This window comes from Dendrobates tinctorius, unplaced genomic scaffold (assembly GCF_039654945.1).
Source record: "Dendrobates tinctorius isolate UK_male_01 unplaced genomic scaffold, ASM3965494v1 ptg000083l, whole genome shotgun sequence".
Taxonomy (NCBI): domain Eukaryota; kingdom Metazoa; phylum Chordata; class Amphibia; order Anura; family Dendrobatidae; genus Dendrobates; species Dendrobates tinctorius.
This window is the reverse complement of record NW_027361751.1, coordinates 823,575-931,332: the sequence shown is the minus strand read 5'-3', so window position 1 is coordinate 931,332 and position 107,758 is coordinate 823,575. Positions and strand designations below refer to the sequence as shown.

General features: G+C 44.5%; 1 protein-coding gene across 2 annotated transcripts; it reads right to left on the bottom strand.

Annotated features, from left to right (window-relative positions):
- Window positions 1-10,355: 10,355 nt before the first annotated feature.
- On the bottom strand, window positions 10,356-81,980 carry LOC141097069 (baculoviral IAP repeat-containing protein 1-like). Of its 2 annotated transcripts, XM_073584039.1 has the most exons (9): window positions 81,390-81,980; window positions 80,637-81,217; window positions 61,610-61,709; window positions 59,207-59,288; window positions 58,344-58,398; window positions 53,127-55,250; window positions 40,066-40,236; window positions 36,985-37,146; window positions 10,356-11,419 (listed from the first exon to the last, which is right to left on the bottom strand). In XM_073584039.1, the coding sequence occupies exons 2-9, from the start codon at window positions 81,184-81,186 to the stop codon at window positions 11,055-11,057; spliced, it is 3,609 nt and encodes a 1,202-aa protein (XP_073440140.1). In that variant the 5' UTR covers window positions 81,187-81,217; window positions 81,390-81,980; the 3' UTR covers window positions 10,356-11,054. The 2 variants fall into 2 exon arrangements, with proteins under 2 accessions (XP_073440140.1, XP_073440141.1); XM_073584040.1 differs by lacking the exon at window positions 81,390-81,980 and having other exon boundaries at window positions 80,637-81,266.
- Between the last annotated feature and the right edge of the window lie 25,778 nt (window positions 81,981-107,758).

The window sequence follows — 107,758 nt, the reverse complement described above, 5'->3', positions numbered from 1 at the left end:
CATTAAAGAGATCCCGTTTGACCGGATTGTCAAGAACCTTGTTGTGTCCCTAGTTAAGTCCGCCAAGGAGCACCAATACATCCTGGTGGTAATGGACTATACAATACAGTACCCAGAGGCGGTACCACTGAGAAATTACTCCGCCAGGAGTATAGCCAGAAAGCTGGTCCATATTGTCTCTCAGACGAGCTTGCCAAAGGAGTTCCTGACTGACCGAGCATGTAGCCCAGATGCAGGACCAGATAGCAAGAGTGATGGCGATTGTGAAGGAGAGCTTCCTTCAAGCACAAGAGGTCCAGACAAGGGTCTACAAATCGGTCAGATAATATATACAGAGAAAAGAAACGATCAAAAAGAGTCCAAAACACTTATGAAAATAGAAAATACAATTTTATTGTGATTTATCAAGAATAAGGAGAACAGTGGGAAAAGAGTCAAATGACCAAAAAAGCACATGGGCAGACATGGGGCGCACAAAGAGTGGAAAAGCCATACGGATATATGTGACTTTTACATAGCCATAACAACATGGTTTAAAGGTATATTGCACTATCCCAAGTAAAAGTAATACACCTGGACATACTGTAGTATTCAAGTAAATAATAATAGTAAAGAGGTAGCTATAAAGTGTATGTTACCTGTCATGGTATATAGTGGAGGTCCACCCGGCGTGCACCCCCCCAACGCACTTTTCGGCGAGATGGCCTTTATCAAGGGGTGATGGGAACAGGAAAGGAGGGGTACTTAAAAAGCATGGTCCACCAATGAGCCTGTGAAGGCCGCACATGTGATAAATTAGACCAATGGTATCATAGAATCATAGAATCGTAGAGTTGGAAGGGACCTCCGGGGCCATCTGGTCCAACCCCCTGCTCAAAGCAGGATTCGCTAAATCATCCCAGACAGATGTCTGTCCAGCCTCTGTTTGAAGACTTCTGTTGAAGGAGAACTCACCACCTCTTGTGGCAGCCTGTTCCACTCATTGATCACTCTAACTGTCAAAAAGTTTTTTCTAGTATCTAATCTGTGTCTCCTCCCATTCAGTTTCATCCCATTGCTTCTAGTCTTTCCTTGTGCAAATGAGAATAAAGATGATCCTTCTACAATGTGACAGCCCTTGAGATATTTGTAGACAGCTATTAAGTCTCCTCTCAGTCTTCTCTTCTGCAAGCTAAACATTCCCAAATCCTGCAACTTTTCCTCATAAGACAGGGTTTGCAGACCGGTCACCATTCTGGTCACTCTTTTCTGAACTTGCTCCAGTTGGTTGATGTCTTTTTTAAAATGTGGCGCCCAAAACTGGACACAGTATTCCAGATGAGGTCTGACCAAAGAGGAGTAGAGGGCAATAATGACTTCACGTGATCTAGACTGCATGCTTCTGTTAATACATCCTAGAATTGCATTTGCCTTTTTTGCTGCTGCATCACACTGTTGACTCATATTCAGTCTGTGATCAATTAGTATACCCAAGTCTTTTTCACATGTGCTGTTGCTTAGCCCTATTCCTCCCATTTTGTATATGCTTTTTTCATTTTTATTGCCAAGATATAGTACTTTGCATTTTTCCCTGTTAAAAACCATTCTGTTAGTTGCTGCCCACTGCTCCAGTTTATTTATATCTTTTTGAATCCTCTCTCTCTCTCTTCTCTAGTATTAGCTATCCCTCCTAGCATTGCATCATCAGCAAATTTAATCAGTTTGCCCTCAATTCCTTCATCTAAATCGTTGATAAAGATGTTGAACAATACAGGGCCCAGGACAGAGCCCTGTGGTACCCTACTTGAGACATTCTTCCAACTGGATGTGCAGCCATTTACGACCACTCTTTGGGTCCGATCACTCAGCCAGTTATGAATCCACCTAACAGTTGCCTTCTCCATTCCATACTTAGCCATTTTTTCAATCATAGACCTAATGTTCCTCCCATAAAATGGCCGCTGTTGCTATGGGGATGCCTAACAGACGTAACTTCCACCCCTCCAGCTAGAGCAATGCCGAGTACTGCAACCAACTAGTGGCAGGAAGAAAGGGAGGGAAGATTGGTGTCTAATGTGGCCCTGTGCCGCATATACACGGCTGATTATCAAAAATATGTTACCAATGCATAACGGTACTATCACAGACATGTGACCGGTCACCGGCAACGTGCTGATGCCGAAAGCTGCCAGATGTGAGGGGAACCATAGCGCACGCGTGTGCTGGGAGAACACAGGCAGCCAGGGGTATTACAATAATGGATGTACTCAAAAATATTGCTATAAAAAAGGGGAAGCCATGTGGGTTGTGAAATAAGAACAAAAGGCAACAAATATTGCAATAATCCATAAGTATCGGTCAAATAGGCTGAGACAGTTTAGCCCTGGAGGTTATTGGTATTGGTCCCCACTCCCCATGGTCAAAAGTAAATTTTTGGCCAAATGGCAGGGGCCAGATGAGGTGGTTGAAAAGTTGAATGATGCCAACTACAAGAGCACCAACCAGGGAGAAGCAAGCCGTACAAGGTGTACCACATCAACCTGCTTGAAGCATGGCGAGACAGCGAACAGGTGGAAACTACATTCCTGGGGCCAAATCCTGAAGTCAGGGTCGAAGATGTAACAGTAGCAGAGACACTGTCACCAGCCCAGAAGCAACAGTATCGAGAACTGTTTCAGCAGATCTGGGACCTGTTTTCGGAGTTACCAGGTTTCACGCAGGTTGCTGAGCATGAAAGCCTGATGGAACCGCAGGTGCGGGTGAACCAAAAGCCATATCGAATTCCCAAAGCCAGCCACGAGGTGATCTCAAAGGAGGCGAGGAGAATGTTGAGCCTGCGCATCAGTGAAGAATCATAGAGTGGCTGGTCCAGCCCCATTTTCCTGGTTTCAAAAGCCGGATGAAGAAAGGCACTTTTGTAACCATTACAGGAAGCTAAATGAGTTATCCAAATTCAAAGCATATTCGATGCCCGGTGTTGATGAACTCATTGAGAGGTGAAGGACAGCCAGAGACGCTACCACCCTGGACCTAACGAAAGGGTTCTAGCAGATCGTCCTGTCTCAAAGTGCCAAAGAGAAGACAGCCTTCTCAGTACTTGATGGTTGCTTCCAGTATACGAGGATGCCGTTCAGGCTGCAAGGAGGCCAAGCTACTTTCCAGAGGGCCATGGACCGGATTCTAGCCCCTCACAAAATGTACACCGCAGCTTACCTGGAGTCTGGAGAATATTGTGATCTTTAGCCCAGATTGGGGAAGTCATCTGCACAAGGTCCAGTCAGATCTAGATGCGCTGAGGAAGGCAGGATTAACCATAAACCCAAAGAAGAGTGCCATGGGGAATGAGGCAAAATGCTTGGGCTCTATCATCAAAAGGGGCAAAATCAAGCCAAAAGTGAATAAGGTAGAGGCGATCCACAATTGGCCGCAACTGGTCTCCAGAAACAGGTTAGGGCGTTTTGGGGAATTGTGGGATAATATTGGCGATTCAGCCCGAATTTGCCATGATAGCTGTCCCTCTGACTGATCTTCTTAAGGGCACCAAGACATAGATGGCCAAGTGGTCCTCTGAAGCAGAAATGGCGTTCCAGGAGTCGAAGCTCGTCCTATGCAAGCAGATGGTCTTGGTCGCACCTGACTTCAGTAAGGAGTTCGTGGTCCAGACGGACGCCTCCAAGGGTAGGCTTGGAACCCGTGTTATTTCAGGAAATCTATGGGAACTAACATCCAGTCCTACCTGAGTATTAAACTCTCTTTCTGTGAAAAGGACTATGCTATCATAGAGAAAGAATGCTTAGCCATCAAATGGGCAATTGACACACTGAGGTACTACATGTTAGACTGGAAGTTAAGGCTAGTGTCAGATCATGCACCCCTGAGATGGATGAGGGAAAAGAAGGGGAAGAATGCACGGGTGACTAGGTGGTTTCTGGCGCTCCAGGACTTTAGCTTTAATGTGGAGCACAAGCGCAGGAAACTGTATGGTAATGCAAATACCCTGTCTAGACTTCCTTGTTTAGTGACTAATGTGCCAAAACCACCAGATTAGGGCAGAGGGAGGAATATGTGGCGCCCCCAGGAGTATGGTCGCCACAATGGCATTGCCTTCCTCCAGGGAGGGTGATGTCATGCTTGGAAGCAAGGAAGGGTCTCTCTGACAGTTAACCATGTCATGCAACACAGTTCCCACTCCGGGCCAGCAGAGGGAGCTCTGAACCAGGATTGGGGGAGGAGCGCGCTCTGAGGGCCGGGAAGGGAAATAGTCAGTTAGTGTGAGGAGGGCAACGTGTGTAGACAGCGTCCGGTGAGCCAAGAGAGATAGAGGGCTATAGCTGTCTACCATACGAGGTAGTTCTAAGAGAAGATAAGAAGGAGGTACTTCAGTTTAACACAGTACTGCATGTACCTCAAGCCAGCGCTAGGAAGGAGGCTACACAACCCATCTGATAGATACCTGAGTTGCTTCCAGGCTAGCCTGCTCCTGTGCCATCTGTAATCAGGACCCTGGACTGCGTTTGCCAAGTAAAGGTAAAGAAACTGCACCCTGTTGTGTCCTTGCCTCCTTCCTGCAACATCCTCCGCACCGCTACATCCCTGTGCCAAACACTGCACCTTCTTCCTAACCCTTTATCTACACTGCCCTGGGACTACAACCCTGCCTGTGGGGGGCTATAACATCACTGCTGCACCCCACCATCTGTCCCAGAGGATCTGTCTGCAGCGTCGGCTTAACACTTCCCTTGCCGAACACCACAGGTGGCGTCACGAATCACTTATAAACTTTATTCCCAACTAAACCCCTTTTATTTGGGCGCCCAGGGCCACGGACCAGGTCACCGCTGCTGTGACAATCCCCTCTGAGAGACCGACCCGGCACCGAGTACCCCACAGCCCTGGGAGGGTGACCCATTTATGTCACAAAGTCACTTGTAAAGTACTGGAGGGGAGATACGTTTCACTGAGGCTATTAGCTTCAGTGACCTGAAACCTAGAAGTTTGCTCCAGCATGTTATGTGCTGAGAGGGATTAATCGACCTTGTTAAGGGATGGGATTTTGTGGACAACTGAAGAGTGAGTGGGAGGTTGTCCACCATATCTCCATCCCAGAGTGGGGTCTAGAGGGTAAATTCATAGCTCTCAGACTCATTTGGTGTTCAGAATGCCTGAAGAGGCTAACTCCAATGCAGTAGTCATTTTGATAGTGAACTAAACTGTGTTTTTTTGATAGTCCTGAGTTGGTGGATCCCTGCAGCTCCACAGACTTTATAACATTCTGTTTTGTTTTTTTGTTTTGCCAGAAAGGCCGTGTCTATTTTTGCTTTGCAATGGTTTATGCCGCATGTATATAATAAACCAGTTGAAGATTTAAAGAGACAGTGTTCCTGTGTCTACCTCCGTGTGCAGCTGAGTTAGCCGATCTACCACAATGGATTGAGTATGGAGACACAACCGATTTAAGATATCCATGATCTCAGAAACGTGTGGTAAGAGACTTGGCTTCGTGTAGGTATTCGTACCGTTCAGAGGAATTGCGCTTGACTAGAGAATATTGGCCAATAGAAATTCTGTCTTTCAGTGAGCGAGGGTGAAAATGAAGTAGATTGTTTGTAGCAGTAGATTTTCTATATAGATTGGTGGCAAAGCAATTGCCCATTTTAACCTCTTCGCGCCGGTACCCGTTTTCGTTTTTGTGGTTCTGTTTTTTGCTCTCCTTCTTCCCAGAGCCAAAACTTTTTTATTTTTCTATCAATATAGCCATATGAGAGCTTGTTTTATGCGGGACAAGTTGTACTTTTGAATGACACCATTGGTTTTACCATATCATGTACTCAAAAACAGGAAAAAAATTCCAAGTGCAGTGAAATTTCAAAAAAGTGCAATCCCACACTTGCTTTTTTTCACCATGGTCACTAAATGCTAAAACTTACCTGTCATTATGATTCTCCAGGTCATTATGAGATCATAGCCACCAAAGTGGTGAAAAAAAATTCCAAACTTTGTTTAAAAAAAAAAAAAAAAAAGCACCATAGTCCGATACCCATAACGTCTCCATTTTTCGTGATCTCGGGTTGGGTGAGGGCTTATTTTTTGAGCACCGAGCTGACATTTTTAATGAAACCATTTTGGTGCAGATACAATCTTTTGATCGCCAGTTATTGCATTTTAATGCAATGTCGCGGCGGCCAAAAAATGTAATTCTGGCGTTTTGACTTTTTTTCTCGCTACACCATTTACCAATAAGGTTAATCCTTTTTTTATTGATAGATCGGGTGATTTTGAATGCGGTGATACCAAATATGTCTAAGTTTGATTTTTGTATTGTTTTGTTTTGAATGGGGCGAAAGGGGGTGATTTGAACTTTTGTATTTTTTTATTGTTTTAATATTTTTTAAAACTTTTTTTTACTTTTAGCATGCTTCAATAGATTACATGGGAGATTAGACGCTGCCATAACCTGATTGGCTCTGCTACATATAGGCGATGATCAGATCACTTATATGTAGCTGAATTACTCACCTGCTATCATCTTGCAGGTTGGATCGGGGGCTTATCTACAGCATTATAGAATGCTGTAGATAAGTCCTAAAAGGCGGTGGCGGTATCGTATAGCGGCCAAAAAAGGAACCCTTTAAAGAGATCGCATTAAGTCTCTTAATAAAGTCAACACACTCTCGCTCTGATGCTGTCCAATTAAAAAAATATCATCAATGAAGCAAAGCCATTTGAAGGCATGGTTTTGAAAATCACTGGACGGGTACATGTGCAGGCCCTCCCACCAACCAACCAAGAAAGAGGTTGGCAAAGGAGGGTGTGCAGTGTGCACCCATCGCAGTCCCGGAGGTCTGTTTATAGAGGGAATAGTAAAAAATGAAATAATTATGCATAAGGACAAATTTCATGAGATCAATAATGAAGTAATTATGTATGCGATTACCTCCAGTTTGTAGATCCAGGAAATGTGTAATCGCAGTTAGACCATCCTGATGTGCAATGTTAGTATATAGTAATGTCACCTCAATGGTGACCAATAGAGCATCCCAACTGAAGAAGGTGAGATGACTCCCTAAGATAAGATGTTAAGTTAAGAATATATGGTTGCAGGAAAAAATCAATATAGTTGTATGCTTTTTCACAGACACTTCCGATACCAGACACTGTAGGTCTAGCTGGCGGCCATTCAAGATTTTTATGCACCTTTGAGAAGATATAAAGATAAAATGTCGGTTTCTTTACATGGATGTAATCCTTTTCCTGTTTGTTGATTTGATGATGCCCAAATCCATTGCCCTATTCAGTAGATGATCAAGCTTATGAGAGAAGCTAGCAGTTGGATCAGAGGGAAGTCTAAAATAGAATTATATTACCCTCATTGGCTTTCCTGATTATGAATGATTGATTACTTTGAATACTATTGAGGGCACGTCTGTCTGCTAGGGACATATTCTGATATTGAAAGGGGCGCCGATGGGCGGTACTTGTGATGCGATTCCAGCCAGCACATATTAAATGCCGCTGCCAGTCATTGAAAAATAACCAAACATTGAGCAGAAGGCCTACAATTCATTATAGCCAAATTTAAATAGATTAAACATATTCTGGATTACTCTGGAATCCACTCTATTAATCTACTATATAAAGCTCAATGTGGGTGTGTATGTATGTATGTATGTCTGGGATTGGCATCCGCACCATCGTAGCTACAGCCATAAAATTATGCACAGTCACACGTCTGGACCCCGAGAGCATCATAGGCTATGTTGTGAGGCAAAATTTTAACCACGCGTGTTCCAATTCACCAAACAATTTAGCCCCTATCTACATAATGGGGAAAAAGTGTATGTATGTATTGGCATCTGCACCGTCATAGCTACAGCCACAAAATTTTGCACAGTCTCACGTCTGGACCCCGAGAGCGTCATAGGCTATGTTGTGAGGCGAAATTTTAACCCCGCACGTTCCAATTCACCAATCAATTTTGCCCCTATCTACATAATGGGGAAAAAGTGAAAGGAAAAGTGTTGGAGGCAAATTGACAGCTGCCAGATGTGAACAAGGGGGACTGAAAGAATGAGAGCGATGGCGCCAAAGAGTATATACCCTACAGTTGCTAAGGTGAGGCCCTGACATGGGATACTCACCACACACGGGGATATGAACACACACAAAATGCGCCAGATACTACCACGTGCTTCAACACATATACCACCCTCAGCACACATTTCACCACACAAAACTTGCCACTCTGTCCCAGAGCTGTTTAAAAGATGAAAAATGAGCTGTGATTGGTTGCTATCAGCAACAGTTTTCTTTGTAGACAGTTGTGGTAACTGAGGCCTATTATTCTTATCGTTTCTATGGTGTTATTGTCCTTCTGTAAATCTGTAAAGCTGGAAATAACACAATTTATTACCGCGCCAACACAGACCACACTCTGACACAGACTGCAGGGGGAGCCCAGTATCACACAGGATCGGATTAGATACACGGCTCAGCAGCCAGTATCACACAGGATAGGATTAGATATACAGCTCAGCAGTTAGTATCACACAGGAAAGGATTAGACACATGGCTCAGCAGGCAGTATCACACAGGATAGGATTAGATACACAGCTCAGCAGTCTGTATCACACAGGATAGGATTAGATACGCAGTTCAGTACACAGTATCACACAGAATAGCATAAGATACACGGCTCAGCAGTCAGTATCACACAGGATAGGATTAGATGCATGTTTTTTTATGTGCAATATAATCATTATAATTTGTTTTAACTAACCACAGTTGGTTACTATGCCCAGGCAATGCCGGGCTCTTCAGCTAGTGTTAAATAAATTCACTCAGTAGAAGTACATGTCAATTTTTTAATAATCGTATTATACTAGCGAGCATTGACATCATGACTTTATAGAAGATTATTGTATTACAGAGTGAATATATAATTTTACTGAGTAAATAACATGCAAATATATTTACATTCATATTTCCAGCTTTCATATAATCCTATCATATTAATTCCTACAAAGTTAGATAAAAGAAGAATGGGATTGGAAAAGAGAGAGAAGTGGGATCTCTAAGTGCAGGGCCAGCTTAAAGGGGGTTGTCCACCACTAGGCCAACCCCTTCTTGACCTAAATGTTTGGCCCTGATAAAATAAAAAAGCCTATACTCACCTCCCATGCTGGTGCCGTTCCAGTGGTGTCAACACTCGTGATCCCGGGGCTCTCATGTGGTTGTATGACACGTGGTGCTTGCCACCCAATCAGCTGTGGCGCTACTGTCTCCGCCTTAGTATGAATTGAACATGAAAATGAAGTCGGAGATCAGCTGCACCCCGGACTTTCTCTTCATGGTCAATTCGTACAGTGACGCTAGGGCTGATTAGGCGCAGGGCTCACATATAATAACAACCGCACGACAGCCCTGGGAGTGCGAGTGCTGACACAGCTGGAATGCACTGGAACGGGAGGTGAGTATAGGCTTTATTTATTTTATCGGGGCCAAACATTTAGATTAAGAAGTGGTTGTCCTAGTAGTGGATGACCCCTTTAATATGAAACAATACAATGTGTCTGAAAAATATGTACTTTGCTGTTTTGTTTAAACACCATGAGTTTTTCAAGCAGAAAACACTTCAGGAAAGTCTCCTGTTTTGGGAGGTTTTGGAGGATTTTTGCTTTTCCTGAAGCGGTTTTAAAGAGTTTGGAGTTTTTTTTCCCCTAAAATGTTTTTTTGCAAACTTTTGATTGGACAGTGCAAACTTTGGAGAGGTTTCCTTAGGCTGAGTTCACACGTGGCGCTTTTTTCGCGTATCCGCGGCGGTTTTAACCGCGCGATTTTGCCGCGAAAACGCGAAAAATAAGCATCCCATGCATTCCTATGGGATTCCGCAATGCTGTGCTAATGCTGCGGTTTTTACCGCGGCGGAATCACTTCGCGGTAAAAACCGCAGCATGCTCATTAATTTGCGGAATCGCGGCGATCCCACACCCATAGGAATGCATTGTTCCGCTTACTTTCCGCATGTGGCTGTGCACACCATGCGGAAAGTAAGCAGAACATTTGCGGATGGTACCCACGGTCCGGAGGAGAGGAGACTGTCCTCCGGGCTCTGGGTACCATATCCCTGTAAAAAATAGAATTTAAAAATAAAAAATATTGTTATTCTCACCCTCCGGCGTCCCGCGCAGCCTTCCCGCCTCTCTCCACGCTCTCGTTCCCAGTAGTCCTTTGCGAAAATGCCCGCGATGGCGTCCGTTCTCGCGGGATCGCGAAGTCTCGCGGTCATTCGCGCGACGTCATTGCGAATTACCGCCAGACGTCGCGATCCCGCGAGAACTGACGTCATCGTGGGCATTTTCGCAAAGGATTACTGGGAACGGATGCGCGGGACGTCGGAGGGTAAGAATAACAATATTTTTTTTTTTTTTTTTACATTCTATCTTTTACTACTGATGCCGCATAGGCAGCCTCAGTAGTAAAAAGTTGGTCACACTTGTCAAACACTATGTTTGACGAGTGTGACCAACCAGTCAATCAGTTCTCCAAGCGATGCTACAGATCGCTTGGAGAACGCTAGCATTTTGCAAGCTAATTACGCTTGCAAAATGCTAGTTTTTCCGCGGGAAAATCGCGGGAATTTAAAATGCGATTTTCCCGTGGACTGGAATTCCGGAATTCTCGCGGTAATTTCCGCGAGAGTTCCGGTACGTGTGCACTTAGCCTTAAGGATCCTCTTTAAAAAAAAAACATGCACTCCATTTCATTCAAGCATTTTGCAAAACAAGTTCAGAAGACATCTAAAAAAAACAGCTTGAACATATCCTTAGGGTATGTACTGTACACACAATATAATTTTCAGTCAGATTCTGCCTTAAATCCTCCTGAAAAAGCGCCGCTAAAAAATGAACATAATGTACAACAATGTACATATGACATTGCTGTTCACATGTTCAGTTTTTCGTTATTTCTTTGAACCCCTTCAGGGTTCGAAAACCGTGAATCCTTTAAAAACTCATTTATCATGTCGAAGAGGAAAAAACAAAACCAAAGAAAAAAATATATCTTTCTCCAACGGGTTATTGCTTAATATTTGGGGAAAAAGGCAAAATCCACTGCCAATAAATATTCAGACTCTTGGATTGAGGGTGATTCAGTTTCATAGCATTAAACATGTCCAGATCGTCTTTATCAAGCAGCCAGCCATACATGATTATATTCACCAGGCTGGGGAGTCTGGACACGAATCTGACAAAGGAGGTCACGGTTGTAGCATGAGATTTGATCTGTTCAGTGTACATTCGACTGATATCCAGATGGTTTAGCTCAGCCATATCTTTGGATTGGTCAAAGAACGTTGTCCAACCAGATTCTGTAATATTGGAATTAGCTTGCAGCTCAAGTTGTTGAATCTTTTTCAGGTTTCCAAATTTTGCTTCTTCCCCTGGGAAATAAAATAAAAAAGCTCATTCATTTTGAAGGAAATTTGGACACACCAGAATCACGGAACTGTACACTGATATGGCATAAACTACTGTATACTAATACTATACTGTATACTAAAGGAAGACAAGGGAGTGAACTGTGACAGCATCAGTGAATATCATATTAAATGGAAAACGGTCACATCCCAAAACACAAATAACCTGCAGATATTAGGGTAATCTGCAGGATAATAGTGCTCCAAAGCTGCCTGTCCGCTGCACTGAAAGCCCGGGTACTTGGAGGAAATTAACTTTTTTTTCTCTCGGAAGCCTTGGGCTTCAGTCGCTGCTCAGTACATAGTGATTGGTGGCTCTAACCACACCTTCGGCACTGACTGATGGCCAGAACAGCACTGATGCTGGCTGTCAGTCAGAGCCAGGGGTGTGGTTACAGCCACCACTCGCTGTGTACTGATACTGAAACCATGCGGCTGGACCTCTATCAATGAAAGCCGGAGGCAGCCTGGAGGAATAAATTCCTCCCGTAAGTTGAGCCTTCAGTGCAGCATCTGGACAATTTTAGATCGCCATTAACGTGCAGATTAACCCCATATCTGCAAGTAATAGTGTTTTGTGATGTGACATGTTTCATTTAAAAGGTTGTCTTGTTTTCACTTTTCAGGCGCTCATCATTGCTCCCTAACTTCTCAGCGTCCTGCTTGTTGAGTGGCAATACTCTTTTCTTGATTGAGAGTTCAGACCAGCGGCATTGTTGTGCTGCTGAGTAGAAATGAGCGAATTTGTTCAGATTCGGTTACGAATAGGTTCGGAATTGAATAATGTTTTTGCAATATTCGTCGAATAGCCGAACGTCATTAGAGTCAGTGGGAGTAACAATTACCGAATATGTTCGAAACCAATCATAAGACATACATTCAGCATGAATAGTGTTCGAATATGGCCCGAATTTGTCAAAATCAGATTCGGGGCCAAAATCTGAACAAATTTGCTCATCTCTACTGGTGATCTCGCTGATGCTGCTATATGAGACAGCCTTGCCTCTGCAGCATCGGAAGAGTGCAGCTGCACTGAAGCTGGCCGGGATTGGAAGCTCACAGTGCGCTACAGCGATCCTGGCTAACTTCAGTGCAGTTGTTCAAAGCTCTACAGAAAAGAATTTGTAAGCGCTGCTCATCTTCAGTCACCACTGCTTGACTACAGCACAAAGGCTTTCACAAAGGCTTCAAATAAAAATTAAAACACTGATTAACTGGAACAGGGCATCATTTTAAAACTAAGTAAATTGAAAAGTTGCTAGTTTTTACAAGCACTTTCCAATTATACCCATCTTTCAAAATTGGAATAACCTTTTAAGTTATTCTCTGGTCTGATGTGATCCTTTAGGTCTTGTTCACACATTGCATTTTGCTGCAGGAAAAAAAACTTTTACAGTTCCATCAAAGTGAATGAGATTTCTGAACTCTCATGCACACGCTGTTTACTTATTCCTTGCAGATTTGAACTTTCTAGGCATTTTTTGAGATCTGCAGCACGTCAATTCTTTCAGCATTTTTGGAGCATTTTTCACCCTAATGAATGGGGAAAATGAACGCAAGTAAAAAAACATTAAAAAGTACAGTACTTCCTATCAACGCAGAAAAATCTGCTGCAAATGCTAAGCATGTGAACATACCCCAGTGAAAATCTAAATAGTCTCAAAGAAAATACTAAAGAAATTATGTAAAGTATATACCATGTGAATACTTGCTAAATTTATGTTTAAATACATGAAAAGCATTTAATGCAGTGACTGAATCGAAAAGAAAGTAGCAGAAGTGTATTTCTTTTATATTTATCAATCTTTTAGATCCAATCTGGATTTTTATATATATATATATATATCTATATATATATCTCTATCTATATAATATATATATATATCTATATATATATAGGCTAACAAACAGGCAATCCCCACATGTGTTGCGGCTATCTAACAGCCACGAGACATACAGACATATTATTCAAGCACGCCGAAGACACTCGGTTAGCACCTAAGCATGAGATAAGACCTTATCTGAGTACACTCAGTCATAACTAATAAAGATAAATATAGAAGAAAAAATATATATGTATTATATATATATATATATATATATATATATATATATATATACACACACACACACACACACACAGAGTATACTGCTCAAAGAAATAAAGGGAACACAAACAGCCTGCTGCAAACAGAATAGTGTTCCCTTTATTTTTTTTGAGCGGTATATATATATAATATACACACAGTGTATGTATATATATATATATATATATATATATATATATATATATATATATATATACACACACACACAGTACAGACCAAAAGTTTGGACACACCTTCTCATTCAAAGAGTTTTCTTTATTTTCATGACTATGAAAATTGTAGATTCACTCTGAAGGCATCAAAACTATGAATTGCCACATGTGGAATTATAATAATTAACAAAGAAATGTGAAACAACTGAAAATATGTCTTATATTCTACGTTCTTCAGAGTAGCCACCTTTTGCTTTGATTTCTGCTTTGCAAACTCTTGCTTTGATTTCTGCTTTGCACACTCTTGGCATTCTCTTGATGAGCTTCAAGAGGTAGTCACCGGAAATGGTTTTCACTTCACAGGTGTGCCCTGTCAGGTTTTATAAGTGGGATTTCTTGCCTTATAAATGAGGTTGGGACCATCAATCGTGTTGTGCAGAAGTCTGGTGGATACACAGCTGATAGTCCAACTGAATAGACTGTTAGGGTACCGTTACACTTAGCGATGCACCAGCGATCCCGACAACGATATGGATCGCTGGTGCATCGCTAAGTGGTCACTAGTGAGCTGCCACACAGGCAGATCTCACCAGCGACATAGTGAGGGTCGGGGGTCGCTACTTACCTGTCAGACGTGGCGATCCTGGCGTCCTCCCGCCTCCACGCCTTGCTCGTCGGCGCCACAGGAAGCGCAGCAGGAATGGTCCAGGGAGTTCTCGCGCGACCAACGATGAGCAGCGGGGGAGCCGGTCGGAGGTAAGTATCACATGCAGCGATATCGCTAGCAATATCGCTGCTACATCACAAAATTGGTGACTTTACAGCGATATTGCTAGCAATATCGCAGTGTGTAACGGGGGCTTTAGAATTTGTATTATGGCAAGAAAAAAGCAGCTAAGTAAAGAAAAACAAATGGCCATTATTACTTTAAGAAATTAAGGTCAGTCAGTCCGAAAAATTGGGAAAACTTTGAAAGTGTCCCCAAGTGCAGTTGCAAACACCATCAAGCGCTACAAAGAAACTGGCTCACATGAGGACCGCCCCAGGAAAGGAAGACCAAGAGTCACCTCTGCTGCGGAGGAGAAGTTCATCCGATTCACCAGCCTCAGAAATCGCAGGTTAACAGCAGCTCAGATTAGAGACCAGGTCAATGCCACATAGTGTTCTAGCAGCAGACACATCTCTACAACAACTGTTAAGAGGAGACTTTGTGCAGCAGGCCTTCATGGTAAAATAGCTGCTAGGAAGCCACTGCTAAGGACAGGCAACAAGCAGAAGAGACTTGTTTGGGCTAAAGAACACAGGGAATGGACATTAGACCAACGGAAATCTGTGCTTTGCTTTGATGAGTCCAAATTTGAGATCTTTCGTTCCAACCACCGTGTCTTTGTGCGACTCAGAAAAGGTGAACGGACGGACTCTACATGCCTGGTTCCCACCGTGAAGCATGGAGGAGGAGGTGTGATGGTGTGGGGGTGCTTTGCCGGTGACATTATTGGGGATTTTTTCAAAGTTGAAGGCATACTGAACCAGCATGGCTACCACAGCATCTTGCAACAACATGCTATTCCATCCGGTTTGCGTTTAGTTGGACCATCATTGATTTTTCAACAGGACAGTGACCCCAAACACACCTCCAGGCTGTGTATGGGCTATTTGACCAAGAAGGAGAGTGATGGGGTGCTAAGCCAGATGACCTGACCTCCACAGTCACCAGACCTGAACCCAATCGAGATGGTTTGGGGTGAGCTGGACCGCAGAGTGAAGGCAAAAGGGACAACAAGTGCTAAGCATCTCTGGGAACTCCTTCAAGACTGTTGGAAGACCATTTCCGGTGACTACCTCTTGAAACTCATCAAGAGAATGCCAAGAGTGTGCAAAGCAGTAATCAAAGCAAAAGGGGGCTACTTTGAAGAACCTAGAATATAAGACATATTTTCAGTTGTTTCACACTTTTTTTTGTTAATTATATAATTCCACATGTGTTAATTCATAGTTTTGATGCCTTCAGAGTGGATCTACAATTTTCATAGTCATGAAAATAAAGAAAACTCTTTGAATGAGAAGGTGTGTCCAAACTTTTGGTCTGTACTGTATATATATACAGTATATACAGGGGTTGGACAAAATAATGGAAACACCTGGAAACATCAACAAACGTTAGTTTAATATGATGTAGGTCCACCTTTTGTGGTGATTACAGCCTCAATTCTCTGAGGTATGGATTCATACAAGGTGTGAATTGTTTCCAAAGGAATTGTAGCCCATTCTTCAGTTAAAACACCCTTCAGTTTTTTGATCGACGATGGTGGTGGAAATCGATGTCTAACTTGAATCTCTAAAATCGGCCATAAATGCTCAATAATGTTGAGGTCTGGGGATTGTGGGGGCCAGGTGAGATGCTCAACTTCATTACAATGTTCCTCGTGCCATGCTTTAACGATTCTAGCTGTATGAATTGGTGCATTATCATCCTGAAAGATGGCGTTCCCCTCCGGGAACAGTGCTTGAACCATAGGATGCACTTGGTCGCCCAAAATGCCTGAATAATTGCGGCTGTTAATTCTTCCATGAAGGGATATCATTGGCCTGGCGGATCTCCACGAAATAGCACCCCCGATCATCACAGAACCTCCGCCAAGTTTCACGGTTGGGAGAAGGCAGTCAGGATGGAATGCTTCTTTCGGCTGTCTCCACACGTACAGTCGGCCGGAGGTCGGAAATAGGGTAAACGATGATTCGTCTGAGAATATAACGTTTCCACTGCTCGAGAGACCAATTCTGGAGGTTTCTACACCACTCTAAATGTTTGGAAACATTTGTCATTGAGGGCAGCGGTTTTCCAATTGCAGCTCTTCCGTGGAATCCAGATTTGTGCAGCTCCCGACGAATAGTTTTCGTGGAAACTGGGTTCTGTAGGTGTTCATTGAGCTCAGCAGTGATTTTCAGAGACGTGGTCTTGTGATCCTCTCACAATTCACTTTAGAGTCCGAAGGTCACTCTCAGTCAACTTCGACTTTCGGACGGACCTGTGCTTTGCTGCGGACGTTTTTCCTTCTCTTTCAAACGCAGTCATTACTTTGGAGACAATACCTCTTGACACGCCAAGCATTCGGGCACTTTCTGTTACACTAGCGCCTGCCATGCGAGCACCAACAATTTGGCCTCTTTGAAAATCCGAGAGGTCTGCCATTGGTATCAGGTTTTCATCAATGTTCTTACAATTCTGCAAAACAAACAGTTAATTTACATACACATATCACATAACACAAATAATCAACTACAAAACATTACCATATATCACGGTTGGCATGTTAATAACATGTTCGAAGATTATGATGCCAAAACGTTAGGTGTTTCCATTATTTTGTCCAAGCCCTGTATATAGTCCTTTTTTCTGAAGTAAACTTCACAAAGAATAGGTATGGTCTTACCAGTCTCGATATCCCCTTCAGCCTGAGCTCCAGCAGCTTCCAGTACCCAACAGGAGTGTTTGTACTGCATAGTTCACACTGAACAGGCTGCAACTGCCACACGTTACTCTGCAGCTCTAACACACAGACTGCTCAGCTTTCCTAGCTGACCTGTGCAGTCTCCATTTAGAGAGACTCTGGCATATATCTCTCCCAGCTACAGCTCACAATTTGGCTGGCCACTCACCTGCTTCAACACACTCCAACTCTACTCAACATCATCAGCAGACTGAGGGTTCCAAGTGAACACAGGCCCTGCTTCTTAGTCAAAGCCAAATCAAGTGCATCTAATCAAGACCTGTAGTGCTAGAATTTAACCCAGTCCACCAGTCCTACCTGGCTTCCATAACACCTCAGCAGTGCCACAGGCAGATCGCCCCCATGCCACACCTCATTGATGCAGTAATTGATGCCAAAGGTGCCCCGACCAAGTATTGAGTGCATTTACTAAGCATACATTTCACTAGGCCAACATTTCGGATTTTAAAACCATTTTTCAAGCTGGTGTTATAAAGTATTCTAATTTACCGAGATAATGACTTTTGGGTTTTCATTGGCTGTAAGCCATAATCATCAACATTAACAAAAACAAACACGTGAAATAGATCACTCTGTTTGTAATGACTATGTAATATATGAACTTCACTTTTTATATTGAAGAGCTGAAATAAATTAACTTTTTGATGATATAATTTTGTACGAAACACCTATATATACACACTGTATGTATAGTATGCGTACACACACACACACACATATAACACAGTCTAAAGCTTCATTCAGATGGGTGTATTGTAACATGATCTTAACTGCCCAAATTCAGGATGTAAGCAAACAGCGCAATTTCCTCCCATTGGGGTGTTTCTTGTTCAATACACAGATTTAATAGAGGTTTTAGGCATTATTCAGATTTCTGTTTTCTTTGCAGACGAGAAAAAAATAACACATATTGATCAGGGTGCTGCATCTGATTTTTTTTTTTCAACAATAGGTTTTTATTGAATATATATATATAATATATATACACAAGTATATACTCAGATATTAATATAGAGAATATAAACATGTACAAGAGCACATTGTAAGGGAACAATAGATCACAACAGAAAAACACAAAAAAAGGGGGGAGTTGAGGAAGTAGAGTATAGTGCATCCAAATCCAGCATAGAGACGTAACCAGAATCAGGGGAACCTGGAGCGTTTAAGCGAATTGGGTATGATTAGTGTATTCTGCCCAGGAAAGCCATACTTTTTCAAATATACTGACCTTATCTCTAAATATGGCTGATAACTTTTCATTTATCATATACCATGAAAGACGCCTTTTAACATCAGATAAATCAAGGCTCACTTTTTTCCAAGTGAAAGCTATAGTTTGTTTGGGTGCCAGAAATATAAATTTAATGAGGGCTTGGGTATGTCTAGGGATTTTGAGAATACGTTTATTCAGTAAAGCTTCCCATGGTTTTTTTTAATCCATATTTAGCCCATGCCTCTATTTTTATGATCAGTGTGGCACCAGTTTTCCTTACTCCAATCCATTTAAACAGCATAAAAACAGACTGCACTCGGATGACATCCAAGTTTGTTTTTTTTAATAGACCTACTTTTTTGATTGGGTGAGATTGATCCACAAATTGGATTAAAAAACATATCTTAATTGGACTTTAATGGATGTATATGCTGTCTTTCAAAAACACCAATAGAACATGTTGATTTTTCACATTTGTACATCTGAATGAGACTTAACAGAGTGAGGAAACAATTAGCCTTGTCTTCGCAAACATTCAGTTTTTTCAAAACAATAAGACAAAAGTAGATAGCTGGTTTAGTAGTATGGGAAACAAGTTTTTAGTGGTTCTCTACCTGTTGCCTATAGGATGATCCATTTAGTTCTAGAAAATGTTCAATTCAATTACTTACCTAATAATCCAATGCTCTCATCATCTAATATCTCCAACATGACAAGGGACTGAAGATTAGGAAGGTTTCGTAACTGTTTGATTACACAGGTCAACGAAAAAAAATTTTTTTTCTGGTGTCCAAAATATTTTAATGAATTTGGGGTATTTTTGGGGTGCTGATTCTGAATATGTCATCAGTTTTGCCAGATTGGCTCAAGTTTTTGAGATTTTTGGTATCTTATTTATAGCACTTGTTGGTAAATGCGACGCATCATCTCATTAATTTCTTTGGATTAGTACTTGAACTGAGCAGTTCTCAATATAGTTTTGTGTTAATTAGTGTTCTAAAAGTTTGTTCATAGCTTGATTTTTGCACTAACTTTATGTTGTTGTCTGTTTTCCAGTGAAAAGCATGAACTCATCATGAAGAAGTTGTCTTAACGATCCAGACTCATTCTGTTACATTTGTGGTGAATATACACTGCCAAAACATAGAAGAAACATAACAGACTTCGTAAAAAAAGTGTATTTTGCCTATTTTGGGGTTATGCTTGGGGACCAAGACAAGTTTTGGGCACCACACATAGTGTGCAAAGCATGTATCGAATTATTACGAAAATGGAGCAAAGGACAAAGAAAAAGCTTCAAATTTGGTGTTCCAATGGTGTGGAGAGAGCCAAAAAATCATCATGATGACTGTTATTTCTGTGCAGTGCAAGTGCAAGGATTCAATAAGCATAAGAAACGAAAATGGGAGTAACATGGAATCTGCAAGAAGGCCTGTCCCTCATTGTGAAGATGTGCCTGTACCTGTGTTTACCATAAATAACAGTCATCATGATGATTTTTTGGCTCTCTCCACACCATTGGAACACCAAATTTGAAGCTTTTTCTTTGTCCTTTGCTCCATTTTCGTAATAATTCGATACATGCTTTGCACACTATGTGTGGTGCCCAAAACTTGTCTTGGTCCCCAAGCATAACCCCAAAATAGGCAAAATACACTTTTTTTACGAAGTCTGTTATGTTTCTTCTATGTTTTGGCAGTGTGTATTCACCACAAATGTAACAGAATGAGTCTGGATCGTTAAGACAACTTCTTCTTGATGAGTTCATGCTTTTCACTGGAAAACAGACAACAACATAAAGTTAGTGCAAAAATCAAGCTATGAACAAACTTTTAGAACACTAATTAACACAAAACTATATTGAGAACTGCTCAGTTCAAGTACTAATCCAAAGAAATTAATGAGATGATGCGTCGCATTTACCAACAAGTGCTATAAATAAGATACCAAAAATCTCAAAAACTTGAGCCAATCTGGCAAAACTGATGACATATTCAGAATCAGCACCCCAAAAATACCCTAAATTCGATGAAATATCTTTGGCACCAAAAATGCTGTTGACCAGTGTTATCAGTTTGGCAGCATGAGCCATCCCTTCTCCTGCAGGCAACCACAACTTCTCCAAGTGAATGAGAGAGCCCAGTGCTTCAGCTATAAAACAATATATATGTATGTTCAAAGTCAATACGTAAAACATGGGTTTATTTTCTTGTAAATGTAAACTGAAGATACTGTTTGTAACCTGGACCGTGATGCAAACCTGTAAGAGGCACAGCTGTAATGTCACATATCTCGTAGGAAAAGTGCTGTCAGACTTGGACTGGCCCACCGGGGGACCGGGGAATCCTCCAGTGGGTCTTCGTCTTCCAATGGGGCCTTTTGCCAGGGTGTAACAATCGCAGTTGGCCTGCTGGTCCCCACTAGTTTCAGCTGCATTTACCTCCTTGGACACACACCCAGTTGAAAAGTATTGGAGCAGAGAACCACCGACTCCCCACCTACCTGTGCACACCGCCAGCCTATCAGATGCCAGCTGCATCATGTGATGTGAAAAACAGCGCAATCACGTTACTGTACGCCATTGTGGGAGTGGGAAAAGGTGAGTAGAATTATGTTTTGTTTTTTTACTTCCATGTTTAGAGCACCATAGAGGGAGACATTATACTCTATACGGGCTACAGAAGGGGTCGCTATACATAATGGGGGCCAAAGAGATGATAATTATAATAAAATGGAGCCATAGAGGGGAACATTATACTAAATGGGGCCATAGAGGGGAACATTACACTAAATAGGGCCTAGAGAGGAAGATATTATAATAAATGATGGAAAAAGAGGTGGACATTATACTATATGGGGTCAGAGATAGAGATTATACCTAATAATTTCCCCCTACGGGAGCCATATAGGGGAACATCATAATGTATGGGGGCTACACAGGAGAACATTATACTGTATGGGGTCATACAGATATTAGACTGTATGGTAGCCATACAGGGGGACATTTATACTGTATGGATGTCACAGATTTATTTCAGCAGAGAGAAGCCTGAAGACCGCAACGTCTGATTTCTCCTACTCCTGTGCTGATTAGAAGCACTTCACTTTCTTATTAAACTATGTAAATTTCTTTTGGAACTGCGGTTGTTAATGTGCTCTGTTGAGAGCTCCTGGAAGCTTTCTTGCATTAAGGCTACCAGCTGTGCACTGTTAGCCACTCCCATCCCTTATATAATGTGGGCGTTGGCTACTCATTTTCAGGGCTATCTTTTGCTGCATGGCTGGAGGTTGTTAGTGGTTATTATTGGCGAAAGGCATTTGGTGGATTTATCTGTGACTGTTGCTTGTTTTTGAGTGTGTGATAATTTCCTTTCTTTTCCTACTTTGGTTTAACCCCATCCTCCACTCCCCAGTGCCTTCCTTTGTTACATGTGAGTATATTTGTATGTTTGGTATTTTTCTTTTTTTTTTTTGAAACATCATTTTTATTGATTTTGTAATGAAGTTGCATATTACAAGTTATAAACGTTGCATTGAATTGTTACAAAGAACATATTTAAACATGCTTATCACCTAAGCCTGAATAGAAGCAAAAATAAACTCAATAAATATAAAATTATCAAACCCCCTTACGTCCACATTTCCATAGATTACATTGACTGAAATCAGACATCTTATCTCCAGCTCCATCTTATCCTCCATATAGCTCATATGACACATTTCAGTTTACCCAGATTACCACTCAAATCCTCTAATAGATACCAATCCGAATCCACAAAGGCGCTCATTAAGTCTTGAATTTCTCTGGTGGTCAGTGACGTTTCTATAAACACTCTCCATTTTTTTTTTTTAAATTTCATCATTTTATCTTTATTTCTTTCTGTTTTTCTTTTTTCCAAAAATAAGACCGATGTTAAACCTTCCTTGATCTCTTTTATCCCTGGGAGTGTTTTAGCTAGCCAGTGTTGCTGAATTAGACGTTTTGTCACCATTGCAATGTAGCCGTCCCCCTCTTGTTTTACCCATCGTAAAGTGAAGCAACCAACACAATGGATCCACTTCTACCCATATCCCACAGATCTTCAGATACATATCCTGGACTTTTAACCTGAGTTCTTGTGTCCTGGGACATGACCACAATCCATGTTCTGTGTCTGTTTTGGGCATTGTACATTTTGGGCAACTTGTCTGCCTATCAGGATTCTGCCGAGTCGGCGGTATATTGAAGCCACATATTGTTTTATGCAATATTCTGAGCTGACTATCTCTCCATTGTTCATTGATGATATGCTTTCTTACCAATTCCCAGCCCCGCAGAATCTTATGCTCAAGTTCTTCATCATGTATATGTTTTTCCCATTTGTGAAATATTTTGCCCTTCCCTGAAGGGCGTAATATGTCCCTCAGCATCCCATATATTGAGGTGATAGATATTTCTCCAATGTCTTTGGTAACCAAGTCCTCCCATATTTCTGAATCGATTTCCTTCCTTACATCCTGAAAGAGGTCTAATACATAATGCTTTAATTGACTATATAACATCAAATGAAATCTCGGCAGCTCAAATTTGTCTATCACTTCCAATCCCGTCAACCAGCGGACTTCTTGTAGATGTAGTAAGTCCCCTAACGTCTGTATACCTTTCCCCAACCACTCTGTGTATAATTTATTTTCTCTTCCTAATCTAAAGGCAGGAAATGCACAAGGATTCAGGTGCTTCGACACTCTCCACGACATTTTTAGTTTTTTCTTACTGCCTTCCATGTGGCAATGGTATCTTTACATATTACCGAATATTTAATGTTTGGCGGTATGTGTGACAGCGGCGTATGCAGCAGCGCCGTAAAGGTCCCACAAACACAAAATTCCGTTTCCAATTTGTAGTCAGTATATCGCCCCGTTTTTTTAATCCAGTCTATTACATTCCTCATTAAACACGATAAATTATATCCCCTAATATTTGACAATCCCACTCCCCCTCCCTCCTTTGTGTGCATTAGAGTTCTTATAGCCAATGTCGCTCTTTTACCCCTCCAGATGAATTTAGAAAAGGCCCTGTTTAATCTGAGAACATCTGCGTGACGAATTAACATTGGGATAGTTTGCATTGGGTACAGTAATCTCGCAAAGCTTGTCATCTTGATTAGGCCTCTTTCACACTTCAGTTTTTTACAATCAGTCACAATCCGCCAGGTTTTGAAAAAAACGGATCCTCAATTTTTTTTTGAGAATCCGTTTTTTCCCCCATTGACTTGCATTAATGGCGGATTGTGACGGATTGCTGTCCGTTGCATCCGTTTTTTTTGAGGATCCGCCAAAATTTGCTGTCCGTCACCATCCTCAAAGATTTCAAAACGGAGCTTGTAACGTTTTTTGGTCTGGCGGATCCTCCAGACGCTCATTTACTTAATCTCTCTCTCTCTCTCTCTGCCAGCGTTTCCTTTAAATTTCCTCATTTTCAGGATCCGTCTGAAAACGGATCCTGTGCCATCCGTTCACATCAGTTGAGAACGGATCCGCTTGTCTGACTTTTTGGCGGATTTGAACTGATGCAAAAAACTGAAGTGTGAAAGAGGCCTTAGGTGGCAGCGACCCAGCAGCGAAAGGGGTAGATTTCCCCACCTCTCCAAATCCTTCTCTATTTTGTCTATGATAGGCTTATAATTGAGATCATAAATTTGTTTCGGCGTTCTCTCCAAATATATTCCCAAGTACTTTATAGATGTTGTCGCTTTCGGGATACCCATTATATTACTCTCCTGGCCACGTTTTACCTCACTCCTCATGAACAGAATCTCACATTTAGACTTATTTAAACGAAAGCCCGAGAATTTTCCAAACTTTTCAATTTCAAGCAGCAACATAGGGAGATCTTCCTCTGGGTTGCTCATGAACAGAATTATGTTATCTGCAAATAGGGCATTTTTGACTGTCTCATTTCCCACCTTTATCCCTTTGTAGGAACTGCAATCACTTAAATATCTTGGCATGGGTTCTATCGCCAAATTAAACAATAAGGGGGACAGCGGGCACCCCTGCCTCATTCCCTTTTTCAGCTCGAAGGCATCTGAGAGAAACCCCGGTGTGTATACCCTTGCTTTGGGATTCTGATATAGTACCGCCAAAAATTGTCTAAACGGACCTACCAGATTTATTTTATCCAACACTTGACCCAGCCATGGCCACTTCACATTATTGAACGCTTTTTCTGCGTCCAGTGTGACCATAGCTGGATCCTCTCCCTTATCCAAATGCTTCCCTCCCTCCCATGTCTAGCAATAACATGGCTTTCCTTATATTAGTAACGGCTGATCTTCCCTTCACAAAACCTGTTTGTTGCTTTGATATCAATTTAGGCAGTATCCTTGCCAGCCTGTCTGCCATTATTTTTGAGAGAAGTTTAACATCTTGATTTATTAATGATATCGGTCTATATCCTGAAGGGTCTTCCAAATCCTTCCCTCGCTTCGGGAGAAGCTTTATGTAGGCCGTATTCATTCCTTCTGACATAGCTTCCCCCTGCAAAATGTGATTATATAAATCTTTAAGCGTGGGAACTATTTTCTCCCTCAGCGCCTTATAAAATGAACCATTAAATCCATCGGGCCCTGGAGCTTTATTGGCCCCCATCCCTTTTATTGCCATACTAATTTCTTCCTCCATGATGCAGCCATTTAAATCCTGTAATTCCTCCTCCGTCAGTTTAGGGATATCAACTCTACCCAGCCATGTCTCCCCCGCTACATCTTGATGATCCTCATCCTTGTATAACCTAGCATAGAATTTGCCCAGCACTCTGTTTATATCTTTGGGATTAGTCAGTCGTTGTCCTTTTTTATCTCTAATTGCCATTATAGATGTACCCACATATCTTCCCCTAGCCAAATTAGCCAGTATAATCCCTGCTTTGTCACCACACCTATTTAATTCTACCACCCAGTGATTCATATATAATTGCTCTCTTTTTTCCACCCATTCTTCAAAATTTTTTTTGGCCCGCATCCAATTATCTTTATCCTCATCCAGTAGTGAGTTCTTATATTTTGTATAGGTGCTCCTAACTTCGCTGCTTGCTGCTAAGTACTGCTCTTTTATTCATTTTTTTATTCTTTGCGTGTAAGCCATGATGTTTCCCATTACCACCTTCGCTGTTTCCCAATATAATCTAGGGTTAGGTTTGTGCTCCTCATTATACATTGCAAACTCTGTCCACCATTCCCCATCCGTTTCACAATATCCTGCTCTTTTGTCATGTTTCCTGGGAATCACCATAGATAGTCCGTCCCTTTCTGATGTGCGTCAGCTAAGTCTAGAGATATAGGACTATGATCAGATATCACCATGTCCTCAATATTGACATCACACATTTTGTGTAGTATCTTATCTGACACAAAAAAACATGTCTATTCTCGACCATGTCTTGTGTGCATGAGAGTAATGTGAAAATTCCCGATCTATAGGGTGTGACGTTCTCCACGCATCTTTCAGCTGCCAATTCGATATCATATCTTCCAAATAACCTTTTTCCCCTATACTATATCTCTTCCCTTCTCCTGGATTTAATCTTATTAAGCTCCCTTTTCTGTCCTCTTCCTCCTTAAGCACCTCATTACAATCTCCTCCTATGATTATGTTATTACCACTATCAGCCAGTATTTTGTTCTGTAAGAACATAAAAAATTTAATTTTGGTTTATGTTCGGGGCATATATATTGTACAGGGTAATGCTTTCATTATTTATCTCTAATTTCAAATGGATTAACCTACCCTCCTGGTCCATTTCTACTGATGAAACTTTGTGTGCCAGTGCTTTATGTATTAGGACTCCTGCTTTTCTGTCTACCAAGCTAGAACCATAAACCCCACCCATAATTTCTTCATTCTAAAAAAGTCTTCTATACCCAAGTGTGTCTCTTGAAGCAAGGCTATGTCTGCTTTCAATCTTTTCAGGTGACAAAGTATCATACTTCTTTTATGTGGTGAGCGCAACCCTTTTATATGCCATGTTATTAATCTAACCATTTTTAATTGCAAAATGGTTTCTTCTGCGAGGACGTGCAAAGCTTCTCCCTCACAGGTATGGACTGCCAGTCAATGTCATCTCAGTCAGCAATAAATTAATTAGTACAATAGCAGTGGGCTCATGAACTTTAACTTCCCTCCCTCCTTCCCCCCCCCCTTCTCATCTCACCCTCTCGCCATATAACAACCTCTTTCCCGCCCGCCTATTATCCCATATTTATCATGTTGTAACTATTTTATATCCATTCTCTATCTGAGCCCTAACTCTCATGTAACCTTGAAAGTCCAAAATCTTAGATCAACATCTATTTCTCAATTTATCATATCAATTTCCTAACATCTTAATACTCACAACCATATTATCTTAAAGTCCTTCTCCATCTCTCCTTTTTGATGTCAGAGAGGTATAAAAATACTTTACTCTCACCCCCTTCATCCCCCCAAGCAATATCTCCCAATGTAAACCTAGCATTTGTATGATACTTTCCCCCTGGAAGATATCTTAATTTAAGGCCTCTTTCACACTTCAGTTTTTTACAATGTCACAATCTGCCAGGTTTTCAAAAAAACGGATCCTCAATTTTCTTTTGAGGATCCGTTTTTTTTCCCCATTGACTTCCATTACTGGCGGATTGTGATGGATTGCCATCCGTTGCATCCTTTTTTTTGCGGATACGCCAAAAGTTGCTGTCCGTCACCATCCTCAAAGATTTGAAAACGGAGCTTGCAACGTTTTTTTTTCTGGCGGATCCTCCAGACACTAATTTAACCCGAAATTCTTTCTGGGTGCCGGACAAAAAAAAAAAAATTCTCTCTCTCTCTCCTTTTCCCGACTTTAAATTTCCTCATTTTCAGGATCCGTCTGAAAACGGATCTTGTGCCATCCGTTCACATCAGCTGAGAACGGATCCGCTTGTCTACCGTTTTTGGCGGATTTGAACTGATGCAAAAAAATGAAGTGTGAAAGAGGCCTAACACAAAATAATCCCATCAACATTCAATGAAGATCTTGTCTTCTACCTAGTATATACATCACATCGGTCCTCATTATCCCAACTTTATATATGTCTTTTTGTTGTGAAAACCTCACAATGTCCATAAACCTGGAAGTCACAAATTCACCGTCAGCCTGTATGATCAGCTTGCAGACCAATTAAATCAGCACCCCAAATTCTCCATTCGGTCCAACAGAACCTGTGAAAATAAATAAGATGGGAAAAAAAGAAAAAAAAAAAAAAGAAATAGGAGAAGGGGGATCTCTCCACCAGCTGTCCTGTAGTCTTCCTTGAACATACATAATTCCGTCTGATATTGACCCGGTCGGGTGAATATACCTGTGAATTTGTAAGTTTTGTACACCACCATGTGGTTCACCGATGATATCCCTTATTACTGTACGTCTTCCTATTTTAGGTGATTGGGAGTGTAAGTAGTCTTTCTGTAGCTCAACCTGGACCACAAAAATGTCTCCCTTCCATCTTCATATTATCATGTGAGGTATTCCAGTCATACTTTTCACTTATGCTGACCCCAGGATATATCTTCTTGACACAATCTCATAAGCATTAGATCATTTAGTATTCTGTCTTGTTTGGCTCTTCCTGAACGCCATTGTCATTGGGGTTCTTTGTTCCTTAGCCATTGTCTCTCTTTCATTATCTCCTTCCAAATGCAAATCCGACCTCAGGCTATACGGATAGGGTCTCCCCCTCTCGTCCTCAGCATCTCCACCTGTCTCCTCTCTCGGCGGGCTGGTATTTTCAGGTAATTGCTGGCCAGATGAAGGTTGCTGCTGGGACATAATTTTCATGGCCTCCTTGGGATCTGTAAATGACCTCATCACACCATCTTGTCCTAAAACGCAGCGTTGCTGGGTAGTTTAGCTGGAATCTGATGTTACATTTAAACAACAGAGTGCATGCTTCGCTGAATGCCCTTCTTCTCCGTGTCACCTCTGCTGAATAGTCTCCAAATAAAAGGACTTTATGTCCCTGAATTATCAGTGGTCGCCTTCTTCCTTTATAAGCCCTGAGTATTTCTTCCTTATATTTAAAGTTCAAGTACTTTGCCACTGCCTGGCTGGTCTCTGAGCTTCCTTGTTATTCAGTTTATTCCTGCCCCTCTCAGTCTCAGAGGCCTCTCTGGGGGGCCTATCCTGTGTGCACGCTCCACTCTGCAGTTATGTGACAGTCCCAGTGCTTTTGGCAATTCCACCTCATAGATATCATTTAGCTGCTGTGTGTTTATTGTCTCTGGGAGGCCTATCATTTTTAGATTACTTCTGCGGGACCTGGTCTCCAGATTCTCTAGTTTATCCACAGTGTAGAAGGCTTGTTTCTTTAAGTCACTGACTTGTTTTTCTAGCTGAATAACTTTGTCCTCCTCCTCAGAGATTCTCTGCTCGGCTTCCTGCAGTTTCTGCTCCTGATGAGTCATCTTGCTTTGCAGCTCTTTAGTGGTAGATTGGATCATGTCAGCCACTGCCCAAGTCTTCAGCAAGGTATGAAGCCATTTCTTTTGCTAGCTGTTTAAAGTTTAATGAGCCATGAGCATGTAGCTGCGTTTCCAATGTGCCTCTTGCCTCCACTGTCTCCCCCTGGCTGCAATTTCCTTCTTTCTCTGGGGCTTCCTCCTCCCGTTCTATCTCCTCATGTGCTTGCCCTATTTGTGCCTGTGTCTCCGTCGCCATTACTGTGCTCCCACTCTGCAGGCCTCCTCCGACCTCCTCCTCCCCCTACTCCTTCCCTGCGCCTCTCGTTTCAAACCGATCCATGTTGCGGACGGTCCAAGGTGGTCCCACGATTATCCCAGTACCTTTTGTGAGTCAGGGCTCTGTGTAAATGCAGAGTATTTGCGGCGGTCATTGGAGCTCCCTCATATGCGTCTGCACATGGCGGCGCCAGAACAGGAAGTGGTATTTTTCATTACCCTTGCTTGTACTGCTTAGTCTGGTTGGTGTACTACCGGCTGCATGCTATTATAAAGAAACAAGATGTCTCTATTCAGCTTCCCTGGATACACCGACGAGCAGTTTGTTTCTGTATTAGAGCCTGCAGTTAGGGAGTCAGTTTTATTGAAAGGGAATAAATTCTGGGTAATGCCCCCTTTGCGGCATAAAAGGTGGGCACTGTTAATATATGGGTGCCACTGGCATTGCTGTTGTATTTTAACACAAGGATGGACATGAAGGCACAGAGGAATTTTACTATTGTATAAAGCCTACAAAAGGGACATATGCATTAATAATGCATGAGAACCACAGGGGGGGACGTATCTACTATGAGAGGGTCACAAAGGGGACCAATCAGTACAGTAAGCTATTTTATTTTTGGAGATGCCATTACATTGTGGGGGACAAAGGTTAACACTGGCACTTTTTTCTTCAACTGGCACAGTGTGGGAGTGGGGAGGGTGCACTAGAAGCAATTAGCCATAGATGTCTGTCTGCATCATTCTATAGAGACGAATTGTGACTGGAAGAAGTCATAGTGGTCTGTATGCATGGGACGAAGAAGAAAAATGAAGATGAATGACTTCAATTGAAGATGTCACTGGTAAGTCACATATTACCACCATATAGTGATTAAATAATACTACCACACTAATCATTAATAAAAAATACAGTAATAACGCTAATATTATCATCAGGAACATTGTACACAGGAGATCTGTATGTACACTGTACACTGTCTACAGAGCTGTGTAATGTCACTGATGATAATTGTTACCTGTACTCTTAGTAAATCATGTATTGTGTAAGTTTACATGTAATGCAATGATCACCAATGACATTATACACAGGAACTCTATGTATATAGTGTCAATGTACAGGTAATACAGTGATTATCAGTGACACTATACACCGGAGCTCTGTATATAGTGTACAGGTAATACAGCGATCACCAGTGATATTTTACACAGGCACTCTGTATATAGTGTATAATGTACAGGTAATACAGTGATCACTAGTGATATTATACACAGGAGATCTGTATATAGTGTCAGTCTGCAGATAATACAGTGATCCACAGTGACATTATACTCAGAAGCTGTATAGTGTACCTACAGAGCTCCTGTATATAACTGTCACAAGGATAAAATAGTGTTATAACTGCGGATTTTGTTAATGAACAGTATGGCAGTATTTTTTGGTCACTATGTGGTGGTAATATGATGCAACACTATTTGTCTCCTGTATGTGGTAGAAATATTTGGTCTAGTCATGGTGTGGTGGTATTTGTCCCTTATGCATAGCATCATTGGTATCTTGGTCATGGTAGAGTGGATTGTTATCAATAAGGTGATGTTTATTTATTTCCATTAGAGATGAAATACTTGAAAGTTTAACTTCGGTGTCCTGTGACATACATAGAACAGATGCGCTTAAAGAGGTTTCCAGTTCAGTCCACTTATAGGGGTTGACCAATAAAAACAAGTTATCACCTACCCGCAGAATAGGTGATGATAACTTACTGACGATGGGGTCAGACCTCTGGTATTGACATAGTTTGGCAGAGTGTGGAATTTTTGTCCCCAATGTGGCTATTTTATCCCTGCTAGAATGGAGTGGCAGTGCGCATGCCCAAACATCACTAAATTTATTTTATTTAATACTGGTGGAAAAAGCTAAAGGCAGCGTTCGCCAGCCCAATAAGGAATGAATGGAGCGATAGTTGAGCATGGGTTCTAATGGGGATAAAAGTTCTCCATCCTGCCAAGAGGTGCGGGTAACAGCAGTCGGACCGCCACAGATCAAAGCGTGTATAAGTAATGCTTTCATGAGACAACCCCTTTAAGGCTGGGACTACATGGCGACTTTGGTGGAAATACACAAGGTGCTGCCAAATATCACTGTATGCCACTGTTACATCACAGCACAGAGCAAGTCAGTGCAACCCCATTCATTTGCTGCGATGTAACAGTGGAGACCACAGCGACCTTTGACTGCACACCAGGCACAAGACATGAACAAGATTGGCACGGTTTTTGGAAGGAAAAAAATAACACATGGAAGAATCTTTTAACAATCTTTAAAATTAAAAAAAACACGTTTTGTTGGCTGACAAATTTGTTACTATCATATCTATTCTACCACCTATGCCTACAACGGATACTACAAATATTCTCATCAGTTACTAGTCTGTGTATGCTCAAATCATAAGTCAACATTTTATTTAGTAATATTTTACGCTATAAAACAAAGTAGACTGCACACTTTACCAAAGGTCTCAGAAACATCTTTTGCCATGATTTTGTGCCTTTGCAAATTTAAAACTTTCAGTCTGGTAAAATTCTTCATTGCAGAAGCTGTAAGAAAATATATAGGATCCATTAGTAAGGCTAAGTGCACACGTACCGGAGCTCTCGCGGAAATTACCGCGAGAATTCCGGAATTCCAGTCCACGGGAAAATCGCATTTTAAATTCCCGCGATTTTCCAGCGGAAAAACTAGCATTTTGCAAGCGTATTTAGCTTGCAAAATGCTAGCGTTTTCCAAGCGATCTGTAGCATCGCTTGGAGAACTGATTGACAGGTTGGTCACACTCGTCAAACATAGTGTTTGACGAGTGTGACCAACTTTTTACTACTGAGGCCGCCTATGCAGCATCAGTAGTAAAAGATAGAATGTAAAAAAAAAATAAAAAATAGTGTTATTCTCACCCTCCGACGTCCCGCGCATCCGTTCCCAGTAATCCTTTGCGAAAATGCCCGCGATGACGTCTGTTCTCGCGGGATCGCGACGTCTCGCGGTAATTCGCGATGACGTCGCGCGAATGACCGCGAGACTTCGGGATCCCGCGAGAAGGGACGTCATCGCGAGCATTTTCGCAAAGGACTACTGGGAACGAGAGCGGGAAGGCTGCGCGGGACGCCGGAGGGTGAGAATAACAATATTTTTTATTTTTAAATTCTATTTTTTACAGGGATATGGTACCCACAGCCCGGAGGACAGTCTCCTCTCCTCCGGACCATGGGTACCATCCGCAATTGTTCTGCTTACTTTCCGCATGGTGTGCACAGCCACATGCGGGAAATAAGCGGAACAATGCATTCCTATGGGTGCGGGATCGCCACGATTCCGCAAATTAATGAGCATGCTGCGGTTTTTACCGCGAAGCGATTCCGCCGCGGTAAAAACCGCAGCATTAGCACAGCATTGCGGAATCCCATAGGAATGCATGGGATGCTTATTTTTCGCGGCAAAATCGCGCGGTTAAAACCGCCGCGGAAACGCGAAAAAAACGCCACGTGTGAACTCAGCCTAAAAGTGTAAATTAGTTCAGGTTGTCCATAAGTGGTGGGATAGTAACATTTATTAACATGGAAAAATATATAGGACATGCAGTCATGTGAAAAAGTAAGGATACTCATGGAAAGCATGATATTTCTTTTTTTTATTTTTTTTTTTAATAAAAATTGAATTATTAATACTTGCTCAACATTAGAGTATAGTGCCTTGCGAAAGTATTAGGCCCCCTGGAACTTTTCAACTTTTTCCCACATATGCTTCAAACATGAAGATACCAAATGTAAATTTTTGGTGACGAAACAACAAGTGGGACACAATTGTAAAGTGGAACGAAATTTATTGGTTATTTTAAATTTTTGTGGAAGTGCAAAAACTGAAAAGTGGGGCGTGCAATATTATTCGTCCCCTTTACTTTCAGTGCAGCAAACTCACTCCAGAAGTTCATTGTGGATCTCTGATCCAATGTTGTCCTAAATGACTAATGATGATAAATATAATCCACCTGTGTGTAATCAAGTCTCTGTATAAATGGTCTCAGGGTTCTGTTTGAAGCACAGAGAGCATCATGAAGACCAAGGAACACAACAGGCAGGTCCGTGATACTGTTGTGGAGAAGTTTAAAGCCAGGTTTGGATACAAAATGATTTCTAAAATTTAAACATTCCAAGGAGCACTGTGCAAGCGATCATATTGAAATGGAAGGAGTACCATACCACTGTAAATCTACCAAGAACCGTCCGTCACTCGAAACTTTAATCTCAAACAAGGGGAAGACTGATCAGAGATGCAGCCAAGAGGCCCATGATCACTCTCGATGAACTGCAGAGATCTACAGCTGACGTGGGACAGTCTGTCCATAGGACAACAATCAGTCATACACTGCACAAATCTGGCCTTTATGGAAGAGTGGCAAGAAGAAAGCCATTTCTCAAAGATATCCATAAAAAGTGTCCTTTAAAGTTTGCAACAAGCCACCTGGGAGACACCCCAAACATGTGGAAGAAGGTGCTCTGGTCAGATGAAACCAAAATTGAACTTTTTGGCAACAATGCCAATCGATATGGCGTAAAGGCAACACAGCTCATCACCCTGAACACACCATCCCCACTGTCAAACATGGTGGTGGCAGCATCATGGTTTGGGCCTGCTTTTCAGGGACGATGGCTAAAATTGATGGGAAGATGGATGGAGTCAAATACAGGACCATTCATGAAGAAAACCTGTTGGAGTCTGCAAAAGACCTGAGACTGGGACGAAGATGCCTTCCAACAACACAATGATCCCAAACATAAAGCAAAATCTACAATGGAATGGTTCACAAATAAACATATCCAGGTGTTAGAATGGGCAAGTCAAAGTCCAGACCTGGATCCAATCGAGAATCTGTGGAAAGACCTGAAAACTGCTGTTCACAAACGATCTCCATCAAACCTCACTGAGATAGAGCAGTTTGCCCAGGAAGAATGGGCAAGAATTTCAGTCTCTCGATGTAAAAAAATGATAGAGACATACCCCAAGCGACTTGCAGCTGTAATCGCAGCAAAAGGTGGCGCAACAAAGTATTACATTAAAGGGGCCAAATAATATTGCACGCTCCACTTTTCAGTTTTTGAATTTATGTTTGAAGCATGATAAGTGGGAAAAGGTTGAAAAGTTCCAGGGGGCCAAATACTTTCGCAAGGCACTGTATATAGATTATATTAAAAAGACTTCTACTGGCAAATGACTTGGATACGCCATCACTTTAGAACTGGTGGTGCCCGAACTCTGGATCTCCTACTAAGACCATGTTCACACGTTCAGTATTTGGTCAGTATTTTACATCAGTATTTGTAAGTCAAAACCAGGAGAGGAACAATCAGAGTAAAAGTATAATAGAGACTCGTCACCACTTCTGTGTTTGTAAGCCAAAATCAGAAGTAGGTGAAAAATGCAGATGTAAAATACTGACCAAATACTGAATGTGTGAACATGGCCTAAGCCATGTGCACACGTTGCGGATTCTGCTGAGGATCCGCAGTGGATTTGGCCCTGCGGATCCGCAGCAGAACTGCATGTGATGTACAGTACCATTATAGCCTATGTAAATCAAAATGCGCAGTGCACATGCTGTGGTTTTTTTCCACGCAGATTTGCTGCAGATTGAAAAATGCAGCATGTCACTTCTTTTGTGCGGATTTGCTGCAGTTTTCCACCTGCTCCATTCTAAAAATCCGCTGGTGGAAAACTGCACAAAAAATGCAGTAAATCCGCACAAAAAATGCAGTAAATCCGCAGGTAAAATGCAGGTCATTTTACCTGCGGATTTAGTCAAATCTGCGCGGAAAATTCCTCAGCAGATTCCGCACCGTGTGCACATAGCCTAAACGTGAGAATGAAGAGGCCAGCAATGGTGTAGTGCAGATACTCCCTTTCACTGCTTTTCAGATACAGTAACTCTCGGTCATACACTACATAGATCCTAAAAGAGTTTGTAAATGCCACAGAAGTGTCCTACAGGAAAGATATATCTCTTTGTACCATGTTAGCCAGTGGATAGAAAAATATTCACAATTGAGAGTCCTCAGTGGTTGATACCTTTTAATGACTAACTGAAAAGATGGTAACAAATTGCAAGCTTTCGAGACTACTCAGGTCTCTTCATCAGACTAGACTAATACAACATCTGAAGAATCGCATATTCATGCACAACACAGCACAGAAAAAATGCAATAGATAAGACAAGTGATGTGAAGCAGAATTGTCATTATGGGAGAGGGAGAAACATAATATTGGACCAGTTCATAGATAAGGAGTCTGGATGTTTTATTGCCCTCTGATGGGGTCTGTTTCTTTGTTGTGTGATGCCCCCAGAAGGTCTGAAGAGCAAATTCCTTAATTGATGTAAAAAGCCATAAATCCATGCGACACATTCATTCCTGTGCTGAGTGTGTCAAAGGTTGTCATAAATTTATACTCGCAGACCCTCCTGTCTCTCTGAGACTTGAAGTTGCCAATATTTATGTTTATCGCTCCCACAGGGGTATTTCAAAAAGTTGGCAAGTATGTTTTCAGGTATATACACACTATGCGTCAGCACCCAGATTAATCAAAACATGAATTACACTATTGCTAAATACAGTATGTAAAAAACGTGAGCTCCTTAGGTCATATTTGTTTTACTAAAAAGTGCTTAAGCCATCCACCAGCAACAAGGTGACCTCTGCAGTGCATTAGTACAGCCAGGCTGTCAGTGAAAATGATTCTCCGGGCTCTTAACAATGATGGTAACTACTCCAGGGACACCTTAATGACTGAAAGCCAGCAGCTCCAGGGAGGAATAATGTTAATTAATAGTACTATTATCCTGCAGATTAGCCCCATAATTGCAGGTTAGTAGTTTTATCAGACCTGACCGTTTCTTTTAAAGCACCACTCCAGCGGGGTTTTTTTTATTTGAGCGCTGGAGTGGTGCTACTAATCTAAGATCCTTGCCCTTAGTCTTATCTTCACCACCCACCATCTTCAGATCTTCCTGGCGCTGTTCTGGTCCCTTGCCACCATCTTGAGACTGCAACTTCTGATTGACCGGAAAGTCAGCGGTAATGTAATGTAAGTTTCTGGCTCTCATAGACTTACAGTGAGTTGTGACTTCTGCATCGCCCAGCAAACACCGGAGTGATTCGGCAGGTCACAAGCTAGTGGAGACCGACTGGAGCGGTGCTACTATAAAGTGAAGACGTCAGGTGGTGAATTTGAGACTAGTGGCAGAAAACTTAGATTCATGGTACCACTTCAGCGGTAAATTAAAAAAAAACAACAACTTTGGAGTGGTGCCTTAAATCTATCAGCAGGTTATTGCTATGTAATTTGAGGACAGCATGAGTTAGCGGTTAATATACAGATTTCAGAGATGTAGCACTTATCAGGCTTTGTGCTTTTGTTTATTTACAATGAAGGCTTTATCAGTAGCTAGCTAGCCCGACTCCAACTCCTCCTGTGATAAGCAGCTCACTGTCAATAGACTGTATACATAGAGAGCCAGGTGTGGGCGGGATCAGCTTTCTGAGCTCTGCTACATGTTACATCCAAAAACTCTGATTGTGTCACCACTGCTGCACCCAGTAAACTAAGTGATACATCATTGGAATCAGGGTCTCTTTTCCTACATTGTGCTGCTCTCAAATGAGGTAGTAAAATCATGCCTACAAATTCCCTTTAAAGGAGTGACTACTACCTTTAAACCCCTTATTATTAATCACCTGATGATATACATTACCATAAAGTTATTACCTAGCAAAGCCAGGTCACCATCTTGTAGTAATGTTTCATATAGATTCAATTCTTTCAGTTTATTGCAAGATGTGAGTGAATTTATAAGGCCACTACTATCCCGAAGTTTTTTGAAATTTAAGTGCAGAACTTCCAGATCTGTAAAACTTTGGATGAATTTTTCTGTAATAAAATAGATACTGAATCATAAAATAGCATCGGCAACATACACAGCACAACAAAGACCGTGTTCACACAATGTAAAAATTGTGATGTTGTACCAGCCCGTGAACCTACATGTTACATTTGGATTTTGCTGCAGATTTCACTCATTGGATTGCAATGATTAACCTCTTCCCAACCAGGGAATTTTCCACTTTTAAGGGTACCGTTACACATAGCGATGTCCCAGCGATCCCACCAACGATCCGACGTGGATGGGATCACTGGGACATTGTTAGCTGATCGCTGGTCACATAGACAGCCCCTCCAGCGATCAGGACCAGCGAGCACGCTGGTTACCAACGTAAACATCGGGTTTCTAAGGGCCGCGGGGCCCTTAGAAACCCGATGTTTACCCTAGATACCAGCGTGCACTGCAGGCAGGGCGGGAGGTGGAGGCAGAGCGGCGCAGACAGACCAGTGTAGCTCTGCTATCTGCTACTCTGGTCTGACAGACTGGAGTAGCAGATAGCAGAGCTACTCTGGTCTGTGCGCCGCTCTGCCTCCACCTCCCGCCCTGCCTGCAGTGTACGCTGGTATCTAGGGTAAACATCGGGTTTCTAAGGGCCCCGCGGCCCTTAGAAACCCGATGTTTACGTTGGTAACCAGCGTGCAGCGTCTCTCATCGCTGGCTCCCACTGCCACACGCAGCGATGCGCGCTGGCCAGCAGGAGACCAGCGATGAAAAAACGGGCCAGGACGATCCAGCACGATCAGCGATATCCGGCAGGGGGCCGATCGCTGCTGGATGTCACACACAGCGATCTCGCTGGAGAGATCGCCTATGTGTCACAAAATCAGCCATCTCGCCAGTGAGATCGCTGTGTGTAACGGGCCCTTAAGTTTTTGTCTTTTACTCCCCTCCTTCCAAGAGCCATACTTTTGATATTTTTTCAATCTACATAGCCATATACGGATCATTTTTTTTGCAGGATGAATTGTAGATTTGAATGAAAAAAAATAATCCTAAGTGCGGTGAAACTGCGCAAAAAAACAGCAATTTACTTTTTTTGTTTCCTTTTTACAGTGTTCCAGGAGGGAAAAATGTCACAGCGGTATGATTTTTGAATATTTTGAATGGGAATATGGTGATACCATATTTGTACATATTTTTTTTATTCGTGTCAAAATATTTTTTGTAAATTTGTGAAAGAAATTGTGTTGCTATGTTTCAAGACCTATAAGATTTTCAATTTTGTGGATGAAGGAGCTATGGTGAGGGATTTTATTGGTGCCCTGAACTGACTGCTCTATTGATACCATGTTGGAAAAAATGTTTTAAAGCTATTTATTGTCTTCTTTTTTCAATGACCAAAAAACCCCACAATTCTGGCATTTTGATTTTTTTTCTCCATAGGCTGTTTATTGTTTGGGTTGATTCAATTTATATTTTGATAGGTTGGTCTTTTATGAACATGGACATACCAAGGCTTTTTTAATATCTTTATTTTTAATGATGGAAGAGGTAAGTAATTCCAATTTTTTACATTTTGCAATATTTTTTTTTACCTCTTCCTTTATTAAAAAATTTGAATTCCCCTTAGGAACCTGCGATCGTTCAATTGCTTGTTCTATATATTGCAACACCACAGTATTACAGAATATAGTAAAAAGCATGGTGTCCTATAAACTCCAGATGCATGGTGGTCTTCATGGAAGCATCATCATGACAGACTTGGCAGACTTTAGAAACCCTCAGCTTTCGTAGCAACCCATTGTGAGGTGGGTGCAATGTCAGCTTAATATACAGTGCGCTCACTGGCCTGTATTCTGTACATGCTGCTGTCACAGACTGACAGAGGCATTTAGAGAGTGACCAGGAGAGGACGGAGCTCAGTTCTACTTGCTGCAGTTGGAGGCAGATGATGATTGTGTATCACAATCACCTGAGATAGTCTTGGGGGCCATACACATAGCCAATTTTTTTTGTGGAAAATCAAAAAATGTTAGATTTTGATCCACGAGTTGAATCAAAATCAACAATGCAAATTAATGCGTCCGTGAAAAAAAATTAAAGAAAAAAAAAAAGGTTAGCACTCAGATAACATCTGAGTGCAGTTAAATTTTCACAAACTCCCGGAGTGGAGAAGGCGGACAAACTTTTTTTTCTAATCAAAATAATCAGCGTGGAACCACTGCCGTTAGGGAAATATTAGAGGGGCAACCCCTTAAACTTAAACTTCCCTGCGCAACCCTGAGATCCCTAACGTTCCTAGATGGGTTATTTCACCCCATACGATGATCAAATTCCTATCCCTGTCTTGCCCTAAGCATGGCCCTGGCTAATGCGTGGGGCAATAGGAATGATAGTCCTGCTCTATAATACAGACACAAAGGGAAACAGGCAAGGGTAAAGAAAACAGCAATCACTCTAAGCGCACCCAGAATATTGCATGGTATATAAAGGGAAAGGAAGGGAAAGCCAAATCAAAAGGGAGAGAAGGAAAAGGAATACATCACACAAACTTCCAAACAGCAATCTCTTTCCAAGACTCACAGCTCCAAACCAATTCCAAGATATAGCAAGCTATCACTGGCACCTACCCATGCTAAGAGGTGAATGATTATATCAGAGGGGAGTTGAGAAATCAGAACAGCTGAGATAAGGCAGGGCGGAAAGCTTTAGGAGACAAGAAGGAGTGTTTAACACTTGCAGCACCAGAACAAGGAAAATCTGCACAGCTAACTGGAAAGTGAAGCAGATCCAACCAGTGCAGGTGTGCGTGTAGACAAACGCTGCGATCTTCTAACCTGTGAAATAGGGAAGACCACTAACTGTAGCAGTATACCTGTGACAATCAGTTAGTTTTTCTTGTATGTGATATTTCAATAATTGCTAACATTAAGACATTGTACTTTAAAAATAATAACTAGACTTACCGAATCTTGTTGAATCAATTTCGGTATCTGAACTCTGAAATACGATTTTCTTTATTCTTTTAAGGGTTTGGAAATCATCTGGCAATTTGTCGATGACCTCTGTATTATTTGGTAGGACAATTGATACTTCTTCCAAGCTTGGAAAATTATGAATGCAACGAAGCAAAAATTCTAACAATACAAAAAAGAGAAAAATGTTCACGTTATGTATAAACTGTAATATAAGAAAAGGTGACCTTTAAAGCTCCTGGGGCCTGATGCAAAATATGCTACCAGACCTGGGTGCAACTGCTATTTCTGCACCACTTAAAGTTATACCACTGAATATATTATGAAGTGATTTTCCAGGCTCAGAATATTAGTGACCTATCCCTACAATAGGTTACTAACATCTGACACTCAGCTCCCCCAACATTGAGTTATTTGCTGCTCTCGAGAAAGTAAGATGTACTGTAAACTGTGTACACAGTGGAACTGCACAGCTCAGTTCACAGTGTAGTGACCGTCTCAGGTACTGCAGCTCAGGTCCCATTCACTTGCACAGTGGCATTACCGCTCCATACACTGTTTACATCCAGTGTTACTAAGAGGTGGTGGAGCGCCCACCAGGGCAAGTGGGGTACTCGGTACCAGGCTGCTTCTTAAAGGGGCAGTGTCAGAGCGGCGGTGACCCGGTCCGTGGCCCTGGGCGTCCAATAAAAGGGTTGTATTTATAAAGGATGATAAAGAAAGAGTTTTTGGTAATAAGAGTTTGTGACGCCACCTGTGGTATCTGGTCAGAAGGGGACCAGTGCTGCAGTGCAGATCCTCTGGGACAGATGGTGTGATGCAGCAGAGGTGTAATAGCTCTCCACAGGCAGAGCTGTAGTCCCAGGGCAGATTAGAGATGTTGAGAGGTGGATAGTAATGTAATGAGGAGCAAGGGATGTAGCAGTGCTCAGAAGGTGATGCAGGAAGAATCCAAAGAACTCAACAGAGTGCAGTTTCTTTTACCTTTTACTGGGCTTTGTAGATACATTCCAGGATTCAGATTACAGATGGTACAGGAGTTGATCAGCCTGGAAACAATTTGGGAATCTCTCTATGCAGATGGGTTGTGAGGTTTCCTTTCTACCGTTATTCTGAAGTCTTTGCGGTTCTGAACTCCACACAAGTTCCTCTTTCTGTCTGTTACTTAGAACACTCGCATGACAGGTAGCTGTAGCCTCCTTCATGAACTGCCCTTGATGGCATGTCTGGCTCACACGTTGCTACTGTGTTGTCGAGTCTCAGTTGGGAACAGAGCATTCACAGCCTCTGTTCCTCTGGTTTCTGCTGTGGGACCTTCAGTATCCACACAACCTCGGACCCCGGCGTCCGGTCACTGCGCTTCAGCTTGGGGACGAACTCTGCTCTAGCTCTAGTCCCCAGCTCATCTCCACACGTCCACACTCTTCCCTGTCTACACTCCAACCAACTATCTTCCTATTAATGAATACAGAGAGCAGCTCCTCTGCTGTTAGTTTCACAGCTCCTTCTGCTGGTCTGGAGTAGGAACTGTGTTGTGTGCTGGAACTACCTGACAGAGATCCTTTCACTGCTCCCAGGTATGACATCACTTCACCCTGGAGGGAAGCAAGGCCACTGTGGCAACCATACTCCTGGGGGCATCACATTGGCGGTGTCAGATTCCCACCCATTTGATATTGATGATCTATCCCATCAATATTGTAAGCCGGCAATATGCCGAGTTAATCTCAGGCAAATAATATTTGATTTCTTTATATCTCTTGTAAAATAGCGCTCACTGTATGTGTTAGGGGACACTCGCTTGGCAATGGGATTAAGGCACACAGGAACTGTTTCTCACTTAAACAGACCATCCGGTTTATTTAAGTACAGCATAAACCGGATAGAGTACAGTCCGTAATCTTACATCCGTGAACACAACACAACATCACTCTGTTCATGCAGCAGATGCACCTCTCTGCCCTCTTGAAATCCCCCTGTCTGAGAATACCTTCCTGGAGCTCTGTTCCACACGCTGACTTCCTGTCAGTCCTAGCCTCCAGGGAAGCTGTCTAACTGGGATCACTGTCATGGACGATGACTTGCTCCACAGGTCAAATCTGACTGTTCCCGACCCTCAGAAGGTTGGTAGCTTCCCCAACACAGCAGCAGGCTCAGACTCTGCAGGTACATGGCCTCACCATGTGCTATTCAGGAAGTCTGTCCTCTTGCAGGACCTTCCAACACAGAAACCATGTGACCAAAAATACCGTCTCATTATAACATTTGAGACACACCCCTTGATGGGAGGTAGGTGGTTGGTCAGACCTGCTTAGCTCTCCGGCCAACCCTGTAAGCCCAGCCCCATAAAAGCTAAACAGAGCTCATGGAACTACAACAATGCCAGCAAATGTCTGATACTCTTTACTTATAAACACTGCATATACATCATACTATACTGTATCTAGAGCAGGACTCATTGAAATGCTTATGCTTTAATGGGTTGTTTGGTCTTCTGAAGTGCAGTCACTTTATGTCACTCTTGACTTCTAAACCCTTACAGCGTGCACAACACACGCTGTCAGGATTAACCGGTATTGCTGGCAAGAGTGTGTGATCACGTTACCACAAGTATGCGATTTGTATACTTCTGGCCTCATTCCAAGTAGACGTTCTCGGCCTCGCTAAATACAAGTGATTTGAGTGAACCCAAGCACGTCTACTTGGAATATGACCAGAAGTTTGCAAATCCATACTTTTGGTCATGTGACATCCTGCTCTCATAGTTAATACCAGTTAGTCCTGACAGCATATGGAGTGCATGCTGTAGAATTCAGAAGTCTGTAGTCACGTAGAGTGACTGAAGACTTTAGTAGAAGACCGGACAACCCCTTTATTATCAAAATTCCAATACTATTCTGGCATTAATTTTCAAAGTAAGTACACAAGCCTCATCAGGACTAATATGTTTATGTATGCATTTTGTATTTGTGAAATCTGGAGACAGACCCTCTTGAAAGCACATGACATCATAATAATCAGTATTGATGTATGATATTATCATGACATCTTTCATATTTCAGGTCTTTTCTTCATGTCAGCTTGTGATTGAATGATTCCAAGTCCGTGTTCAGATTGGTATATTTCACAATCCATACATGGATTGCAACATTCGGACTAACCGCAGGTCTTCCGACTGGAATTTGCAGCCTCATCATACATGTCCTCTGTGGTCAGTATATGGACTGTGAAAAAAAGCTGGTCTGAATCCGGCCTTGGGTCTGGAGCTGCATTAAGAGCTGGACTCATAAAATGCTTATTTTAATATTGCCCTGCTTATCTGACCCTAAGGGGCCCCTGCCAGATTGCCCTCATGTGCTGTGGGCTGGGAGAGATCTCTGCAGCCCCGCTACCTTCAGGAGAAAATGGCAGCGGAGCGGAGCTGTAGGGATCCGTCATGCTTCCTGCCCGCACTTCCTGTCTGACAGCAGTGCAGCTAGATGACATCAACATTCAGCACATGGTTGTGGCAGCGACGAAGATCATGGGGCTGCAGGGAACATGTGGAGAGGTGAGTGGAGCTGTGTGTGTGTGGGTCGCCCTCCCAGGGCTATGGGGTTAAGTGATGGAATAAAGTTTATGAGTGAATGATTCGTGACGCCACGTGTGGTGTTCGGCAATGGAAATGTTAAGCCGACGCTGCAGACAGATCCCCTGGGACAGATGGTGTGGTGCAGCTATGATGTTATGGCCCTCCACAGGTAGGGCAGTAATCCCAGGGCAGTGAGGATAGGTGTTGAGGAAGAGGGTGTAGTGTCTGGCACAGAGATGTAGCTGTGCTGACGGGGTTGCGGGAAGGAGGCAAGGACACAACAGGGTGCAGTTTCTTTACCTTTACTTTGCATGGCAAATGCAGTCCAGGGTCCAGATTACAGATGGTACAGAAGCTGGCTAGCCTGGAAGCAACTTGGGAATCTCTCTGGGCAGATGGGTTGTGTAGTCTCCTTCCTAGCGCTTAGCTTTAGGTACTTGCAGTACTGTGTTACATTGAAGTTCCACTTGCTTATTCTCTTTACAACTCCCTCGTATGGCAGACAGCTGTAGCCTTCTTCTTCTGGCTCACACGTCGCTGTTGTGCCTCCGAGTCTTATGTGGAAATAGAGCATTTACAGCTTCCTATTCCTCCGGTTTCTGTTGCAGGACCATCAGTGTCCGTACAGCCTTGAAGACCAGGCTCCAGATCATCCGCTATAGCTGGGAATGAGCCTGAACTCCCTGCTCAATCTCCCAGCACTTCTCCTCCACATCCACACATGTTGCCCTCCTCACATGAACTCCTCCTTTTTCCGTCCTGGCCCCCAGAGAGTAGCTCTTCCCCCAGAATTGGTTCAGAGCTCCCTCTGCTGGCCTGGAATGAGAACTGTGTTGTGTGTTGTGGTTAACTGCCAGAGAGATCCTTTATTGCTTCCAAGCATGACATCACACTCCCTAGGAGGAAGGCAATGCCACTGTGGCGACCATACTCCTGGGGGCGCCACATTCCCCCCTGGTGAAATTCAGTACTCCTGGACTGAAGAGAAAATATGTAAACATATAAACAATTAGAAATATAACAACATTTCCAAAAGTGAAAAATACAAAAAACGCAAAAAAGAAAAACCCAAAGCTCAAAAATAGTCCTGATGACGATTAGTCCATGCGTCAATGTCCACGGTGCAATTCCTGAGCAAGTTGGTAAACTATTTACAAGTAGAGTTTTGACCACACATAGTCCTGTGGTCCAACTGTCCATTGAAACAAAATAAAATATCAAAAAAGTCTTACAGAGTCTCTGTAGGCACAAAACTTGAAACGTTGCATATTTGCAGATTAACATTTACAAAACTTATGTATATGCAGAACCTTAGGGGTGGAATACCTTGGGTACAACGGACAGACCTATGTAGTACTGGTGTGGGTAAACTGGGTAGTAGCCATCTGCAAACTCTTAGACTCACTGTGGGCATCACAGATTCACCACTGGCAGGGCAAAGATTCTCTGACTACTGCTGGTGTGGCATCCGCTGCCTGAACTTCCTGATTTTCAGAGTTCTCTTGAGTCTGCTACTTCAGTTGCAGTAGGCTGGGGAAAGATTAGGACAGGAACTACGATGGCTTGATCCATTCTCGTCCAGTTTGCAGGAAATTCCCCGAGTACAGTGTTGACCCAGTCAGCATCTGGTGATGTTACCTCAGGTGTCAGGACTCCCATATCCAAATCAATAGGCAGTTTGCCAGGCCTCGCACTCATTAGGTAGGCTGGAGTGCAGTTGGTGGAATTCACAGGAATGTGATTGTAGAGGTCTACCAGATCTGGCAACTTCTCTGGCCACAGATTCCTCTCTTCCAAAGGCAAGGTCTTCAGTAGATCGATCACCACCTGATTAATCTTTTCACACATGCCATTGGTCTGTGGATGGTACGGTGTTGTCCTGATCTTCTTGCAACCGTACAAGTTACAGAATTCCTGGAACACTTCTGCCTCAAAGGCTGGACCTTGATCTGTAAGCACTCTCTCGGGATATCCGTGTGGTCGACAAAAGTGCTGTTGGAATGCTCTGGCTGCTGTCCTGGCTGCTTGATTCTTGACAGGCACGACTACCAGGAATCTCGAGTAGTGGTCAACGATGGTAAGAGCATAAACGTAGCCTGAACGGCATGGAACCAGCTTCACATGGTCCAAGGCGACCAACTCAAGTGGCTGTTTGGTTATTATTGGCTGCAAAGGAGCTCGCTGGCTGTTACGGTCCTTCCTGCGCAGGTTGCATTGTCCACACTCACGGCACCAATTTTCAATGGCCTTCCTCATACCAGCCCAGCAGAATCTCTCCCGGAGCAAGGCCTCCGACTTCATCCATCTGAAGTGTCCAGCTCCATTGTGGTATGCTTCCAAGACCATTGATGCCTCCCTCTTTGGGACTACCACTTGCCAGACCAACTCATGAGTGCGGGCATTGATACTCCGGCACAGCTTTCCCTCATAGAGGAACAGCCTGCCTCTTTCCTTCCACAACTGCTGGGTTTCTTCAGGAGCATCTGGACCTGGGCGTGAGTCAGCTTGTGACAGTAGTTCCTTTACCAGGTGGACTGCGGGGTCGCTATCCTGTGTTTCTGCCCATTCATGATGAGGCAATGGATTTAGGGTGGCCTCTTTCACGATAGAGCCCGAACGGCATGTAGTTGAACTCGCAGAGACCCATTGGGGTAGTAAACGCTGTTTTCTCCTTGTCTGCCTCTGCCACGGGAACCTGCCAATACCCACTAGTGAGATCTATGGTGGAAAAATAGTTAGCAGTTTTAAGTGCAGCTAATGACTCTTCAATTCTGGGTAATGGGTAGGCATCCTTATGTGTAATGCTGTTAATTTTTCTGTAATCAACACACATTCTCATGGTACCATCTTTCTTTTTCACAAAGACTATTGGAGCTGCCCAGGGGCTACAACTGTTTCTGATCACCCCAGTCTCCTTCATTTCCCGCAACATACTTTTGGCACATTGGTATTGTGTTGGGGTATAGGCCGGTACCTTTCTTTAATGGGTGGATGATCTCCAGTGGGGATATGGTGTTGAACCCCTTTTGCCTTCCCAAAGTCTAGAGGGTGTTTACTGAATACCCGCTCATACTCCTGAGTCACTCAGTAAACCCCTCTCTTTTGGTATGAAGGGGTGGAGTCAGTTCCCACCTGCAGCTGCTGACACCACTCCTCTAGCTGCTTTACAGAGCCATTGTCCTCCACCTGGTCGGATGAGACCAAGGGCTCTGCTGCCTGCCAGAAGACTGGAGAAGAGCAAATGTTGTTCCTATCTTCAAAAAGGGGAAGAAGGTGGACCCAGGCAACTATAGGCCGGTGAGTCTGACTTCTATACCAGGAAAGATCTTTGAACAAATTATTAAACAACATGTAAGTCAATACCTGGATAAGAATGAAGTGATCAAACAGAGTCAGCATGGGTTTGTAACTAATAAGTCATGTCAGACTAACTTAATTTCCTTCTATGACGGTATCACTGATTGGGTGGATCAAGGAAATGCTGTAGATATAGTATATCTTGACTTCAGCAAAGCATTTGACAAAGTCTCTCATACAATCCTTATTGAAAAAATGACTAAGTATGGAATGGACAAGGCAACTGTTAGGTGGATTCATAGCTGGCTTAGTGATCGGACCCAAAGAGTGGTCGTAAATGGCTGCACATCCAGTTGGAAGAATGTCTCAAGTGGGGTACCACAGGGCTCTGTCCTGGGCCCTGTATTGTTCAACATCTTTATCAACGATTTAGATGAAGGAATTGAGGGTAAACTGATTAAATTTGCTGATGACACAAAGCTAGGAGGGATAGCTAATACTAGAGAAGAGAGAGAGAGGATTCAAAAAGATTTAAATAAACTGGAGAAGTGGGCAGTAACTAACAGAATGGTTTTTAACAGGGAGAAATGCAAAGTACTACATCTGGGCAATAAAAATGAAAAAAGCATATATAGAATGGGAGGAATAGGGCTAAGTGACAGCACATGTGAAAAAGACTTGGGTATACTAATAGATCACAGACTGAATATGAGTCAACAGTGTGATGCAGCAGCAAAAAAGGCAAATGCAGTTCTAGGATGTATTAACAGAAGCATACAGTCTAGATCACGTGAAGTCATTATTTCCCTCTACTCCTCTTTGGTCAGACCTCATCTGGAATATTGTGTCCAGTTTTGGGCACCACATTTTAAAAAAGACATCAACAAACTGGAGCAAGTTCAGAAAAGAGCGACCAGAATGGTGACCGGTCTGCAAACCCTGTCTTATGAGGAAAGGTTGCAGGATTTGGGAATGTTTAGTTTGCAAAAGAGAAGACTGAGAGGAGACTTAATTGCTGTCTACAAATATCTAAAGGGCTGTCACATTGTAGAAGGATCAACTTTATTCTCATTTGCACAAGGAAAGACTAGAAGCAATGGGATGAAACTGAATGGGAGGAGACACAGATTAGATATTAGAAAAAACTTTTTGACAGTTAGAGTGATCAATGAGTGGAACAGGCTGCCACGAGAAGTGGTGAGTTCTCCTTAAATGGAAGTCTTCAAACAGAGGCTGGACAGACATCTGACTGGGATGATTTAGCGAATCCTGCTTTGAGCAGGGGGTTGGACCAGATGGCCCAGGAGGTCCCTTCCAACTCTACGATTCTATGATTCTATGATTCTATTGCGTTGTTACTGACAGTAAGCAGCTTAGCAACTGTGGCATACCAAGGTATTGTGGCCTTCTCTTCCCCACAATTCAAGAGGCGTACAGGTACTCTCCCTTTGTGGACATCAACTACCCCTCTGGCTGTCAGGACAGTGGGCCGGCTATCAGAGTACACTGGCTGCCCGACACCAAATTAACATTTCACATCTGGGGGGTATCGCAGTGGGGAAAGAATCACTCACTCTGATGCTGCCGATTTCTCCGCCAGAGAGTTCTACCTGTTGTCTTTGCATTAGGGCCTTGACCTCCTTCTGCAGGACTCGTTGTTCACTGGAACCAGCAGTCTCAGCCACCTGTTGCAACAAAACAATAACCTCGGCAAGACAATTTTCAATCACATTAGTACCTAAAGTCATCATTGGGTTACATTCTCATCGGTCAATGTCTATAACTATCAGACCTTGAGATTTTAACTCTACTCGCCCCACTTTAATAGTAATCTCTTTATATCCTACTTGTGGCAAAGACTGACCATTGCTGGCAACTACTGTCAGTTCATCACTTGGGCCACGGGTAAGTTCAGAGTCAGCCCAATACCGCTTGTAAAGGATATATGGCATAGTTGTCACCTGAGAGCCAGTGTCCAGCAAAGCGTTCATGGGGATGCCGTCAATCACCACTGGGAGGACCGGTCGCCCTCCAACATACTACTTGGCTCGCCAGTTCTTTGGGCCTTGTGATCCTACTCCTGGGGGTTGGCCCTCTGCCCCAGGGGTTGCTCGTTTAAATAACGGAACCTTGCAATGTGGCCAGCCTTGTGGCAGTGACGACAGATGGGACGTCCGTCCAGGTCATAGTGATCGTTGTCTCTCCCTCGGCGTAGCGGGATCTCTTCCGTAGCCATGGGACATCCTCTGGACTGGAGGCTAGCTGGATCTTCTCCTTTGATGACACCTGCAGGGACTGCACAGTTTTGTTAAACCAGAAAGCACAACAGGGAAAAAACCCCTAAAATATAACTTTTAATTCAATATTAAAAGATACCACACATATGTAAAATTACACACAATACTAGGGGGTCACAGAGAGAGAAAAGTTTTATATATATATATGTTTCCAAGTATGATTAAATCACAGAAGGGGTTGCGCCGTCATCAGTGGCTGATAAGTATATTTTTTAACACTGTATTTGGCAGACTGTGTTATTATACATGGTAGCACTAAGGAGGTTAATGGAAAAACCATATGAGACGGCTTGTATAAGCATTTTCTATGCCCATGTGGAAAGTGTATATAGATAGTCCACTTGGAAATATTATCTGTTGATCTTGACCCAACCTCTTGCTACATGGGGTCATTGGTACCCCTGTCCCTAAAATTCATTATCGGGACATACCCTGATTTTTTTATGTGGGTCATTCTGTTATTTTCTGTCTCTCACAGTGTGCTTCATTATACAGGCTTGTCCTGTGATTTCATTGAATGCTTTATTGCTATATCTTTTGCTGTAGACGTTGTTCTGAGGCATATTAGATCACACGTCTGCCCGGTAGCAGCATTTAACATTACTTTTATTACGAGATAAGTGTCGATTAGCTGCTTTTGCTCTCATTTTTTCTGATATTACTCCGAGATAAGATGATACTTTTTTGAGCGCGTGCTTACTACGAGATAAGTTTACAGCACTTTAGCACTTAATATTAACTTTTTCGGTATTGTGTTGTATGTGTGTGTTTTTGTGTCCCCTTTTCTATACGTAGGGTGGTCTAGGGCGTTATTAGGGACGCCGACGTTGAGCGGGGGCGCCATGTCATCAACAACTAGGGTGCCAACCTCCGCGGATAGGAAGGGCCTTATTTGGGCTTTCTAGGGCATTATAGTTTTTTCTGCCCCTTCTGTGATTTAATCATACTTGGAAACATTTATATATATATATATATATATATATATATATATATAAAACTTTTCTCTCTCTGTGACCCCCTGGTATTGTGTGTAATGTTACATATGTGTGGTGTCTTTTAATATTGAATTAAAAGTTATATTTTAGGGTTTTTTTCCCTGTTGTGCTTTCTGGTTTAACATTTTGATTCAGGAACCCCTTGGTTATTCTTTTTTGAGGTTTTTCATTGCACAGTTTTGGCAAGTGCAGCCATATTTTTGGTCAGCTCCTGGACCTGAAGACGCAGTTCGGCAGATGGGTCTTTGTCCAGAGTCTGTGCATCAGCCTCCACCGGGCTAAGAGGGAAAGATGCTGCTTCTTGATGGTATGTGATCGCTGGGCGCCTAGGGGGCGCTGGACGACTGACGTTTGGTTCATGCAGCACCCGAATAGCCCGGTCTTTGAAGTCTGCAAAGTCTAGGTCAGAGTTTTGTAGGGCTATGATGCGCAGTTGTGCTCTATGGGTACTGGATAGGAGGCCCTCAATAAATTGCTCCTTTAACAGTCTGTCTCCATCTTTCACACTGTCTGGGTCAATCTGCTTTATGGCTCACAGCGATTCCTGTAGGTTAAGTGCATAGTCCTGTATACTGTTCTGCACTCTCTGCTTACACCCAAAGAATCTCATCTTTATTTCAGCTGCAGTGCGGGTGTCAAAGGTGCTTTTTAGCTTAGCCAGGATCTTTTTAACAGTCTCTTTATCAGTGTCCTGCCAGGCTTTTACTTCCCTCTGTGCTGCACCAGTTAGCTGCCCAATAAGGATGTTCACTTTTTGGTTTTCAGACAGAGGATACACCTCAAACAAACTGCACAGTCTCTCTTTGAATTCACTCAGGGTATGTGACTCACCTGAGTACTGCGGTAGCCAGGCCGCTCCCTGTATATAGGGCATGGACAGCGGCATTATGGGGACTGCTGCGGTGGGCGCTGATTCTTGTGGCGCTGTGGAGGCAGCGCTGGCTGCTGGATGCAGCGGCGCTATGGGAGCCGCAGCTGCACTGGGCCCTGCAGCTTGTGGCACTGTGGGGTTTGCAGTGGCGTTCGCCGCTGCGTCTGCTCTTGCTTCAGACATTCTCTTGCCCCCCTAGTTAACGTTTGGCCAGGCCCTGGGTTGCGCTGGCTTACCGGCTGCCTCTCTGCAGGCTGGATGATAGGGGGACGCCGGGACTGCAGGCCTCGGCTTCTCACTTCCTGCACGCTGGCCTCTTCCCGCGTAGCACTTCACTTTTCGCGCTCTCTGACTGGCTCCGCCCACGACGCCCTGCCCCTTTGGTTTCCCGCGCGCGCCAAGCAGCGGGGTAATGGCGGCAATAGCGCCGACAGTCTGTGGCACATAACAGTCTCTGGCACACACGACCTGGGGACACCAGGCTCCGTAAATCCTGTTTGTGACGCCAAACTGGGTCGCCCTCCCAGGGCTGTGGGGTACTCTGTACCGGGCCGGTCTCTCAAAGGGGAATGTCACAGCAGCGGTGACCCGGTCCGTGGCCCTGGGCGCCCATGTAAAAGGGGTTAAGTGATGGAATAAAGTTTATGAGTGAATGATTCGTGACGCCACCTGTGGTGTTCGGCAATGGAGATGTTAAGCCGATGCTGCAGACAGATCCCCTGGGACAGATGGTGTGGTGCAGCTATGATGTTGTGGCCCTCCACAGGTAGGGCAGTGATCCCAGGGCAGTGAGGATAGGTGTTGAGGAAGAGGGTGTAGTGTCTGGCACAGAGATGTAGCTGTGCTGACAGGGTTGCGGGAAGAAGGCAAGGACACAACAGGGTGCAGTTTCTTTACCTTTACTTTGCTTGGCAAATTAAGTCAAGGGTCCAGATTACAGATGGTACAGAAGCTGGCTAGCCTGGAAGCAACTTAGGAATCTCTCTGGGCAGATGGGTTGTGTAGTCTCCTTCCTAGCGCTTAGTTTTAGGTACTTGCAGTACTGAGTTACACTGAAGTTTCACTTGCTTATTCTCTTTAGAACTCCCTCGTATGGCAGACAGCTGTAGTCTTCTTCTTCTGGCTCACTGCCTCACTGGTTAACTGCCAGAGAGATACTTTATTGCTTCCAAGCATGACATCACACTCCCTAGGAGGAAGGCAATGCCACTGTGGCGACCATACTCCTGGGCGCGCCACATGTGTATGTATGGCTGCGGGGTATGTGCGGAGAGGTGAGTGGTGCTATGTGTGTTTGTGAAAGTGTGTGTGGTGGAGACGGCAATGATAGGGGTGATGGAGAGGGAAATGATGGGGTAGTAGGGGAGAAAGCAGTGATACAGGTGGTTGAGAAGGCAATGATGGGGTGGTGGGGGAGAAAGAAATGATGGAGGTGATGAAGAGGGCAATGATGGGGGTGGTGGGGGAGAAAGAAATGATGGAGGTGATGAAGAGGGCAATGATGGGGGTGGTGGGGGAGAAGGCAATGATGGAGGTTGATTTAAGGGCATGAAAATTTAAAGTCTGAAAATTCCAAAATTTTCGCCAAATTTCCATTTTTTTTAACAAATAAATGCAAGTCATATCAAAGAAATTTTACCATTATCATAAAGTACAATATGTCACAAGAAAAAAGTCTCAGAATCACCGGGATCCGTTGAAGCGTTCTAGAGTTTTGACCTTATAAAGTGACACTGATCAAAATTGAAAAAATTGGCCTGGTCACGAAGGCAAAAACACGCTCTGGTGTGAAAGGGTTAATATAACAACCCAAAGTCGAGTTCACATGTTCAGTATTTGGTCAGTATTTTATCTCAGTGTTTGTAAGCCAAAACCAGTGGGTGCATGAGTTTCCATTAGACTTTTCCTCTGATTGTCCCACACTTGGTTTTGGCTTACAAATACTGAGGTAAGATACTGAAAAAATACTGACCATGTGCATGTGGCGTAAGAAAAACAAAAGAGATTGCAGTTCAGCATACCTGGATAACTGATTTTTACATTTTCAATCTCCAGAGCTTCGAGAGACGACATCTTCAGTATCATATCTTGCTCCTCTTCTTCCAGAAATGTGTCTTGCAAAATTAGTTTCTTGAAAGACCCCGAGAACTGATCGATGGCTGATCCAATGCTCTTTACAAAACCTTCACAATTCTTTAAAAGCATTTCAATATGATCAGACATCAAGAAAAAAGCCTGAATTTTTTCACTGTTAGCTTGAGTAAAGTTTTTACTGTTCACATCATTGACTTGAATTCTGAAAAAAGGCGCTTTATGTCCTGATGTAAATGGGCGAATCAGTGAATCATCGATTTGAATTTCCTGGGGAAAAAGTGTAATTAATTCATTTATTTCTGCAAGTTTGATTTCATTATCTTGTATTGTCTTATTGAGAGACAGACATGCAGAGGAGTACTCCTCATCCACTGTAGGAACTCCATATCCTTTAAAAGCATCTGCTAAACCTGATAAATCCAGCTCTTCCATCTTCTTATTTTTAGTATATAAGGTAAGGTTAACACAGCTTAATGAACTAATGCACTGGGGGTATTTTTCAATGAACAGAAGTGTGCTGGCAGAAGAGGTCTTATTGGAAGGACTTGCAGAAAGGGACACCATTTTTCCAGCCATGAACTGCATGATAACTGGAGCATAGTCTGGCAGACGTTGACTTTCCACCGCTGCTTGTACAGCTAATGTCATCAGCAAGTTAAAACAGATGGAAGTGATGTCATTTTTATTTATTCCACATACAGTCATAATGAAAACCTTTTCTTCAATTTCAAGCTCTGGGTGACGCTGCAAATGTTCCATATTTTCTTGATGGCAATTTAAAGCTTCAGGGTTTCCATAAAGACTGAAGAAGTAGGAGATGATCTTGAGAGTCGCTTTTGTAGAAATCCTGGTTGCATATTTCAGGAAATGGCTGTAACAGCCAATGATTTTAAGAAAAGTATTGACCTGATGAAGGTAATGGAAACCTTTGGTGAGATCTTCATGATTTTCAGACTCTAATAATTCACAAAGTCTATTCCCAGCAAGAAACTCCTGGAAAGAGGTGCCACAGAACCTAAACATTGACTGGAGCCTCTGTGCTGTAAATTTGCTTAAAAGTCCATATTTGATGGCTTTCTCTCCATCCACACCTGCTGCTTTTAAGTCATTCTCTGTAAATTGAAATTGGGACTGGAAAAGCCCTTTGATGGCAAGTTCTCCACAAGAAGACATCTGAGAAATCACTGTTTGAGCCTCGTTTGGAAACTTTGCTTTGTTGTAGTTTAAATATTCTTTAAATGTGTTTATGTCCCCAAGTGTATTGTCATTTGGGTACATAATCCAAGAGGAACACTGAGCTAGAATCATCAGCGGGATCTCAAAAATAGCTGATAAAATTTTAGATGTTTCCAGCTTCACAAAAAATGACCTTACACGATCAATGTCATCAGGAAATAATTTTTTAGCTAGGTAAATTGTACTATATAAAGGGAATTTCTGGATGCTCATTATGGTCCTTGCATAATGTCGAAGCATCATCGCCTTATCAGTGCCTACAGTGACTGCCAGATTCAATCTATTCCAAGCGTTTTTCACTATTAATACTTTTATGGTTTCTGGAATTGAGTCGACCATACCATAGTCATCCAGGAGGAAGAGAACCTTATCTTTTAAGTTAGCCAGAATTTCCCCCAGGCTCTCTTCTGTTAGTAGTATTGAAGATCCAATTAGTTGTTGGCAGATGAGGTCACTGAGATTTTCATGGCTCTTGACAGAAGCAAGAGATACATAAAACACAAGACTAAATCTTCTGAGTACAGGACAGGATCCTGAGGCCCACAGAAGAGCAATCTTTCTGAGAAGAGCAGTTTTCCCACTTCCAGCTTCCCCTTCTATCATAGTTATGTCATTCAGCTCAGACAGGATATCCGGCAATATTAGCTGCCGAACTGGTTGATTTTTCCTATCCTTCCACATAACACAAATGTCAGCAAAATGAGAGTCCAAATCTACAGAAATGGAATTTTCAAGAAGAGAAACATGATGGAAAGTTGGATTATTGTACTTTCCAATGAGATGTGTTTTTAAAGAAAGCAGACCACTTGGTGTTTCTGAAAATGATAAAGAGAGGGCAATTAATAAAATAAATGAGACATATAGAAGACTTCCTGTAGTCAAAAAAGCATAAAAGCTTTGCCTATTTGAGATGGTATGACAGTAGTCAGAATTCTTCCCAATCAATCTTTATCAAAACTGTAACTTTTTTTTTATTATTTACCTTGTGTGTATTATTTACCTTGCCATTATTTTATATAGTTATACTTTAGGATTTTGTTTTTTTGTTTGTTTTGTTTTATTGCATCTAGGTCATATCTGTCATAGTAATATTTAGATTCCTTATTCTATATTTGAGACCAATGAATCAGAAGTTCTGCAGAATAAATGCACTAATGAAGACTTAACCCCTTTCCGACATGAGGCGCCAATATCAGACACCCTCGCTTTGATGTGGGCTCCGGTGGTGAGCCCACATATTTCCCGGCACATGTCAGCTATTTTGAAGAGACGTGTCTCCCCCCTGCTGGAGTTGACGCATGCACACACTATGCATGGTGATCGCCACGGACGTCAGCTGGCGATCACAATGTTTGTCTGTATTTTTTGTTGGGTTGTTTCCCCTCCCCTCCCCTGTTTTCATTGTGCAATTATTTGTGAAATAATTTATTAATAAAATTTAAATTGTTTACGTTACATACGTTGTGTGTCATATTATAGGCTTTCATTCCATTGAGGTTACACATCGATCCTAATATTGGTTGTTAGTTGTTTTTTTCATTGAGTGATAGCAATCGCAGCATTTAGAAGGCAGAGGGAGGGAGCCAACCAATGGTGTCATTCAAAAGTACAACTTGTCCCACAAAAAACAAGCCCTCACATGGCCATATTGACCAAAAAATAAAAAAAAGTTATGGCTCTGGGAAGAAGGGGAGCAAAAAACCAAAAATGCAAAAATGAAAATACCTCTGGTCATGAAGGGGTTAAAGGGAACTGATCACTCGGTTCATGCTGCACAAACCCTGATCTGCATGAATCAGATCCTGGCTGCACGATTGTATGCAGGTATATTTTGCTCTGGTGGGCTTTGGAATTTCAGAGAAAACACTTTGAAGAGTCATAGGGAAAGTTGAGACTAGCCTGGCCCCAACCCTTTGTGCCTTCTTTCTGCCCCCTACAGTTGACTGACAAGTCTCTCCCATGTGTGCGCATAGGAAGAAATATGTCAATCATCTGGACCTTCAATATCTGCATCGACACAAAAGACTAGCTGACTTTTCATCTAATGTGTACAGTCAACTCCGGGTAACATGTTGTACATTTTCTGGATACAGTAGTGCTAACATTTAACACTTGAATTTAAACACTACTTGCTATAAAATAATATGGTTAAACAATTCTGATAAAAGCAGTAACCTTTGTCAAACAACACTGCCAAAAACAAACCAGTTATAAATCAAAAACACCAAAAAGGTAAATCAATTAGCATACAGTATGGCTTTGTGACTGCATGCTATTAGCTGTTCTGTTACTTATTTGTTATCCTGTGTACCTCATTCAATAAAACTCAGAAAATAAAATATTTCCCAAAGAGATCTAAAAACTTTATTTGCATGAAAAAAAAGGTGTCAAATCATTTAGACCTACCTCATACCTTATATGTGGCTGTAAACTATAATTCGGGCAAAATAAAGAAAAAAACCCTCAAAATACATTTTTATTCATGCTGTGCAAGTGCACGAAAAGACCCCAATTAATAATAGAAACGTAGGAACGACTCACAAAGACTGAGAGAAAAGGAGGAAATGAGTCCCCCAAGCTACACTGAAATAACAACTTTTATTGTGAAAGACAATATAAGAGCAAGACACAAAAGGCATTAAAAAATCAGATGGAAACACACTATCATAGTCACCGGATACAAGAAGCACCCTGAGCAGTGGGGTTAGTGGTAAATAGTGGTAAATAGGGGTAAACATGATGAATTGCTTCATAGTGAGCAAGCAAAGTTAGTATAAACCAATTGGTGGCCAGTGGTGCCTCTAAAATAGCGTTTCTTCCCCTCTGAGGTCTGCAGAGTACCCGAATTGGCCACCAGTTATCTCACACTGAGGGACACGGATAAATACAACCATTCTGTATGCCATTTTTGATTGAAATATGGCATGCAGAGCGGAAATCATTATTTCAGAATATAACAATAATATAACAAACAGAGGCAGCACCACGACCACTGTTTTTGATAAAGATGATTAGTGCTTTCTTAGCACCATTCCCCATCTACCAACACAACTTTTCATCTTTTACAGTAAAATGATGTGACTGGCCAGTCACAATGACGACAGATGCAGGTGGGGCCGCAAAGTTGTCAAAAACAGCAGCCATATTTACTTATTCAGTTATTTAAACATAGTGATCATTTCTTACAGAATATGTGTACGCTGATGACCGTGATTACAGTATAGGCAGTGCTAACAGCGCTTCCTCCTTCAGACCCAGCGATCACCTGATTGCCAGGTTTCAGATCAGCTCTGATGTTTAAGCTGGAGGCTGAATTTGCTCTGCAACAATGATAATATGAAGCTAAAAATGTATCTAGTTTTTAAAATTAACCCCAAATTAACTTTTATGACCTCATTAAGGGGGGGAAATGCCTGAAATAAATAAAAAAAAAGCCAATGCCAGTTTGATTTGTGTCATGAAACAAAAGAGACAAAAATTATGCAAAAAGAGAAAGAGCTGTTAAAAATCACATTTAAGAAAAGACCCTAAAATGTGCTTTGCCAGAAACAAGGAAAATGACCTGGTCCTCAACAAAAAAGTTGAAAAGTTTAAAAAAATTTTTTTGGCACAGATGTCCTTCAGACTCTCTGGAAGGGTTTTTATGTGCACCAGATATTTTGGTGCAAATTTTGACACATTTTAGTGTAACCTGCGAATTAAAAAATAAAAAGTTACAAAATCGTTTAAAGATAAAATTAAAGAGCATTTTTGATTTTGTATGAAATTCATGAACTGTCTGAGACATTCTGAAGAATTCGGTGCAAAAAGAGTAAGCGAATTCCACAAGAAGAAAAGAAAAAATGACTTGAAAAGAACACAAATTAATAATTTAGCACTAAGAGTATTTCAATGTTCCATTAGATTACCTGTTGATAACGCAGGTCCAGTTTCATTTGTCAGAAAATTTTTGAATGATGCACCCTGTGAATTAAAAGCATGCACATAAAAACAACACAGAAAGCACATAATGCACATTAGGAATTATTGTCAAAGATGATTTTTCCTTATAGCCCAATTCATTATTGCATTTTGTCTAAAATTGTTTTCATTTAAACCTTTTTAAAGCTGATTTTATATGTTTGCCTGTATTTTTATGTTCACAATTGTGATCAATCAGCTGACTTTTCAAAAAGTCACAAAATGTAGTGAGTTTTGCTCAAGTTTCCACTTCACGTCCATGTCACCTATGCCGGCGATTTTGAGCAATTTAGTGAAGCGTACAACTTTTTGTGCAGGAACTTAGCAAAACAAGTGAAAGACAAAAATAAAAAGAATATTTGATTTTGGTCCAAAATTCATGAGTCGTACCATTTTGATTAATTTGCAACAAATACCACAAGGCAAATGATGAAAATTGATTTTCAAAAATCTGCTCATAAAATGGCAAACTAAAAGAAATTAGACAAACATAAAAAGTGACTTTAAAAAAGGTGCAAATCAAAAGATGAATATGGCTTAATAAAAAAAACAGGCGTAAAATACGTCAAACTGCTGCTCCAGCTTATAATTTTCTAATACATGGACATAGTATGTATTCGAAAAATTTCACATTGTCTGTTAATTAAAAAAATGACTTTAGACATCAAAGATCTCTGCATTCCCCATAAATATGGGACTCATAGATACTAATATGAAGCTTCTATTACTGGGAGATTTCACTACACTGGATAAGAGAAGTCTACCTCGGATGTTACTGCAACATGTAATATCACCGGATTACAAGATTTACCGTCATTCCTTTAAGTCCATTGTAATTTTCAATGTATTGTTGTATTTCATCTTTAGATTTCTTGCTCTGGAGAAAATCACACCTTGAAATACAAACCCAAAGCATTATATTGTCAATTTGAGATATAATGATGCATATTTTAAAGGCTGCGCACACCTTTGCCATGATAATGGTAAATTTAGGATGACATGTTTGCGTTTATTTATAGAAACGTAGCAAAAATTGTACAAATTTTGTAATTTTCAAACTTTGAATGATTATGCATTTATGCAAATTGCCTCTTCAGAGAAAAAGAGGACTTGAACACTATAGCGCCACCTCTTGGTAGTAGCGATCCTACAAGTCACAATCAACCCTTTAACGAGTCTTGTAATAGTCTTGACTTAGGATAAAAACCAAATCAATCTCAATTTGCAGACATGGTGTTTCGAGCTATTGGCTCTCGTCAGTGCAAAGTATGAGAGCCTATCACCTAGCCAAATCAGTTCTCATACTTTGCACTTACGAGAGCCAATAGCTCGAAACACGGTGTCTGCAAATTGAGATTGATTTGGCTTTTATCTAAGTCATATTACAAGACTCGTTAAAGGGTTGATTGTGACTTGTAGGATCGCTACTACCAACAGGTGGCGCTATAGAGTTCAAGTCCTCTTTTTCTCTGAAGTGGCAATTTGCATATTATTTTCCCAGAGGAGCATTACACGGAGAATAAGCCTCCTTACCTTGACAAGCCTGAGCTGGCATGTCACTCTCTACAAGGAGAAACCTTATCCATTTACGGTAATCCAGATAGTCATACCACACAAAAACATCAATAAATAACATTTTCCCCTTGTCTCCTTTTCATCAGCTCCATTTGTAAAATGTTGTTTTATTTTGTTAACACTATAGAAGGTTTAAAAATGTAGTTCTTGAATTTATATAAAGATAGTTGAGAAAATTGTCTTATTATCAACACGAACTATGTTCTACAAAAGAGGACCCTCTGCCTATCAGCTGATGAATGTTTCCTTGTGGGTCGCCCTCCCAGGGCTGTGGGGTTCTCGGTACCAGGCCGGTATCTCAGAGGGGAATGTCACAGCAGCGGTGACCCGGTCCGTGGCCCTGGGCGCCCATGTAAAAGGGGTTGAATGTTGGAATAAAGTTTATGAGTGATTCGTGATGCCACCTGTGGTGTTCGGCAAAGGAGGTGTTAAGTCGACGCTGCAGACAGATCCTCTGGGACAGATGGTGTGGTGCAGCAGTGATGTTATAGCCCACCACAGGCAGGGCTGTAGTCTCAGGGCAGAGTAGATGAAGAGGATAGGTGTTGAGGTAGAGGGTGCAGTGTCTGGCACAGAGATGTAGCAGTGCTGAAGAAGTTGCAGGAAGAAGGCAAGGACACAACAAAGTGTAGTTTCTTTACCTTTTCTTTGTAAGTGCAGTCCAGGGTCCAGATTACAGATGGTACAGGAGATGATTAGTCAGGAAGCAACTTAGGAATCTCTCTATCAGATGGGTTGTGTAGTCTCCTCTCTAGCGCTTACTTGAGGTACATGCAGTACTGTGTTACACTCCCGTTCCTCTTTCTTTCCTTTTGGATCTACCTCGTATGACAGACAGCTGTAGCCTTCTATCTCCTTTGGCTCACACGTCGCTGTGGTGCCTCCGAGTCTTGGGATGGGAATAGAGCATTTACAGCTTCCTATTCCTCTGGTTTCTGTTGCAGGACCGTCAGTATCCATACAACCTTGGAGACCAGGCTCCAGATCATGCGCTCTAGCTGGGAATGAGCCTCAACTCTCTGCTCAATCTCCCCGCTCTTCTCCTTACGTCCACACACTTCGCCCTCCTCACCGAACTGACTAATTTCCCCTCCTGGCCCGCAGAGAGAAACTCTTCCCCTTAGTAATGGTTCAGAGCTCCCCCTGCTGGCCTGGAGTGGGAACTGTGTTGTATGTAGAGATTATCTGTCAGAGAAACCCTTCATTGCATCCAGGCATAACATCACACCTCCTAGGAGGAAGGTAATGCCATTGTGGCAACCATATTCCTGGGGGCGCCACACTTGCAACCAGCATTTATCAACAGTGGTAGTAGTGGACAGTCTCACTATTCTCTTTAAGTAGCTGCTGCACTAGAAATGTGGCATTGCGTGGCATCCATGACTCCTCCAGAGCTGGAGCTGGGCTCTGTAGTTACTCCCTGCTGTGGCTAATAGAGAGGAGCCCTGAGAAGAAGACCTGATCTTTCACATCCATATTCCCAAATAGGGTATATGAAGAAGTGATGTTTTACTGGGACAACTGTTTCCGAAATGAAACATCACAATAGAGCAAATAAAACATTACAGGTGAATTGTTGCATTTTCAAGTACTTTATATTTTTTCCAGTACAGCTCTCGTGAATGTTTATAAAACTTACTCAGGAAACCATTTTGCATGTTCTTTCCAGGGATCATCATTTTCTTCCCAGTTTCCTAAACATCCCCCACAGGAGAAGCACCTGACGGCATCTCTTGTCCCTGGAAACATGCAGGTAACAATATTATAATCAAAGAAGGACGTTGAAAGCTAATGATTTCCTTCAGATTTACAGTGGCCAACGTCAGTATGCACAACCAGTCTCGAGAGCCACATGACACTTTTTGGACCCCTGCATTTTGCTCTCGTACTGTTTGACTGCTTTAGAAACTATTGTCCACTGGTGGCATAGGGTAAAATACATAATTATGAGACCATATACAGGTGCTTCTCACAAAAATTAGAATATCAACAAAAATTTACTGGTAATTTATGTCAGTTCTTCAATACAGGCTGATCGCCACCATGCCACGCCACATTGATGCAATATAATAGGAGTTTAACTTTTTGTATTGAAGAACTGAAATAAATTAACTTTTTGATGATATTGTAATTTTGTGAGAAGCACCGGTACTAGACAATCTTCACGTTTAATAGTGTGGCTTAATCACACCTGTCATATTTAAATATGGCTCATGACCTACAAATGGTTGGGGGACATGGGCCTAACTTACACACATGGTCAAAATTGTTGGTACCCCTCGTTTGATAAGAGAAAAACGCACAATGGTGGCAGGAATAACTTGAATCTGACAAAAGTAATAAGTCAAAAATCTATGAAAATGAACAAATGAAAGTCAGACATTGCTTTTTTTCAACCATGCTTCCACAGAAATTTTTTAAAAATAAAACTCATGAAATGGGCCTGGACAGAAATGATGGTACCCTAAAAATAATGTGACAAAAGGGACATGTTAAATCAAGGTGTGTCCACTAATTAGCATCACAGGTGTCTACAATCTTGGAATCAGTGAGTGGGCCTGTATAGAAGGCCACAGAAACTCACTGTGCTGTTTGGTGACATGGTGTGTATCACACTCAACATGGACCAGAGGAAGCGAAGGAAAGAGTTGTCTCAGGAGATTAAAAAGAAAATTATAGACAAACATGTTAAAGGTAAAAGTTATAAGACCATCTCCAAGCAGCTTTATGTTACTGTGACTACAGTTGCACATTTTATTCAGAAATTTAAGCTCCATGGGACTGTAGCCAACCTCCCTGGACGTGGCGGCAGTAGGAAAATTGATGACGAATAATACGAATGGTGACAAAAGAGCCCAGAAAAACTTCTAAACAGATTAAGGGTGAACTTCAAGCTCAAGGAACATCAGTGTCAGATCGCACCATCCGTCGTTGTATAAGCCAAAGTGGACTTCATGGGATACGACCAAGGAGGACACCATTTTTGAAAAAAAATCATAAAAAAGCCAGACTGGAATTTGCCAAATTACATCTTGACAAGCCACAAAGCTTCTGGGAGAATGTCCTACGGACAGATGAGACAAAGATCAAACTTTTTGGCAAGGCACATCATCTCTATGTTCACGGACAGAAAAATGAAGCATATCAAGAAAAGAACACTGTCCCTACTGTGAAACATGGAGGAGGCTCTGATGTTCTGGGGCTGCTTTGCTGCATCTGGCACAGGGTGTCTAAAATCTGTGCAGGGTACAATGAAATCTTAAGATTAATAAAGGGATTCTTGAAAGAAATGTGCTGCTCAGTGTCAGACAGCTTGGTCTCAGTCGTAAGTCATGGGTCTTGCAACAGGATAATGACTCAAAATATCTGTAGATACGTCACATGTGTGACTATTTTTAATGTTTTTAAATGTTTTTGCTTGTCTTTTTGTGTCTAATTAAAGTTTGATTAATTTTATGCTATTTCCTGCCTCAGGTGATCCCCTGTTTGTGGCCTATTCCTTTTTCTTTTTGTAATATTGTCACATTATTCATATAGGCCGGAGTTGGATCCCTTTAGATATATCTGTGGTGCCCCCTCTATTGATATTGTCGGATAATGACTAGTGTTGAGCATTCCGATGCCGCAAGTATCGGGTATCGGCCGATACTTGCTGTATCGGAATTCCGATACCGACTTCCGATATTTTTTCAATATCGGAAGTCAGCATCGGAATCGGAAGTTCAAAGTTGATTGACAGCCGAAATGACGTCATCATGATGCGCGGTGTGTGCGCATCATGATGCGCCGTCATTTCGGGCCTTCCGGGGGTCTCTGCCGGCCTGCCGGGGGGCTGTGTGGACTGCCCGGGGTCTGTACCGGCCTGCCGGGGGGCTGGGCCGGCCTGCCGGTGGTCTGTGCACCCTGTGGGGGTCTGTACCGGCCTGCCGGGGGGCTGTGCCGGCCTGCCGGTGGTCTGTGCACCCTGTGGGGGTCTGTACCGGCCTGCCGGGGGGCTGTGCTGATGTCCGGGGGTCTGTGCAAGCATCGTCCGATGGGACTATAAGTCCCATCTGGCGATGCCTGCTACCATGACAGTGATTGACACATTAGCCAATGATGGGACAGTAGTAGTCCCATCATCCGGCTAATGTGTTAAATGTTAAAAAAAAATAAAAATACTACATACATACTACATACATACTACATGCATGCTACATACATACTACATGCTACATACATACTACATATATACAACATGCATGCTACATACATACTGCATGCTACATACATACTACATACATACTACATACATACCACATATATACTACATACATACTACATGCATACTACATACATACCACATATATACTACATACATACTACATGCATGCTACATACATACTACATACATACTACATACATACTACATGCATGCTACATGCATGCTACATACATAACACATATATACTACATACATACTACATGCATGCTACATACATACTACATACATACTACATACATACCACATATATACTACATGCATGCTACATACATACTACATACTACATGCATGCTACATACATAACACATATATACTACATGCATGCTACATACATACTACATACATACTACATGCATGCTACATACATACTACATGCTACATACATACTACATATATACTACATGCATGCTACATACATACTACATACATACTACATGCTACATACATACTACATGCTACATACATACTACATATATACTACATGCATGCTACATACATACTACATGCTACATACATACTACATGCTACATACATACTACATGCTACATACATACTACATATATACTACATGCATGCTACATACATACTACATGCTACATACATACTACATGCTACATACATACTACATGCTACATACATACTACATATATACTACATGCATGCTACATACATACTACATGCTACATACATACTACATGCTACATACATACTACATGCTACATACATACTACATATATACTACATGCATGCTACATACATACTACATGCTACATACATACTATATATACTACATACATACTACATACATACTACATGCTACATACATACCACATACATACTACATACATACATACTATATGCTACATGCTACATACATACTACATATATACTACATGCATGCTACATACATACTGCATGCTACATGCATGCTACATACATACTACATACATACTACATGCTACATACATACCACATATATACTACATACATACTACATACAATACATTCATACAATACATACATAGACATACAGTACATATAACATAGAGTAACATACTTACCAATACTTGTCCCATTGTTCCCCAAAGCCATTGTCTTTTACGGAATAAATATTAACATAACAAACCACAAAAATACTCACCCACGATCCGAAGCAGTCCACGAGTGTGTCCCACGACGATCTTGGGTAGAGAACTGCAGCATCAGCTGATGCTGCCGTTCTCTACGGGCTGCAGGAATCCAATGACGGAAGGTAGGTATCCTTCCGCACTGTATTCCTCCGCCACTTAAAAAAAAAAAGTCCCTAGTCTCACTTTATGCCATTGCTGCGTGGGAAATTCCCACACAGCAATGGCATAAAGTGAGACTAGGGACTTTTTTTTTTTTAAGTGGCGGAGGAATACAGTGCGGAAGGATACCTACCTTTCGTCATTGGATTCCTGCAGCCCGTAGAGAACGGCAGCATCAGCTGATGCTGCAGTTCTCTACCCAAGATCGTCGTGGGACACACTCGTGGACTGCTTCGGATCGTGGGTGAGTATTTTTGTGATTTGTTATGTTAATATTTATACGTAAAAGACAATGGCTTCGGGGAACAATGTGACAAGTATTGGTAAGTATGTTACTCTATGTTATATGTACTGTATGTCTATGTATGTATTGTATTGTATGTAGTATGTATGTAGTATATATGTGGTATGTATGTAGCATGTAGTATGTATGTAGTATGTATGTAGCATGCAGTATGTATGTAGCATGCATGTAGTATATATGTAGTATGTATGTGGTATGTATGTAGCATGTAGTATGTATGTAGCATGCATGTAGTATGTATGTAGTATGTATGTAGCATGCATGTAGTATATATGTAGTATGTATGTAGCATGTAGTATGTATGTAGCATGCATGTAGTATATATGTAGTATGTATGTAGCATGTAGTATGTATGTAGCATGCATGTAGTATGTATGTGGTATGTATGTAGCATGTAGTATGTATGTAGCATGCATGTAGTATATATGTGTTATGTATGTAGCATGCATGTAGCATGCATGTAGTATGTATGTAGTATGTATGTGGTATGTATGTAGCATGTATGTATGTAGTATATATGTGGCATGTATGTAGCATGTAGTATGTATGTAGCATGCAGTATGTATGTAGCATGCAGTATGTATGTAGCATGTATGTAGCATATATGTAGTATGTATGTAGCATGCAGTATGTATGTAGCATGCAGTATGTATGTAGCATGCATGTAGCATATATGTAGTATGTATGTAGCATATATGTAGTATGTATGTAGCATGTAGTATATATGTAGTATGCATGTTGCATGCATGTAGTATATATGTAGTATGTATGTTGCATGTAGTATATATGTAGTATGCATGTTGCATGCATGTAGTATATATGTAGTATGTATGTTGCATGTAGTATATATGTAGTATGAATGTAGCATGTATGTAGTATGCATGTTGTATGTATGTAGCATGTATGTAGCATGTAATTTTTTTTTTTTTATTTTTTTTTTACATTCAACACATTAGCCGGATGATGGGACTACTACTGTCCCATCATTGGCTAATGTGTCAATCACTGTCATGGTAGCAGGCATCGCCCGATGGGACTTGTAGTCCCATCGGACGATGCCTGCACAGACCCCCGAAGCCTGCACAGACCACCGGCAGGCCGGCACAGCCCCCCGGCAGGCCGGCACAGCCCACCGGAGCCTGCACAGACCACCGGCAGGCCGGCACAGCCCACCGGCAGGCCGGCACAGCCCACCGGAGCCTGCACAGACCACCGGCAGGTCGGCACAGCCCCCCGGCAGGCCGGCACAGACCACCGGAGCCTGCACAGACCCCCTGGCAGGCCGGCACAGCCCCCCGAAAGGCCCGTACAGACCCCAGAGAGGCTGTACAAGGCAAAAACAGGGTTTTTCTTATTCCGATACCGGAAGTCCCATAGACTTGAATGGGACTTTCGGTATCGGAATCGGCGATACCAATACTTTTTTTTTTTTTTTTTTTTTAAGATCGGCCGATCCATTCCGATCCGATACTTTGAAGTATCGGACGGTATCGCTCAACTCTAATAATGACCCAAAACACACAGCTGAAAAACACCCAAGAATGGCTAAGGCTACTTTCACAAATCAGGTTTTCGGCGTCAGGCGCGATCCGGCGTCGTGCCGGAACGCCGGATCCGGCAAATGTTTTGTAAAACCTGATGTGCCGGATCCGTCTTGTTCTTGACAGAAAAAAACGGATCCGTCTCATCCGGTTCATCCGTTTTTCTATCCGTTTTTCGACGGATTACGCCGGATCCGGTTTTTAAAATTGACCCTTGTGGCCTTCCGAACGGGATTGGCTACTGGAAAACTATATATAGCGTGTTCCTACAGCCCTTCTTTGACAGGTTGGAGAGGAGAAAGTGCAGGTTGGAGAGAAGAGCAAGTTACTGGCGAAGATGGATGTTGTGATTGGAAATATTTTGAAGAATTTGGCGGATTTTATAGCGGAGGCGAATCGTTTGAGGGTGATTGTTCTGGAGAAGGAGAGAGCGAGACAGCAGCGCATCAGGCATCGTAGACGACGTTTGTGGATCCACCCCATCACAGCCAAGAGAATGACGCGTGGGGTCTATTCTACACTCTGCATGGACCTTCGACGAAACCCGGATAAATTTTTTGGATATGTTCGGATGAAAATGGAGAATTTTGATTACTTGGTGGAGCGCATTGCACACCTCATAAGAAAAGCGGACACCTATTGCCGCTTCTCTGTTTCACCCGCAGAGCGTCTGATGGTGACTTTAAGGTAAGCCACATTTATTGGATATGCTCGCATCAGAGCACACTTTCACTGCAATCTTGTTGGTGGTAGTTTGTATCTCCAAGTGTTATAGCTGAGTTTTGGTATGTAATGCTGTGATTTAAAACTAATTTATTGTTTTTTAATTCCCCACAGATTTCTTGCAACTGGAGAATCCCTTTCGGCACTGCATTTCCAGTACAGACTCGGGATTTCCACCATATCTGGAATAGTGAAGTACACATGCCGTGCACTGTGGGACTCCTTAGCTGAAGAGTTTTTACCAGAGCCCACAACAGAGAGGTGGATTGAAATTGCTGACAAGTTTCAACAGATATGTCAGTTTCCCAACTGCTTGGGCGCTGTGGACGGGAAACATATACGCATTGTAAAGCCAGCCGGATCGGGATCGGAATATTTCAATTACAAGAAATATTTTTCAATTGTCCTCATGGCCATCGCTGACGCGGAATACAAATTTATTGCTGTTGATATTGGGGCCTATGGCCGCTCCAATGACTCTCAAGTTTTCAAACTGTCTGCCATGGGGCGTAAACTGTATGGAAACACCTTCCAGTTCCCACCACCTAGTCCGCTGCCGCAAACATCTGGTCCACCTATGCCATTTGTCTGTGTAGGGGATGAAGCCTTCCAGCTGTCAGAACACCTTTTGAAACCGTACTCTAGCAGAGGATTGACAAGACCAAAACGCATTTTTAATTACCGCCTCACAAGAGCAAGAAGAATGGTTGAATGTACCTTTGGTATTCTGACAGCCAAATGGCGGGTCCTATTGACTGCGATCATCCTCAAGACAGAAACTGTTGACGAGGTGATCAAAGCTTGCGTGGTACTCCACAATTTTGTTATCTGCAAGGAACCCATTTCCATTGAGGACACCTCTGAAGAAACCACCTTGCAAGATTACCATGACATTACCACTAGAAGTTCTGTGTCGGTTTCAGTAATGAGGGACAATTTTGCACTATACTTTATTTCACCTCAAGGCATAGTACACTGGCAGGATGACAGAGTGTGAAAGATTTGTGCCCAACCAAACTTGTGTACCTTCTGTACCAACAGTATATACCTTTGCCAACCAAAGTTGGCTATCTTGTCATGGTCTCTATTTTTAGCTTTAGGCCACAGGTGTGTACCTGGTTGTGTTTTATGCAAAGTATTTCACCTTTTAACAAAAGTTGTGTACATTGTTAGGAAATCACCAACAATAAACACAACTTTTTAGGTGAAATACTTTGCTTCAAACACAACCAGGAACACAACTGTGGCAAAAAGCTAAAATTTACCCACAGTTATATACCTGGTTTTGAATACCTTTTTACCTTTTAAATACCCTGTATTTAACCTTTTTTTTAAACATATTTCGCCGCAGAAAGAAATGACAGACAACCAGTGTAAACAATAATTTAACTTTTATTTAAAATATTTTTTTTTTGTAAACTGTTTTTAAAGTTAAAAAAACTTTTTTAATAAAGGTTTGAAAAAAAACTGGGCATTTTTATTACAAAACACACATTACAAATCTGTGTAGTGTGGGGTGGAAATACTGCTGGAGGGGCTGCGGGACACTTCGACACTGGGAGTGTGGAGAGAGGACTGGGATCGTGGTGGGGAAGGAACAGTTAGAGGTGATGGTGTGGAAAAAGCTACAGAATGGGTGGACATGTGGGAGGCAGAAGAGGTGGTGGGCGGTGGAGTGGAGGGTTGGGCAGGGACTGTAGGATCAGATGATGTTGATGGAAAGTTGTATGGGGAAGGAGTTTGGTACGGGGAAGGAGTTTGGTACGGGGAAGGAGTTTGGTACGGGGAAGGAGTTTGGTACGGGGAAGGAGTTTGGTACGGGGAAGGAGTTTGGTACGGGGCAGGTTGCTGGAAGTGGGGAGATGTCTGGTACTGGGGAGGTTGCTGGTATGTAATAGGAGGGGGAGGATGGAAAGTGGCTGGAGGGGGTGCAGATGTAATAGGAGGGGGAGGATGGAAAGTGGCTGGAGGGGGTGCAGATGTAATAGGAGGGGGAGGATGGAAAGTGGCTGGAGGGGGTGCAGGTGGAGGAACTACAGTGGTGGGAGGTGGAGGTTGGGAGGTAACCTGCTGTAGAGCACCGTGGCACGAATGCATTACATGCATCTGCTGGGTAGGAGATAGTGTTGCCATGCGCTCCACAACAGACCTGAAAAAGGTGTGGTTTGGCGAAGATCTTGCTTCTGAATGCATGGTTTGCAGAAGTGTCTTCACCTCCAGAATGCTGGAGTTGATCTGCTGAAAGCCTGCGGAGATTTGCTCTGACAAGACTTTTAGACAGTTCTGGAAAGATGCATTCAGATGCAAGAACTCTGGCGCATAAGTCTTTTCCTGACCCCTCTGCCGCTGCCGCCCAGTACCCGCAGGTGTACTAGAGGTGGCAGGGGCAGAAGGGTGGGGTAAAGGGAAAGCGATCTCCTCACCAGCAGCTTCATGTAATGTAGGCGGCCACGATGCTCCTGTGCTGGTGGATGGGACAGATGGGTCGAATGTGTGGGAAGGCTGGGAAGGTGCAGATGTACCGGGGCGGTCGAAGTGTCCCTCGGTGCCGGTCTCCTCAGGGATCGCCTCAGAAGGGTCCAATCGTGCAGGCTCCCGAGTGCTGCTCACCGTGCTGTGGAATAAAGAGAAAAAAAAACAATTAAAATAGTGACATGGTATGGCCCTGGCTGAAAAAAAAAACTTTTTTTTGTCACATGTGGTGTGTAATATTTACCTTCTGGTGAGCATTGTCTCCCGGAGGAACGACAGGGCTCGTGCGTACTTGTACTTGCTCCTGCGTCCTCCAGATCCACTCGGGGCCCGCATCTCTTTATTGAACTCCTTCTTGAAACGATCCCTCACAGACCGCCACCGCTTCACAATTTTCTCCCCTGAAACGAGAAAGGACAAAGTGGTTAGTATACAACATCAGTGTTTCCCAAACTCCAGTCCTCATGGTCCCCAGGGGTCATGTTTTCAGGATTTCCAAAGTAAATAGAAATCCTGAACACATGATCCGTGGGGACCACGAGGACTGGAGTTCGGGAAACACTGGTTTAAATCAAGCAACCGGTACTGTATATACTTACGCTCTTTAATCTGGGCCCGAGCTTCGAGGTCCTCCCAGCGGTCCACAAGGAGCAAACAGATTTCCTCCCAGAGTCGTCGGGTAACGATAAGGTCAGCGTGGCGGCGGTCAGCCATATTCCAGAGCGGCTCCCTTTCTCTGACGAGATCGATGAGGCGGTCCACATCAATCCCTCCATCCTCACCGTCAGAGTCGGGAGCACGCTGTGAAGGCTGTTAAAGAAAAAGACAAAAATAACATAATTAGCCTCCACAAAAGAAATGAAATAAAAAGTGCAAAAAAAACAAAGCAAAAATATTTATACTTACACGCTGGTGACCGCCGCGTTGCTGTCGCCGACGACCCCGGGAGGCACTGCGAGGACCTCTTGGCCGAGCACCAGATTGGGAAGACTAGAGAAGAAAACAAAAAATGTTATGTCTTTGGATGTAGGCATTTGTTTGCTGTGTGTGGTCTGCAGAACATTGTTTTCTATGTGTTGTGTGTAGTGTGATGTTGTGCTTCTGCGTTTGATGCAAAAAACTTACCAATTGTGAGCCCACTCCAAGTGTCTGTCCACCCCTTCCTTCTTCTGGGAGCTCCTCTTCATCTTGTGATTCCTGTTTTGAAATAAAAGGCAATGAATAGACATATATTCCAGAGATGATGGATTTTGGAAATAAAAACTTACCGTCAAACGCTGACGATGCGAGGGAGGGCTCCCAGAAGAAGATGTGCTGTCTTCCTCATGGCCAGACTCCACGGCTGTGGGTGGTGTTCCTGCTGCTGCCGCCATTGCTGCTGCTGCTGCATCTATTGGGCGGCTGTTGAATAAAGAGAAACAAAGGGCCAATGAATATCTTGATATTCCATGGCCCTAGTTTGGAGGAATGGGGGATTTGATAATTACCGTCTCTCATCTGCTGCTGGACTCCCCTCCCGTTGTTCAGCATGCTGCTCCATTTGGGGTGGTGCTGATGGTGCTGCTGCTGCAGATGTCTGCTGCCTTCTCCTGCTCCTGGTTCTTGGCTTGGGTGGCATGTTGGGTGTGGCTGAGGGTCACACTGTCTTGCTTTTATATATGTCTTGTGGGCAGAGCTACTGAGCATGCTCAGACCAAAAAACCGGATCCGGCTATCGCCGGATCAGGCGCATTGCGGCGCTCATAGGCTTTCATTGTATGAAAAAGCTGGACACGCCGGATCCGGCGTGTCCGGCTTTTTCGCCGGAGACAAAAAACGTTACAGTAGCAGTTTTTTTCCAGACGCCGGATCGCGTCACATTGCCGGATCCGGCGAAAATCGGATGAAACGCATGGCCATTCGGCTCGATCCGGCTCTAATGCAAGTCAATGGGGGGGAAACCGGATCCGGCATTGCATTTCGCCGGATCCGGTTTTTGTCAAAAGCGCCGGATCGCGCCTGACGGCGAAAACCTGATGTGTGAAAGAGGCCTACGAGAAAAACTGGACTATTCTGAAGTGGCCTTCTATGAGCCCTGACCTAAAATCCTATTGAGCATCTTTGGAAAGAGCTGAAACATGCAGGCTGGAAAAGGCAACCTTCAAACACGAGACAACTGGAGCAGTTTGCTCTTGAGGAGTGAGCCAAAATACCTGTCGAGAGGTGCAGAAGTCTCATTGATAGTTACAAGAATCGTTTGATTGCAGTGATTGCCTCAAAAGGTTGTGCAACAAAATATTTAATTAAGGGCACCATCATTTCTGTCCAGGCCTATTTCATGAGTTTTATTAAAAAAAAAAATCTGTGGAAGCATGGTTGAAAAGCAATGTCTGACTTTCATCTGATCATTCTCATCGATTTTTGATTTATTATTACTGTCAAGTTTTCTGTCACCATTTTGGGTTTTTCTGTCATTAAACGAGAGGGGTACCAACAATGTTGACTACGTGTGTATAAAAAGTAGTAGTCAACACAGCTCCACAATAATAAATGGAATTATAGAAGAACCAAAGAATAATAACTTCTCAAAGAAGACCCCTGGAGCACTTTTCCAATGTTCTCGAAGATATTCCTGTGTAATCTGAGCACTTTGTTACTTTTCCTTCACTATTTGGTACAGATCATTCAGATACAATTAAATTGGGTTTAGATCGCATGTCTGTATATAGTTACATATAGATGCTGTGTGGTGCAGCCCTACAAAACTATTATTCTTTATAAAATATTTTTACACATGGAATGACATGTTGCTGTGGAGTGTTGTGGAAGCCATAATAATGAAAATGGTCACTTTTTTAAAATTGTTCACTCTTATCAGCTCCTTTACTGATAAGTTCCTAAGGTTGTCTTGGCTTGTGGATCCAATGAATCTGGGATGTGCAGGTAATAATTCCCAGATGGTTTCCGGGTAACATTAGTTTCTTGTTAAAGGGAATCTGTCACCTATTTTTTGGTATACAACATGCGGCCACCGCCATCATTCTGTAATGCTGTAGATAAGCCCCCGATGTAACCTGAAAGAGAAGAAAAACGAGTTATATTATACTCACCCAGGGGCGGTCCAGGTCTGGTTCGGGTCCGGAGGGCGTCACGGTCCGGTCCGGCGCCTCCCATCTTCTAACGGTGACATCCTCTTGTTTGCTTCCCATCACGGCCTCTCAACAAGGCAGAGCAGTGCACCTGCGCAGGAGCCACGAGAGTTGCAAAGAAGAGAACGTCATCGCTAGAAGATGGGAGGCGCCAGACCAGACCGTGACATCCCCTGGACCCAAACCAGACCCAGACCGCCCCTGGGTGAGTATAATATAACTTGTTTTTATTCTCTTTCAGGTTACATCGGGAGCTGTAATGCTGTAGATAAGCCCCTGCTGGCGGTGGCCGCATCTTATATACCAAAAAATAGGTGACAGATTCCCTTTAACTGTTACCTGGTATACCTAGAAATAAACATAAAGGCACACCTTTATTACATAAAAACATAGTTAATCCGCAGGGAAAAAAGTTCGTAGTGCAAAAAAAGAGGGAAATGGCTAAAAATACATGTCTAGTCTGAAGCATGACATTGGATATGTATTTTTTACATTGTTTCCCCCCTTTTTTTGCCCTACAATGTTTTTTTTCCCCACAATGGATTTTTGCGATTTCTCATAATAAAGATTAGTTTTTTTTAAACATTCCTGGGTATGCCATATTACAATTAATCTGCAAGAAACTTAAGTACGGTAAGTGTGGTTTATACTGAAAACATTGCCACCAGCAGAGCACTCCTATGCTATCAAACCTCCTCAATGCTTTTAAGATGAAGCCATTGTCAGCCTACCACCTCTACATTTCATAAAGTACTAACAATCTCACATTTAAATTTGTTAGACCTAAGAAGCCATATAAATGTTTGCTTTTTCATCAGTTCTACCAGTAAGGCCCTATCAGTCTATACATCATTTCAAGCATTTAGACATAGAACAAAATGCAATGACAGTGGGACCTTCACCAAATTGCACAATACACACTGCAAAGCTCTCTCATTCTATAGCTGGGCTTGGGAAAAGCATCTTTAGGATTAAATAGCTATTCTAATATGGATTTTAAAGTATACCAGACTCATCAGGTACAGGAGATCTGTAATAGTTTATATTGGTAAACATGGTGACAGATCAGCTTTAAAAGGAATGTCACATGATTTTTGTGGCCTATGTGAGAGCAGCATGATGGAGGGCAGAGGTCTCAAACACGCGGCCCATTGGCTGCATGCGACCCCTTAGGCAGTCATATGCGGCCCGTGGTGCACCACATGTCTCACTCCCTGAGGTAGGGGGAAGGCACGCATTCAGGAGCGCACGATCGCTGTGTATTCTGTGTGCACAGGACCTGGGATGAGGTCACAGTAGGGGGAGGAGTCAGAGGTCACATGATCAGGGGCCTCAGTGTATGCAGGACGCTGCTGTCTGTGCTGGTTGCCATGGTGCTGGATGCGGTAAGTTTATGTGTGGGGTCAGGAGGGGTTTACAGGGTGGATGGAGCAGAGCCGTGTGTGTACGAGGTGTACGGAGCCGAGCGGAGCCGAGTGTGTACGAGGTGTACGGAGCGGAGCTCCGTGTGTACAAGGTGTACGGAGCGGAGCTCCGTGTGTACGAGGTGTACAAAGCGGAGCCGTGTGTGTACGAGGACCGAGGTGTAGGGAGCGGAGTCATGTATGTACGAGGTGTACAGAGTGGAGCCGTGTGTGTATGAAGTGTACGGAGCAGAGCCGCGTGTGTACGGGGTGTACGGAACGGAGCCGCGTGTGTACGGGGTGTACGGAACGGAGCCACGTGTGTTCGAGGTGTACGGAGCGGAGCCATGTGTGTACGAGGTGTACGGAGCGGAGCCGTGTGTGCACGAGGTGTACGGAGCGGAGCCGTGTGTGCACGAGGTGTACGGAGCGGAGCCGTGTGTGCACGAGGTGTACGGAGCGGAGCCGTGTGTGCACGAGGTGTACGGAGCGGAGCCGTGTGTGCACGAGGTGTACGGAGCGGAGCCGTGTGTGCACGAGGTGTACGGAGCGGAGCGCATGCGTATGAGGTGTATGGAGTGGAGCCGAGTGTGTACGAGGTGAGCGGAGCCATGTGTGTACGAGGTATACGGAGCGGAGCCATGTGTGTACGAGGTATACGGAGCGGAGCCATGTGTGTACGAGGTGAGCGGAGCCATATGTGTATGAGGCATACGGAGCGGAGCCGTCTGTGTACGAGGTGTACGGAGCAGAGCCGTGTGTGTGCGAGGTGAGCGGAGCCGTGTGTGAACGGGGTGTATGGAGCGGAGCCGCGTGTGTTTGAGGTGTATGGAGCGGAGCCGTGTGTACGAGGTATACAGAGCGGAGCCGTGTGTGTACGAGGTATACAGAGCGGAGCCGTGTGTGTACGAGGTATACAGAGCGGAGCCGTGTGTGTACGAGGTATACGGAGTTGAGCCATGTGTGTACAAGGTGTACGGAGCGGAGCCGTGTGTGTACAAGGTGTACGGAGCGGAGTCGCGTGTGTACAAGGTGTACGGAGCGGAGTCGCGTGTGTACAAGGTGTACGGAGTGGAGCCGAGTGCGTACGAGGTGAGCGGAGCCGTGTGTGTACGAGGTGTATGGAGCGGAGCCATCTGTGTACAAGGTGAACGGAGCGGAGCCGTGTGTGTGCGAGGTGAGCGGAGCCGTGTGTGTACGAGGTATACGGAGTGGAGCCACGTGTGTATGAGGTGTACGGAGCGGAGCCAAGTGTGTACGACTGCGGAGCTGTGTGTGTACAAGGTGTACGGAGTGGAGCCATGTGTGTACAAGGTGTACGGAGTGGAGCTGTGTGTGTACGAGGTGTGCAAAGCGGAGCCGTGTGTGTACGAGGTGTACGGAGCGGAGCCGTGTGTGTATGGGGTATATGGAGTGGAGCCATGTGTGCACGAGGTGTACGGAGCAGAGTCGTGTGTACGAGGTGTACGGAGCGGAGCCGCATGTGTATGAGGTGTAGGGAGCGGAGCCGAGTGTGTACGAGGTGTACGGAGCGGAGCTCCGTGTGTACAAGGTGTACGGAGCGGAGCTCCGTGTGTACAAGGTGTACAAAGCGGAGCCGTGTGTGTACGAGGACCGAGGTGTAGGGAGCGGAGTCATGTATGTACGAGGTGTACAGAGTGGAGCCGTGTGTGTATGAAGTGTACGGAGCAGAGCCGCGTGTGTACGGGGTGTACGGAACGGAGCCGCGTGTGTACGGGGTGTACGGAGCGGAGCCACGTGTGTTCGAGGTGTACGGAGCGGAGCCGTGTGTGCACGAGGTGTACGGAGCGGAGCCGTGTGTGCACGAGGTGTACGGAGCGGAGCCGTGTGTGCACGAGGTGTACGGAGCGGAGCCGTGTGTGCACGAGGTGTACGGAGCGGAGCCGTGTGTGCACGAGGTGTACGGAGCGGAGCCGTGTGTGCACGAGGTGTACGGAGCGGAGCCGTGTGTGCACGAGGTGTACGGAGCGGAGCGCATGCGTATGAGGTGTATGGAGTGGAGCCGAGTGTGTACGAGGTGAGCGGAGCCATGTGTGTACGAGGTATACGGAGCGGAGCCATGTGTGTACGAGGTATACGGAGCGGAGCCATGTGTGTACGAGGTGAGCGGACCCATATGTGTATGAGGCATACGGAGCGGAGCCGTCTGTGTACGAGGTGTACGGAGCAGAGCCGTGTGTGTGCGAGGTGAGCGGAGCCGTGTGTGAACGGGGTGTATGGAGCGGAGCCGCGTGTGTTTGAGGTGTATGGAGCGGAGCCGTGTGTGTACGAGGTATACAGAGCGGAGCCGTGTGTGTACGAGGTATACAGAGCGGAGCCGTGTGTGTACGAGGTATACAGAGCGGAGCCGTGTGTGTACGAGGTATACGGAGTTGAGCCATGTGTGTACAAGGTGTACGGAGCGGAGCCGTGTGTGTACAAGGTGTACGGAGCGGAGTCGCGTGTGTACAAGGTGTACGGAGCGGAGTCGCGTGTGTACAAGGTGTACGGAGCGGAGTCGCGTGTGTACAAGGTGTACGGAGCGGAGTCGCGTGTGTACAAGGTGTACGGAGTGGAGCCGAGTGCGTACGAGGTGAGCGGAGCCGTGTGTGTACGAGGTGTATGGAGCGGAGCCATCTGTGTACAAGGTGAACGGAGCGGAGCCGTGTGTGTGCGAGGTGAGCGGAGCCGTGTGTGTACGAGGTATACGGAGTGGAGCCACGTGTGTATGAGGTGTACGGAGCGGAGCCAAGTGTGTACGACTGCGGAGCTGTGTGTGTACAAGGTGTACGGAGTGGAGCCATGTGTGTACAAGGTGTACGGAGTGGAGCTGTGTGTGTACGAGGTGTGCAAAGCGGAGCCGTGTGTGTACGAGGTGTACGGAGCGGAGCCGTGTGTGTATGAGGTATATGGAGTGGAGCCATGTGTGCACGAGGTGTACGGAGCAGAGTCGTGTGTACGAGGTGTACGGAGCGGAGCCGCATGTGTATGAGGTGTAGGGAGTGGAGCCGAGTGTGTACAAGATGAGCGGAGCCGTGTCTGTATGAGGTTTATGGAGCGGAGCAGCATGTGTATGAGGTGTACAGAGCGGAGCAGTGTGTGAGCGAGGTGAGCGGAGCCGTGTGTGTACGAGGTAAACGGAGCGGAGCCATGTGTGTACAAGGTGGACTCGTGTGTGTACGAGGTGTACGGAGGGGAGCCGCGTGTGTATGAGGTGTACGGAGCGGAGCCGCGTGTGTATGAGGTGTACGGAGCGGAGCTGTGTGTGTATGAGGTGTACAAAGCAGAGCCGTGTGTGTACGAGGACCGAGGTGTAGGGAGCGGAGCCATGTGTGTACGAGGTGTACGGAGCAGAGCCGTGTGTGTATGACGTGTACGGAGCAGAGCCGCGTGTGTACGAGGTGTACGGAGCGGAGCCACGTGTGTACGAGGTGTACGGAGCGGAGCCACGTGTGTACGAGGTGTACGGAGTGGATCTGAGTGTGTAAGAGGTGTACGGAGTGGAGCCATGTGTGTATGAGGTGTACGGAGCGGGCAGCCATGTGTGTATGAAGTGTACGGAGCAGAGCTGCGTGTGTACAAGGTGTGCATAGTGGAGATGTGCTGAGTGGAGATGTGCATGTATTTTGGCATGGGGGACACCAATTGAAAGTTCGCACCAGGGCCCATAACTTTGTAGTTACGCCACTGCTGACGCTAGAAGAGAGGAGGAGTGCGCCGCTCCGTAGTGGTTGTGGCCCTGCATGATGACATCCCTCTGGCGCTGTGTAATGACATCATGCCAGTGCGCAGAGAGCGGAGGCGTGACTTTCCCCCCATTGCTGGATTTTGTAGGTGACTGTGGCAGTGTGTGTGTACAGCGAGATGATAGCGCCGGCTCACATGCAGAGCCGACACTATCATCTGCTGAGGTAAGCTGTACATCGCCGCTGACGACATATTTGAACGGCCACGATCGGTATTAGCACCGATCGCGGCCGTTTAACCCTTTAGATACTGCTATCAGTTGTGACTGTATTAAGTTTGAAAGGAATGCGGCCCGCCAGCTTAAATTTTTTTTTTATTTGCGGCCCATTTACTCTGCCGAGTTTGAGACCCCTGATGTAGGGGCAGATACTTTGACCCAGTGATTTTTCCTGTAGTGAAAAATCTCCTGCTGATAAAACACTGATTTTAATAAAACTACAGTTAGCTGTGAATGACATATCACTGGAGTCAGGGTTTCTGTCTCCACATTAGGTATTCCCAATCTTTGGCTTGGGAGCAATATGTGGCTCGTGGGACCATGATTTGTGACGTGCAGCTGTCTGCCAACGTGATGTATTAGCACCAAATCTAGCAAACCGCTATATAGAGCAGGTCTCCAGATGTGACTCTTGTGAGTTGCACTGCACTGAAGAGCAGATCAAGATGCATACATACTGGTCTTGGGGGTGGAGAGATAAATTAAAGTATAATAGCTAGAGATAGGACGATACCCCAAGTTGAAGGGGTGCTTGAAGCTGGATGGAATAGTGTGGTGGGAGTGCTTCATGAAAGATAATAGAATGGAAGTAAAGTGGGAACGCCTGGATGTAAGTATTACTGGCTCAGTGTGATTTCTGTGGGGAAGCTTTGACTGTCATCATAGCTGAAATAGAGGCTCTGGGTATCGCTGCTGTGTGGGGCTGGTATGGTGGAGCTGGATGTCACAACTCAGGGGACTCTGCATTTGGCTCGCAACAATCTTTCAGAGCTAAATGTGGCTTTCAGGGTAAGAAAGTTTGGGGACCACTGCCCTACGTCATGCTGCTTTCAGATTAGGTGGCACAAACCAGCTGACAGATAATAATGAACTTCTGAAAGAAATTATACAGTATTTCATATCTAATAGAGAAAAAGGACATCAAAACAATGGGTCCCCCTTGGAACATTTTTGAGCCAGACCAGCTATCTAGTTATTACATGGACAGCCATTTCTCTGAATCGCTGCTATGCAATGGAACATTTCCAAGGGTACTGAAGGGGAAGTGTCTAGCCATCGCTTTTCTAGCCAATAGCTGTAGGTACCAAGAGTACCAAGAGCCGGACCCTTGGGGATCAGCTGCTGTGGCTCCTATCTAAAAGTCTTTGTTTCTGATGAGGCTACCCCAAAAAAGAGAATGTTGATCATACAGTAATTTTGAAAGGCCACGTTCACACGTTGAGTAATTTTTGAGTTATTTACCGCAGTCTTTATAATCCAAAACCGGGAGTGGAACAATCAGAGGGAAAGTATAATAGAAGCACGTCACCACTTCTGTATCCATCATCCACTCCTGGTTTTGGCTTACAAATACGTGGGTAAAAATCTCACCAAATACTCAATGTGTGAACGTGGCCTAAAGTATTCCTAGATGGAGTCCCATAGTGCTTGTAATAACAAGAATTTTTGCAATTTATTGCTTATCGAAATTTGCAGGCAGTCTCAAGATATTAACACTTTTCTTTTGTTCACAGCTCATTGTATAGCAAGAGAACACCATAATGCAATTGTATAAGAACAGAATATAAAAAAAGATACCTGTGAAAAAAAATCCTGCCTGTGCAAGAACATCAGGTTCCATAAAAGTGTATGATGGCCAATAGGTGAATGATTGCAGCCTGGCTTGTTCATCCTGCATTAGATTCCAGTCATCTTTAGGACTGAGCTCTATGGCTTGTGGACGGATATCATACTTTGATATATTCCCAGCGTCACTGCCTTGGATAAATGCACAATGTGGATTAAATTTCCGGTGTTTGTCCATTGGCGTGGCACTTAATGTCTGATTACACAGAACTAGTCCACAGCAGAAACACTGGCAGCTCTCCTTCAGACCAGTCCTGAAGAACCCAGCTGAAGCCAGCTCTTTAGGTGACCAAGTAGATTTTGAAACAAGATTCATGAGACTCCTCAACCTCTTTGCTTCGCTTCTCATTGAATAGTTGGGTCCTCTAGGCAGCGCTTCCCGTATTTTCCTGTGCTTTTCATTCTGTTCACCGATAACTTTGTTAAAGTCAATAAGTGCATAAGACGTTTGTAGAAATGGATTGTAAGATGCATCAAACTCATTGATATTTATAAGATCCATAGTTCTGGAAGACGACTGATACTTCAATATTCTGCAAACAGATGATAAAATCTGTAAATACACAGTTGGACCATGGAGGAAGGCAGCCAAAAAATGTGTGGATTGTTATTTATATCATCGTAACCTTCCATAGAGCCGAGGATTGCAGAACATTTACAGGTGTCGCATTTCTAAGAACGGACTCATAGCAACAATGCTTTCACCTGGTTAATGCTTTACTATGGATCCATTGCTTAGAGAATCTTTTAGAAGAACCAGGCGCAGATATTACATTGGGCTCATTTCCTCTTCCAAAGCAGTAAGCAGGTCAAAGCAGGCACAAAGTGGGGCCCAAATACTATTCTTGCACAGGGGCCCTCTTCTCTCTGTGTCCACCACCGCAAGGAGAAATGATACTTCTTGGATATCGATCAGACGCCTCTCTCACAGCCAAACCAGATCTCCCACTTTGCACTGATGAGGGGCAGTACCCCGAAACACAGTGTCTGCAAATGGAGTCTCTGGCTTGGCTTTTATCCTAAGTCATGTAACTAGACTCATTAAAGGGTCAACATTGACTTTTAGGATTGCTACCTCCAATAGGTGGCACTAGAGTTCTAGTCCTCTTCCTCTCTGAAGAGACAATTTGCATAATTAGCACCACTGAGAAAAAACAGTTGTTATGTGTGAAGGATGTATAACACAGAATGCATGTGTATTTGTATTCATTGCTCTTATTTTTAGTAGAAAATCATTTCAATGAACGCAAATGCAAAAACTGATCAAATACCATCTATCACACTCCTATTCTGTCACTATGCCTGAAGACTGAACACAATTAGGCAACACCCCAGGCTTCAGCACATCCAGATCAATGACTCGCATATCTCTATCTTTACACAGTTGCAACTTCCCCCAGGTATGGGTCAAACATCACCCATCCTAATTTGATTCACTCCTGGACTGCCATCCCAAGCATCCCCAGCAAATCCCCCAGAACTGACTATTGCAAGGCAGCCAAAAGTGCTGTCTTTCACCCCCTTCACCACCAAAACAGAAAACAGCAAGCGACTGGTGTCCATGGCTTATACAATTCCAGTACTCTAAACACGGCAATGATACCTGCAGTTCAATTCACTAACTGCGTCTTTACTAACCAGACCTTGCTCAGCAATATCAAGATGAGTTTTCATTTTTTAGGAGACCCACTGAACAGCATATTTAATTCCACCAACTCTTACATACAAAAAATACATACAAAATACACATATAAACTTACAATAAACATACTAACAATGACAGACTGGTACTGAGGGAAAAGGATCCTGCCCTTGTAGAAATCCATTCTACAGGATGGTGGGGAAGGAGACAGTAGGGGGGGTTGCAGTAGTTCCGATGGTGGTGAGGAGGCAGCGGGGTCATTGCAGGTTGTAAGCTTTCTTGAAGAGATGGGTTTTCAAGTTCTCTCTGAAGGATCCGAATGTGCTGGATAATCAGACATGTTTTTGACACAGAATTACAGGAAAGGGGATATATGGGAGAGGTCTTGGTGGCGATTGGGTGAAGAACAAATAAGTGTGGAAGAGAAAAGGAGGTCTTGGGAGGACCAGAGATTACATGAGAAATGATAACGAGAAATTACCATATATATTTGTGTATAAGCTGAGTTGTTCAGCACTTTTTTGTGCTGAAAAAGCCCCCCGGCTTATACATGAGTCATTGTCCCAGAAGAAGGCGGGGGAGGGGGAGCGGCGGAGCAGAGGGTCAGAAGGTGGCAGGAGCCGGCAGCTGTGGCTAAAGCCTGTACCCGCTGCTAAAGAGAGTAATATTCACTGCACTGGCAATGAATATTCATTTATCTTATAGTGCGCACAATTACAGCGTCAGCAGCTGGCTCCTGCAGCTGCCAGGCTATCACGCGTGCGTGTGTAGTAATGGCCCGGATTGGGGGGTGGTCCACTGCTTACCGTGCACAGGCGACGCAGACAACAGACGGAGGCAGATTTTGCTTGTAACAGGTCCGAGTTTATTGGCCGCCCTCCTGACGACCGTAGCCATACACCGCAGCTTCTTTACAGCTCTCCGTATTCAGGCCCGGGTACCTTTACCTTCCTTCAGTCATAGTGACGTTCCTCGCGGATCTTTCGCTGGGGCTGTCCTAGACCTATCTACCTCCAGCGCTTCACCTGTCCGAGGTCGTCGTCCAATCGATACCCCCGGGGTCTCGTCTGTCCTGCGGTTCTTTGTGTCAGGGGCCACCCCCCTGTCTCTTCCTGTCAGTCCCCTGATCGAGCTCTCCACCATTGTCAGTCCTTCATACTGAGTCTTCTCCTCCTGAGCTCTTCCCGGGACTAGTCCTAGCCTGGAACCCTGTCCTGTCCTATTTATCCCCTTCCTCGGGAATTTCCGTCCTGGGTTCCTATCTCCCCGCCCCCCCATGACTAAGTGGTTTCTAAAGCCCTAAGCTGCTGTCAAGTCCTGAACTACTCCCCCCTGCCATCTTGTGGTCAAATCTAGGTATTACATTCCTTTTCCATTTTCCCCAGCTGTCTCCCTTCTGTCATTACAAATATCCATCTACAGTGCACAAACCGTCCCTTCTTCCTCCAGTCAAGTCCGTCTGTCAAGTCACCTTCCCCACACCCCCCCTTCCTTTGTCTTTTGTCGTCCCCGACAATCGTACTCCCTACCTTCGTTGTTCTAAAGCTTACACACTGTCTGTTGTCGGACCGGTTGTTGGGCCAAACCCGCCAGACGCGGGGGGCCGAACCAAACCGGGAGCACCATGCTTCGAGCAGCCTACTGCTACTCGCCGGCGCGCACGCCACGTGACAACTTCTTTCAGGTTGGCTAGGTCCACCCGGACTACTCTATGGCGTGTATCTCCCACTACTCTCCCCTTCTGTTACCCTCAACTGTCCGGAACGCCATGACCAAGGCCTTTCGCCTACTAGGTCATCGTTAGCGCCCGCCTATGCTTTTGGAGTGTCCGTGGTGTCCGGGACCTGACTGACAGACCACTGTCTGGTTCACTCTTCCATCTTATTGTCCTTCAATTTTAAAAAGAATCATGGTCAGCTTTGTCTTTATCCTACCCGGGACCTGTTACACATTGTTATACATACTACACATTAAATCAACTTGTTAGCATACCGTTACCTCTACTTTAATAATAGTATGAGTTACTCAACAGGACTAACCCCTTTTTCTTGTTGTTTTTTTTGTGTTTTTTTTTCCTTTCAACACAACATTTTAAAACAAAGCATGAATACTCCCCCTTCCTTTAACATTAGCACTTTCTCCCCCGCATCCCCGCTATGTCAGGAGAAAACAATAAACAACAAAAAACATAAAAACATTTTCCTTCACTGGAACACGAAACTGCCCTCTAGGCCTGCACAACGGTGTATCGAAATCCCGGTAGTAAGGGCCATCTCCTGATAGCTGGTGTTATGCCGATAGTAGGGGGCTCCACAGCTGTGGAGCTCCCGGGATGCTAGGAGTGTCTCTGGGGTCCTTTTTACGGGGGCTCGTGGCCTTCCTGTTCGGCGATCACGGCTACCGCATAATAGTCGCGGGGACAGTGCTCTTTATAGTAGGACACCAAGTCCCCCTCCCACAAAGCCCAGCCGTGACGGATGGAAGTCACCTTAAGATGTACCTTTTGGCCAGTTGCAAGGTCTCGAATGAACCCGTATCCCTTCTTCATGTTGGTATACACGAGCCGCCTGGTGGATCGGGAAGCCGCCATGCCAGGCTCTCCTTTTTTGTTGAGCAGGCTCCAGATCTCCCGCTCTCGGGCCTTCTTCTTCTCTATGACCTCCGCAACCCATATGGAGGGTCCAGTGTAGGCCGCGGAGTCCGGTGGGCAGGACGCGGCCGGGGTCAAGAGCGGGGCAGAGGCGGGCCACACATTCCGGCAGCCCAGCAGCCACTGGGGCTGGGCGACGGGCAGGAGCAGCCATGGGTCCCGGTGGGTAGGCCGCAGAGCCTGACGAGCAGGCCGCATCCGACTCCGGGAGTGAAGTAGATGCGGCCGCGGGGCAGGTCGCAACCAGAGTCGCAGATGGGGCCGGAGTGGCGGCAGGCTTCGGTGGATAGGCCGCCGCCTCAAGGTGGAACGTGGCAGGGACGACCACAGGTGGGTTCCGCACCGGCGACACAGGACGTGGCGCTGCCGGGCGGGGTGGATCGGGGACACGGGCAGAGGCGTTGCTCGGCCCAGCGGAGGCCGCAAAGCCCTCCGCAGCTGGGCTCTGTGGGAAGCAGGAGGCCGCGCGGGAAGGCCACGTGGCGGGGGCCGGTCGTGGAGCCACCAGCTGGGCAAGGGGGGACCTCTCACCTTCCCCGGCGCTGCGGCCTCCGGCAGGCCACCCCGCAGCTCCTCCCGCAACCTCCGATCATCATCCCGCCGTCCGGCACGGCTGGCCTCCATGCTCATTGGTCCCGTGGGGAGATTCCCAGGTGATGTCTTCGGCGTCTGCTCCAGCAGGGTCCGCAGTCGCTCCTCTTCTCCAACCGATGTCTGGGGTGCTGTCAGTGGCTCCCAGGGGCAGGTCTACCGACGAGATTCAACCTCTTGACGCCACCGCCAATACAGGCGTCCAAGACCGCGGCAGCTGCAGCATCGCATCCCATCCGGTGTACAGCAGTCGAATGGCGCCAAACAGCCGCAGCCGGTCTTCCCACCTGGGCCACTCCCGCTCTTGGGTGGGGCGGTGGTCGGCTTCTCCACCCACCTTCCTGGGTCCAGCATGAGGGGGCAGATTTGATGTAACCCCAGATTGTCCAGTACAGCTGCAAACGACTGTGCCTCTTCCTGGCGTTGGAGTACCATAGCCATGTTGTCCGGCTTTTGTACCGCCCCGGATCTTCTGACGATAGCCAATGATCCGGAACAAAGTCTCAAATTTTTCATCCACAGGTGAGCAATCCAAGTACTTTTACAGTAGGTACTTCTGCCGCAGGCCTGCCGCTGAAGTTGTAGTATTAGCGGCGGCGATCCTGCTGACTACGCCAAATGTAGTAATGGCCCGGATTGGGGGGTGGTCCACTGCTTACCACGCACAGACGACACAGACAACAGATGGAGGCAGATTTTGCTTGTAACAGCTCCGAGTTTATTGGCCATCCTCCTGACGACCGTAGCCATACACCGCAGCTCCGTATTCAGGCCATTCAGGGTACCTTCACCTTCCTTCAGTCGTAGTGACGTTCCTCACGGATCTTTCGCTGGGGCTTTCCTAGACCTATCTACCGCCAGCGCTTCACATGTCCGAGGTCGTCGTCCAATCGGTACCCCCGGGGCCTCGTCTGTCCTGCGGTTCTTTGTGTCAGGGGCCACCCCCCCTGTGTCAGGAACACCGCACTGTACTTGCTCACTGAGCCAGTGCGCGTGTCCTGAGTGTCAGCGCCGGCGTGCAGCCTCCGCTGAGCAGTGACTCACCCGCAATGTAGGGGTACCGGGGTCAGGTACAGCCAGAAAGTACCGATGCACAGGACCTGTGGATGCTGAAGTTTAGGAAGCCAGCATAGGACCTATGGTCATGTGAATGGTCATGTGACTGCAAGGGGGCGGGGCTTAGCGTCCTGCACACAGAGAAGGAAGAGAACTCAGAGTCCAAGCAAAGCAGAGGTTATGCACAGTACAGACCAGCGAGGTACAGGAGAGATAAACAGATGGGAGGTCAGACAAAGCCAAAGGTCATACACAGGATCACAGTACAGTACCAGGTAGGAGACAGAGCGGATAATCAGGGCCAAGCAGAGATCAAAACCAAACAGACATATAAGGTACCAGGCAGAATCCAAAGCGATATCCAGGGAACAGACCAAGTCATACACAGAGAATCAAGTAACCAGAACACAGCACAAACACACTCAGGGGTCACCACACAATGCCAAGGGCGAAAGTATAACTGACAGGGATGGGAGCGTCCTGAGGCTATAAGAAGCCTCCCCCAGAACCAGGGAGAGGCCACAATCATAGCCCCAGGTGTGCAGGTAAGCCTGCACCGGGATCACAACCTTTAACCCCAGAAATGCCAGTCATCAGCACTGGTTCCAAACATTAACCCCACGTGTGCGAGTCAAACCCGCACTGAGATCATGACAGTACCCCCCTCTCAACGGGGGGCCTCTGGACCCCCAGGCTTGCCCGGGTACTTAGCATGGAAAGCCCGCACCAGGCGATCAGCATGCATCAACCGGGCTGGTACCCAGGACCTGTCCTCCGGTCCATACCCCTTCCAATGAACCAGGTACTGTACCGACCGCCGTACCAACCTGGAATCTACGATATGACCAACCTCGTACTCCACCTGCCCCTCGACCAAAACCGGAGGAGCAGCAGACTCGGAGTCTCCCCATACTGCTTCAAAAGGTTTCAGTAGAGATTTGTGGAAGACGTTAGGGATCTTGAAAGAGGGTGGAAGGCACAGCCTATACGCCACTGGATTGATTTTTTCCACAATCTTGTACGGGCCAATGAATTTGGGTCCCAACTTGGCTGACGGAATCTTTAACTTAATGTTTCGCGTGGAGAGCCAAACTTTCTCTCCCACCCGAAACATGGGACCAGGTGTTCGTTTCCTGTCCGCGAAAAACTTATACCTGCCTTGAGACCTAGATATACGCCGCTGGACTTCTGCCCATGTATCTTTTAACCGCTGAACAGAATCCTCAGCCCCGGGACACCCCGAATCCAGACGAGAAAACTCACCAAAATGAGAACTGAACCCATAGTTAATCAAGAAAGGGGACCTACCAGTGGATTGACTCACCCGACTATTGAAGGCAAATTCAGCCAACGGCAGTGCATCGCACCAGTCATTCTGTCTAGCAGAGGTTAGACACCTGAGGATCTGTTCCAGGGACTGGTTAGTGCGCTCCGTCTGCCCATTGCTCTCAGGATGGTATGCAGACGAAAAGGACAGAGACATACCTAATTTTTTGCAGAAAGTACGCCAAAACTTAGCCACAAACTGCACACCACGATCAGACACCACATTCAGGGGTACCCCATGCAACCGGATCACATGCTGCACAAACAACCTGGACAACATCTCAGCTGACGGTAGTGCGGACAGGGGTACGAAATGAGCCTGCTTAGAAAACCTGTCCACCACTACCCATACCACTGTATTACCCTTAGATGGAGGGAGATTGGTAACAAAATCCATGGATAAATGAGTCCATGGCCTTTCGGGCACTGCCAAGGGTATCAGCTCCCCTGCCGGCCGGCTATGAGAGCTTTTAGAACGAGCGCAGACCCCACAACCAGCAATGAATTTTTTTATGTCCGAACCAAGGGTAGGCCACCAAAAGATCCTAGCCACCGCCAGACGTGTGGCTGAAATACCAGGGTGAGCACTCAGCTTGGATTCATGGAACTCCTGCAAGAGTTTCAGGCGAAGTTGCTCTGGGACAAACAACTTCCCCTCCGGCTTGGCCGCCGAGGCCTGCGACTGGGCCCCCAGAATCTCCCGTTCCAATTCAGATGAGACCTCTGCTATCACAACCCCAGGGTGACGAATGGAGGACGGTGGCTCAGGGGGCGACACCGGCTGAAAACTGCGTGATAAGGCGTCAGCCTTGACATTCTTAGACCCTGGACGAAATGTAATCGTAAACTGAAAACGGGAAAAAAAAAGTGACCAACGGGCCTGTCTGGGCGTTAGTCTTTTAGCAGACTCAATGTACGACAGATTTTTGTGATCCGTGATCACCGTAACCGGGTGACTGGCCCCCTCCAAAAAGTGCCTCCATTCTTCAAACGCCAATTTGACCGCAAGAAGCTCTCTATTGCCTACGTCGTAATTTCTTTCCGCAGCAGAGAACTTCTTGGAAAAGAAAGCACATGGCCTGAGGTTGGTTAGAGTGGCAGGCCCTTGGGACAACACCGCCCCCACCCCCACCTCAGAGGCGTCCACTTCCACGACGAATGGTTTGGACGGATCTGGCTGCACTAACACAGGAGCAGACATAAAACATTTTTTCAGCTTTGCAAAGGCCTCTTTTGCGAGCGAGGACCAATTTCTCACATCCGCACCTTTGCATGTTAGATCCGTGAGAGGTTTGACCACTTGCGAAAACCCCCGGATAAATTTGCGGTAATAATTGGTGAACCCCAAGAAGCGCTGAAGACCCTTAAGATCTCGGGGTTGCACCCAATCCGCAATGGCCTGCACCTTCTTGGGGTCCATGCGAAAACCCTCACCGGATACAATTAACCCCAAAAAGGACAACTCTTGTACACAGAATACACATTTCTCCAATTTGGCATACAAATGATTTTCTCTAAGCCTTTGGAGCACAGTTCGTACATGTTCCAAATGAGAATACTTGTCGGGGGAATATATCAAAATATCATCTAAGTAGATAACGACAAAACGACCAATGAGATCCGAGAATACCACGTTGATGAAATTCTGAAATATGGCAGGGGCGTTGGTAAGACCAAACGGCATGACTAAATTTTCAAATAGTCCCTCGGTCGTGAGGAACGCGGTTTTCCATTCATCCCCCTCCCGGACCCTTATCAAATTATATGCCCCCTGAAGGTCAAGTTTAGAAAACCACTTTGCCCCTGATAGCTGGTTACATAAATCGGGAATCAACGGAAGGGGGTACGTATTCCGTACAGTAATTTGATTAAGCTCCCGGAAGTCGAGACAGGGACGTAACCCGCCATCTTTTTTCTTTACAAAAAAGAAACCTGCCGCTACAGGTGAGACTGAAGGACGTATGTGTCCTTTGCGCAGACTTTCAGTAATGTACTCCTTCATAGCCAAGCGCTCAGGACCAGACAAATTAAACAGACGGGCTTTGGGTAATTTAGCCCCCGGGACCAGCTCAATAGCGCAGTCAAAGGGTCTATGTGGCGGTAACGTCTCGGCCTCGCTTTCGGAGAATACATCTTCGAAGTCCTTCAGGCATTCCGGAATACCTTCCAGCTCGACAGATGATACAGACACAGATTTAACTGGTCCAACCAGCAGTGCGGATTTATCACATAACTCAAAATCATTAAACCCCCATTGAACAATCTCCCCTGTTTTCCAGTTAATAACTGGGTTATGGCGTTGTAACCAGGGCATGCCCAACACTAACCCTGCAGGTAGATTGTCCAGCACAAAACAACTTATGTTTTCCACATGAATAGCGCCCACTCTGAGCGAAAACACATCAGACATAAAGCGAATTCCCTCCTTAGTGAGGGGAGATGAGTCAATGGCCATCACCTTGATCGGAACCTTGAGCCTAACTGTCCCTATCTTGCAGTGTGTGACCAATTGGGAGTCAATGAGGTTAATAGATGATCCGCAGTCGACGAAGGCTGTAGAGGAAAAAGAACTACCGTCCACAAATAGTTCCACAGGCAGTAATACTTTAGAAAACGAGGAAAATGGTACCTGAGGGTCTGAGCAGCCTCCCCGTTGACTACCCAGACCTAGTCGTTTCCCGCCGACCGGGTTTGAAGACGGGCAATTCGGGCACTCCCTTTTCCAATGTCCCGTTTTACCGCAGTAAAAGCATAACTGCTTGTCCTTCCGGCGTTTCCTCTCCGTATCCTTCAGGGAGAGGGCGCCTACATCCATGGGCTCAGGGGCAGTCTCTTTTCCACTGGGGAATAATGGAGTATCCACCTGCATCACCCCTCTGGCCCGCAGCCTGCGGTCCATCCGGACGGCCTGGGTCATGGCGTCCTCGAGAGAGTTAGGTGGGGGATGTAACGCCAAGGGATCCTGCAGCCGCTCGGACAAGCCTCTGCGAAAGAGTCCTCGGAGTGCAGCGTCGCTCCAAGAGACCTCTGCCGCCCAGCGGCGGAACTCAGAACAAAACCACTCAGCTGAATGTTTCCCCTGACAGACACTCATCAACATATCCTCTGCCAATCGCACTCGGTCAGGTTCATCATAAATGTGCCCGAGGGCCTCAAAGAATGCGTTCACTGACATACGTTCAGGAGCAGAGGAAGACAGAGAGAAAGCCCATGCTTGCGGAGCCCCCCGAAGTAGGGAAATAATGACCCCCACCCTCTGGAACTCATCCCCGGAGGAGCGGGGCCTTAGAGAAAAAAAAAGCTTGCATCCTTCTCTGAAAGACCTGAACTCCTTTTTGTCCCCTGAGAAAAAGTCTGGCAATTTGACCGGAGATTCGGGGGACGCTAATGACACATCCCTACCCCCAGAACCAGAAGCCCCTGCATCGACAGCCTCCTGCACAGTAACCACCAACTGTTGCTGGGTCTGGGCCATCGTGCGTTGTTCCACATTGAGCTTATTGAACATTTGGGTCAGGTGCTTGACCTGATCAGACAAGGCTTGTATGGGATCCATGAGGATAACACACACTTTTTTTTTTTTGAAGAAAAAAAAACTGAAATGGTCAGTTATAATGTCAGGAACACCGCACTGTACTTGCTCACTGAGCCAGTGCGCGTGTCCTGAGTGTCAGCGCGAGCGTGCAGCCTCCGCTGAGCAGTGACTCACCCGCAATGTAGGGGTACCGGGGTCAGGTACAGCCAGAAAGTACCGATGCACAGGACCTGTGGATGCTGAAGTTTAGGAAGCCAGCATAGGACCTATGGTCATGTGAATGGTCATGTGACTGCAAGGGGGCGGGGCTTAGCGTCCTGCACACAGAGAAGGAAGAGAACTCAGAGTCCAAGCAAAGCAGAGGTTATGCACAGTACAGACCAGCGAGGTACAGGATAGATAAACAGATGGGAGGTCAGACAAAGCCAAAGGTCATACACAAGATATCAGTACAGTACCAGGGAGGAGACAGAGCGGATAATCAGGGCCAAGCAGAGATCAAAACCAAACAGACATAGGAGGTACCAGGCAGAATCCAAAGCGATATCCAGAGAACAGACTGAGTCATACACAGAGAATCAAGTAACCAGAACACAGCACTAACACACTCAGGGGTCACCACACAATGCCAAGGGCGAAAGTATAACTGACAGGGATGGGAGCGTCCTGAGGCTATAAGAAGCCTCCCCCAGAACCAGGGAGAGGCCACAATCATAGCCCCAGGTGTGCAGGTAAGCCTGCACCGGGATCACAACCTTTAACCCCAGAAATGCCAGTCATCAGCACTGGTTCCAAACATTAACCCCACGTGTGCGAGTCAAACCCGCACTGAGATCATGACACCCTGACTGTCTCTTCCTGTCAGTCCCCTGGTCGAGCTCTCCGCCATTGTCAGTCCTTCGTACTGAGTCTTCTCCTCCTGAGCTGTTCCCGGGACTAATCCTAGCCTGGAACCCTGTCCTGTCCTATTTATCCCCTTCCTCTGGAATTTCCGTCCTGGGTTCCTATCTCCCCGCCCCCCATGACCAAGTGGTTTCTAAAACCCTAAGCTGCTGTCAAGTCCCTGCCATCTTGTGGTCAAATCTAGGTATTGCACTCCTTTTCCATTTTCCCCAGCTGTCTCCCTTCTGTCATTACAAATATCCGTCTACAGTGCACAAACCGTCTCTTCGTCCTCCAGTCAAGTCCGTCCGTCAAGTCTCCTTCCCCACACGTGCTACTTAAGAGTTGTGTAAATTCACCTCTCTCCACATCCATAGGCATGGAGAGAGGTGAATATTCATTACCTTAATGAGCGAGGACTCGTGATCACTCGGCCGGAAGAGCTGTTGGCACCAGAGCAAGATGCAGCGAGGGCACAAAGCATAGGGAAGTAGGATGTTTTCTTTTTTTCTTTTTATAGGGATCAGGAACCATGCATACAAGAACAAGGATGGGGAGCCATGCATACAAGGACAGGGATGGGAAGTGTTGGAATATGTTTGGTGCAACAACTCCATTCCTGTCTATGAGTGTTCAGTTGCCAGATTTGTATGCTGTTCATAAAGTACAAAAAAAAACTCCCAGAGGCTCACACAGGGAGACCATGTGACTGTATTCCTTGTTTCCTGTGTCTGTGTATGAGTGAAGCAGCCTGCTGTAGATGCTGCACAGATAGAGACACACAAATGATTTATTCCTGATCTATTAGGCTGGGTTCACACGTAACGGAACTCTTGCGGAAATTACAGCGAGAATTCCGGAATTCCATTCCACGGGAAAATCGCATTTTAAATTCCAGCTATTTTCCCGCGGAAAAACTAGCATTTTGCAAGCGTAATTAGCTTGCAGAATTGCTAGCATTTTCCAAGCGATCTGGAGCATCGCTTGGAGAACTGATTGACAGGTTGGTCACACTCGTCAAACATAGTGTTTGACGAGTGTGACCAACTTTTTACTATTGAGGCCGCCTATGCGGCATCAATAGTAAAAGATAGAATGTAAAAAATAATAATTAAAAAAAAAATTGCTATTCTCACCTTCCGACGTCCCGCGCAGCCTTCCCGCCTCTCTCCACGCTCCCGGTCCCAGTGATCCTTTGCGACAATTACCGCGATGACGTCTGTTCTCGCGGGATCACGACGTCTTGCGGTCATTCGTGATGACGTCGCGCGAATGACTGCGAGACTTCGTGATCCCGCGACAACGGACGTCATTGCTCGCAAAGGCTTACTGGGACCGGGAGCGTGGAGAGAGGCGGGAAGGCTGCGCGGGACGTCGGAAGATGAGAATAACAATATTTTTTATTTTAAATTTTATTTTTTACAGGGATATGGTAGCCAAAGCCCGGAAGACAGTCTCCTCTCCTCCGGACCGTGGGTACCATCCGCAAATGTTCTGCTTACTTTTCGCATGGTGTGCACAGCCACATGCGGAAAGTAAGCAGAACAATGCATTTCTATGGGTGCGGGATCGCCGCGATTCCGCGAAATTAATGAGCATGCTGCGTTTTTTACCGCAAAGCGATTCCGCCGCGGTAAAAACCGCAGCATTAGCACAGCATTGCGGAATCCCATAGGAATGCATGGGATGCTTATTTTTCACGTTTTCGCGGCAAAATCGCACGGTTTAAACCGCCGCGAAAAAAACGCCACGTGTGAACTCAGCCTTAAGCTTATCATATATTGTTCCTGAATAAAGAAGCTCTGTTGTCACATGCTTGGAGAGTATCCTGAATAATCTGCTGCCAACAGGGAGCCATGCATACAAGGATGGGGAGAGAGGCATATAAGGACAGGGATAAGGAGCCATGCATACAAGGACAGGGATGGGGAGCCATGCAGACAAGGATGGGAATAAGGAGCCATGCATACAAGGATGGGAACAAGCTTCCCAGTTTGTTTGTGGCTAAATTAGGTGCCTCAGCTCATACTCAGGTCGGCTTATACACAAGTATATAATTTAGTTTGGGAATATACAGGGGAGACAGGTTATGGACATCTTTGTAGGTTAGTGTTAGTAGTTTGAACTGGATACGCTTGGGAATTTGGAGCCACTGAAGGGATTTGCAAAGAGGAGAAGCGGAGGAGTGTCGATGACAGAGATGAATTTGTCATGCAGCAGAGTTAAGGACGGAAAGGAGAGGTGTGAGAGTGTTAGTACAGTAGGTAGGCCACAGAGGAGGATGTTGCAGTAGGCAAGGCAGGAGATGAGGGCATGTGGGTCGCCCTGCCAGGGCTGTGGGGTACTCGGTACCGGGCCGGTGTCGGCGGGATGTGTCACAGCAGCGGTGACCCGGTCCGTGGCCCTGGGCGCCCAATTAACAGGGGAAGTTTGAATGGTGGAATGTAGTTAATGGAATAGTTCGTGACGCCACCCGTGGTGTTCGGCAAGTGAGATGTTAAGCCGACGCTGCATGCAGATCCACTGGGACTGATGGTATGGTGCAGCAGATAGGACAGATGGGACGTCCGTCCTGGTCATAGCGATCGTTGTTCCATGGGGATGCCGTCAATCACCACTGGAAGGATCGGTTTCCCTCCCACATACTTGGCTCGCCAGTTCCTTGGGCCTTGTGGTCCTACTCCTGGGGGTTGGCCCTCTGCCCCAGGGGTTGCTCGTTTAATGGACAAAATCTTGCAAGATGACCTGCCTTGTAGCAGTGACGACAGATGGGACGTCCGTCCTGGTCATAGCGATCGTTGTTCCTTCCTCGAAGTGGCGGGTTTCTCCTCCTCCGGAGCCACGGGACATCCTCTGGACTGGAAGCTAGCTGGATCTTTTCTTTGGAGGACACCTGCAGGGACTACACGGTTTTAGTAAGTGCAGCTCTTCTCTAGGATCTTTATCCAGAGTCTGTGCATCAGCCTCCACAGGGATGGAAGGAAAAGATGTTGCTTCCTGATGGTAGGTGATCGCTGGGCGCCTAGGGGGCGCTGGACGGCTGTCAGTTGATTCCTACAGGACCTGAATAGCCCTGTCCTTAAAATCAGCAAAGTCCAGGTCAGGGTTTTGCATGGTTATGATGCGCAACTGTCCTCTGTTGGTACTGGATAGGAGTCCTTCAATGAACTGCTCCTTTAACAGTTTATCGTCCTCCTTCACACTGTCAGGATCAACTTGCTTAACTGCTCGCAGCGCCTCCTGCAGGTTAAGAGCATAATCCCTGATACTGTCCTGCGCTCTCTGCTTACATCCAAAGAATCGCATCTTGATTTCAGCTGCAGTGCGGGTGTCAAAGGTGCTTCTCCGCTTGGCTAGAATCTTTTTAGCAGTCTCTTTGTGTGTGTCCTGCCAGGCTTTCACCTCTCTCTGTGCTGCACCCGTTAGCTGTCCAATGAGGATGTTCACTTTCTGGCTTTCAGAAAGAGGGTATACTTTAAACAAACTGCACAGTCTCTCTTTAAATTCACTCAGGGTATGTGACTCACCCGAGTACTGAGGTAGCCAGGCCGCTCCCGGAAGGTAGGGCATAGACATCGGCATTATGGGGACCGCTGCAGCGGGCGCTACTCCTTGCAGTGCTGAGGGGATGGCGGCGGCATCCACCGCTGCATTGCTGCTTGGAACAGACATTCTCTTCCCCCCCTAGTTAACGTTAGCCAGGGCCGGGAGTTGTGTGAGCTTACTGGCGACCGCTTCGCAGGCCCGACGCTCCTGGCTGTAGGCCTCAGCTCCTCCCCTTCTCGCGCGCTGTCCTCTCTTCCCGCGCAGCACTTCACTTCTTTGGGCTCTGCGGCAGGCTCCGCCCATGAAGGCCTGCCCCTTTTTCTTCCCGCGTGCGCCAAGCAGCGCGGCAATGGCGGCAATTGGCGCCAATTTCACACACAGTCTTTTACACAAGCACAGTTTATGGCACACAGGACCCGGTGATACTGGGCTCCGTAATCCTGTTCGTGACGCCAAGTTGGGTCGCCCTCCCAGGGCTGTTGGGTACTCGGTACCGGGCCGGTGTCGGCAGGATGTGTCACAGCAGCGGTGACCCGGTCCGTGGCCCTGGGCGCCCAATTAACAGGGGAAGTTTGAATGGTGGAATGTAGTTAATGGAATAGTTTGTGACGCCACCCGTGGTGTTCGGCAAGTGAGATGTTAAGCCGACGCTGCATGCAGATCCACTGGGACTGTTGGTATGGTGCAGCAAAGATGTGAAAGCTCCCCACAGGTGAAGCTGTAGTCCCAGGGCAGTGTAGATGTGGTTGGCACGGGGATGTAGCAGTGCCGGAAGGGTAGGAAGCAGACAAAGACACAGCGGGGTGCAATTTCTGTACCTTTACTTGATAAATGCAGTCCAGCGTCCTGATTACAGATGGTACTGGAGCAGGCTAGCCTGGAAGCAGCTCAGGGATTCTCTCTCAGCAGATGGGCTGTACGGACTCCTTCTTAGCGCTTATTTGAGTGAAGTACTCCCAGTACTGAGTTACACTGAAGTTCCTCCTAATTCTCTTCTGCTAGCACTCCTCGTATGGCAGACAGCTGTAGCCGCTATTCCTCTCTTGGCTCTCTCCGTGCTGTTGTGCCTCCGAGTCTTAGATGGGAGTAGGGCATTTACAGCCTCCTACTCCTCTGGTGTCTGTTGCAGGACCATTAGTATCCATACAACTGTGGAGACCAGGCTCCAGTTCATGCGCTCTCACTGTGAGGGAGCTCTCTTTCCTCAGCTCAACCTCCAGCTTCTCTCCACACGTCTGCACACGTGGACCTCCTCACCGTAAGTGACCACTCCTTCCTCTTGGCCCTCAGAGAGCACTCCTCCCTTCAATTCCGGTTCAGAATCCCCCTGCAGGCCTGGAGTGGAACTGTGTTGCATGTATAGGTAAACTGCGAGAGAGACCCTTCACTGCTTCCAAGCCTGGCATTACCCTCCCTGGAGGAAGGCAAAGCCACTGTGGCGGCCATACTCCTGGGGGCGCCACACATGCACAAGAATTTTAGTTGATTGAGGAATGAAGAAAGGACAGATTATCTCATAGTTAAAGAGAATCTGTCACCGGGTTATTGCCACCTAATATGAAAGCAGCACGATACAGAGACAGAGGTCCGGCCTTGTGATGTGCCAGAGGCATTTAAAACAGCAGCAAGTGGAGATCAGTTGCACAAGCAGCTGTTAGAGGCAGGTCATGTCTGAATAAAACACCCAGTGAGCATCTTGAGCATGCATCAAATAGGGGACCAGACATTGGATGTACCAATATGTCTTATATCAGGAAGGGGCTAAAGGGAAAATATCATCAGAAAATGTCCTATTGTTTAAATCTGGGTTTTTTGTAAACTTTATTTTTCAAAAATGTGTGACTATATATATTTTTTATATTAAAAGTAAAAATTAGAAATCTTACAGGTTTTACACTGTCCACTCGGTTTATTTTGGACTCGTACTTGCTGTTATTTCAAAAAATTTACTTGTATAGCAGTAGACGGTTTCTGACCCTGTCTTTTGTATTGAAGCAACTAATGAAGATATGTCATTGTGAAGGGAAATGGAGCAGGATCAGTTGTGACATCGCCATTGAGAATGGTGGATCCTGTATCATCAGGTATTGCCTTTCATTGTGATGACAAGAAACCTGTGGGAAAACTCTTCCTGGCCCAGATTCCTCATTTGCTTTCTTTTAGGTGACTTTTCTTTTTTGTCTTGTGGGATTCGTTGCTTTTTTTGCACCATATTCTTTAAACTGGCTTACGAGATGTCTCTGTTTTCGAAGTGACTTTTCCAAGTGCTTGCAGGATAGTCTTCTTACAGCGTGGTCTTCTAAGAACAGTGAGACCACTAGAGCTAATAACACCTAATAGATAATCATCATTTGACCAGACAGTCCCTTTTATAATCTGTATCGCTTTCCTTTGTCAGAGGGATATTTTTGGCTTATTTTAAAGCTTGGTATCTTCCACAGTGATCTATGCCAAAGTGGTAATTGCCCCTCCTGGAACAACTGTGTCAGCAGGCTTCCTAGCTAAGCTCCTGTCTTCAGCACCTACATCAGTTCTCCCCACTTTGCTGCACTAACACAATAAGACTATTCAGTCGGGCACAGGCACAGTCGTTCTTCCACCCCAAAGGCAGGAAAGGAATGTCTTTATAGTCAGCCACCTGATGCCATCAAGAACACTGCGTGCTTACACAGTTACTAGCAATCAGATGGCATATTGGCCCATTCAAACTTTGGGCCAATTTTGAAAGAGGCACAGCCGTGTTTGCAGATACAGTACATACTGAAGCTATAGTTTCCCAAATCCATATTTTTAGTAATAATTTTAAACTTTATATTTTATTGGGGATTATACCAGTGACCTTTGCACTTTTTGAAAATGGTAAATATATGTACTAGAAAATAATGCAATCTTTTGAAAGGGAAATGTTCAAAATTCATTCAGACCAAACTACAATCATAAATCAATTTACTTTGAAATGCATTAATGTCTTCTAGCAAAACATAACTGAAATCATGAACGATGACAGGGTGATTGGTCCAAGAGGCAAGTAACTAGGAGCTTCTCCCTGCTCCCTCAGTTAGACTGCCAAGAGCAGGGAGAAACCGGAGGGGACCTGCCTCCTGGACTCAGGAACAGACATATCATTGGTGCAACCTGTGAGGCAGCACAGGGGTCCAAGGTGTAAGGGAGGCCGGTGGGGGGCTGGCCACTTAATAAAGACTATATGACAAATGGACGTAGGGAGGAGTCCACAGCTCAAGCGATACAGCATGGAGAACCAGTTACATCAATATTATTGTGTTTTATTAGTGATTTGCTTGCTCGTCAGTTCATCCTCAGGAACCCATGTTTCCATTCACTGACAGGAAGCAGAGGAAGGCATGCAAGCTGGATCTTATATTTATCTAAAGGCCCTTTTACATTTAGCGATGCACCAGCGATCCAACCAGCGATCCGACCCGGTCAGGATCGCTGGTGCATCGCTAAATGATCGCTAGTGAGCTTTCATACAGAAAGATCTCACAGCGATGCAGCAGCGACACAGCGCACGATACTTACCATTCACACACAGCGATCCTGCGTCCTCCCGCCCGCCTCCACGCGTCGCTGGACGTCACAGCAGGAAGTCTCAGCAGGAAGCGCCCGACGAGAAATGGAGCCGGACATTCTCGCGCGATCAGCGATGAGCAGCGGGGGAGCCGGTCGCTGGTAAGTATCACACATAGCGATATCACTAGCAATATCGCTATAACGTCACAAAACCAGTGACGTTTTAGCGATATTGCTAGCGATATTGCTTAGTGTAAAACCCCCTTTAGGCCAGACAGGAGATTGCCAAAGGTAAATGTAAAGCAATCATTCTGTTTAATCTCATCTGTATCTCAAAGTCTCAGGCCATTGTACTCACAGCACTAGTCCCATTGTGTGGATGAGCACGATGTACAATACAAAATAATATTGTGGTACCGTGTTAGCCAGAAAAATAGATGTAAATACTTATGTCCCCCCAAAAAATTGAGAAAAGTATTCAAGGTGTGGATTAGCACAGAAGACCAAGGGAAGCCATCACCACAGGGGGTCTCCAATGCAATCCCAGGTGATGAGCTTATTTCTGTGAGGCAAATGTTTAAGAGGGAGGGAAAAAAAGAAGCAATAGGTTTAGACAGACAGTTGTTGGAGTGACTTTGAAGGCAGAGGATCCTAGCTGGGATGCATAAACTATGGAGATCAGTTGCCAGCTGGACTGTATCCACCTGCTATGGTTGGGGGTTCTGTCGTCTGGATTTCACAAACTTTCTTAAGGATTGTTGGTCCTGGATACATGGGCTTCGGTTGTGTTATTTGTCGTCTAGAGCAGGGGTCCCCAAACACCGGTCCGCGGCCCAGGACCGGGCCGTTGGGGTTCTTTTGCCGGTCCGCGGAGCTGCCGCAGTCCAGCAGTAAATACTGACAGCGTGCTCTGCGGCGGCTGTTCATGGCCGCACAAAACTCACTCATACAATAAAAGACTTGACACAGAAAAACTTGGCAGAAAATGGCCGTGCTGTTTATTAGGGTTACAAAAATAACTTTTAATAAATTAACTCCATAAATATATACCACCATAAAATCACCATACTCCAAATAACAACACCAATCCACCCAATACCTGGGCGATTTCCCCACAAGAAACAACACGACTAAAAATAAAAAACGTCAAATTAACGGGAGGGTGGGAGGGATCTTCTTTCTTCAGATGCTGACGTAATGCCACACAGAGATAAGCACGGGCTATTTATAGAAAACACAATAAGCCCGCCAAAATGCCACAACCAATCAATATTCAAATAGAATTGGGCGCCAAGAACCGGTTAAACCAGTTGTAGCTTGTTTATATTTACATAGCTTCACCTGACTGAGCCTTAATGACCTTCAATTGACCCAATATTAACCCCATCAAAACAGAAGGTTATACATAAAACGAGGGGTCTATGCGGCCATGAGTCCCCCCTTTATTTTCTTTTGGCCAACGGGGGGGGCTAACATGGCCGCACAAAACCCACTCATACAATAAAAGACTTGACACAGAAAAACTTGGCAGAAAATGGCCGTGCTGTTTATTAGGGTTACAAAAATAACTTTTAATAAATTAACTCCATAAATATATACCACCATAAAATCACCATACTCCAAATAACAACACCAATCCACCCAATACCTGGGCGATTTCCCAAACGCCTCGACACGAAGGGTCATGGCCCCCCAAAACAACACAGCCATCTCTCCACAATTGATTGGAGGTTCAAATTAAAAATGTCCAAACCTATGTCTGAAAGATGAATCGAATCGCTTCGATAAAAGCCAGGCAAGAAACCCTCCAAGTCCTCGTGCCTGAATGAAAAACCGCCAACGAGCGGTAAAAATTTAAACATCCCTCTATTGACTCTCTTACGAATTTTTTCCATAAATAAGTATTCACGCTGAGACCACACTAATCTGGGGATGATTTCGGAAAATACAAAGAAAATGTCTGGAAAAGACTGCTTCAGGCCCGTAATATCAGAACGCAAAAAGGCCAAAAGATCAAGAGTTTTGACTTTTCCGAGATCATTACCAGCCAGATGGAAAATCACCAAATTAGGACGAGGGAGGTGAGAATAGCATTTCATAAATTCAAAAACAAAATTCGACCACCTCAAACCACGAACACTATGCCAGAAAATTTGAACTTCACTATGGTTAAAAGACAAGTTCTCGGTATAGGATATCTGATAGGCTCTCTTCCTAGCCCAATGCACATAAGAATGTCCGATAATCCAGACAATCACTGGACCTGCAATAAAATAAAATTAAGAATCATATAATTCATGTCTGACGTAAATTTTATATCTCCCAGACTCCCATCTTCCCAGCTTCATGATGTCAGATTGACAAAGACCAGATCTCGCTGCTTCTGTAGCCGCTCCTATTCGAAAAGAATGTGATGTTATATTGAGATGGTCTTTACCCAAAAAACGTAAACATTTCTTAAGAATGCAGTTGAATTGGAAAATCGTGGCGGGGGATTTATCCTCGCGAATCAGGAATGAACCAGAAGAGGTAATCCGAATACCGAGCCAAGCCCTGACGTTCGATATCGGACAGATGATTGAATCTGGAAAACTATTTAGTTGCAACCTGCAACCCCTACCCAATTGATCCGTTTTTGATTTTCTTATAAAAAGAAAAATGAAAGAATCATGCAGGCTAACATCCGAAAGCATTAAGCCGGAAGGATCAGACTTCTTACCAGAGACTAATTCGCTTATGCGGAGAGCTCCAAAAAAGGAAAGGGAAAAAGCAGAGCGAAAAAGAGCCGCTTCATAAGAATTTCTACAAACATTAGCCAACGATAAGCAAAGATCCCGCAATAAGCAGATGGAGATAGGACGTCTTGAATCTGGGGTAAAATTACTCCTTTTGAAACCTTTTAAAAATTGTTTGATGGGAAATAAGCCTGTTAAAGGTGGACTACCTGATAATTTTAAGAAAAATGAAATTCCAGCAAAGTATTTTGCCACCGCTGCGACGGAAAGACCTTTTGCGACTAACATCTCTGCAAATAGTAAACCTGCATTAGGACTGGATACCATAAAATCAATATTATGCCATTGGCAAAATTCAATCCAAACCTGCCATGCAGCCGAATAATCGGCCCATGTTCTCTTAGAGAAGGACTGCTCAATAAATTGAGGAATTAACTTTCCAATAAGCCCCAAACCGATGGTGGACAAGGAGTCGCTTCTGGGTCCGCGTTGGGAACCTGCTGATAAAAATATGACCGTTCACCAGAGAGTAAAGATTTAACCGACAATTCCTTCTCAATACAACCTAACCTCGCTTTTAACCAAATATTGAACTTCAGGCAAAGTAAAACCAATTGTCTCAGAATTCTTGACGCCCAGATGTTCTTTGAAGATAAAGTGTTAATTGCGAAAACGACACCTTGATTAGAAGAAAGAAAAAGTAATCTACTATTCTGTAAGTCAGAGCCCCAAAGAAGGATAGCTAAAAATATTGAAAAAAGATCAGTCACAACTGCGTTACTGGATAGCTTCGAATCCAACTAAGCCTTGGGCCAATGCTGAATCGACCAGTGAGAAAGAAATAAGACTGCGCAGCCAGATAGCTCATCGCTAGCGGTTAACAGAGGAAGAGAAGTAGCCATAACGAAATTAGATTGTAGGCAAGATCTGCCATTGAAATTTGACAAAAAAGAAAGCCAAATTTTTATGTCTTCCTTCAATTCAGAACCAATTCTAACGTGAGAGTGAGGGGAGGAAAGGCCCTTAGTACCGTAGCATCATAAAGATGCCTGGAGAAAACTTGACCAATAGGTATAATCCGCAGAGCAAAAGTTAACAAACCTAGCACCGATTGTAATTCTTTCAAAGTAGTTTTTTCCTGAGACAAAATCACTGTGAGAGAAAACTGAATCTTCAACACTTTTTCAATTGGGAGGCTACACTCCATTTTTACGGTATCCAATGTAATACCTAAAAATTCGATAGAATGAGAAGGAAGGACTGTTTTATCGTGAGCAATTGGAACCCCGAAATAGCTACACATATCAATGAATTTACGAAGTGCAATTAAGCAGGAATCAGAATCAGCAGGACCAATAAATAAAAAATCATCTAGGTAGTGCAATATACCAGACTCACTGCAGCTGGATTCCAATACCCAGTGTAGAAAGGTTGAAAAGCTCTCGAAATAAAAACACGAAAGGGAGAATCCCATGGGGAGACATCTATCAAAAAAATATTTGTTATCGAAGAAAAAACCCAGAGAATTAAAACCATCTGGATGGACTGGAAGAAGCCTGAAAGCTGATTTTATATCAGACTTTGATAACAAAGCAAGACGACCAAATTTCCTCAACAAATCCAGAGCTAAATCAAAGGAGGAATAATGAACAGAACATACAGATTTGTCCACCTCATCATTTAAAGATAATCCTTTTGGATATGACAAGTGATGAATTAAGCGAAATGACCCAACCTCTTTCTTAGGGACTACACCAAGGGGAGAAATACGAAAATTAACAAAAGGAGGGGACAAAAAGGGGCCAGCAACTCTGCCTAACGATACCTCGTGAAAAATCTTTTCTCTCGCCACCTCAGGATATGTAGATAAAGAAACCAAATTTTTGGATATTACACAGCCGGAACCTTGAAAAGTAGGAATAAGGAACCCAAAGGCAAAACCACGGAATAAAAGATTACTGGTCTCCTGATTTGGGTATCTGCCTAACCATGGGAGCATTTTTTCCAGTTTCACTGGGGTCTGAGCCCTTTGAATTAAAGTCTCTGGGTGGTTGTTGAGAGGACTGCTTCTTAAAACATTTGAACACGGGGTGACCATTACCGCAGAAGGAGCATTCGTACCGAAATCTACAACTACTACTCCACTTACATACAGAATCATTAACCCCTTCACCCCCAAGGGTGGTTTGCACGTTCATGACCGGGCCAATTTTTACAATTCTGACCACTGTACCTTTATGAGGTCATAACTCTGGAACGCTTCCATGGATCCCGGTGATTCTGACATTGTTTTCTCGTGACATATTGTACTTCATGTTAGTGGTAAAATTTCATTCAAATAACTTGCGTTTATTTGTGAGAAAAACGGAAATTTGGCGAAAATTTTGAAAATTTCGCGATTTTCCAACTTTGAATTTTTATGCCCTTAAATCACAGAGATACGGCACACAAAAAACTTGATAACTAACATTTCCCACATGTTTACTTTACATCAGCACAATTTTGGAACCAAAATTTTTTTTTGTTAGGAAGTTATAAGGGTTAAAAGTTGACCAGCGATTTCTCATTTTTACAACACCATTTTATTTTTAGGACCACATCACATTTGAAGCCACTTTGAGGGGTCTATATGATAGAAAATACCCAAAAGTGACACCATTCTAAAAACTGCACCCCTTAAGGTGCTCAAAACCACATTCAAGAAGTTTATTAACCCTTTAGGTGTGTCACAGGAATTTTTTTGAATATTTAAAAAAAAAATGAACATCTAACTTTTTTTCATAAAAAAAATACTTCAGGTTCAATTTTTTTTATTTTACCAAGGGTAACAGGAGAAATTGAACTGCAAAAGTTATTGTGCAATTTGTCCTGAGTACGCAGATACCTGATATGTGGGGGGGAACGACTGTTTCGGCGCATGGCAGAGCTCAGAATGGAAGGAGCGCCGTTTGACTTTTTCAATGCAAAATTGGCTGGAATTCAGATTGGACGCCATGTCACGTTTGGAGAGTCCCTGATGTACCTAAACAGTGGAAACCCCCTACAAGTGACCCCATTTTGGAAACTAGACCCCCGAAGGAACTTATCTAGATATGTGGTGAGAACTTTGAACCCACAAGGGCTTTACAGAAGTTTATAACGTACAGCGGTACAATTAAAAAATCATATTTTTTCCACAAAAATGATCTTTTCACCCCAATTTTTATTTTCCCAAGGGTAACAGGACCCTAAAAGTTATTGTGCAATTTGTCCTGAGTACGCTGATACCCCACATGTGGGGGTAAACCACTATTTGGGCGCATGGCAGAGCTCGGAAGGGAAGCAGCGCCATTTGACGTTTTGGGCTGGAATTGAGATCGGACACCATGTCGCGTTTGGAAAACTCCTGATGTACCAAAACAGTGGAACCCCCCCACAAATGACACCATTTTGGAAACTAGACCCCCTAAGGAACTTATCTAGATGTGTGGTGAGCACTTTGACCCCCCAGTGCTTCACAGAAGTTTATAACACCCGGGCGTGAAAATAAAAAATTCGTATTTTTTCCACAAACATGATCTTTTAATCACCATTTTTTTATTTTCCCAAGGGTACCAGGAGAAATTGGACCCCAAAAGTTGTTATCCAATTTGTCCTGAGTATGCTGATACCCCATATGTGGGAGAAAACTACTGTATGGGCACACGTCGGGGCTCGGAAGGGAAGTAGTGACGTTTTGGAATGCAGACTTTGATGGAATGGTCTGCGGGTGTCATGTTGCCTTTGGAGAGCCCCTAATGTACCTAAACAGTGGAAACCCCCACAAATGACACCATTTTGTATACTAGACCCCCCAAGGAACTTATCTAGATGTGTGGTGAGCACTTTGAACCCCCCAGTGCTTCACAGAAGTTTACAACGCCCGGGCGTGAAAATAAAAAAATTCGTATTTTTTCCACAAACATGATCTTTTAGCCACCATTTTTATATTTTCCCAAGGGTACCAGGAGAAGTTGGACCCCAAAAGTTGTTGTCCAATTTGTCCTGAGTATGCTTATACCCCATATGTGGGAGAAAACTACTGTATGGGCACACGTCGGGGCTCGGAAGGGAAGTAGTGACGTTTTGGAATGCAGACTTTGATGGAATGGTCTGCGGGTGTCATGTTGCCTTTGGAGAGCCCCTAATGTACCTAAACAGTGGAAACCCCCCCACAAATGACCCCATTTTGAAAACTAGACCCTCTAAGGAACGTATCTAGATGTGAGGTGAGCACTTTGAACCCCCAAGGGCTTCACAGAAGTTTATAATGCCAGGGCATGAAAATAAAAAAATCGTATTTTTTCCACAAACATGATCAATTAGTCCCCAATTTTTTCATTTTCCCAAGGGTAACAGGAGAAATTGGACCCCAAAAGTTGTTGTCCAATTTGTCCTGAGTACGCTGACACCCCATATGTGGGAGAAAACTACTGTATGGACACACGTCGGGGCTCGGAAGGGAAGCAGTGACGTTTTGGAATGCAGACTTTGATGGAATGGTCTGCGGGTGTCATGTGCGTTTGGAGAGCCCCTGATGTACCTAAACTATTGAAACTCCCCACAAGTGACCCCATTTTGGACACTAGACCCCCCACGGAACTTATCTAGATGTGTGGTGAGGACTTTGAACCCCCAAGTGCTTCACAGAAGTTTATAACACTCGGACGTGAAAATAAAAAAATCATTTTTTTCCACAAAAATGATATTTTTGCCCCAATTTTTTATTTTCCTAAGGGTAACAGGAGAAATTGGACCCCAAAAATTGTTTTGCAATTTGTCCTGAGTAGGCTGATACCCTACATGTGGGGGTAAAACACTGTTTGGGCGCATAGCAGAGCTTGGAAGGGAAGGAGCACCATTTGACTTTTTCAACTCAGAATTGGCTGGAATTGAGATCAGACGCCATGTTGCATTTGGAGAGCCCCTGATGTGCCCAAACAGTGGAAACCCCCAATTCTAACTCCAACCCGAACCCCAACACGCCCCTAACCCTAACCCTAGCCCTAACCCTAGCCCTAACCCTAACCCTACCCCAACACACCCCTAGCCCTAACCCTAGCCCTAACCCTAATGGAAAAATGGAAATAAATACATTTTTTTAATTTTATTATTTTTCCCTAACTAAGGGGGTGATAACGGGGGGTTTGATTTACTATTTATGGCGGTTTTTATGTTTGGCGGCTGTCGCACGCTAAAAGACGCTTTTTATTGTAAAAATAGTTTTTGCATCACCACATATTGAGAGCTATAATTTTTCCGTATTTTGACCCACCGAGTCATGTGAGGTCTTATTTTTTGCGGGACAAGTTGACGTTTTTATTGGTACCATTTTCGGGCACGTGACATTTTTTGATCGCTTTTTATTCCGATTTTTGGGACGCAGAATGAACAAAAACCAGCGTTTCATGAATTTCTTTTGGGGGGGGTGCGTTTACACCGTTCCGCGTGCGGTAAAATTGATAAAGCGGTTTTATTCTTCGGGTCAGTACGGTTACAGCGATACCTCATTTAGGTCGTTTTTTATGTTTTTGTCGGTTTTATGCAATGAAAACTACTTTA

Coding starts and splice junctions, on each gene's coding strand:
- LOC141097069 (XM_073584039.1), bottom strand. CDS start 81,186: ATGGATCTTATAAATATCAATGAGTTTGATGCATCTTACAATCCATTT. Junction 61,710..80,636: donor GGCAGGATTTTTTTTCACAG/GTATCTTTTTTT, acceptor GCATGTTTCCAG/GGACAAGAGATGCCGTCAGG. Junction 55,251..58,343: donor TGGACCTGCGTTATCAACAG/GTAATCTAATGG, acceptor TATCATTTTCAG/AAACACCAAGTGGTCTGCTT.